The 118,275-nt window shown below is 42.3% G+C and overlaps 2 protein-coding genes across 3 annotated transcripts in view; one reads left to right on the plus strand and one right to left on the minus strand.

Annotated features, from left to right (window-relative positions):
* The window catches only part of LOC139754636 (uncharacterized), a 97,729-nt gene extending 66,100 nt beyond the window's left edge, over positions 1 to 31,629 (minus strand). Inside the window, exon 1 of the mRNA XM_071672142.1 lies at positions 31,481 to 31,629. The gene's annotated coding sequence lies outside the window, so the exon portion shown is untranslated. The remainder of the gene's footprint in view (positions 1 to 31,480) is intronic.
* Positions 31,630 to 60,543: 28,914 nt separating this feature from the next.
* Positions 60,544 to 113,330, plus strand: LOC139754638 (ran-specific GTPase-activating protein-like). Of its 2 annotated transcripts, none has more exons than XM_071672148.1 (5): positions 60,544 to 60,684; positions 76,613 to 76,773; positions 84,720 to 84,822; positions 95,176 to 95,359; positions 109,040 to 113,330. In XM_071672148.1, the coding sequence occupies exons 1-5, from the start codon at positions 60,670 to 60,672 to the stop codon at positions 109,255 to 109,257; spliced, it is 681 nt and encodes a 226-aa protein (XP_071528249.1). In that variant the 5' UTR covers positions 60,544 to 60,669; the 3' UTR covers positions 109,258 to 113,330. The 2 variants fall into 2 exon arrangements, with proteins under 2 accessions (XP_071528249.1, XP_071528248.1); XM_071672147.1 differs by having other exon boundaries at positions 60,602 to 60,913.
* The last annotated feature ends 4,945 nt before the right edge of the window (positions 113,331 to 118,275 follow it).

Genomic DNA, 118,275 nt, shown 5'->3' on the forward strand with positions numbered 1-118,275 from the left:
CTCCATGGTTGTTTAATTTGTTTATGGATGGGGTTGTTAGGGAGGTGAATGCAAGAGTTTTGGAAAGAGGGGCAAGTATGAAGTCTGTTGGGGATGAGAGAGCTTGGGAAGTGAGTCAGTTGTTGTTCGCTGATGATACAGCGCTGGTGGCTGATTCATGTGAGAAACTGCAGAAGCTGGTGACTGAGTTTGGTAAAGTGTGTGAAAGAAGAAAGTTAAGAGTAAATGTGAATAAGAGCAAGGTTATTAGGTACAGTAGGGTTGAGGGTCAAGTCAATTGGGAGGTAAGTTTGAATGGAGAAAAACTGGAGGAAGTAAAGTGTTTTAGATATCTGGGAGTGATCTGGCAGCGGATGGAACCATGGAAGCGGAAGTGGATCATAGGGTGGGGGAGGGGGCGAAAATTCTAGGAGCCTTGAAAAATGTGTGGAAGTCGAGAACATTATCTCGGAAAGCAAAAGTGGGTATGTTTGAAGGAATAGTGGTTCCAACAATGTTGTACGGTTGCGAGGCGTGGGCTATGGATAGAGTTGTGCGCAGGAGGATGGATGTGCTGGAAATGAGATGTTTGAGGACAATGTGTGGTGTGAGGTGGTTTGATGAAGTAAGTAACGTAAAGGTAAGAGAGATGTGTGGAAATAAAAAGAGCGTGGTTGAGAGAGCAGAAGAGGGTGTTTTGAAATGGTTTGGGCACATGGAGAGAATGAGTGAGGAAAGATTGACCAAGAGGATATATGTGTCGGAGGTGGAGGGAACGAGGAGAAGTGGGAGACCAAATTGGAGGTGGAAAGATGGAGTGAAAAAGATTTTGTGTGATCGGGGCCTGAACATGCAGGAGGGTGAAAGGAGGGCAAGGAATAGAGTGAATTGGATCGATGTGGTATACCGGGGTTGACGTGCTGTCAATGGATTGAATCAGGGCATGTGAAGCGTCTGGGGTAAACCATGGAAAGCTGTGTAGGTATGTATATTTGCGTGTGTGGACGTATGTATATACATGTGTATGGGGGTGGGTTGGGCCATTTCTTTCGTCTGTTTCCTTGCGCTACCTCGCAAACGCGGGAGACAGCGACAAAGCAAAAAAAAAAAAAAAAAAATTATATATATATATATATATATATATATATATATATATATATATAGAGAGAGAGAGAGAGAGAGAGAGAGAGAGAGAGAGAGAGAGTGTGTGTGTGCGTGTGTGTGTGGTGTTTGACTGGATGACGGTACAGTGTTGCAGTGGTAATAACAGGAACACCAGCAGCAGCAGTCGTCAGCGATGTCAGGAGCTGGCGGGTCGCTGGCGCTGCCAGGCGTTGGCGCCCCAACGACGTGTTATTCTGGCCAAGGTCGATCGACTAGTCATGAGGCCCAGGGCATTTACATCCTGGTGAAAACTCCTGCTTTAGATGCGGCTCGAAAATGGGATTTAAATGTGAGCAACATGGGAGCGACTGGAAAGGTAATGGAACGTTCTGGTAACTTAATAGTCAGGTATGGTGATTTTGAACACAATCTGGAATTAATTGAAAACAGCCATAGAAAATGGTTATTACTCTGGGGAAAAGGATTAATTGCAATTAGGATTTTAATTATAGTTCGACACGCTAATCACACTCGATCTGAAAATGGTAAAAATGACGTAAAAAATATGAAAAAATAATCATGCTTTTGAGAACATGATAAATATATCGATGATAAGGCTGCGTCAATCTAGAGTCTACATTTCCCTGCAACTGGAAGAAGCGCTTCCCTGGGCCGCAGGAGTGTGTAGAAAGGTCCCTGGGTAACACGAGGACTCTTGTCACAGAAACTGGTCCTGGGGTAACGTCAATAGATCGAGTGACGTATGGTAGTACGTGTGAAGATTCAACCCAAACTGATGTTCCCTTTGGTTCCTGGTGAGGAAGAACCCGTCCGTTATAAACATGAACGTATATGTTATATTCCGATATACACTGACCCGTGTATGAAGAGAGTATCAATATATACCGGTTATATACATTTCACTGCCTGGTTATATACATTTCACTGCCCGCCTCAAGGTGTTGGGAGACCTATTATGTGTATTATTAACTGCTTCCGTATATTCGTAATGATTTATATATATATATATATATCATCGTTACCAAAGGGTCAGTGCGCACCACACACTAACTCCCGCGGTACACCAGCCTTGTGAACACCTAACCTAACCTAACCTAACCTAACGTAACCTAACCTAACCTAACCTAACCTAACCTAACGTAACGTAACGTAACGTAACGTAACGTAACCTAACCTAACATGCGAGCGTGTTATCCCTGCAGAGACATGAATGACGTCTCCATTACAGGTAGTCTGTAGTGACTGTGGTCGGCATGTTTTTTTAATTTTCTTTTTTTTTTCGTTACAGGAAAGGATTTTTACACTGGCAAAAGTGTATTCAGTACTTAATTGAAAAAAAAAAAATGCTAAAGAAAGTATTTTGTTGTGTGTGTGTGTGTGTGTGTGTTGTCATGATGGGCGAGCATCAAACACGACCAGACAGCGTCAGGTGGTGGCTGAGGGAGGCAACACCTGCTCGGGGTATGGGTGATCCCTGTGACCGGTTTTAAATGCCTCATCTGCGGGACCGCAGACGGTGTGGGCTAGGGAGGAGGGGACGGGAAGATTAGAGGTACGGGGGAGGGAGGATGGCTCGTGACTCATTCCCTCCTCCCTCCGTCCCATGGCTTCCCCCTCCCTCGCCCGCCCCCCCTCCTCCTCCCCTCCCACACAACCGGCGCCTGGCGGTCTACACCTCCGGGGGGACGGGGTGGGGCCCTCCACACGGGCTGGTAGAATCTGTATCGCCTTCTGCCCATCCAGATTTACAACCGCTGATTACCTGACATTTATTTATTTTTTTTTTGACGAAACGTTTCGATTTTACGAATAACATAGTTTACTCTTACGTCTCCTGCTGTGTTACGACGGTGTCGTGTGTGTGTGTGTGTTGGGTCGTCAGCATGTGGAGCGGGTGCATGGGGCCGCACTCAGCCCGGGAGAGTACTTACGTTATGGGTCATCCGTGTGGACGGTGGGAGCACGTGGGAAGGCTGCCACGCCCTAGTCAGGGAGGTGTGGAGGTAGGTGACGCATGTACCGGGATTCGAACCCAGGATGATTGTGTGTTTGTGTGTGTAGGTATCTTCAGTCCCCTATACAGTGTACACGGAGAAATCTCCCGTGTGTGAGGCCATGAAATGGTGGTGAGGTATGACACATACCACCTGTTTGCTCTCGGCACTGATCAACACACACGATCATACCATCTTGTTACTGTGGCAGGAGGGCGGAGTGGTACAGTGCCCCGTGTGTTGGCTACGGCCTCATCCGGGGGCGCCTCCCTGCCATAGAATTGTACGGCACTTTCAGACGTAGGGGAGGAGGAAGAACTAGTAAATTACTTACGTGTATTTTTATCTGTTATTTAAGGAGTTAAACGGCGGCCAGGCTGAGGTAATGACGCTTGAATATAACCATCAATATTACTGGACCTCCGAGGTTTTCGAAGGGAGTAATTTACACTCCGCCGTTGGTAGATTAACGCCGGTGACCTGAGGCTGTGGGACCAGGATCACACACGACCTCGATAAGGGAAGTCGTGTAGACCAGGAGGGCATGTGAGGTGTTGTGACCAGCAGGGGGTCCTCTCGACCCGGCCAGCACACAACACGGCCTTGTTGCTCTCTGTGTTGTCCTCCATAAACATCTCTCCACGTCCCTCTCTACAGGACAAGAGCCACACACACACTACACGTTCACGCACACACACACTTGACCTCAAAGTATACGCACACCGCCTTCACAACCATGTACTCACACACACACACACACACACACACACACACACACACACACACACAAGGAAGGCTTGTACCTCCATGTACCGTTCACACCACCTGTACCTGCTATGTACCGTCTCCAGTACCCTCCACCTCATGGCTGAGGAATGCGCTACACCTCGATCACGTAACAACTGCCACACACTAACTAAACAGACACAGACAGACGGATGTATCATACAGTATACAGCTGTAGATTACACTAACCTACTGTATCGTTACAGCGAAAGGTATAGGTTACAGAGCACCCAACACACCACACCACCCCGCCCTACACACAAGAACCAGCCCCCCACCAGACGAGGTTCCCCCGGGGTATCCGTATCCTGCGCCAGCGGAAGGGGCGTCACATCAGGCAGTGTTAACGTGCCGCTCACTGGTGGCTGATCCACATGATAATGTGTCCATCAGCCCACGACAACCCAGCCCAACCCCACCCACCAGCATGCATAATGACACACACACACACACACACACACACGGTTCCCGCTTTAGGGAAGGAACGACATCACTGCCCCTAACACGCGGCGTACCGAAGGGCATCCCAGATGGGGGCCGCTCTGCTTCCTCATCGTCGTCAGTGAGGCCCTGATGGACACAAACCATCGCTGGAAGGACGTAGACGACTCCACCTTGGGCAACAACTCTCCCGACTTCAGTAGTGCCCTTCAGGACATCATCAACAACCTTCAGGACCGGACTACGGCCAACGAAGTCACCATCAGCCACACCAAGAGCGCACAGATGCACATCATCATCATCCCGAGCGCAGACAACATTCTGTCTCCTGACATCCTCCAGGTAGTCAAGAGACTGTAGATAACAGTTTAAACTGGAAGAATCATTTTAACACTACCACCAAATCTTCCTCATACCGTCTGTACCTTCTCCGATGACTGAAATCACTAAGCGTACCACCAGTTGAGCTCAAAATTCTACCTAAGTTTACCCACGCCTCCCCAGTCTGGTCCTCCTCACTGACAGCTACACAGAGGGACCAGCTTGGAAGAGTGCAGAAAAGCGCATGCGGTATCATCCTGGGCACTTCTTAACACCACCTAGCAAGAGGCCATCACCTCGCTGAACCTGTCCACCCTCTCCCACCAACACCGGCAGCTCACACGGCAGTTTGATGATAAACTGATGATAACCCCCCGTCACAGAGACCTCCGACGCCCCTCCACCACGCACCGCCGTTCGTTTCCACAATCTAACTGTTCCAATCACAGCTCGTACAGACAGATATAACAACAGCCCTACACCAACCATTGTCAACGTGATAAACAATCCATGAACAAATACATAGCTGTGCAAGTGAACAGCTCAGTTTCCTGTTGATTACGCTGTGGTATGTCAACTCCTGTTTGACCAAACGCGCAATGTACAGACCGTACTGTGTATCTACCACCATGTCCGTCAGGATGTACCTCACGTACGTGCTTATCCAAAGTGTGGAAGTATCCATCATAGCTCATGTATGACCGAGTAGTTAACTAAGAGCTATCACGACGCCCAGGTCTGTCATACCTCAACAATGTATTACTAGCCGAGCAGTTGCCTAAATCCAGTCAACTGTTATTTATGTATTTATTGCGCTTAGTTGCAGAGATGGGGCCCTGTGAGAGTGTAAAACACCTTCCCATCAGTACAACAGAAATAAGCAATTGCAAATAGGTAATTACGAATATGTAATTACACACACACACACACACACACACACACACACACACACACACACACACACACATTAAACAGCTTCACTGTATTTCGACATGAACCTTTGGGTCGCAGTTATCCCCAGTTATCCAGGTCAGGTGGGCCGAAGAATAAAAAAAATCACACGATTGAGTTTATGAAGAAAAGAAAATAAGATGGCTGAAGGATTACGTTCTAACCCTCAGGTGTTGGGGAACCCAACCTTTGTAAACGGAGAGAGAGATCATGTGAGGACGGAGAGGCATAACGGTGAGAATTTCACATTATTGTGCCACTACAAGAGGTATCATAACGGCCAATCCTCGAGTAGATGGTCTCTCCACAGAAGGATGCAGCTTGTCGCGTCGCAGGAGCCGTGACCTGACGCCACTCCTCACCACGTCCTTGCCTGAAAGAGGCGTTTCAGGCGTCAAGCCTCACCAAGACCTGGACGGACTTGCCTCCGTGTGGGCCCAGGCACCCACCTCCGCCCCCGCCCGGGTTGAGTGATCTTACGATACTCACTCACGTGGAGGAAGGTGTGAGTGGAGAGGACAGCCCTGGTCCCCGACGGTCGAGGCTGAATGATGGAGCAGGTTACTTGTTGCATAATCATATATAAACACACACACACACACACACACACACACACACACACACACACACACACAAGACGCCCTTCGCGGGTCTCCTGCAGCACAGGGCGTTCCAAGTGGCGCGGTGTAAGTTTCCTGACGGGGTTGTGCTCCTTCCCGCTCACTGAGGATGACACGACCTTGCCAAAGGTGACTTCTCCCTCGCGGTTAACCACCTGCAAGGGGAGTCAGGTAACACCTCTCTCTCTCTCTCTCTCTCTCTCTCTATATATATATATATATATATATATATATATATATATATATATATATATATATATATATATATTTTTTTTTTTTTTTTCTTTTTTTCTTTTTTTTAATATTTGTTCGCTGTTTACCGCGATAGCTAGTCAGCGCCAGTAACAGACTCTCTTCTGGCTGTTATGTATAATGCACCAAGACGATCAGGCCCCATAGACCTATTCGTGATTTTCCTTCCTTGACCGCCTTACAAATGCCCTGGGTCAGCCCACGGACAACGCGTCTTCCCTTACATTCCACATCGCTCCATTCACTCTATCTCTGGCTCTCTTCAGCTTACGTAGTTCCATTTGCTGCCATTTCTACTCCCAAGTGTCTAACATCGCACATCCTCCTGCTTCTGTCATTCAGTCCAAGTAAACAGCATTTCCCGCACTTGAACCTAAAAACATTCCTTTTATTCACATTTACTATTTACTCTCAACTTTTTCCCAGACTCAGTCACCAACTTCTACAGTTTCTCACTCGAATCTGCTACCAGTGTTGTATCATCAGTAAACAACTGACTCTCCTCCCAGCTTAAAGAATAAAACTAGATACCTGCTCTTCTCTCCAATACCCGAGCATTTACCTCCCTCACTATCCCGTCCATAAACAGATGAAGTCATGGTGACATCACACACCCTAGCCGCAGACACAGCTTCATCTGGAACTACTCCTCTTCCTCCCATCCAGCTCACACACACACACACGCACACACACACACACACACACACACACACACACACGTCTTACTCTCTTGATAAAAACGAACTGCATCAGGCAACTGTCCTGCCACACCATATATTCGTAACGTCTTCCTGTACGCAGCTTCTCTATCAGTTCTATTATTTGCCTTCTCCAGGTCTATGAACGCCACTTGCACATCCTTATATTTCTCCTCGTATTTCTCGCACACGTTCTTCAGAGTGAAGACGTGATCCACACATCCCCCTACTGGAGCCACAGTGCCCCTCCTCAGACTGATGCTCTGTTCCTGCCACAGTCCTCTCAGTCACCACTCTCCCATGCAGCGTAAAAGGTACACTAAGCAGCAGACTCATACCTCAAGAATTTGAACATTCTATTTTGTAACCCTTGCCTTTATACAGTAGCAGTACACAGGCATTCGACCAGTCTCGTACAGACGTTATCCTAACTAACCACTCAACGACAGAGTCGCCTCCTTGCTTGAAAAATTCAAACGCAGTCTCATCCATTCTGGCTGCCTTACCGCTCTTCATCTTTCACTGCCACTCCTCTTTTCACCACACCGCTTGTCATGACTCTCCCCCCGCATCCCTCCTCGACCAAAATACCCAGCATCTGCAACCTTGTTATCAAACATAATCAACAGTCCTTCAAGGTATTCACTCGCGTCCTCTTCATCTCCTCTCTGACTATTGCCACTTCCCCATTTGATCCCTTCATCGATGCTCGCGTTTGTTCTCTTCTAAAGCACTTTCTCATCCTCCCTGAAGTTTGCTAATGCTCACTACAACTCTCATTTGCCCAGGTCTTCTTGTACCTTCCTTTTGACCAGCTGCTTTCTTTAGTACATCCGTCGATCATTCATGCTCCTTTCCGCGAGCCACACACACACATACACACACGCGCACACACACACACACACACACACACACACACACACACACACACACACACACACACACATCTCTTTCACAAGCAACTTAACCTCATCGTCGCACCACTCACTACCATCACTCACAAGGTCACCTCCCATCTTCCGCCTGCCACGCATTTCTCTCGCACTTGTCTGCACTGCATTCCTAAATATCCCACTCACTTTGCTTCATTTACTCTCACCTTTTATCTATCACACTCAGTCTCTCCTTTTCCGAAAACCTCGACGAACCCTCCTCCTTGCTTACACTGAGTAATGAACATACATGGCACCAGCTGACCTCTTCATACATTCACATCCAAGAGTCTCTCTTTTGCACGCCTATCAACTGCGGCAACAATCCAGTAATGCCTGTTTACCATGTCTCCTCCCCCGCGTATATTTAGGTATGTTACGTTTATTTAAACAAGGTATTACCAGTCACCAGGCCTTTATCAACACACACATCCGCATATATAAACCCACCCCTTTCTCCAGGACCCTCGCATTTGCCTCCCTCATCCATATAAAGATTAAACGGCCATGGTGACACCACACAAGCTTGACGCAAACACACTTTCACTTGGAACCACTCACTCTTCCCAATAAAACAGATGCCTTAATCTACCAATATATATATATATATATATATATATATATATATATATATATATATATATATATATATATATATATATATATATATATATTCATACTATTCGCCATTTCCAGCATTAGCGAGGTAGCGTTAAGAACAGAGAACTGGGCCTTTGAGGGAACATCCTCACCTGGCCCCCTTCTCTGTTCCCTCTTTTAGAAAAAAAAAAAAGCAACTTAAAGGGGCGGGAACGTTTCAGAAAGTGGGGGAGGGGGGGTCGCCTGGAAATCACTCTCTCCTGTATTAATTTCAAAGCGAAGGAAGAGAGGAAGGAGCCAAAGGAGGATATTTCCCCTGAGACTGTCATCTGTTCTTGGCACTACCTCGCGTGCGCGGGAAATAGCGAACACGCATAATGAGAGAGAGAGAGAGAGAGAGAGAGAGAGAGAGAGAGAGAGAGAGAGAGAGAGGCGACCCGAATACATCTGCCTTATGAGACGCACTCAGCCGCCAGGTGTCCTTGATCACCACTGATCCAGATCTGTATGTTGCTGGTGAGGCCTGGGTGGGTGGATCAGCAGCAGGTGGGTACGTGGATCAGCTGCTGGTGAGGCCTGGGGGGGTGGATCAGCAGCAGGTGGGTACGTGGATCAGCTGCTGGTGAGGCCTGGCTGGGTGGATCAGCAGCAGGTGGGTGCGTGGATCAGCTGCTGGTGAGGCCTGGCTGGGTGGATCAGCAGCAGGTGGGTGCGTGGATCAGCTGCTGGTGAGGCCTGGGTGGGTGGATCAGCAGCAGGTGGGTACGTGGATCAGCTGCTGGTGAGGCCTGGGGGGGTGGATCAGCGGCAGGTAGGTACGTGGATCAGCTGGTGATGGGGCTTGGGTGGATGGATCAGCTGGCGGTGGGGGCCGTGGGTGTGTGAGGGCCTCCCCCGGCCCGGCCACCACCATGGTCAGTCAGAGATAACCACCTTGACCGAGTGACTCAGGTAAATCTCATCACAGTCCACACCTTCCTCCTCTGACCCGCCTGGCCACCCCCGTACACCCGGCTCTCAGGGGGCACACAGTGTGTGTGTGTGTGTGTGTGTGTGTGTGTGTGTGTCTGTCTGTCTGTCTTTTACAGGGAGAAAGTTTTCCACTCGTGCTGTCCCTTCTCTTAATCTATGTTTTAGCCTCATGTTTACACACACACACACACACACACACACACACACACACACACACACACACACACACACACACACACATCGCTGGTCATCATCACATTATTACTGTACCGTACGAGCAGGGAGTTCTACTACACTCGTGGGGGCCTCATGTTTTGAACCTTCTCTCTCGTCATATAACTTTAAACTTCTATATTCTGTCCACATCAACTATCTCATAACTCACTTCACTCGTCCTCCACTCGTATACTATCTCATAACTCACTTCACTCGTCCTCCACTCGTATGCTTTCTCATAACTCACTTCACTCGTCCTCCACTCGTACACTGTCTCATAACTCACTTCACTCGTCCTCCACTCGTACACTGTCTCATAACTCACTTCACTCGTCCTCCACTCGTACACTATCTCATAACTCACTTCACTCGTCCTCCACTCGTACACTATCTCATAACTCCCTTCCACTCGTCCTCCACATCGTACACTGTCTCATAACTCTTCACTTCACTCGTCCCTCCACTCGTATACTTTCTCATAGGCTCACTTCACTCGTCCTCCACTCGTACACTATCTCATAACTCACTTCACTCGTCCTCCACAGTATACTTTCTCATAACTCACCTTCAGTCGTCCTCCACTCGTACACTATCTCATTAACTCACTTCACTCGTCCTCCACTCGTATACTTTCTCATAACTCACTTCACTCGTCCTCCACTCGTACACTATCTCATAACTCACTTCACTGCGTCCTCCACTCGTATACTTTCTCATAACTCACTTCACTCGTCCTCCACTCGTACACTATCTCATAACTCACTTCACTCGTCCTCCACTCGTATACTTTCTCATAACTCACTTCACTCGTCCTCCACTCGTACACTATCTCATAACTCACTTCACTCGTCCTCCACTCGTATACTTTCTCATAACTCACTTCACTCGTCCTCCACTCGTACACTATCTCATAACTCACTTCACTCGTCCTCCACTCGTATACTTTCTCATAACTCACTTCACTCGTCCTCCACTCGTACACTATCTCATAACTCACTTCACTCGTCCTCCACTCGTATACTTTCTCATAACTCACTTCACTCGTCCTCCACTCGTACACTATCTCATAACTCACTTCACTCGTCCTCCACTCGTATACTTTCTCATAACTCACTTCACTCGTCCTCCACTCGTACACTATCTCATAACTCACTTCACTCGTCCTCCACTCGTATACTTTCTCATAACTCACTTCACTCGTCCTCCACTCGTACACTATCCCATAACTCACGTTCACTCGTCCTCCACTCGTATACTTTCTCATAACTCACTTCACTCGTCCTCCACTCGTATACTATCTCATAACTCACTTCACTCGTCCTCCACTCGTATACTTTCTCATAACTCACTTCACTTGCCCTCCTCTCGTATATTATCTCATAACTCACTTCACTCGTCCTCCACTCGTATACTGTCTCATAACTCACTTCACTCGTCCTCCACTCGTATACTATCTCATAACTCACTTGTCCTCCACTCGTATATTATCTCATAACTCACTTCACTCGTCCTCCACTCGTATACCGCAAAACTCCCGCTTTACGTTGTTCAGTTTCTCCCTTAATGTCATGGTATGTCCTCAGGCTGGTCAAACCCCCACGTCTTTCGAAGTATTGATCACTGTTTACGTCAGCAAGCTGGTTCTAATAACCCCAAGGTTGTGATCAGGTCACACCAAACGTTTCTCTCTTCCATGGTGGGCAAATCTTAGATTTTGTGATCATTTCGCCCTAACTCTTCTCTCTTCCATTTTGGGTATATCTAAACCTTTCCCTGTAACAAGTCACTCATAATTCTTGTACCATATTTTTATTTGCTCCACTGAACCTTCTCTATTTGTTCTGTGTGCTTCATTAGGTGACCAAACCCGAGAAACATATTCTCGTTCTGGCCTTATGTGAACAACTTGCTAAATATTATCCTTATCTTTATACTTGATATCTGTTCAGTTATCGTACTAACGATAGTGTGTCTACACACACACACACACACATAAAGTCAAACAAGGTGTGCACAACCAGACACCAACACAGCAGACCAACCACTGGACACAACCAAACACTAACACAACAGACCAACCACTGGACACAACCAGACACCAACACAACAGACCAACCACTGGACACAACCAGACACCATCACAGCAGACCAACCACTGGACACAACCAGACACCATCACAGCAGACCAACCACTGGACACAACCAGACACCAACACAACAGACCAACCACTGGACACAACCAGACACCAACACAGCAGACCAACCACTGGACACAACCAGACACCAACACAACAGACCAACCACTGGACACAACCAGACACCAACACAGTAGACCAACCACTGGACACAACCAGACACCAACACAACAGACCAACCACTGGACACAACCAGACACCAACACAACAGACCAACCACTGGACACAACCAGACACCAACACAACAGACCAACCACTGGACACAACCAGACACCAACACAGCAGACCAACCACTGGACACAACCAGACACCAACACAGCAGACCAACCACTGGACACAACCAGACACCAACACAACAGACGAACCACTGGACACAACCAGACACCAACACAGCAGACCAACCACTGGACACAACCAGACACCAACACAACAGACGAACCACTGGACACAACCAGACACCAACACAGCAGACCAACCACTGGACACAACCAGACACCAACACAGCAGACCAACCACTGGACACAACCAGACACCAGCACAGCAGACCAACCACTGGACACAACCAGACACCAGCACAGCAGACCAACCACTGGACACAACCAGCCACCAACACAGCAGACTAACCACTAAACACAACCAGACACCAACACAACAGACCAACCACTGGACACAACCAGACACCAACACAGCAGACCAACCACTGTAGACAACCAGACACCAACACAGCAGACCAACCACTGGACACAACCAGACACCAACACAACAGACCAACCACTGGACACAACCAGACACCAACACAGTAGACCAACCACTGGACACAACCAGACACCAACACAACAGACCAACCACTGGACACAACCAGACAGCCAGACACCAACACAGCAGACCAACCACTGTAGACAACCAGACAACACCAGAACACAACCCTCACACTCAATGCAGGGAACAACACACAGTCGCCCACAAACAGAAAACGGACCACTATGGCAAGCAGGAGAGACAGAAGGATCTGGAAGCGTGGGGACAACGTGGCTCCCGCTGTGTCACTAGATCATGACTACCCACTTAGCAGCTTATGGTGAACTGTTAATACAACTGCTTACGTGAGCTGGCGATGGTGAAGTACGTATGTAGGTAGTCCAGGGGCACCACTGAAGCGATCTGTGTCGCTTATATATATATATATATATATATATATATATATATATATATATATATATATATATATATATATATATATATATATATATATACCACTGTACAAAGGAAAAGGGGATAAAGGTGAGTGTTCAAATTACAGAGGCATAAGTTTGTTGAGTAGTCCTGGTAAATTATATGGGAGGGTATTGATTGAGAGGGTGAGGCATGTACAGAGCATCAGGTTGGGGAAGAGCAGTGTGGTTTCAGAAGTGGTAGAGGATGTGTGGATCAGGTGTTTGCTTTAAAGAATGTATGTGAAAAATACTTAGAGAAACATGGATTTGTGTGTGGCATTTATGGATCTGGAGAAGGCATATGCTGGAGTGGATAGAGATGCTTTGTGGAAGGTTTTAGGAGTATATGGTGTGGGAGGTAAGTTGCTAGAAGCAGTGAAAAGTTTTTACAAAGGATGTATGGCAAGTGTACGAGTAGGAAGAGAGGAGAGTGATTGGTTCCCAGTTAATGTCGGTTTGAAGCAGGGGTGTGTGATGTCTCTATGGTTGTTTGATTTGTTATGGATGGGGTGTTTAGGAAGGTATATGCAAGAGTTTTGGAGAGAGGGGCAAGTATGCAGTCTGTTGTGGATGAGAGAGCTTGGGAAGTGAGTCAGTTGTTGTTCGCTAATGAAACAGCGCTAGTGGCTTATTCGGGTGAGAAACTGCAGAAGCTGGCGACTGAGTTTCGTAAAGTGTGTGAAAGAAGAAGAGTAAATGTGAATAAGAGCAAGGTTATTAGGTTCAGTAGGGTTGAGCGACAAGTTAATTGGGAGGTAAGTTTTAATGGAGAAAAACTGGAGGAAGTGAAGTGTTATAGATATCTGGGAGTGGATTTGGCAGCGGATGTAACCATGGAAGCGGAAGTGAGTCACAGGGTGGGGGAGGAAGCGAAGGTTCGGGAAGCGTTGAAGAATGTGTGGAAGGCGAGAACGTTATCTCGGAGAGCAAAAATGGGTATGTTTGAAGGAATAGTGGTTCCAACAATATTATATGGTTGCGAAGCATGAGCTATAGATAGGGTTGTGCGGAGAAGGGTGGATGTGTTGGAAATGAAACGATTGATGACAATATGTGGTGCGAGTTGGTTTGATCGAGTAAGTAACGAAAGGGTAAGATAGATGTGTTGTAATAAAAAGAGTGTGGTTGAAAGAGCAGAAGAAAGTGTGTTGGAATGGTTTGGACATATGGAGAGAATGAGTGAGGCAAGATTGACAAAGAGGGTATATGTGTCAAAGGTAGAGGGAAGAAGGAGAAGCGAGAGACCAAATTGTAGGTGGAAGGATGGAGTGAAAAAGATTTTGAGTGATCGGGGCTTGAACATACAGGAGGGTGAAAGGCGTGCAAGGAATAGAGTGCATTGGAACGTTGTGGTATACCGGGTTCGACGTGCTGTCACTGGATTGAACCAGGGAATGTGAAGCATCTGGGGTAAACCATGGAAAGGTCTGTGGGGTCTGGATGTGGAAAGAGAGCTGTGGTTTCGGTGCATTATACATAACAGTTAGAGACTGATTGTGAACGAATGTGGCCTTTGTTGTCTGTTCCTGGCGCTTCTTCGCTAGAGGGTGTGTGGCGGGGTGGCGGCGAGAATGGATGAAGGCAGCAAGTATGGATATGCACATGTGTATATATGTATATGTATGTACACGTTGAAATGTATATGTATGCTTAGGTGCGTGTGTGGGCGTTTATGTATATACATGTTTATGTGGGTCGATTGGGCCATTTCTCGTCTGTTTCCTTACGCTACCTCGCTAAAGCGGGGGAGACGGCGGTTAAGTATAATAATAATAATAATAATAATAATAATAATAATAATTATAATAATAATATATATATATATATATATATATATATATATATATATATATATATATATATATATATATATATATATATATATATATCCCTGGGGATAGGGGATGAAGAATACTTCCCACGTATTCCCTGCGTGTCGTAGAAGGCGACTAAAAGGGGAGGGAGCAGGAGGCTGGAAATCCTCCCCTCTCTTTTTTTTTCTTTTTTTTAATTTTCCAAAAGAAGGAACAGAGGGGGGCCAGGTGAGGATATTCCACAAAGGCCCAGTCCTCTGTTCTTAACGCTACCTCGCTAATGCGGGAAATGGCGGATAGTTTAAAAGAAAGAAAGAAAGATATATATATATATATATATATATATATATATATATATATATATATATATATATATATATATATACTCGCCCGCCTTCATCCATTCCTGTCGCTACCCCCTGCTTCAACTAAGTAGCGCCAGGAAAGCAGACAAAAAGGCCACATTCGTTCACACTCAGTCTCTAGCCGTCATGTGTGATGCATCGAAACCACAGCTCCCTGTCCACATCCAGGCCCCACGGAACTTTCCATGGTTTAACCCAGACGTTTCACATGCCATGGGTCAGTCCATTGACATCACGTCGACCCCGATATACCACATTATTGCAATTCACTCTATCCCTTGCATGCCTTTCACCCTCCTGTATGTTCAAGCCCCGATCACTCAAAATTCTTATCACCCCATCCTTCCACCTCCTCAGTTCTGTGCAGCCGCATTAGACCTCTCCAACCTACCCCAAAGTAGAAATGAAAATCTCAAGCCTGTCTCACTTCACTGACCTCTGCTCACAGATCCTCCACACTCAACACATAGAACAACGACAACACACACACACACACACACACACACACACACACGGACACACATTGAAATAACCCAACAAGGCACCAAACAACCGTCGTCCCAACTCAGTCATAAAACTCCAACCCAGCAGACGTACACCCATGAGAAACAACACTCCCCAGACCAACACGAGTCACACTCTCACGCTTACAGTCTACACATCACTCATCACTGCTGCATTACACACAGGGTGTGTACATATCCCAGCAACCCTGATGCACACAATGCAACTCGCATAAAGAAGACAGTGAGCATCTGCTACTCAGTTTTCCAGTACTCTCTGCTCTCAGAAGCACACACAACGTCACAGCTACTTCGGCAGATATTTTATTCCACTGTTGACCCACTATCAAAAGAAAGGAAAAACAAAAAAACGCTTTCGCATCACCTTGGAGTCCGAACATTTCCAGAAAGAATAATTTTGTCTTTATCTTCATAAAGTTTACATGTGAGTGAAGGGAGCAGTCTGGTTGCTCTTCTCCGAATTCGTTTCTCATTAGCTGCTCAAGTTTCGTGACCACAGTTGAGCAACGCGTCGCGACAAATGTGGTCCTCTTCTAACCAGGGCGTTCTCAGGGGGCGAGTGTCGTAGCCTTTGTCTTGCGGTGCACAGATCTCCTCACTATGAACCTAACCTTCAGTTGACTTCATTGTACGGAGCTAGGCATTGTTTGTCGTGTTTAGTACCATTATTGATGGTTCTTTTATTGGTTTTGTCTTCCTGGCGAGGTTTACCAAGCATTCTGTACCCATGTCTTAAAAGTTAGGCACCAAAGTGCTGGACTTGGCATTTGCCTACATTGAAATCTGTCAGCCATTTCTCTCTCTCCACTGTACCGTAAATCCCTCAGAGTTGGCAATTGTCTCCCAATTTTGTGTCGGGAAATTTTAAGTTCAAGCTGTTAAGTCCAGCCTCTAAGTCGCTGCTGTGCGTGATGAACAGTATGGGTGCAAGGACTTAGCCTTGTGGAACTCCACCAGACACGTGAAGCCAGTCAGATGCTTCCCATTGTATACCAGTCTCTGCTTCTGCTGAGAGAGCCAGTCCACTGTCCACGACCAGACTCCATCTAGTACGTCATCAGCTGTAGTCTTCTTGACCCATCTTTGATGTGGTACTGGATCAGAAGCTTTACGAAAGGCCAAGTTTATGATTTTTTTTTTTCTTTTTGAAGGTCCAGTAGTCCTTATATGAATAAAAGATTATCAATCTTATTCGTTCAACATGATCATTTTTATTCCGGGAACCATGGTGAGTGATGATCAGGTATCTACTCAGTTTTCGTATAAGAATTAAAACGATTTTGTCAAGTGATTATTATTTTTAATACTTGACCAAGAACCGTAGTGAGGCAAATTAGCATAAGTGGTTTGCAGCACATATCCTGTCACCGTTTTTTTGAAAAATTTTCTTTCGAAAGTATGGGCAGGAGGGGGGCATGCGCGTTTCCAAAAATTGGTCAGGGGGATGAGGGGCGACTTACGAATTTTCAGTGGGATGGAGGCCATTACGAACTCACACATTGATGCCTTTTACAGAACTTAACAGTTGTTGAGTTATTTGGATGTTAAAGTTAGTCACTAATATCAGTCATATAATGTTGTGCAGATGTAAGAACGTTATCAGTCCGGCCACCAATTTCAAGTGAAATTCATGATATTTGATAAGGTCAAACAGCTGGCATAGCAAACAACTCAAACATCCGAGGCCCAAGACTCATCAACACCTTGCCAGCTACCATCACACACGTCGTGGTACGCACGGTAGAGAAGGGTAAGAGTGCAGTGGACAAGTACCTACAAAGTATACCAGACCAGCCAGGCTTGTGGGGGCCTGAGGGCTGCGGCATCAAACAGCTTGATCGACCAAGGACCCAACTCAACATATATATTTGTTCATACTACTTGCCATTTGCCGCGTTAGCGAGGTAGTATTAAGAAGACAGGACTGAGCCTTTGAGGGAATATCCTCACTTGGCCCCCTTCTCTGTTCCTTCTTTTGGAAAATTAAAAAAGAGAGGGGAGGATTTCCAGCCCCCGCTCCCTTCCCTTTTAGTCGCCTTCTACGACACGCAGGGAATACGTGGGAAGTATTCTTTCTCCCCTATCTCCAGGGATATATATATATATATATATATATATATATATATATATATATATATATATATATATATATATATTTTTTTTTTTCAAACTATTCGCCATTTCCCGCGTTAGCGAGGTAGCGTTAAGAACAGAGAACTGGGCCACTGAGGGAATATCCTCACCTGGCCCCCTTCTCTGTTCCTTCTTTTGGAAAAAAAAAAAAAAAAAAAAATTGAGAGGGGAGGATTTCCAGCCCCCCGCTCCCTCCCCTTTTAGTCGCCTTCTACGACACGCAGGGAATACATGGGAAGTATTCTTTCTCCCCTATCCCCAGGGATAGTATATATATATATATATATATATATATATATATATATATATATATATATATATATATATATATATATCCTCGCCTGAGCCAGGTACCCATTTTGTCGACCAACCCCTAGGGGTGGATGAACAAGTGGGTTAATTGTGGACTGACTGCTGCAACCAGGGTTCGAACCTATGCGCTCGACCCTGGGTGGCCCGCGAATGCGTCACGGTCAGGAACGCTTCCGTCATTTGTTTTGAGGTATTGAAAATGGTCAGGTTGTTTCATCGATCATTGTTTTAATCACTGAAACGATTAAATAGACGTAAACACACGTATGACTTTCTCTTCGGATGATTAAAAGTGTTAGAATTATTGCAAAATCATATTTATAATAATTTTTTGTTGTCGAATAATTATATAAGATTATTATTTATCATTATGTCGGAAAAAGTATTTTGAGTATAGTTCAGGGGGAGGGGCATTGCGCGCGAGTGCGCGCACACACACACACACACACACACACACACACACACACACACACGTACCCCTGGCCATGGTAACGCCCCAGCAGATAACGAACCTGGGTCCCCAACTCGAATTCCATGTGGAGTGCTGTGCGAACGCACGACCTCGGTTGGCTTCGATGGATCTTATGTATAAGATATTCACTGTACTCATCCTCCACGATGATGACTCGGGTTACTCAGGGGAGGGGGCGCTACAGCTGCGGCCACCTGAACCTCCTCTTCAAGTGGTCTCCACCTGTTCCTCCTCACTCCCACCAACAACAACACTACAGCCACACACGCATACATTCCTACGCTACAGTTCGGTACGTCAGTGTTGATATATGTATGTTCTGTTCCCTGTATGTGTGATATATGTATGTTCTGTTCCCTGTATGTGTGATATATGTATGTTCTGTTCCCGGTATGTGTAAGTATATTTCATACGATTATGGTCGTGTGTATGTATGATATTCATTACAGAACTTCTGGACCTGTTTTGAGGGACTCCTGCTGCAGCTTCGAGGTTGCGCTCCAATCAGGAGGGAAATGGTGGACTCCTTTGAAGGAGAGGAACTCCCTGTGGGTGTGCCTGAAGCAGGAGAGGAACTACTTGTGGGTGTGCCTGAAGCAGGAGAGGAACTACCTGTAGGTGTGCCTGAAGCAGGAGAGGAACTACCTGTGGGTGTACCTGAAGCAGGAGAGGAACTACCTGTAGGTGTGCCTGAAGCAGGAGAGGAACTACCTGTGAGTGTGCCTGAAGCAGGAGAGGAACTACCTGTAGGTGTGCCTGAAGCAGGAGAGGAACTACCTGTAGGTGTGCCTGAAGCAGGAGAGGAACTACCTGTGGGTGTGCCTGAAGCAGGAGAGGAACTACCTGTAGGTGTGCCTGAAGCAGGAGAGGAACTACCTGTAGGTGTGCCTGAAGCAGGAGAGGAACTACCTGTAGGTGTACCTGAAGCAGGAGAGGAACTACCTGTGAGTGTGCCTGAAGCAGGAGAGGAACTACCTGTGGGTGTACCTGAAGCAGGAGAGGAACTACCTGTGAGTGTGCCTGAAGCAGGAGAGGAACTACCTGTGGGTGTACCTGAAGCAGGAGAGGAACTACCTGTGAGTGTGCCTGAAGCAGGAGAGGAACTACCTGTGAGTGTGCCTGAAGCAGGAGAGGAACTACCTGTGGGTGTACCTGAAGCAGGAGAGGAACTACCTGTGGGTGTACCTGAAGCAGGAGAGGAACTACCTGTGGGTGTACCTGAAGCAGGAGAGGAACTACCTGTGGGTGTACCTGAAGCAGGAGAGGAACTACCTGTGGGTGTACCTGAAGCAGGAGAGGAACTACCTGTAGGTGTACCTGAAGCAGGAGAGGAACTACCTGTAGGTGTACCTGAAGCAGGAGAGGAACTACCTGTAGGTGTACCTGAAGCAGGAGAGGAACTACCTGTGGTGTACCTGAAGCAGGAGAGGAACTACCTGTGGGTGTACCTGAAGCAGGAGAGGAACTACCTGTGGGTGTACCTGAAGCAGGAGAGGAACTACCTGTGGGTGTACCTGAAGCAGGAGAGGAACTACCTGTCGGTGTACCTGAAGCAGGAGAGGAACTACCTGTGGGTGTAGCCTGAAGCAGGAGAGGAACTACCTGTGGGTGTACCTGAAGCAGGAGAGGAACTACCTGTAGGTGTACCTGAAGCAGGAGAGGAACTACCTGTGCGTGTACCTGAAGCAGGAGAGGAACTACCTGTGGGTGTGCCTGAAGCAGGAGAGGAACTACCTGTGGGTGTACCTGAAGCAGGAGAGGAACTACCTGTAGGTGTACCTGAAGCAGGAGAGGAACTACCTGTAGGTGTACCTGAAGCAGGAGAGGAACTACCTGTAGGTGTACCTGAAGCAGGAGAGGAACTACCTGTGGGTGTACCTGAAGCAGGAGAGGAACTACCTGTGGGTGTACCTGAAGCAGGAGAGGAACTACCTGTGCGTGTACCTGAAGCAGGAGAGGAACTACCTGTGGGTGTGCCTGAAGCAGGAGAGGAACTACCTGTGGGTGTACCTGAAGCAGGAGAGGAACTACCTGTGGGTGTACCTGAAGCAGGAGCTGCGTTTTGCTGCACCGGATAAATCGATGAAAATGTCAAGGCAGTTCCCCGCAAGCCTTGGAGGCGGAGTTTGCTCTGATTAGCTACTCTCAAGGGTCAGTTTCGCTCTAGGTTTAAACATGACTTGACCCTTAATGATCTCTCCATAATGTACACTGCCATTTAAGGTGGGTTTTCATCTAAATATACAGTAAAAGTAACCCTTAGTAACCTTGACCTTACTCAGCCTGCCACTGAAGATCAGTTTCCTTTAAGGTAAACAGAAATGACCTTCACCTACCTTACTCCGAGCCTAAGGGTTAGTTTTCCTTTAAGTAGAAACAGGTTGAGACCCAATGAGACATCCATCTTACGTGCCAATAAATCACTTTCTTCCCCTGCATATATACGGAGGATTGTCCGCCATAAGAGCATCTCATTAAGAATGCCCTGATGGTAAGGTTCCCTCTTGGGATGAGAGGACAGCACCATCCCCGCCACCGTCACCTCTTGCCAAGATCCTTCGTCCCCAAGTTGCAGTATGACACCCACAAGTACACCGCTAGCCCATATGGTGACCCTCCCTGAGTCTACCCTGTGACTATAATGGATAATTTCCCCTCCCACCATGCACAGGAAGTGACCCTTGATGGCCTCCAGTGGTCATGCTCTGCTACCCATGTCTATTTCCCTCATACTGGCCTTCACAGTCAGTAATTCAGCCCGGATGAACACCATTATTCCCCGTTTACTGCGTCAGACAAGTAGCCTAGCAAGCTTACCTTTGCTATATATATATATATATATATATATATATATATATATATATATATATATATATATATATATCTTTTTTTCTTTCTTTCAAACTATTCGCCATTTCCCGCGTTAGCAAGGTAGCGTTAAGAACAGAGGACTGGGCCTCTGAGGGAATATCCTCACGTGACCCCCTTCTCTGTTCCTTCTTTGGGAAAAAAAAGAAAAAGAAAGGAGGGATTTCCAGCCCCTCGCTCCCTCCCCTTTTAGTCGCCTTCTACGACACGCAGGGAATACGTGGGAAGTATTCTTTCTCCCCTATCCCCAGGGATAATATATATATATATATATATATATATATATATATATATATATATATATATATATATATATATATATATATCTTATCCCTGGGGATAGGGGAGAAAGAATACTTCCCACGTATTCCCTGCGTGTCGTAGAAGGCGACTAAAAGGGAATGGAGCGGGGGGCCGGAAATCCTCCCCTCTTTTTTTTTTTTTTTAATTTTCCAAAAGAAGGAACAGAGAAGGGGGCCAGGTGAGGATATTCCCTCAAAGGCCCAGTCCTCTGTTCTTAACGCTACCTCGCTAACGCGGGAAATGGCGAATAGTTTAAAAGAAAAGAAAGAAAAAGAATATATATATCCAATAAACGTAAGAAAAAATGCCAGACAGTCATCTTCATACATGACACAAGAACTGTCTCCAACATTCTAACCCGTCAGACGCGAGACACAGAGACAGTCTCTGTCAACACTTGTTGGCTACTGACCTGCCTGCTGACCAGCCGACGGCAGCTGCAGAAGGAAACCGAGCCGCGTGGCGTCCATCACAAGCAAGCCTACCAGCAGGGGCAAGGGTCAGTAGGAGGAAGGAGGGGGGGGGAGGGGGAACAAGGGTGTCATAAGGTCATCGGTAGAATCAGCCGGAGGGAAGGGAGAGAGATGTACGATAAGTCCGACCCCGATGCGGTCAGCGAGGCTTCGCCCGTGCCGACGAGCCCGAGGCTGCGTCTCTGGGCAGACACTACCGCTGCAGTTGAGAATTCCTCGCCGAGGACTCACTCCCGTGAGAGTACGTACTTAACGAGGATTTACAACAAGATTTTGCCGGGAGAGCAGAGCTATCACGTAGCGGTCATCGTATGAAGGACGAAGCCTCGTGAGTTACGTTGTTGCCAGGTGTTACGTGTGAGATATGGAGAGGAATTCTGGAATGAACACAAATAACCCACGCGCGGGTGACACGAATAACAGACAGCGACCTGGGTGAAAGAAGTAAACATTGATAGCCACAGAAGAGCTGGCCCACTGCGCAACCGTCGCTCTCCCTTCTGACACCCATGGGATGAGAGAGAGAGAGAGAGAGAGAGAGAGAGAGAGAGAGAGAGAGAGAGGAGGGTTACGGATGGAAAGAAAATGGGATTTGGAACAAGGATAAGAAGCTCATTTTTGATACATCTTGATTAAAGCGAATGGCAAACGTCTTTATCAGCCACCTCTACTTTTATCACCATTAAATGTATGGCTATGTTTGATGGTATAGCAGTCCTAGCGATGTGTGGGTGCCATGAAGGAAATGGAAAACGAGGAAGATTGCATCATTTCACAAGTGGACCAAGACAAACTCCAGAGTTGGTGTGATAATGGTTGATGAAATTCAGTCACCGTAATATACTACGTAATTAGAATGGGTCGTAGTGAAGGAAGGCTTCGACATGAATATTATCTAGCTGGAAAGAAGCTGCAGGAATCTATGTGTGACAGAGATGTGGAAGTCAACAACTTCGTCCCTAATCTGTCGCCTGAGTCCTACCTCAGGAGAGATAGCTACGGAGACCAGCTGTCTGCTAGAAAATATTAAAACTTCATTCAAGTTCATAGATAAGGCAAGCTCTTCACATCCTGGAACTAAACAAATATAGAAATTATAGAGAAGGTCCAGAGGAAGGCAACAGTAATGGTACCTGAATTAAGATAGTTATAAGGAAAGCAACAGTAATGGTACCAGAATTAAGACAGTTATAAGAAAAGCAACAGTAATGGTACCTGAATTAAGATAGTTATAAGAAAAGCAACAGTAATGGTACCAGAATTAAGACAGTTATAAGAAAAGCAACAGTAATGGTACCAGAATCGAGATATCTTACGAGGCCTAAAATTTGCCCACTATGTAAGAGACAAGAGTTAGGAATGACCTGATCACATTCTTTTAAGTTTTAAATCCAGCCTGATGCCAAAGACATACGTTTTTCGAGAGATTTACGGATTGAACTACCAGAGAACATAACATGAAATTAAGCAAAAAACTAACATAGAAAGACGTATTTGTACAGTATGAGTGGTGGAGAATGGAACAGACAGAATGAAGAAAAAATAAATCCAGACAGCACACAGTAGAAAGTTGTATGATGGAAGAGACGATTCTAAAGATAGATTCATGCACAGCGCTGAAGCTGCAAGAAGCCGCAGATAAGAGGTCCTGAGGTTGTCTCATAAGAAGTTCTGGGTTGTCTTATTAAAACAATTATAACTGCAGCGACTGAACATCTACCAGAGAAGCGGACTCTTTAACATGAAGGTCAGTACCACTGCAGCTTATTGTTATACTGTATTTCTTCTTGACATTACCTATTTCAACACTAAGAGTTTCGGACACAGTCTTCCTTCTACCCTGAGTAGGCTATAAATATTGTACTAGGATTATTAGAAACCCAAATACATAACATACAGCAGCTATACATAAAAATGTAGGAATTACGAATGAGGGGCAATTATACAGATATTTAGTTTTACCATTCGTATGTACAACAAATTTCAGTTTATAAAGTGAACATAGAGTTGTATAATTAGGTGTCTGAAGTAAGACTGCATTAATTTAAGTAAGTTACATATCTGAGAAGTAGGTTGTATGCTGTTATTTAAGTAAGAGTTATATACCTGTGCCATGAAATGGCAAGAAAACAAGAGTTTGAGAAATAAGTGAGGCTGACTCCTGGCATCTTGACTTCAAAATTGACGGTCCTACGAAAACTGGACGATTAGAGATAAAAAAAGGAAATTAAAAAGAATACCATCAACACTTAAAGAGTAATACTTGACGATAAAGATTTATCTGGATTTGTTTTTTGTCGCCATAACCATAACTTTAGAATACTTAGTTGCAAGTCACGGTTAGCAGTGTGTAGAATGGAAAATGACTAGGCTTTAAAAACTCGGCTATGCGTACGACGTGCTGCGGGGGAGTTCATGACTAGGCTATACGTACAACGTAGTGGGGGAGTTCACGGGGTTTAGTCCACGTCCATTCTGCCCTGTACTGAAAACCTTAATGTTCACCAATGCACATGGGAAAGATAGCGTGAAGTCCTTCCTATGTAAGCAACTCGTAGGAGCCACATGAAAATTTAAACTGATGCCAGCAGTATGATAGTCATCAACGGTAGTGTTGGTTGGTTGCTCGAGATTTAGGCCAATTTACTTGGGCCAGGGGTCATTAAAGCTGTCAGGCGACATCCAACCACCGAAAAATCTGTTAACACAGTTCGTGTCAAGGATAATTCTAACACCACTTACGATTGCTCTGCATGTGACCCATCTACAGTGGTGTAATTGACTTTAATTAGCTCTGATAATTTCCTTTTGTTAGTGAAACGTATTGGTCCTAAGTAAGGTAATTTCGGTAATTTCATGAAAATTATGTGAAGTATAGTGATTGTAGGGACTTTCCTAAGGAACACGTCCAAAAACTTTCCTAATGGTATTTTCAAAGAAAAACAAGAAATCCACGTTTCTTAAACATATATCTTGGTGAATCCAACCTACTCTGGCAAAAATAAGGTGGGTCTTACATATCTTGAATACTCTCTCTCGGTCAGTGTGAATACCAAGTTAGTTTTAAATTTTATTGGCAGGAAGCTATGAAACTTAACGGCGTGGCCAGTTTATGAACGGTTTTTTTTTTTTTTTTTTTTGTGTGTGTGTGTAAAGTGGTATAATGTTATCTGAAAATAACAGTGTACAGAAACGAAAGTTATTCTGATCTTCGTTGTGCTTTGTATATTATATTTATGTGTTCGCAGGTAAGTATTCTAAGAGAACAACTTAAATTGATACCCTGATTGAAAGAAAAGTATGTGCCGTAAATATATCAATAATGAAAAGGCCTAAGAGTAAGATGACAACAAGCTCACGACTTTTGTTCTTTGTGACAAAAATATTTGTTAATATTGGCCAACCCATACCTAAACCTTCAGTCTGTTTTATAGGTTTAAGATGAACGAAAGACATGTCCTTCATTAGACTTCTAAACAGATTTTCGTCAAACCTAGTACATAAGTGTTAAGCTGTCGAACAATATCAGTGGTTTCCCTGAGCTGTGAATAATGTAATCACTGGAATAATGTAATCACTGGCGTCCTTGATGTTTTCCTGAGCATTGATAATGCAATCGTTGGCGTCCTTAATGCTTTCGTGAGTAGTGAATAATGTAATCACTGGCGTCCTTAATGTTTTCCTGAGCAGTGAATTTAACCTCTCTCTCTCTCTCTCTCTCTCTCTCTCTCTCTCTCTATATATATATATATATATATATATATATATATATATATATATATATATATATATATATATATATATATACGAACAAAGTGCATAGGAACGCGCACCTTCATAGAACATACAAACCACCAACAGCCAGGATCGAACCCTGGAACCCCTGTGCCACAGGCGGGAATGCTACCGCCATGTAAAAAAGTGTCCTGGCTTACCAAGGACGTCTTTCCAGTCTCCTCCGGCCTAAGGCTTCGTTGCTTCACGCAGCAGGGAAACGTGGACTCCTTTGCAATGAGAAGTCCTTTGAGGACACTGCACTCCCAGTGATACAGCCTCGCCTAAGGTGACTTTTCGCTGGCGGTGTAACCTCGTGCGGGCGAAGCCTAGTGATATTATCGCCTTCAGTCATACACAAAACAAATGGAAGATTGGCGACCCCGTAGAATTGGTCAGCTGGCTGTGGTGTGTGCTGGAATCAGCTGCCGCACCCCAGCTGGCTGTGGCGTGTGCCTGGCTCAGCTGCCGTCCTCGCGCAGCTAAATGCCACATCTGCTGGCATCTCCTCCCCGCCTGCACGTACGATTCACAGCGGGTAGGAAAACCCTGGCCTCGATGTGCGGCCGTGTATTGGCAAGATGAGTCCTAGCCTCCAGAGATTACCTCTGCGTCAGCAGCTCCCTGGGCGTGATGAAGCGGACCCAATGGGCACGACCTTTGACACAAGGTGGCCTGACCTGTAACCTGATCCTTACGGGTCAGGTCAAAGGCCATCCCATCATACCCAAGGGTCGTTCCGTCGTGTTCAAAAAGGGGGAGTTTTAAAAGTGCATCTCAAGGCATATGAGGGATTCACTTCCATTGTAATAGTTTTAAAACATCCTTAACTAATCTTGCTTTCATAATTAATTGATGCTTACTTGGGCGTGTCAGCCAACTTAGATCATGGGGAGAAAGAACTTTGGCATTTATGGGAAACGTTTAGGCCGGATGGCCACCCTCCTACCCTAACACCCCCCCCCCCCCCACCCCATGGGAAGCAACCAGTATTGCCAACATACATTACCAGTGACACGGCCAATGTTACCAGTACCTAAAGTCACCCTGCAAGCTACACTGTGACGCATTTGTTATCTGTGGTTCACACCTGCAACGCTGGCTATGGATAAATTGAACCTTTTACTCTTAATTACCTTAAATGAGAGGTTCTGTTACTGTAACGAGAGGAAGCGTTACAGTGACGAAGTACTGTCAATAAGGAGAGGTTCTCTTCGTAACGGTCATGGTAAAGAGGGGTTCTATTGCAGTAACGCGGTAATGTCTGAGCAAGGAGGGTTTCAGTTAGTAACGAGGGGGTTCTGTCAAAGTAAGAAGAGGTTCTGTCACAATAAGGAGGGCTTCTGTCACAGTAAGAAGAGTTTCTGTCACAGTAAGGGGAGGTTCTGTCACAGTAACGAGGGGTTCTGTCACAGTAACGAGAGGTTCGGTCTCTAACGAGAGGTTCAGTCTCAGTAACGAAAGGTTCTGTCTCAGTAACGAGAGGTTGTCACAGTAACGAGAGGTTCTGTCACAGTAACAAGGGATTCTGTCACAGTAACGAGAGGTTCTGTCTCAGTAACGAGAGGTTCTGTCTCAGTAACGAGAGGTTGTCACAGTAACGAGAGTTCTGTCAGTAACGAGAGGTTCTGGCACAATAACGAGGTTCTGTTTCAGTAACGATAGGTTCTGTTTCAGTAACGATAGGTTCTGTTTCAGTAACGATAGGTTCTGTCTCAGTAACGAGAGGTTCTATCTCAGTAACGAGAGGTTCTGTCACAGTAACGAGAGGTTCTGTCTCAGTAACGAGAGGTTGTCACAGTAACGAGAGGTTCTCTCACAGTAACGAGAGGTTCTCTCACAGTAACGAGAGGTTCTCTCACAGTAACGAGAGGTTCTCTCACTAACGAGAGGTTCTCTCACTAACGAGAGGTTGTCACAGTAACGAGAGGTTCTCTCACAGTAACGAGAGGTTCTCTCAGTAACGAGGGGTTCTCAGTAACGAGAGGTACTGTCACAGTAACGAGAGGTTCTGTCACAGTTATCCTTGCTGTAGGAAGTGTGTCCAGGGAGAGAGGGACGGAAGTGTTATGACCTCAGTGTTGGGGTCAAGTCCCACTAACTGACCTTCAAGCAGATAGAAAAGGTCATCCTTGACTCAGCACCTCCTCCTCCGTCCTCTGTTATTTCCTTCCCTCCAGCAGTCAACACCCTCTCCCTCTGTTATCACCCCCCCCCCCCTTTCCGTTAGTTAACACCCCACTTGATTCATAATCTCCCCTGAATTCTAGAACACCTTCCATGCCTTTGTGTTTACGTTGAAGGCTCCAGTCACGTACAGAAGACTACTTCATGGCCGAACATGACCTGAAATATAGAGGTTTATTATGAAAGAGAGAGAGAGAGAGAGAGAGAGAGAGAGAGAGAGAGAGAGAGAGAGAGAGAGAGAGAGAGAGAGAGAGAGAGAGAGGTATTTATGAATTCTGGAGGAAGTGAAAAACGTCTCTAACACCCCCCCCCCCCCTAAAATACCACTACCCCTCCTGGAGTTAACACCTTCCCTTTAGTTATCATCCTGTAGGATTTAACACCCCCCCCCCCATGAATTATCCATTTCCTCGGATAATTAACACCTCCCCTTTAGTTATCATCCCCTGTGGGATTAAACACCCCCCCCCCTTGAATTATCCCCTTTCTTCGGTGAGTTAACACCCTTCCCTGAGTTATCACCTCCCTCGAGCGGAACATTCACCCTGTGTTAACACCTCCGTGATTTAACACTTCCTCTCCCATTAGATAACACCTCTCCTGCGTGAGTTAACATCATCCTCAGTAAGTCAACACCTTCCCCTAAGTTATCACCCCTCCAGAAGTTAATACCATCTAATGTGTTATCACCTTCCCTTTGAGAGTTAGCCCTTCCCTGAGTTATCACCCCCATATGGTAGTGTACACTTCGTTCGAGTTATCACCCCCCCCCCCTCCCTCTCTCTCTGAGTTAACTCCTACTACGAGTCATCACCTCCCGTCCTTGAATTAACCTCCACAGTGTTATCACTTCCCCACCAGGAGTTATCATCCCCTCCGTGAGTTAACGCCTCCTCTAAGCTAACACCTCCCACTTAAAATATCACTTCTCCGAATATTATTAACTCTTGTTATCAAATCCCCTCCAGGATTTAACATCTTCCCAGACCTGTCACCTCCCCTTTGGCAGTTAACGCCTCTTCGTGAGTTAACTCTTCCATTGTAGTTGGTAACACTTCCGTTTCATGCGTTAACACTTGAGTTATCTACATTGAGTTATCACCCCCCCCCCCCCCTAGGATATAAAACCTCATCGCAAAGTTATCATTTTCTCTCCGGAGGTTAATACCTCCTTTGTGAGTTAACATTCCCCTCCGTGTTAACACCTACCATGAGTCTACAATTTCCTTCCATAGTTAACACCTGCCCCTGAGTCTACACCTTCCCTCCATATTTAACGCATCCTCTCTATGAATTCAATAAAACCCCTGAGACTGTTGACAACATCTGAGAGACTGTTGACAATATCTGAGAGACTGTTGACAATATTTGAGAGATTGTTGACAGTATCTGAGAGACTGTTGACAATATTTGAGAGACTGTTGACAATATTTGAGAGACTGTTGACAATATTTGAGAGACTGTTGACAATATTTGAGAGACTGTTGACAATATTTGAGAGACTGTTGACAATATATGAGAGACTGTTGACAATATTTGAGAGACTGTTGACAATATTTGAGAGACTGTTGACAGTATCTGAGAGACTGTTGACAATATTTGAGAGACTGTTGACAGTATCTGAGAGACTGTTGACAATATTTGAGAGACTGTTGACAATATATGAGAGACTGTTGACAATATCTGAGAGACTGTTGACAATATCTGGGGGATTGTGACCCCTTGAGCCCAATACCTGGGATGCATGAACAGAGGCAACACACGGTGTGTGGCTCTGACTACTGATAATCCTCATGGCTCAGTAATCATGTCCTGTGGTGCGCCCCAACATTTCACTTTAATCGTGAAAATTAAGACTACCGTCTCTACAGCCTTGAGATCTGATTATGTTAATTAAAGAAGAACCACAGCAATCTTGGCTCGTCATGTGTTATTCAACAGAGTTAAATTTTACACCATTATGATATTCAGCGTAGAACTTTAGTTTCTTTACGTTATATATTCTACTAGTTATCAGATAATTACAGATTATATCCTCAGGAGATTCAGTACGTGGTAACAGTACGTCATCCGTCAGTGACACAGAGCACATGTCATCCATCATTGACGATCACAACACCATGGCACCTTGAGTTAGCTACCAAGGCTTTGAGACGCTCCCACTTTTCCCGTCGTCTCCAAAACCTTACCTCGATCACCGCCCTTCCGAGAACGCTCCATTAAAACCCTCGCCAAAGTCTTCTGAAACCCGTCTTTCCAGTTAACACTGAAGAAAGCTAATAATAATGTCTTAATTTCCATTCAGTCAGCCACTCCCCGTGTGGGTACACGTTACAATATTCTTTATGACATCACGAGAGTTTCGTCCGTTTTCAGAAGACTAAGTTTAGCTGATTACGCCGGCCTATATTCGTCAGGTCTTCGTCAGCGAATAGCATTTTTTTTTTTTTACAGTGTATGGCGCACGAATGAATAATTTCTTGTACTCACTGAAGGAATTTGGGCATTGTAAGATCATATTTTCATTTATATATGATGATGAAAATTAAAGAGGCGAACTGCTGGATTAAGGGAGCAATATACGAAAGATTGAAGAGAAGGTGTGAGTAAACTTTGTCACATGACTGATAGAAAGTATAGTCTGTCAGTTGGTCATACAGACAGAACGCACAGACATGAGGGACAGAAATAAAACAGGTTGAAGTCACAGACACAGTGACAGGCATAGTGATATTGGACACACGAGCTTTCTGACCGACGGAAATGGTAGGGGGAGCTTTACTTGCTTCTCATATAAATACCCCAAACTGTAACTTTTGAAATTTCACAAATGCTAAAGGAATAAGAGGTATAGATAGGGTTTCATGCAAAACAGTCAATACTTAGGAACATACCTGATTATAATTTTACACCCATGATCATTCACATAGAATTAACAAAATAAACCATGCGTATTCACCTGTTCCAGCAGTAGACGTAGAAACTTGTTAAGAGAGTTAAACGTGTTCAGGAAATACCGTTAAGCTTCACGCCAAATGGATCTTTAGTAAGGTAATGTCCGTGGAGGCGGAGCAGCGTACCACACCCAACACGTTTCACACACACACTGAGCCCCCGACGTCGTCGCCGCACCTCAGAAAACGGGAATTTCTCCTCTGCTATGGTAATTCCCACTGGGTTTCGTACTGTTACTCAAATTGTCCCAAGTTATATAAAAACATTGGTATAATTTGTTTCAAAGACTCGTTATTGTATTTCTCTCTCCCACAACTGGGTTAGAGTAAGTTTGTTTTTCATGGAGGATGAAACGAGGTGTTACCGTGTGACGTTTTATGTTGTTCATTGGGATGAGCGGGCGTGGGATCAGCATTCTGGCTGTGATGCAATACGAGCGGTCAAGTGAGTCCCGTGAGGCACACAGCTGGGTATTGAGTGACGTTCCTCACCTGATAACTCACCCCGGCACCTACTGATACCTGACTGGTGTCTGGAGACCTCCTAATACCTGACTTTTATGCATGAGGACCTCCTAATACCTGACATATATCTGGTGACCTGATGCACGAGTTAGGCCTAAGGAACCTCCTGATACCTGACATAATTGAAGGCTTCCTAATACCTTGCTTATGCTTCGGGACATCCTGATACCTAGAATGGCTGGTGTACTCCTAATACCTGGGTTATGCTTGGGGACCTCCTGATACCTGTCATGTCTGGTGACCTCCTAATACCTGACATGACTGAAGACCTCCTGATACCTAACATGTATGGAGGCTTCCTAATACCTGAATTATGCCTGTGACCTATTGATACATAACTCATGTCTGGGGACTTCCTGATACCAGACATAGGGCTGGGGGCCTCCTGATACTTGACCTGTGTCTGCGGAATTCCTGATACCTGGGGATTCCTGTTACCTTATTTATCCCTGGGGTATTCATCCATGGGGTATTCCTCTGCTACCTTACTGACCACTGGGGTAGCCTGTGTTATCTTACTGACCACTGGGGTAGCCTGTGTTATCTTACTGACCACTGGGGTAGCCTGTGCTATCTTACTGGCCCCTGTGGTCGCCTCTGCTACCTTACTGACCCCTGGGATAGCCTCTGCTACCCTTAAGACCCCTGGGGTTAACTCTCTGCTACCTTACTGACTCTTGGTGTAGTCTCTGCTACCTTGCAGACCCCTGGGGTAACCCTCTGCTACCTTATAGACCCCCTAGGGTAACCCTCTGCTACCTTATACACCCACTGGGGTAACCCTCTGCTACCTTACTGACCCCTGGGGTAGATTTAGCTACCTTACTGACGTCCCTGGGGACTTCTACTGCTGCTTCTTCAATTATCTCAGGGGTAGCTCATGATATCTGAGTCATGTCTAATAGTTTTTTTACCTGACTCCCACTCACCTCCCGGGGCTCCAGCTACCTGATATCCCCTGGGGGGACGTTCCACTCACCTCTGGAAGCTCCAGCTACCTGACGCATCCCCTGGGGAGACCCTCCACTCACCTCCGGGGGCTCCAGCTTCCTGACGCATCCCCTGGGGGAGCTCCCACTCACCTCCGGGGGCTCCAGCTTCCTGACGCATCCCCTGGGGGAGCTCCCACTCCCCTTCGGGGGCTCCAGCTACCTGACGCATCCCCTGGGGGAGCTCCCACTCACCTCCGGGGACTCCAGCTTCCTGACGCATCCCCTGGGGAGACCCTCCACTCACCTCCGGGGGCTCCAGCTTCCTGACGCATCCCCTGGGGGAGCTCCCACTCACCTCCGGGGACTCCAGCTACCTGACGTATTCCCTCGACTGCTGGTGGTCTCACCAGGAGTGGACTTCACGGAAGGCTTGATGATAATCAGTGGACGGAGAAGAGTACAGTCTCGTCAAGGATCATCTCTGAGCAGAGGGGTCCATCATTACCCTACTCCTGCGTGGAGTGCATTCCCAAACCTGCAGGAACCCCGTCAAAGGAATCCTAGAGTTATATGTTATAATTATGTTAATGGTAATGATGATAATTGTAATAATGATAATAACAATAATAATGATAATAATAATGATAATAACAATAATAATGATAATAATAATCATAATGATAATAATTGTAATAATGATAATAACAATAATAATGATAATGATAATCATAATGATAATAATTGTAATAATGATAATAACAATAATAATGATAATAATAATCATAATGATAATAATTGTAATAATGATAATAACAATAATAATGATAATAATAATCATAATGATAATAATTGTAATAATGATAATAACAATAATAATGATAATAATAATCATAATGATAATAATTGTAATAATGATAATAACAATAATAATGATAATAATAATCATAATGATAATAATTGTAATAATGATAATAACAATAATAATGATAATAATAATCATAATGATAATAATTGTAATAATGATAATAACAATAATAATGATAATAATAATCATAATGATAATAATTGTAATAATGATAATAACAATAATAATGATAATAATAATCATAATGATAATAATTGTAATAATGATAATAACAATAATAATGATAATAATAATCATAATGATAATAATTGTAATAATGATAATAACAATAATAATGATAATAACAATAATAATGATAATAATAATCATAATGATAATAATTGTAATAATGATAATAACAATAATAATGATAATAATAATCATAATGATAATAATTGTAATAATGATAATAACAATAATAATGATAATAATAATCATAATGATAATAATTGTAATAATGATAATAACAATAATAATGATAATAATAATCATAATGATAATAATTGTAATAATGATAATAACAATAATAATGATAATAATAATCATAATGATAATAATTGTAATAATGATAATAACAATAATAATGATAATAATAATCATAATGATAATAATTGTAATAATGATAATAACAATAATAATGATAATAATAATCATAATGATAATAATTGTAATAATGATAATAACAATAATAATGATAATAATAATCATAATGATAATAATTGTAATAATGATAATAACAATAATAATGATAATAATAATCATAATGATAATAATTGTAATAATGATAATAACAATAATAATGATAATAATAATCATAATGATAATAATTGTAATAATGATAATAACAATAATAATGATAATAATAATCATAATGATAATAATTGTAATAATGATAATAACAATAATAATGATAATAATAATGATAATAACAATAATAATGATAATAATAATCATAATGATAATCATTTTTGTATTATTATTATTATTATTATTATTATTATTATTATTATTATTATTAAAATTACTATTAATATTATCATTATTATTATTATTATTATTATTATTTATTATTTTTTTTTTTTTTTTGCTTTGTCGCTGTCTCCCGCGTTTGCGAGGTAGCGCAAGGAAACAGACGAAAGAAATGGCCCAACCCACCCCCATACACATGTATATACATACGAACACACACGCAAATATACATACCTACACAGCTTTCCATGGTTTACCCCAGACGCTTCACATGCCTTGATTCAATCCACTGACAGCACGTCAACCCCGGTATACCACATCGCTCCAATTCACTCTGTTCCTTGCCCTCCTTTCACCCTCCTGCATGTTCAGGCCCCGATCACACAAAATCTTTTTCACTCCATCTTTCCACCTAGTATTATTATTATTATTATTATTATTATTATTATTATTATTATTATTATGCCTTCATCCATTCCCGCCACACATGAAATGACACCCCCTTCCCCTCGCATGTGGGCGAGGTAGCGCTAGGAAAAGACAACAAAGGCCACATTCGTCCACACTCAGACTCTAGTTCTCATGTATAATGCACCGAAACCACAGTTCCCTTTCCACATCCAGGCCCCACAAAACTCCATGGTTTACCCCAGACGCTTCACATGACCTGATTCAATCCGTTGACAGCACGTCGACCCCGGTATACCACATCGTTCCAACTCACTCTATTCCTTGCACGCCTTTCACCCTCCTGCATGTTCAGGCTCCGCTCGCTCAAAATCTTTTCCACTCCATCCTTCCACCTCCAATTTGGTCTCCCGCTTCTCGTTCCCTCCACCTCTGACACACATATCCTCTTTGTCAATCTTTCCTCACTTATATATATATATATATATATATATATATATATATATATATATATATATATATATATATATATATATATATATATACCTGGGGATAGGGGATTAAGAATACTTCCCACGTATTCCCTGCGTGTCATAGAAGGCGACTAAAAGGGGAGGGAGCGGGGGGCTGGAAATCCTCCCCCCTTGTTTTTTTTTTTTTAATTTTCCAAAAGAAGGAGCAGAGAATTGGGCCAGGTGAGGGTATTCCCTCAAGGGCCCAGTCCTCTGTTCTTAACGCTACCTCGCTAATGCGGGAAATGGCGAATAGTTTGAAAGAAAAAGATATGTATATATATATATATATATATATATATATATATATATATATATATATATATATATATATATATATATATATATTTGGTCGTGACTGACAGAGCCAAGGAAGGATTTGAGGGACGAGCTGGTGGGGTTGGAGAGAGAGAGAGAGAGAGAGAGAGAGAGAGAGAGAGAGAGAGAGAGAGAGAGAGAGAGAGAGAGAGAGAATGTGATTATCATGAGTGACTGGGGGAGATGTGTATCACGAGTGATTGATTGGAGTAGAGGTGTATCATGAGTGACTCGCTGGGGATATGTGTATCATGAGTGACTGACTTGGAGAGAGGTGTATCATAAGTGACTCACTGTGGGACAGGTGTATCACGAGTGACTTACTGGGGAAGAGGTATATCATGAGGTATATCATTGGGGAAGAGGTGTGCGTATCATGAGTGACTCATTAAGGAAGAGGTGTGAGTATCGTGAGTGACTCATCAGGGAAGAGCTATGAGTATCATGAGGGGCTCATTGGAGAAGAAATGTATCATTAGTGACTCATTGGGGAAAAGGTGTATCATGAGTGACTCATTGGAGAAGAGGTGTAAGTATCATGAGTGACTCATTAGAGAAGAGGTGTAAGTATCATGAGTGACTCATTAGAGAAGAGGTGTAAGTATCATGAGTGACTCATTAGAGAAGAGGTGTAAGTATCATGAGTGACTCATTAGAGAAGAGGTGTAAGTATCATGAGGGACTCATTAGAGAAGAGGTGTAAGTATCATGAGTGACTCATTAGAGAAGAGGTGTAAGTATCATGAGTGACTCATTAGAGAAGAGGTGTAAGTATCATGAGTGACTCATTAGAGAAGAGGTGTAAGTATCATGAGTGACTCATTAGAGAAGAGGTGTAAGTATCATGAGTGACTCATTACAGAAGAGGTGTAAGTATCATGAGGGACTCATTAGAGAAGAGGTGTAAGTATCATGAGTGACTCATTAGAGAAGAGGTGTAAGTATCATGAGGGACTCATTGGGGAAGAGATGTATCATGGGTGACTCATTAGGGAGAGATGTATCATGAGTGATTCATTGGGAAGAGTGTATCATTAATGACTCACTGGGGGAGGTGTGAGTATCATGAGTGACTCATTGTGGAGAGGTGTATCATGAATGACTCACTGGGAGAGGTGTATCATGAGTGACTCATTGAAGATAGGTGTGAGTATCATGAGTGGCTCACTGGGTGAAGTGTATCATTAGTGACTCATTGGGGAGAGGTGTTAGTATCATGAGTGACTCATTGGGGAGGTGTGAGTATCATGAGTGACTCACTGGAGAGGTGTATCATGAGTTACTCATGGGGAGAGGTGTGAGTATCATGAGTGACTCACTGGAGAGAGGTGTATCATGAGTGACTCATTGGATAGGTGTGAGTATCATGAGTGACTCACTGGAGAGAGGTGTATCAAGAGTGACTCATTGGATAGGTGTGAGTATCATGAGTGGCTCACTGGGGAGAGGTGTATCAAGAGTGACTCATTGGATAGGTGTGAGTATCATGAGTGACTCACTGGAGAGAGGTGTATCATGAGTGACTCATTGAAGATAGGTGTGAGTATCATGAGTGGCTCACTGGGTGAAGTGTATCATTAGTGACTCATTGGGGAGAGGTGTTAGTATCATGAGTGACTCATTGGGGAGGTGTGAGTATCATGAGTGACTCACTGGAGAGGTGTATCATGAGTTACTCATGGGGAGAGGTGTGAGTATCATGAGTGACTCACTGGAGAGAGGTGTATCATGAGTGACTCATTGGATAGGTGTGAGTATCATGAGTGACTCACTGGAGAGAGGTGTATCAAGAGTGACTCATTGGATAGGTGTGAGTATCATGAGTGGCTCACTGGGGAGAGGTGTATCATGAGTGACTCACTGGGGAGAGGTGTATCATGAGTTACTCACTGGGGAGAGGTGTGAGTATCATGAGTTACTCATTAGGGGTGAGGTGTGAGTATCATGAGTGACTCATTAGAGGAGAGGTGTGAGTATGTTGAGTGACTCACTGGGGAGAAGTGTATCATGAGTGACTCACTGGGGAGAGGTGTGAGTGCCATAAGTGAAAGAAGGAGAGAAGTATTGTGAGAGAGGTGGAGGTTTGAGTATCATGAGTAAGTGGGTGAGGATTGAGTATTATGAGTGAGTAGGAGAGTGATGTGAGTATCATGAGTAAGTGGGTGAGGATTGAGTATTATGAGTGAGTAGGAGAGATGTGAGTATCATGAGTAAGTGGGTGAGGATTGAGTATTATGAGTGAGTAGGAGAGAGATGTGAGTATCATGAGTAAGTGGGTGAGGATTGAGTATTATGAGTGAGTAGGAGAGAGATGTGAGTATCATGAGTAAGTGGGTGAAGATTGAGTATTATGAGTGAGTAGGAGAGAGATGTGAGTATCATGAGTAAGTGGGTGAGGATTGAGTATTATGAGTGAGTAGGAGAGAGATGTGAGTATCATGAGTAAGTGGGTGAGGATTGAGTATTATGAGTGAGTAGGAGAGAGATGTGAGTATCATGAGTGAGTGGGTGAGGATTGAGTATTATGAGTGAGTAGGAGAGAGATGTGAGTATCATGAGTAAGTGGGTGAGGATTGAGTATTATGAGTGAGTAGGAGAGAGATGTGAGTATCATGAGTAAGTGGGTGAGGATTGAGTATTATGAGTGAGTAGGAGAGAGATGTGAGTATCATGAGTAAGTGGGTAAGGATTGAGTATTATGAGTGATTAGGAGAGAGATGTGAGTATCATGAGTAAGTGGGTGAGGATTGAGTATTATGAGTGAGTAGGAGAGAGATGTGAGTATCATGAGTAAGTGGGTGAGGATTGAGTATTATGAGTGAGTAGGAGAGAGATGTGAGTATCATGAGTAAGTGGGTGAGGATTGAGTATTATGAGTGAGTAGGAGAGAGATGTGAGTATCATGAGTGAGTGAGAGAAGCTCTTTATTCTTCTGTAGATGTGACCAAACTTGAGAAGGACATTCTAGCTTTGGTCTTACGTAGGACATGATCAGTTTGCTGAGCATATATATATATATATATAACCTTGAAATTTTTTAGATTTGCCAGCAGGCAGTTTGTTGTCTGGGCTATATCAATACGTGGGACTCTTGTAACAGGGTCGGGACGATGTCATATTCCAAGTCCCTCTCACACACAGTCCCGAAGTTCATTACCTGTTAGATAATTACCATGATTAGTCTTTATGCCCCGGCCTCATTACAATTGTTTGGGTTGAATTTCATCTACCATGTATCAGGCCAACTTTGGAGTCTAAGTTTCCTTGTAGGTTGATGCAGTCCTCCTCGTTTTCCACTTCCTCCATGACCTTTGCATGATCTTGAAACATATTGAAGTAGGAATCCGTATTTTCTAGCGAGGTGTTCACATAGACCACGAAAAGTAACGGTTCCAGAGCCAAACATTAAGGCACTCTTGGTAGCGAGCACCCAACCATTTACCTGACGAAGGATGCTCTGACGTGCGTCCTTAGTTAGCTGCCAGGAAGATAATCTCTCCATCGGCCTCTCGTGTGGTCTAGTGTCAAATGCTTTCTGGCAAGCCAGATATAAACAGTCCGCCCAGTCTTCTGTTTTGTCTACGACAAAGCTTATTGTGTTTGTGTGTGTGTGTGTGTGTGTGTGCTTCAGCAAACGCCAGAAATTACTGGTTAGACAGCGATAGTTCTTAAACTTTACATAACTTGAAAATTTTTCAGAAACACTCCATATGATATCAACACAGAGGAAACTTTTTAATGCTTTTAATGACCAAAAACATGTCAGTGGAATCCGGCAACCCTGCACGACAATGAGGGACGCAAAACATAAATATGGTTCACATATGGCGGGTGGTGGCGGCTAGGGTGAGGGGCGGCGGCGGCGGTGGGGATGAGCACGGTGGTGGTCTTGGCTGTGTGTGGTGTGGTGGTGGTTATGGCTGTGGTGAGCAGGATCGCTCGTGGCTCAGTTGAACGGTAGTTCTCACCTGCTTCTTAAGTAACTGTAATGGCATCATCTACCCTGTGGCTAGTTGGTAATAATTAACGGCTAAGCTTATGTATATATATATATATATATATATATATATATATATATATATATATATATATATATATATATATATATATTATCCCTGGGGATAGGGGAGAAAGAATACTTCCCACGTATTCCCTGCGTGTCGTAGAAGGCGACTAAAAGGGAAGGGAGCGGGGGGCTGGAAATCCTCCCCTCTCGTTTTTTTTAATTTTCCAAAAGAAGGAACAGAGAAGGGGGCCAGGTGAGGATATTCCCTCAAAGGCCCAGTCCTCTGTTCTTAACGCTACCTCGCTATCGCGGGAAATGGCGAATAGTATGAAAAAAAAAAAAAAAAAATATATATATATATATATATATATATATATATATATATATATATATATATATATATATATATAATCACTAAAGCACATCTATTGCAAATATACATACATGCCAACAATATATACATAAAGACACCACGCCACTAGTCCCGCAACACAGTACGTAAGCAAAGAAATAAACACAGTAATGCCTGAACTCCTTGACTGAAAGGTACCTAAAAAAGAAGACAAAGGAACAAAGCAGTATCTCTAGCAAGCATCAGGACATGACTGGTAAACGAGACAAAGCAGAGCGGAAAGAAATGAAGTTTAGTTGGAGATTCAAACTAGAGGTCGAGATTCGAGCCTGCAATATGTCTTACTCAGTCTGGAGTTGTAGACCAAACTATTACTTATGAGGATGATTAGCTTCATTTGTCACCCACAATGAGTTGTGCATTTTTGTTGCAGAGATTGTTTTCGAGAGAGTTGGTCTGCTGTTTGTTATACCATAAGATCAAATTGATAGTATAACATTCGGGTCTGCGTTTGGAAACCAGTGATATGAATATACAGACTGAGTGTCATTATTAATATAGTAATATACAATTTCTAGTTCTGTTTATGCAGTGGTTGATTTGCTGACTTGTCAGTGGAACAAATAGTATTGTGCCGTCGTATATTTTCCGCATGGAAGAAGTGCTTCAGCAAATATCGTTATTCATACAAATATCTATTCTAATGAGCAAAGAGATCAATTTCCATTGCACTGTGGTCCTATTGGGAGGACTGATGCCTGCTGCTAATTGGAAGGCCAAGCAAAATACCTCCGCCTCCCGATGTTAGAGTGATGCAGTATTGGCTAGTGGTGGCGCTCGGGAAAAATATGTTATCGAAAAATATATTCCTTGGAAAAGTGACGGATGTCCTTCAATAAACATTACGGTTTGTAAATGATTACCATAAAGCCACACTCATAGACTGTTTAGGTATAATGGTTCTTTAACGAAGAGTAAACATAAAGAGCTTCTTATAACCCAAATAAAAAGAAATAATACTCTTTGCTGGTCATCCATCCATTGTAGCTCAGCAGTAGCCTATCTGTCATATATCTACCACACCCGTATCGTTTTCCGTGGCAGGAAATGCGAGATCGAAAAATACCGTAAACAGTCTTTGTGTAGTTGGCACATTATATTTTAAAGACAGACTGGTAGGGGAAAATGAAAATGTCCGGTACAGGGACAGAAATATCATTCCTGATAAACCCTGGATTTGGGTTACGGTCCCAACCCCTCAGTAATCCTTCAAGTGGACATTCCCAGCCGTTGTTTCCTGGCGAGGTGCACCATGTCGAGATCCAGCTACGCCCTCGACATGCCAGAGAAAGTCTAAAGAAGTGCTTGTGGCGTCTTACATTACCTCCGCCCCCGAGGCCGTGCGCGCCAGATGTTTCTCATCCTTCGACCGTAACACACAGCCAGTGACTTCTTGGCAAGCTAGGCCTTCTGTGCCACCATAACGCCTGCGACGGTAACTTAGCTCGCTTCGCTCTTACATATGAAGGAAACTGACAGGAAATGTTCGATATGTAACAATGAAATGCAAGAACTCTTAATATCCCAGTTTACTCTGTAACGACTTTGCTAAGTGCCTCACTTGTTACTTAAACATAAAGAGATAAAAAAAAAAAATCAGTCCTACATAAACACAGTATATCTTAGCGTTTCAAGAATTTCGAAACAGATTTTCCACAGAACAATTAACTGATGTAATGTAGAAATTTGACTTTTGTTCCACACAACGCCACAGATTAACGTCTATAAACGAAAGTACTCAATTTCTTATTTTCCATTTCCGGTGGTGATCGTACATATATCTCTTCACTGTGAAGTGAAGGTTCTGTATATATGTATATATATATATATATATATATATATATATATATATATATATATATATATATATATATATATATATATAATCTTTTATTTTACGCTGGAGGCTTCAGTCACAGACAAAAGTCCACACCAAGGCCGGGCCTTAATTGAAATATAAAGGAGTTGATAAAAGGGAAAGAGATAAGGAAAAGTATTTCATTTTGGAGGAAGTGAAAAAACTTGTCTTTTAAGAAGTGTCAGGTCGAAGTCAATGGGAAAGACATGCGAGGATAGAGATCCAAAGCATTGAGGTGTAGGGAAGAAACAGTCATCAAAACGGCCTACCCTCAAGTTGCCAACAGCCACACACTAATCATGTGGCGCAGCATTTTGCCGAGTATTGCGTGGTGTAGCTAGTGGTGGGGGCACACAAGCAGCCAGCTGTCGTGAGCATCAACCAAAGTGATACCTATAGAAGAGGGGAAAGTGAATGAACTTTATGGCGTAGGGCAAATAAGTTACGTTTTGAAGTTAGCTTGGGAGAGATGATAAGTCGGACCACTTTCGAGTTAACTTATGTTAGGATGCAGAGCTAGAGCTACCTTAGATGTGATAGCAGTACTCCATACAAGGACGGATCTGTCCTTTGCATAAACGGAGCAAGTGTTCCGAAGACAAGAAATTCCGACAAATAAACGGGACACCCAATGTGTTCCGTAGTGTGGGGTTTCCAAGAAATAATGGATGTTAGACTAGTAATACCAAGTATGTTCACCGAGTCAAGATGTGGTTACATAACCATCGAACGAGAGAGGAAAGTTTTTGAGAAGTTTTCGATAGAGATGGGTAGAAACTGGGTCTTGGAGGCAATAACAAGATTTGGTCTACCCCGCGGAGGTATCCTGTCCAATCCTGAATTTATTGAGGAAGTTGTCTTGAGACGAAAAACATCGAGTGAGAGAAGGAGCAGAATTAAAGGACGTGGAGAAATGCAGCGTTGAGTCGTCAGTGTGAGTGTATTTGGTTATTTGCAGAAGTGGTTGAAAAAGAGGAGAAAAAGTGTAATATATATATATATATATATATATATATATATATATATATATATATATATATATATACACACGCACTGAGTGTACTGACCAGTTTGATAGTAGAATAATCTGCAAATTTGAATGTTTTCTTCCAAAAAAACTGAAAATAAATATTTTTCCATACCGTTATTTTACACGGAAACACCATCACTCTTCTTGGAATTTGACACCTGTTATGGGCGTAGTTAAGGGAGGTAGAGTTGTCCCAGTCGGGGCAAGGATCACAATTGGAAAGGATCACAATTTTGCGCGTGATCAAGATATTCCTGTGAGTCCACGGGGAAAATGAAACACGATAAGTTCCCATCGTATTTCATTTTCCCCGTGGACTCATTGGAATATATATATATATTATATATATATATATATATATATATATATATATATATATATATATATATATATATATATATATATATATATACAATGAACATATTGCGCTTTATATGCAACTGTTTGCTTATCATTGGTCTTGAATTTGCATGTTGAAAACTGAGGAGAGCAGTTGTCAGTATATCCCACACAGACAGAAAAATGGCGTTCCATTACTGTTAACGAACATTCTCGGGATAACTCTTTAAATAACCCACTGGGATTCCAACCCTCGTCCTTCTTTTAACTTTCTTTTTCCCCTAACCCTTTAAAGGTGCTTCCACGTTCCCCAGGCATTCCTTCCCCACCCCGCGCCGGCTGGTCGTATATAATAGCCGGTCCGGTGAGAACATAAACTTGTTTTGTATTTCTTTAAAAAGAGAAGGAGACGCTTCATCAGAGGCGAATGAGAAGAGGAGATCAATAGGTATTGAGTCAATAGCTTATAAGAAGGCTCTGTACTGACACGATATATTTACAGCCAAAATATTCAGGCTTTGCTGGCAGTAATAATGTTTCCTTATTGGCAAGCCTAGCTTATTTTTTTTTCAGCTTCTTCGGAGTCTGGGCTGTTTGGGTTCTCGTTTACAGCCAACACCTGTACGCTGTTGAATGACGAGAGGGCTGCATGGTCGACCGAAGTCGGTGTCACTTGTGTTGAAGGAATGTTTGAAGAGCAGTAAACCGATATGGTTGGTGCAGGCTGCCACAGCTGAAATTGAGGGAGGTCCTGATAACACTGACAAACAGGATATCCTTTCCTGTTAAACTTTGGTAGTTAATATGATTTGCCTCAAACGTTTGAGCATTATCATAGTTCCATTTTAGTAACTCTTTATCATACAATTATTGATTACATCATTTAGTGGTTTATAGTCGTCTTATCCAACATCAAACAACGTCTCTGGAACTTGTGGAGTCGGTGCAAAATATGCCATTTTAGTGCTTTGAGAATATAGCCTATGATGCTTTTCGAGTCAAACAGGTTACAGTCTTGTAATCACTTTCATCACATTTTGAATATCGTGATGATAAAACAAAATCTGAAATACTATATTTATTTTTACAGAAACAAAAATCATATAATTCCTCTAAGTCATTATTTTTTTTCAGCCTTACCCCTAGGCATCCTCCCACAATATTAATCGCATTTTCCACTCATTGTTTCAGTTTATTAGTTTTACCATAAAAAGCTTATATAAGATATGGATATTTGAACTTTATACCTCAATAGACACACCATGCAGTGTTCAGTGGTAAACAAGGGCGTCACGTGCTCTCTTAGTCGCTCAGTATGACCGCCCGACACACACACAATGGCCTGGCTCCTCACTGCTTTATGTACAGAATCAGATCCATCAGACGTGCCACACACCATATTGTCCTCACCAGCAGTTCCTATATTAGCTGTATTCTTGTACCTTTAGCCACTCCTGCACTGTCTGTTGTACTGTACCTTCAGCAGAGTGTGTATTCTCCGTACATTTATACCTATAGCAGGTTTTGTATCATCCGTACTGCTGTAACTTAAGCAGGGTCTGTATGCTATTTACCGTTACGCCTTCATAAGGTACAGTAATAGCTATATCGTCGTGCTTTTTTTCTGCTCCTAGATTATCTACAGCGTTATACACACCACTTTTTTCTTTTTATCAAGTTGTTTCATTATACCCTCAACAGCTCCTGCGTTGCCCTGCCCTCAACAGCTCATGTATTCTGTGTTCCCTCACACCTAAGCAGGACCAAAACATTTACGACGAGCCATAGTTTAGTTTCTATGTATAGAACCTGTGGGTCTGAGGGACCTCCAGGTTAACTTGCTTTACCTCGGGTCACTGACGCAGGGCGAGTCGCTAGTGGCCCACTTCAACAGTCCACCAAAGAAGCCTATCATCACCAAGGTCTCAGTTCGTTTTATGGGTACAAGAAGATCGAAACAAAATCCCGATGTATCAGATCAAATGGGATTGAGTATAGGATCAAAGTATAGGAACCTAAGAAATCGAGGCTTCGTGGTCACCAGACCTGTGTGGCCGCCTACCTTGAAAGGTTAAGGACTTTTTCTCCGTAGTCTAGAGTGGACTAGGTTCAGTCACTTCGTACAACACGAACCATACTTTAATACTTTACTTCAGACGTTATCCACACACGCCTCAGCTGTTGGTGTGGTCTATTTTCTTCCTCATTTGAGGGTGTCGAGGGGCACTGAGTTGTTCCCTCGTGGTAATAAGGTTGATTTAAAGTACTGGTTGAGACAAGCTGGAAGACCCTAGACCTGCAGTGAAGGGGTCTATGACTCCATGCAATTCAGAACATTTGAGATGGGCCTTTGTGGAGTTAGGGTCTGATGGACAGCATCTTAACTGTGGAGTCAGGGTTGGTTGGCAGCGTCTTAACTGTGGAGTTAGAGCCTGGTGGGTAGCGGCATAACTGTGGAGTTAGGGCCTGGTGGGCAAGCGGCTTAGCTGTCTAGGGTGCTTTAAAAAAAGCTAAGGCACTTTAAAGTAAGGCTAAACTTCATCTTAGGTCCATAATTGCTCGTAAGTGTAATATCCACGACTGTTGCTGCTATGTTGCCATACCACAAGCACTATGTTGCTAACCTCATCAACGTTACATCCCCTCGTTCCAGCTTATTTGAGGTTTAATGGCATCTTCTCGCTACCGTAACTTGCCCACAAGACCTTCAGTCATCAGCATCAGGAGGCAGATGCCGTGTCCACGACCGACTTGAGAATTCTCGAACAATCCGACCATCGCTGTGTATTAGACTATATATATATTTTTCCAGCACAACGATTTGTACTTGTTTGTGACCCGCTTCGGTAAAGAAACTTCATATCTTGATCTACCAGTAGAGTGTCTGGGTCGATCCCCCGACGGAGTGTCTGGGTCGATCCACTAACGGAGTGTCTGGGTCGATCCCCCGACGGAGTGTCTGGGTCGATCCACTAACGGAGTGTCTGGGTCGATCCCCCGACGGAGTGTCTGGGTCGATCCACTAACGGAGTGTCTGGGTCGATCCCCCGACGGAGTGTCTGGGTCGATCCACCAACGGAGTGCCTGGGTCGATTCCCCGACGGAGTGTCTGGGTCGATCCACCAACGGAGTGTCTGGGTTGATCTCCCGACGGAGTGTCTGGGTCTATCCATCAACGGAGTGTCTGGGTCGATCCACCGACGGAGTGTCTGGGTCGATCCCCCGACGGAGTGTCTGGGTCGATCCCCCGACGGAATGTCTGGGTCGATCCCCCGACGGAGTGTCTGGGTCTGTCCACCAACGGAGTGTCTGGGTCGATCCCCCGACGGAGTGTCTGGGTCTGTCCACCAACGGAATGTCTGGGTCGATCCCCCGACGGAGTGTCTGGGTCTGTCCACCAACGGAGTGTCTGGGTCGATCCCCCCTTGGAGTGTCTGACTCGATCTCCCGACGGGTGTCTGGGTCGGTCCACTAACGGAGTGTTTAGGTCGATCACCAACGGAGTGTCTGGGTCGATTCCCCGACGGAGTGTCTGGGTCGATCCACCAGCGGAGTGCCTGGGTCGATCCCCCGACGGAGTGTCTGGGTCGATCCACCGACGGAATGTCTGGGTCTGTCCACCAACGGAGTGTCTGGGTCGATCCGCCAACGGAGTGTCTCGGTCGATCCCCCGACAGAGTGTCTGGGTCAACCCCCGCGGAGTGTCTGGGTCAATCCCCCGACAGAGTGTCTGGGTCGATCCCCCGACGGAGTGTCTGGGTCGATCCACTAACGGAGTGTCTGGGTCGATCCCCCGACGGAGTGTCTGGGTCGATCCCCCGACGGAGTGTCTGGGTCGATCCACTAACGGAGTGTCTGGGTCGATCCACCGACGGAGTGTCTGGGTCGATCCACCAACGGAATGTCTGGGTCTGTCCCCCGACGGAGTGTCTGGGTCGATACACTAACTGAGTGTCTGGGTCGATCCACCGACGGAGTGTTTGGGTCGATCCACCAACGGAGTGTCTGGGTCGATCCCCCGACGGAGTGTCTGGGTCGATCCCCCGACGGAGTGTCTGGGTCTATCCACCAACGGAGTGTCTGGGTCGATCCACCAACGGAGTGTCTGGGTCGATCCCCCGACGGAGTGTCTGGGTCTATCCACCAACGGAGTGTCTGGGTCGATCCCCCGACGGAGTGTCTAGGTCTATCCACCAACGGAGTGCCTGGGTCGATCCCCCGACGGAGTGTCTGGGTCGATTCACCAACGGAGTGTCTGGGTCGATCCCCCAACGGAGTGTCTGGGTCGATCCCCCGACGGAGTGTCTGGGTCTATCCACCAACGGAGTGTCTGGGTCGATCCACCGACGGAGTGTCTGGGTCGATCCCCCGACGGAATGTCTGGGTCTGTCCACCAACGGAGTGTCTGGGTCGATCCCCCGACGGAGTGTCTGGGTCGATCCACCGACGGAATGTCTGGGTCGATCCACCAACGGAGTGTTTGGGTCGATCCCCCGACGGAGTGTCTGGGTCGATCCCCCGACGGAATGTCTGGGTCGATCCACCAACGGAGTGTCTGAGTCCATCCCCCGACGGAGTGTCTGGGTCGATCCTCCGACGGAGAGTCTGGGTCGATCCCCCGACGGAGTGTCTGGGTCGATCCACCAACGGAGTTTCTGGGTCGTTCCTCCGACGGAGTGTCTGGGTCGATCCCCCGACGGAATGTCTGGGTCGATCCACCAACGGAGTGTCTGAGTCCATCCCCCGACGGAGTGTCTGGGTCGATCCTCCGACGGAGAGTCTGGGTCGATCCACCGACAGAGTGTCTGGGTCGATCCACCAACGGAGTGTCTGAGTCCATCCCCCGACGGAGTGTCTGGGTCGATCCTCCGACGGAGAGTCTGGGTCGATCCACCGACGGAGTGTCTGGGTCGATCCACCGACGGAGTGTCTGGGTCGATCCACCGACGGAGTGTCTGGGTCGATCCACCGACGGAGTGTTCAGGTCAGTCTACCACAGCATAAGACAACCACAGTGTAGTAGCTGGTCACAGGAAGGAACACTTGTGTCTCACAGGAGAAGGGTTACGTCACTCCTCCGTCCTGTTGTTAATATGATGAAAAACAATAACTAGGCGGGAAACAATGAAGCAAAAAATATGAATAATGGTATGACGGAATTCATGTTTTTTGGTAAGTTGTAAAAGAATATTCAACGCCATTTTCTGAATGATTTGCATATATATATATATATATATATATATATATATATATATATATATATATATATATATATATATATATATATATATATATTTTTATACTATTCGCCATTTCCCGCGATAGCGAGGTAGCGTTAAGAACAGAGGACTGGGCCTTTTTTGGAATATCCTCACCTGGCCCCCTCTGTTCCTTCTTTTGGAAAAAAAAAAAAAAAAAGAGAGAGAGGGGAGGATTTCCAGCCCCCCGCTCCCTCCCCTTTTAGTCGCCTTCTACGACACGCAGGGAATACGTGGGATGTATTCTTAATCCCCTATCCCCAGGGATATATATATATATATATATATATATATATATATATATATATATATATATATATATATATATATATATATAATTTCTGAATAGTTTGCATATATATATATATATATATATATATATATATATATATATATATATATATATATATATATATATGTATATATATATATATATATATATATATATTTTATACTAATCGCCATTTCCCGCATTAGCGAGGTAGCGTTACGAACAGAGGATGAAGACTGGGCCTTTGAGGGAATATCCTCACCTGGCCCCTTTTTTTTTTTTTTTTTTTTTTTTGCCGCTGTCTCCCGCGTTTGCGAGGTAGTGCAAGGAAACAGACGAAAGAAATGGCCCAACCCACCCCCCATACACATGTATATACATACGTCCACACACGCAAATATACATACCTACACAGCTTTCCATGGTTTACCCCAGACGCTTCACATGCCCTGATTCAATCCACTGACAGCACGTCAACCCCGGTATACCACATTGCTCCAATTCACTCTATTCCTTGCCCTCCTTTCACCCTCCTGCATCTTCAGGCCCCGATCACACAAAATCTTTTTCACTCCATCTTTCCACCTCCAATTTGGTCTCCCACTTCTCCTCGTTCCCTCCACCTCCGACACATATATCCTCTTGGTCAATCTTTCCTCACTCATTCTCTCCATGTGCCCAAACCATTTCAAAACACCCTCTTCTGCTCTCTCAACCACGCTCTTTTTATTTCCACACATCTCTCTTACCCTTACGTTACTTACTCGATCAAACCACCTCACACCACACATTGTCCTCAAACATCTCATTTCCAGCACATCCATCCTCCTGCGCACCACTCTATCCATAGCCCATGCCTCGCAACCATACAACATTGTTGGAACCACTATTCCTTCAAACATACCCATTTTTGCTTTCCGAGATAATGTTCTCGACTTCCACACATTCTTCAAGGCTCCCAGAATTTTCGCCCCCTCCCCCACCCTATGATCCACTTCCGCTTCCATGGTTCCATCCGCTGCCAGATCCACTCCCAGATATCTAAAACACTTCACTTCCTCCAGTTTTTCTCCATTCAAACTCACCTCCCAATTGACTTGACCCTCAACCCTACTGTACCTAATAACCTTGCTCTTATTCACATTTACTCTTAACTTTCTTCTTTCACACACTTTACCAAACTTAGTCACCAGCTTCTGCAGTTTCTCACATGAATCAGCCACCAGCGCTGTATCATCAGCGAACAACAACTGACTCACTTCCCAAGCTCTCTCATCCCCAACAGACTTCATACTTGCCCCTCTTTCCAAAACTCTTGCATTCACCTCCCTAACAACCCCATCCATAAACAAATTAAACAACCATGGAGACGTCACACACCCCTGCCGTAAACCTACATTCACTGAGAACCAATCACTTTCCTCTCTTCCTACACGTACACATGCCTTACTTCATATAATATGCAATGAGCTCCTGAATATATATATATATATATATATATATATATATATATATATATATATATATATATATATATCTTTTCTTTTTTTCTTTCATACTATTCGCCATTTCCCGCATTAGCGAGGTAGCGTTAAGAACAGAGGACTGGGCCTTTGAGGGATTATCCTCACTTGGCCCCCTTCTCTGTTCCTTCTTTTGGAAAATTAAAAAAAAAAAAAAAAAAAAAAATATATATATATATATATATATATATATATATATATATATATATATATATATATATATATAAATATATATATATATTTAGATATATATATATATATATATATATATATATATATATATATATATATATATATATATATATATAAATATATATATATATATATATATATATATATATATATATATATATATATATATATATATATATATATATATATTTTCATAAATAAACAACCATGGTTGTTTAATTTGTTTATGGATGGGGTTGTAAGGGAGGTAAATGCAAGAGTCCTGGAAAGAGGGGCAAGTATGAAGTCTGTTGGGGATGAGAGAGCTTGGGAAGTGAGTCAATTGTTGTTCGCTGATGATACAGCGCTGGTGGCTGATTCATGTGAGAAACTGCAGAAGCTGGTGACTGAGTTTGGTAAAGTGTGTGGAAGAAGAAAGTTGAGAGTAAATGTGAATAAGAGCAAGGTTATTAGGTACAGTAGGGGTGAGGGTCAAGTCAATTGGGAGGTGAGTTTGAATGGAGAAAAACTGGAGGAAGTGAAGTGTTTTAGATATCTGGGAGTGGATCTGTCAGCGGATGGAACCATGGAAGCGGAAGTGGATCATAGGGTGGGGGAGGGGGCGAAAATTTTGGGAGCCTTGAAAAATGTGTGGAAGTCGAGAACATTATCTCGGAAAGCAAAAATGGGTATGTTTGAGGGAATAGTGGTTCCAACAATGCTGTATGGTTGCGAGGCGTGGGCTATGGATAGAGATGTGCGCAGGAGGATGGATGTGCTGGAAATGAGATGTTTGAGGACAATGTGTGGTGTGAGGTGGTTTGATCGAGTAAGTAACGTAAGGGTAAGAGAGATGTGTGGAAATAAAAAGAGCGTGGTTGAGAGAGCAGAAGAGGGTGTTTTGAAATGGTTTGGGCACATGGAGAGAATGAGTGAGGAGAGATTGACCAAGAGGATATATGTGTCGGAGGTGGAGGGAACGAGGAGAAGAGGGAGACCAAATTGGAGGTGGAAAGATGGAGTGAAAAAGATTTTGTGTGATCGGGGCCTGAACATGCAGGAGGGTGAAAGGAGGGCAAGAAATAGAGTGAATTGGAGTCATGTGGTATACAGGGCTTGACGTGCTGTCAGTGGATTGAAGCAAGGCATGTGAAGCGTCTGGGGTAAACCATGGAAAGCTGTGTAGGTATGTATATTTGCGTGTGTGGACGTGTGTATGTACATGTGTATGGGGGGGGGGTTGGGCCATTTCTTTCGTCTGTTTCCTTGCGCTACCTCGCAAACGCGGGAGACAGCGACAAAGTATAAAAAAAAAAAAAAAAAAAAAATATATTTTCATACTATTCGCCATTTCCCGCGTTAGCAAGGTAGCGTTAAGAACAGAGGACTGGACCTTTGAGGGAACATCCTCACCTGGCCCCCTTCTCTGTTCCTGCTTTTGGAAAATTAAAAAAAAACTGAGAGGGGAGGATTTCCAGCCCCCCGCTCCCTTCCCTTTTAGTCGCCTTCTACGACACGCAGGGAATACGTGGGAAGTATTCTTTCTCCCCTATCCCCAGGGAAAATATATATATATATATATATATATATATATATATATATATATATATATATATATATATATATATATATATTTATATTCCTATGAGTCGACGGGGAAAATGAAACATGATATATGCGAATTTGTAAGAAAGTGAAAAATCTGTCTTTTACCATGTGCCAGGTCATAGTTATTGGGAAAGATATGAGAAGGTATAGAGTTCCAAAGCTTCGACGTGTAGGGAAGGAAACAGTCATCAAAACGGCCTATCCTTGAGTTGCCAACAGTCATACAGTAATCATGTGACGCAACAGCTTGCCGAGTATTACGTGGTCTAATTAGTGGTGGGGGCACACAAGCAGCCAGCTCCTGGGAGCAAAAACCATTATAATGCCTACAGAAGAGGGAAAGTGAACCACCATTGCGGCGTAGAGTAAGTGGGTCAAGTTTTCAAGTCAGCCTGGGAGAGCTGATAAGTTGGATCGCTTTCGATTTAACCCTGTCAAGTAAGGATACAAAGCTGTAATGCCTAATTGTCACTCCTTTCCCACCGGAATCATCAGGAACAAACGACGACCCTAATTACGCACATATATTTTTTATGGTGTATGATGCAACGAACGCCACATTCTACCATCCACAGCCAAGCCCCATACACTCACTCCATGGTATACCTTGACGACCTCACCTGCCCTGCCTTCAGCACACTGACGACACGAGCTGATCCTTACCCCCCTTACCACATTGATTCAGCATACTAGCACCCTCTGTTAGGCCCTCTGTATCAAGCTGCACTCACCGGCACCACATCTCTCTCTCTCTCTCTCATACTGTCATTACTCGCAAGATCAACCTGCCTCAACACGTATTCGCAACATTAACCCACCCTCTCCCCTCCCTTTCTTTGCCACCTTTGGCTCAAAGCACACACCCATACAACACCATGGGCACCACCCTGTGTTCAGAGAAATCCATCTTTACCCTGACAGACACTGGCTCCTCCTCTGTTCTCCGTAGTGCATCCAGGACCTTGACTCCCTCATCTGTCCTGTTACTCACCTCACCCTCCATCGTTCAGTCTGCCGCCGCGTTCTCTCCCAAGCACATAAAGCATTCGTCTTCCTTCAAGGCTTCCTCACTTAATCTTACATTTAGAACAACCTTTCTCAATCACTCGCTGCACCTCATCACCTTACTTTTGCCCACATTTACACTAATATTCCTCCTCTCGCACACTCTTCCTGACTCTGACACCACCATTAAGAGTTTCTCTAGAGCCTTTGCACGAGTTCCGTGTCATATTTAAACAGCAGCTGATTCCCCCCTCCCATGCCATCTTAACCTCAGCATATCCTTAGGCCAGCCTCTCACTCCAAGACCCTCGTATTTATCTCCTCACATTGAACAGATCAGTCATCCTTGACATAGCCCTACCTTTTACTGGGGTCCACTCACCATCCCTTCCTACTCACACATATACCTTATTATAATGGAAACTCCTGACCGCATTCAGTAACGTTTCATTCTCTCCATGTATCGTAGCGCTTACCACAAGGCCTTCCTGTGTTATCGGCCCGTCAGTCGGGTTAACCACTAGTGATTACTGCTGGAGGCCAGCCTTTCTCGCCTTCCACCCTGTGATCGACGAGGCATAATGACCCTGGCTTCTGGAGCGGTTTGGACGACCACAAGCGACCATAAAACCCCCGGGGAGAGACGAGTGCCATCAGAATACACTTTCGTGGGATCAACAAAGATGTTTTCCGTTGAAGTTGGACGCCAGAACCATAACTTGCTAAAGTGTCTCATGGCTGCATCGTGTGTTGAGATGGAATATTGATGTTAGTGTAGTTATCATTGGTACAGTACATGCCAGAATTAGACATATCTCGCACTAAGTTATTAGTCTCGCAGCCATTGTTACCTCTCCCTATAGCGAACGTCTGGCACCGAAGTCTCCTCCATATAAGGCGTGGCTGTTGACTCGAACTCAACACGGAAAATTGATCTTAGCAACTTGCATCGAAAGATTGTAACCTATATATGTGTATTTGCCACAAACAAACCTTACTGTTGTTCCCCATATTAGGGTTCAGTGGTTGTGTTATTACCTGTCTCATCCACACTTGTATATATATGTGTCATCACGTATCATGCTAATTTGATGTTATCATTATTATCTTGATAACCCTCCCTGCGTATACTGCTAGTATTATGTTATTATGATGTTCCATCTTTAGCTGACGGGTGTAACAGTAGGGAGCCTGTCTGGGGTTTGATGAACCATAAATAAAGATAAAATTATTTCTAGTAAGTAATGTAACATGACTTGGGTTTAGAGTTCGATGTAATTAAAGTTACGTATTTTCCCTGTGCTGTGATCTTGAGTTCAGTCACTGTTTTTCCAAAGCCTGGGGTGCTTTCAGTTCATTTTCGTGCCTAGTTTGATTATCCGAAGCAGTGGATTATCCACGTTACCCCACATGTATCACATGTCATATAGATTGATGATATTGACCGGTTTATATATAAGCCTTTGATATCTCGCTACGGAACACTGTGGCAAAAGATGATTAGTTGAAATAAGCCTGATGTTGTGACTCCCAGTACAGCCGTAGTACCAAGAGATTAGACTCCAAAGCGCTCTTATCGCACACCTCATACCCTCCTGCACATTTAGGACCCGATAACTCAAAACATCTTTCATATCACTCTCCGTCTCGATCCTGCTCTTCTCCTCCTTGTTCCATGCACCTCTCACAAATATATCCTGTAATTCAATCTCTCCTCACTCATCCTCTCCATATGTCCAAACCACGTCAGCATACACTCTTCAGCTCTCTCAGTCATACTCTCCTTGTTACAACACCTGTCTCTTACCCCATCACTTCTTCCTCAATTAACTCTCCTCACACCAAATATTGTCTTAAATAATTGAGTTTCCCACACATTAACCCCTTCCTCGCTCTTTTACCTGGGATCCACGCCTCCTGTCCATACATCACCTTCAGGACTATTAGGAACCCTCGAAGACAGTGTCTTTCCTCTCTGCACACCTCTTAATGTAACCAGGAACCCCCCCTCCCCACCCCACCCCACACCCACCACCTTTTTATGGTTCGCTTCAGCCCCCACAGTTCCGTCTTCCGCCATGTCCACTCCCTGGTGTATAAAACAGCCTCCCCCCCCTTTTCCTCCAGGTTTACTCGGTTCAAACTCTCGCTCAAACCGAACTGACTCTCTCCCAACTTCTTTCCTTTCACGTACCCTTTCCAAACTCTCACACTAGCATCTGCCGTTTCTCAACTCGAGTCTGCCACCAGAGCTGCATCGTCAGTAAACAACATCTGGCTCATCTTCCGGACCCCTTTCACCCATCCCGATTGGCGGCAGACCCGTCCCTTTCATCTAAACTTCTCGTATGTACCTTCCTCACCATCCCAGCCATTAACAGGTCAAACAGCCATGGTGACATCACACACCCTTGACGTCGTAAACCCACCTTCACCTAGAACCACTCGCTCTTCTGTCTTCCTCCACCTACACACACCTGACTCTTTTGATTGAAACTCCTCACTGCTTGCCGTCACCCTCCCACACCATACATTCATAGCACCTTCCACGAAGCTTTTGTATTATCCCTATTTCACGGATCTGTTCATACCTTATACGTTCTATTTCCTTGAGTATTATTTTTTCTTTTACACATGGTCTTTAAAGCAAACACCTGGTTCACACACTTCTGAATCCACACTTTCCCCTCCTGGCCTGATGCTCTGTGTATGCCAGTACCCTTACAGTCACCACTCTCCCATACAAATTACTAGACAGTCATATACTCAACACACGTAGACATTCGAGCATTCACTTCTGTCACCACTGCATTTATACAGTGGCGTTAAAGAGGTATTCCGTCAGTCCTCTGGTACCTCACCTTGAGATATGCATACACCGAAAATCCTGACAATCGGTCAATATCACTGTCGCCCCATTTCTTGAGAAATTCAATTGCAGTTCCTTCCACTTCAACCGCTTTGCTGCACTCGTCTTGCATAAGGCTTTCACCATCTGTTTTCACCCAACCCTTTGCCGCGACTCTCTCACTCAATACACCTCCATGTCCAAAACACCTCACATCTGCCACCCTAACATCTAACACATTCAACGGTCCTTCAAAATTTTAACTCCGTCTCTTCTTCACCTTTGCCTGTTATCACAATCCCATCCGCTGCCTTCCTTGTTGTTCCCATTTATTCTCTTGTTTCCATCACACTGTTCACCTCCACCCATAACATTTTCTCATTCTTCCTTAAGTTTGCTAATACTCTTTGACCCCAGCTCTCATTTGCACTCTTTCTCCAGTCCCAACACCATCCTCTTGATCCCCTGTCGCTTCCTCTCGTAATCTCCCAGTCACTTACGTTTCTTCCCTATAGATAACGCCCTATACTTCTCATATCCCTTTTTAATTTCATCATTCCACCGCTCACTACCCTCTCTCAGACGCCTACATCCTACCCTCTGTATATCAACACACTTCTATAGCATATGTAAGCATTGCTTCCTAAAATACCTTTCATACCTCACCTACTGAGCTAGTTTCATTTACTCTCATAATTGCCATTCCTCACCTAATCTCTTCTAGTATTTTCTCACTAGCCTCCTTCCTAAAGTCACTTACCTTTACTACCTTCTTTTCCGTATGATTTCCTCTTTTTCTAAAGTTTTTACAAACCTGCATCCCACCAGCTTCCCCTTTCAGCACATTTGCATTCTAAAGCCTCTCTGTAGCACGCCTGTCGGTTAATACATAGTCTAATTCTGCACACTTACCATCAGTTCCACTAACCCATGTAAGATTTATGTATCCCCTTCTCCCAGTTGTACTCTCGTATGCTACATCACCTCTTGCATTCAAATCGCCCTCAACTGTTACTCGATCATTCGCATGAGAATTGCTGGCACACTCATTCTGCTCCTCCCAAAGCTTTCGCCTCTCTTCCTCACTCCTCTCCCTACTGGGTCCGCAAGCTAGCTGTCACCCATGTTTCATAATCCACTTTTATTTTCACCCATTCTAGCCTGTGACTCGCTTCCTTACAATCTTTCACACAGTCCCACAACCCCTCCTTCGGTAGAAGTGCCACCCCCTTCAATTGTTCTCACCCTTACACCTACCCCAAGCTTTAATCCCCTCGGATACTGACTACTGACTACTCTTCCCCCTTCGCTTTGAGCTTAGTGGCACTCAGAGCCAGAACACCCAGGTTCTTCTACTCAAACATTCACGTACATTCGGGCACCCCCAGCCTGAGCCTATGAGATGTACTCCTAGGTCATAGCTTGGCTCCTCCTTGTATATCTTCATTTAGTAATTAAGGTACAAGGAGGAAAAAGTTTCCAGCCTTTCGCTCCCGCCCCTATCAGTCGCCTTCTACGACACCAAGGGAGTACGAGTATAGTATTCCTTCTCCCTTATCCCCAGGGATCGCTGATATAATGCTACTGCTAGAAATAAGACATTTAAGTAATAGAAATATCAATAATGATCAACCTGTGTTCATCAAACCATCATGAATCATAGTAGCATTATTTATAAACATTTAATCTGCATGCAAGTACATTACAAAACATCCAATAAATTTTATAGTTGTTTAGCCTTGAGATGTGTGCATCACTTGGAAGAAAAAGTTGCTATGATATACATATATATATATATATATATATATATATATATATATATATATATATATATATATATATATATATATATATATATATAGCGCAAGGAAACAGACGAAAGAAATGGCCCAACCCACCCCCATACACATGTATATACATACACGTCCACACACGCAAATATACATACCTACACAGCTTTCCATGGTTTACCCCAGACGCTTCACATGCCCTGATTCAATCCACTGACAGCACGGCAACCCCGGTATACCACATCGATCCAATTCACTCTATTCCTTGCCCTCCTTTCACCCTCCTGCATCTTCAGGCCCCGATCACACAAAATCTTTTTCACTCCATCTTTCCACCTCCAATTTGGTCTCCCACTTCTCCTCGTTCCCTCCACCTCCGACACATATATCCTCTTGGTCAATCTTTCCTCACTCATTCTCTCCATGTGCCCAAACCATTTCAAAACACCCTCTTCTGCTCTCTCAACCACGTTCTTTTTATTTCCACACATCTTTCTTACCCTTACGTTACTTACTCGATCAAACCACCTCACACCACACATTGTCCTCAAACATCTCATTTCCAGCACATCCATCCTCCTGCGCACAACTCTATCCATAGCCCACGCCTCGCAACCATACAACATTGTTGGAACCACTATTCCTTCAAACATACCCATTTTTGCTTTCCGAGATAATGTTCTCGACTTCCACACATTCTTCAAGGCCCCCAGAATTTTCGCCCCCTCCCCCACCCTATGATCCACTTCCGTTTCCATGGTTCCATCCGCTGCCAGATCCACTCCCAGATATCTAAAACACTTCACTTCCTCCAGTTTTTCTCCATTCAAACTCACCTCCCAATTGACTTGACCCTCAACCCTACTGTACCTAATAACCTTGCTGTTATTCACATTTACTCTTAACTTACTTCTTCCACACACTTTACCAAACTCAGTCACCAGCTTCTGCAGTTTCTCACATGAATCAGCCACCAGCGCTGTATCATCAGCGAACAACAACTGACTCACTTCCCAAGCTCTCTCATCCCCAACAGACTTCATACTTGCCCCTCTTTCCAAAATTCTTGCATTTACCTCCCTAACAACCCCATCCATAAACAAATTAAACAACCATGGAGACATCACACACCTCTGCCGCAAACCTACATATATATATATATATATATATATATATATATATATATATATATATATATATATATATATATATATATATATATAAATGGGAACAAAGGAGAAAGAATGCTGCTCCCTTATTTCGTGTGTCATGGAAGATGGCCAGTAGGGACAAGCGCACGGGGGTGGACTTCCTCCCCTCCTGTATTACCTTCCAAACGCAGCAACAAAGGAAAGAGTCAAATGAGAATCTTTTTCTCCTCTGAGGCTCACTTATCCGTTCTGGATGCTACTTGGCTCACGTGTGAAACAGCGAATAGGGATGAAAGAATATATATATATATATATATATATATATATATATATATATATATATATATATATATATATATATATATATATATATATATATATTCCTATGAGTTCCTACGTTTTTGTTCCTATGTTTAATTGCAGTTATAGTTTAATCTGTGTTTTGTTTTGCTTTGATCATATATTTTCTTAGGAAGTCATATTGCTTCTTGACATTCCAATGGTAAACTTTAAATATCCATGTATTATTTACTGAAGTCCTTTCATTTTCCGAAATATTCCCTAGATTAGATTTGATATTCTGATACATTTTGAGCTACTTGCGAAGTTGTCCAATTTACTGTTTCTTTAATTTTCTTATTATTGTTTAATGCTACTATTTTTTAAAGTTCATCATTCCGTAATTTGACTATTTACTGTTCAATGTAAATAAGTTTCCCTAAGTAGCTTGAAAGTCATTGTTACTGTGCCTGGTTGTTTGTTGGATATAATTGGCTAAATATGTTCAAAAGTTGGCTTTCTTCATTATCACTTTATCAAGTTAGTGTTTAAAAATGATTACTAAAATAATGATGTTAATGGCTGGGACAGTTCGTCGGAATTGCTCACTGTGTTATTCATTACAAGTGAAATCTTTTTCCCTTGGAGGAGGATTACCCATATTTACATTACACATCGTAAGATTACCCGATTAAACATGTTAGATGATTACCTAGACTGAACATAATCTGGTTAATATATGATGATAAAGGTACTTGGGTAGATTCAAATTTTAAACTTCACTCTACAGTGAATGCAGCGGGTAATTCTCAGTGGTATGAATGAATCTCTCATACAGTGATTGTATTGTGCGTTGTATTCCAAAGAAAATGGTGTATTTTGTGTCATAATGTTTCTTTCACTTGAAGGACAAGTGGACCTGTCCACCTTGACAACAGCAGTTGTGTGTGTGCCATGATTTTATACCGTAGTCCGCACGCCATCTATTGTCCAATTTGACAACTACTGGTTTGTTTACAAAATCATTTTGAGGATTTCAGGCTAACGACAAGAATATCCACGATCATCAGCACCACCATGGCTCCCGAGAAGGTTTGAATCAGATAGACACACGATGCAATTACCTAACATCCTAATTTCTTGCAAATCGTAGTCAATCATGAAGTGATAGTGAAGCAAAATGGTGTGAGTGAAGCAGTGCTCGACTTGTAATGGATGTGTTTGGGCGGGAAAAGCTCAACTTATGAATGATTCCCCTGCGACGTTGTCAGTCGTTGAACGATTTACATTTTCCGTCAGAATCAAAGCTACAGACACGATGGTATGTATAAAATTTGAGAAACATGTGATGGTGAGAGTGTCTTGAGTGCATGTCTGTGTTGCTGGAGTGGAGAGGATGTCTTACGTGTATAAACTTGCCGATCCCCTTGTGGTTGACGGGAGAAAACATGACCTTGACCGCTATGCATGTTCACAGGCATATTCCTCATAGTCGTGTAAGATGACCCCCACCATGACATTTGATGCTGTAACCCGTTACAACATTGGATTAAAGCATAATATAGACATAAATATGAATGTTTTGCCAGCGGGCTGAGGAACGTTAATTGGTGTTGAACGTGTAATCTTTTTCCAACATATTTTGATATCCATTATTAATGCTGTGCTATTTGTTGTTAGGATTAATGTAAATTTTAGCATTCGTAATTCTGGTAATGTCAGAATACATGTTGTTACTGTGGATCCTTGACGAGATGGGAGTTATGTAACGGTAGCGGGTAATTACCGTTGTTTCCTTACGTTAGCTTCCAGGGTTTATTGTTACCAGATTTCGTATCAGACATTACATTCCTTCTTTCTGATTCTGTATCCACTATTTACTGTCACATCTTTCATATTTCTGCTCCATCGTACAATCGAATATATGGAAACTCCTAATTTAGGGGCACCACGGAAATAACACGGATTTTAGTAAAATGCATATCATTGGACTCGTACTTCACTAAGTTGATTTAGAGTTGTGGAGTTCATATTTTTATTTTCTATGGATGAGAAGATTAGACACTCATAGGGTTTGGCAGGTCTGAATTAGAAGAGCACATTGTCAAATACTTCATTGTGCTAGGAATCTTTTTGTAACACTCATCAAAGTGAGCATTTCATTGTATTAGGAATCTATTTGTATCACTTTCATCAAAGTCTTTATGAAAGTGTTATTAATTAGTGTAGGATGGACTTGTACCATCAGAAAGTAATGTGTGATTTCCCGTGCACACAACCATACTTTGGACGGATGAACCTGGTCATACTCCTGGTGCTTGCTCGGATTCCTTAGGACATCAGTTGGCTTGTAACCTGGTCTACAAAGCTAATGAATCCATGAAAAAAAGTGGCTCTGCAGGAAGCATACTAGCTAGAGTTTATAGGCTAAGTAATCACTGTGACTGTTATGTATCAAACGATAGGGTATGGTTGGAGAATTGGGAGATATATATATAGTGCATAGAAATGCGCACCTTCATAGAACATACAAACCTCCAACAGCCAGGATCGAACCCGGGACCCCTGTGCAAGAGGCAGTTAGCATTCCCGCCTCTTGCACAGTGGTCCTGGGTTTGATCCTGGCTGTTGGAGCTTTCTATGATATATATATATATATATATATATATATATATATATATATATATATATATATATATATATATATATATATATCTTTTCTTTTAAACTATTCGCCATTTCCCGCGTTAGCGAGGTAGCGTTAGGAACAGAGGACTGGGCCTTTTTTGGAATATCCTCACCTGGCCCCCTCTGTTCCTTCTTTTGGAAAATAAAAAAAAAAAAAAAAAAAAAACGAGAGGGGAGGATTTCCAGCTCCCCGCTCCCTCCCCTTTTAGTCGCCTTCTACGACACGCAGGGAATACGTGAGAAGTATTCTTAATCCCCTATCCCCAGGGATAAAATATATATATATATATATATATATATATATATATATATATATATATATATATATATTGATTGGGGATAAGGGAGAAAGAATAATTCCCATGTATTCCTTGCATGTCATAGAGGGCAACTAAAGGGGATAGGAGCAGGGGGCTTGAAACCCTCCCCTCCTTGTATTTTAACTTTCTAAAAGGGGAAACAGACGAAGGAGTCATGCGAGGAGTGCTCATCCTCCTCGAAGGCTCAGATTGAAGTGTCTAAATGTGTGTGGATGTAACCAAGATGAGAAAAAAGGAGAGATAGGCAGTATGTTTGGGGAAAGGAACCTGGATGTTTTGGCTGAGTGAAACAAAGCTCAAGGATAAATGGGAAGAGTGGTTTGGGATTGTCTTGGGAGTAAAATCAGGAGGTTGTGAGAGGACAAGAGCAAAGGAAGGAGTAGCACTACTCCTGAAGCAGTTGTGGGAATATGTGATAGAGAGTGTAAGAAAGTAAACTCTAGATTAGTATGGGTAAAACTGAAAGTGGATGGAGAGGGATGGGTGATTATTGGTGCCTATGCACCTGGTCATGAGAAGAAAGATCATGAGAGAGGTGTTTTTGGAGCAGCTGAGTGAGTGTGTTAGCAGCTTTGATGCACGAGACCGGGTTTTAGTAATGGGTGATTTGAATGCAAAGGTGAGTAATGTGGCAGTTGAGGTAATAATTGGTGCACATGGGGTGGTCAATGTTGTAAATGGAAATGGTGAGGAGCTTGTAGATTTGTTTGCTGAAAAAGGACTGTTGATTGGGAATACCTGGTTTAAAAATAGAGATATACATACATAAGTATACGTATGTAAGTAGGAGAGATGGCCAGAGAGCGTTATTGGATTATGTGTTAATTGGTAGGCAAATGAAAGGGAGACTTTTGGATGTAAATGTGCTGAGAGGGGCAACTGAAGGGATGTCTGATCATTATCTTGTGGAGGTGAGGGTGAAGATTTGAAGAGGTTTTTAGAAAAGAAGAGAGCCATTTGGGATGAAGAAAGTGGTGAGAGTAAGTACCAGGAGAGATTGAGTGTAGAATGGAAAAAGATAAAAGCAAATGACGTAAGGCGAGTGGGGGAGGAATGGAATGTATTTAGGGAAGCAGTGATGGCCTGCACAAAAGATGCCTGTGGCTTGAGAAAGGTGGGAGGTTGGCAGATTAGAAAGGGTAGTGAGTGGTGAGATGAAGTAAGATTGGTAGTGAATTAGGTGAGAGAGGCATTTGGACAATTTTTGCAGGGAAATAGTGCAAATGACTGGGAGATATATAAAAGAAAGAAGCAGGAGGTCAAGAGAAAGGTGCAAGAGGTGGAAAAAGAGGGCAAAGGAGTGTTGGGGTGAGAGAGTATCGTTAAATTTTAGGGAGAATAAAGAGGTGTTTTGGAAGGAGGTAAATAAAAGTGCATAAGACAAGAAAACAAATGGGAACATCGGTGAAGGGGGCTAATGGGGAGGTAATAACAAGTAGTGGTGGATTGAGAAGGAGATGGAGTGAGTATTTTGAAGGATTGTTGAGTATGTTAGATGATAGAGTGGTAGATATAGGGTGTTTTGGTCAAGGTGGTGTGCTAAGTGAGATGGTCAGGGAGAATAGTTTGGTAAACAGAAGATGAAAGTGAAAGCTTTGCAGGAGATGAAAGCTGGCAAGGCTGCGGGTTTGGATGGTATTGCAGTGGAATTTATTAAGAAAGAGGATGACTGCGGTGTTGACTAGTTGGTAAGGATATTCAGTGTATGTATGGTTCATGGTGAAGTGCCTGAGGATTGGCGGAATGCATGCATAATGCCATTGTACAAAGGCAAAGGGGATAAAGGTGAGTGTTCAAATACCAGAGGTATAAGTTTGTTGAGTATTCTTGGGAAATTACGTGGGAGGGTATTGATTGAGCGGGTCAAGGCATGTACAGAGCATCAGAGCATTGTGGTTTCAAAAGTGGTAGAGGATGTGTGGATCAGATGTTTGCTTTGAAGAATTTATGTGAGAAATACTTAGAAAAACAAATAAATATGTATGTAGCATTTATGGATCTGGAGAAGGCATATGATAGGGTTGATAGAGATGCTCTGTGAAAGGTATTAAGAGTATATGGTGTGGGAGGTAAGTTGCTAGAAGCAGTGAAAAGTTTTTATCAAGGATGTAAAGCATGTGTACGAGTAGGAAGAGAGAAAGTGATTGGTTCTCAGTAAATGTTGGTTTGCGGCAGGGGTGCGTAATGTTTCCATGGTTGTTTAATTTGTTTATGGATGGGGTTGTCAGGGAGGTGAATGCAAGAGTTTTGGAGAGAGGGGCAAGTATACAGGCTGTTGTGGATGAGAGGGCTTGGGAAGTGAGTCAGTTGTTATTCACTGATGACATATTGCTGGTGGCTGATTTGGGTGAGAAACTACAAAAGTTGGTGAGTTTGGTAAAGTGTGTGAAAGAAGAAAGCTGAGAATAAATTTGAAAAAAGAGGAAGGTTATTAGGTTCAGTAGGATTGAGGGACAAGTACATTGGGAGGTAAGTTTGAATGGGGAAAACTGGAGGAAGTGAAGTGTTTTAGATATCTGGAAGTGGATTTAGCAGCAGATGGAACCATAGAAGTGGAAGTGAGTCACGGGGGGGGCAAGGTTCTGGGAGCGTTGAAGGGTGTGTGGAAGGTGAGAACATTATCTCAGAGCGCAAAAATGGGTATGTTTGAAGGAATAGTGGTTCCAACAATATTTTATGGTTGCAAGGCATGGGCTGTAGGTAGGGTATTGGTTGCATGGCATGGGCTGTAGGTAGGGTTGTGCAGAGGAGGGTGGATGTGTTGGAAATGAGATGTTTGAGGACAAATGTGGTGTGAGGCGGTTTGATCGAGTAAGTAATGAAAGGTTAAGAGAGATGTGGTAATAAAAATAGTGTGGTCGAGAGAGCAGATGATGTATTGAAATAGTTTGGTCACATGGAATAATGAAAGAATGAGTGAGGAAAGATTGAGAAAGAAGATATATGTGTCAGAGGTGAAGGGAATCAGGAGAAGTGGGAGACCAGATTGGAGGTGGAAGGATGGAGTGAAATAGATTTTGAGTGATCGGGGCCTGGACATGCAGGAGGGTGAAAGGCATGCTAGCAATAAAGTGAATTGGAATGATGTGGTATACCGGGGTGGACGTGCTGTCAGTGGTTTGAACCAGGGCGTCTGTAGTAAACCATGGAAAGTTTTGTGGGGCTTGGATGTGAAAGGGAGCTGTGGTTTTGATGCATTATACATGACAGCTAGAGACTGAGTGTGAACGAATGTGGCCTTTTGGTTTTTCTTTGCATTACCTCGCACTGGTGTGTGTGTGTGTGTGTTGTATTTTCATGTGTAGCGGATGGTGATGGGAATGGATGAAGGCAGTATGAATTAGTACTTGTGTATATATGTATATGTCTGTGTATGTATATGTTGAAATGTATAGGTATGTCTATGTGCATGTGTGGGCCTTTATGTATATGCATGTGTGTGTGGGCAGGTTGGGCCATTCTTTCGTCTGTTTCCTTGCGCTACCTCGCTAACGCAGTAGACAGCAACAGAGTATAATAATAATGGTAATGATAATGATATATATGTATACCATGTAGAAGTTTCTGTGTAGAAAATACTATCCATACATATCTTCAAAGTATGAGGCAATGTTGATTGTCAGTGTAAAAGTATTTGTTGTAGTAATAATATTAAACTGCAACAGAACCTTCCTGAAACCCAGTACATATTTTGAATGAAAGGTAACAAATTATGATAGCAAATTTTTACTTTCAAAATTGCTTTTTGAAATTGATTAAATTGCTATATACATGATCGGTGTGCTAATACAGAACTGTTCTTGCATTAGGGAGCAGAAGTCTTATCCAGGCATAGATGAGACTATGAAGGCAAATTATACAGCTTGAGATCTTTTTATATATTACATCTCCAATTAAGATTTGTGGGAGTAATGTGGTCGAAGTGACATTCATCAGGCTTGCCATGTGTTGATTAATGCAGGACTTTCAGTACTGTTGTTCTCTGAGGGGCTGGGATGCCCATCATGGCTGTGGTGATTTCCCATCTAAATGAAAAATGTTAGGAATAGGGAAATCAGGAGGGATATCTTTAACATTATAGATTTCTAGAGTTTTTCTCAAAACCATGTCTTTGTGAGTTAAGGTTGTTGTTGTATTGTCTTGTCCAAGCATGGATTTTGCTCCTCGAAGATTTAATCATGGCTCATAATGTGGTCTTCAGTCATGACAAGAGATGTTCTCACAATTTCATTATTCTCTAGAGTCATCTACAAGGATAAGGTAAAGGGTCATGCAGATGTTTGTCGTGTGCGGCATCATCATTGAGGTATTGATTGCATAGATCTGGCTAAAGACCCCACCCATCCACTTAATTTTCTAAGCTCTTCATTGTGGATGATTCTCTTGTAATTTGTTCCTGACTTTAGGTTGTGGATATTTTTAAGATATTCGATCTTGCCTGGGTATGCTGTTAAATATTGCTGTACTCTTTCCGTGTTGGCATTGATGTGGTGCATTTCCTTTGCTTTTGTTTCATCTCCATCTCCCAGCTTTCATTGGCTTGGCACTTGACCATAGGTTTTTGTTATTGTTTTCAGACTGGATATCCGTGATGATCAATTCCTATCTGTTTGAGGAAGCTTCATTCCTGATTCTTGCCTAACAATTTTGACAAATGACATTGTGTCTGGTGTCTTTCCTGTAGTTCTTGATTTAAAGTCATGACCTTCTTGTTTGTAGTAGCACAAGTATGTAACAATGGCATATACAAATGCATCCTCCAGATTGTTTGTTTTCTTGAGAGACTTCTTGGCAGCAGATACGATTCAGCTGTCTTAGCCTGACCAAGGTCAGGCTAAGACAGCTGTACTGCAGGTTGCTTCTTAGTGTTCTTTCATTTGCTACTCAGAGAGCTTAAATAATGAGAAAATGTCACTAATTGATGTACTTAACTTACAGAATTGGTTTCATTTATGCTTTTAGAAATCAGGATTGTAAAATAAACTTGTTTTTTAAGCCCAACCCACTATTTCTTGAAAGGACATTATTGGGTAAACCTAGGCTTTTTGATGAACAAAAAATTGTTTGAAAAAACAACTTTTTGTTTATCAATAAAAAAGTTATTAAAAAAGGGGGTGACTGTGCCATTGACTGGTTGGTGAGGATATTCATTGTATGTATGGTGCATGGTGAAGTGTGAAAGGATTGGCAGAATGCATGCATAGTGCCATTGTTCAAAGGTAAAGGGGGTAAAGGTGAGTGTTCAAATCACAGAGGTATAAGTATTTTGAGTATTCCTGGGAAATTATATGGGAGGGTATTGATTGGACGATTTTTGCAGGGAAAAAATGCAATTGAGTGGGAGATGTATAAAAGAAAGAGACAGGAGGTCAAGAGAAAAGTGCAAGAGGTGAAAAAGAGGGCAAATGAGAGTTGGGGTGAGAGAGTATCATTAAATTTTAGGGAGAATAAAAAGATGTTCTGGAAGGAGGTAAATAAAGTGCGTAAGACAAGGAAGCAAATTGGAACTTCAGTGAAGGGCGCAAATGGGGAGGTGATAACAAGTAGTGGTGATGTGAGAAGGAGATGGAGTGAGTATTTTGAAAGTTTGTTGAATGTGTTTGATGATAGAGTGGCAGATATAGGGTGTTTTGGTCGAGGTGGTGTGCAAGGTGAGAGGGTTAGGGAAAATGATTTAGTAAACAGAGAAGAGGTAGTAAAAGCTTTGCGGAAGATGAAAGCCAGCAAGGCAGCGGATTTGGATGGTATTGCAGTGGAATCTATTAAAAAAGGGGGTGACTGTATTGTTGACTGGTTGGTAAGGTTATTTAATGTATGTATGACTCATGGTGAGGTGCCTGAGGATTGGCGGAATGCGTGCATAGTGCCATTGTACAAAAGCAAAGGGGATACGAGTGAGTGCTCAAATTACAGAGGTATAAGTTTGTTGAGTATTCCTGGTAAATTATATGGGAGGGTATTGATTGAGAGGGTGAAGGCATGTACAGAGCATCAGATTGGGGAAGAGCAGTGTGGTTTCAGAAGTGGTAGAGGATGTGTGGATCAGGTGTTTGCTTTGAAGAATGTATGTGAGAAATACTTAGAAAAGCTAATGGATTTGTATGTAGCATTTATGGATCTGTAGAAGGCATATGATAGAGTTGATAGAGATGCTCTGTGGAAGGTATTAAGAATATATGGTGTGGGAGGCAAGTTGTTAGAAGCAGTGAAAAGTTTTTATCGAGGATGTAAGGCATGTGTACGTGTAGGAAGAGAGGAAAGTGATTGGTTCTCAGTGAATGTAGGTTTGCGGCAGGGGTGTGTGATGTCTCCATGGTTGTTTAATTTGTTTATGGATGGGGTTGTTAGGGAGGTGAATGCAAGAGTTTTGGAAAGAGGGGCAAGTATGAAGTCTGTTGGGGATGAGAGAGCTTGGGAAGTGAGTCAGTTGTTGTTCGCTGATGATACAGCGCTGGTGGCTGATTCATGTGAGAAACTAGTTGCAGAAGCTGGTGACTGAGTTTGGTAAAGTGTGTGAAAGAAGAAAGTTAAGAGTAAATGTGAATAAGAGCAATGTTATTAGGTACAGTAGGGTTGAGGGTCAAGTCAATTGGGAGGTAAGTTTGAATGGAGAAAAACTTGAGGAAGTAAAGTGTTTAAGATATCTGGGAGTGGATCTGGCAGCGGATGGAACCATGGAAGCGGAAGTGGATCATAGGGTGGGGGAGGGGGCGAAAATCCTGGGAGCCTTGAAGAATGTGTGGAAGTTGAGGACATTATCTCGGAAAGCAAAAATGGGTATGTTTGAAGGAATAGTGGTTCCAACAATGTTGTATGTTTGGGAGGCATGGGCTATGGATAGAGTTGTGCACAGGAGGATGGATGTGCTGGAAATGAGATGTTTGAGGACAATGTGTGGTGTGAGGTGGTTTGATCGAGTAAGTAACGTAAGGGTAAGAGAGATGTGTGGAAATAAAAAGAGCGTGGTTGAGAGAGCAAAAGAGGGTATTTTGAAATGGTTTGGGCACATGGAGAGAATGAGTGAGGAAAGATTGACCAAGAGGATATTTGTGTCGGAGGTGGAGGGAACGAGGAGAAGTTGGAGACCAAATTGGAGGTGGAAAGATGGAGTGAAAAACATTTTGTGTGATCGGGGCCTGAACATGCAGGAGGGTGAAAGGAGGGCAAGGAATAGAGTGAATTGGATCGATGTGGTATACCGGGGTTGACGTGCTGTCAGTGGATTGAATCAGGGCATGTGAAGCGTCTGGGGTAAACCATGGAAAGCTGTGTAGGTATGTATATTTACGTGTGTGGACGTATGTATATACGTGTGTATGGGGGTGGGTTGGGCCATTTCTTTCGTCTGTTTCCTTGCGCTACCTCGCAAACGCAGGAGACAGCGACGAAAAAAAAAAATTGATTGAGAGAGTGAAGGCATGCACTGAGCATCAGATTGGGTGAGAGCAGTGTGGTTTCAGAAGTGGTAGAAGATGTGTGGATCAGGTGTTTACTTTGAAGAATGTATGAGAAATACTTAGAAAAACAAATATGTATGTAGCATTTATGGATCTGGAGAAGCCATATTATAGAGTTGATAGAGATGCTCTGTGGAAGGTATTAAGAGTATATGGTGTGGGAGGTAAGTTGCTGGAAGCAGTGAAAAGTTTTTATTAAGGATGTAAGGCATGTGTACGAGTAGGAAGAGAGGAAAGTGGTTGGTTCCCAGTGAATGTCGGTTTGCTGTAGGGGTGCGTGATGTCTCCATGGTTGTTTAATTTGTTTATGGATGGGGTTGTTAGGCAGGTAAATGCAAGAGTTTTAGAGAGAGGGACAAGTATGCAGTCTGTTGTGGATGAGAGGTCTTGGGAAGTGAATCAGATGTTGTTCACTGATGATACAGCGCTGGTGGCTGATTCGGGTAAGAAACTGAAGAAGCTAGTGATTGGGTTTGGTAAAGTGTATGAAAGAAGAAAGCTGAGAATAAATGTGAAGAAGAGCAAGGTTATTAGGTTCAGTAGGATTGAGGGACAAGTCAACTGGGAGGTAAGTTTGAATGGAGAAAAGGAGGAAGTGAAGTGTTTTAGATATCTGGGAGTGAATTTGGCAGCAGATGGAACCATGGAAGTGGAAGTGAGTCACACGGTGGGAGAGGGGTCAAAGGTTCTGGGAGCATTGAAGAATGTGTGGAAGTTGAGAATGTTATCTCTTAGAGCAAAAATGGGTATGTTTGAAGGAATAGTGGTTCCAACAATATTTTATGGTTGCAAGGCATGGGCTGTAGGTAGAGTAGTGCGGAGAAGGGTGGATGTGTTGGAAATGAGATGTTTGAGGACAATATGTGATATGAGATGGTTAGATCAAGTGAATAATGAAAGGTTAAGAGAGAGGTGTGGTAATGAAAAGAAAGTGGTTGCGAGAGCAGAAGAGGGTGTATTGAAATGGTTTGGTCACATGGAGAGGATGAGTTAGGAAAGATTGAGAAAGAGTATATATGTGTCAGAGGTGGAGGGAACAAGGAGAAGTGGGGAACCAAATTGGAGGTGGAAGGATGGAGTGAAAAAGATTTTGAGGGATCGGGGCCTGAACATAGAGGAGGGTGAAAGGTGTGCAAGGAATAGAGTGAATTGGAACAGTGTGGTATAATGGGGTCAACGTGCTGTCAGTGGATTGAACCAGGGCATGTGAATTATCTGTGTTAAACCATGGAAAGTTTTGTGGGACCTAGATATGGAAAGGGAGCTGTGGTTTCAGTGCATTACACATGACAGCTAGAGACTGAGTTTGAATGAATGTGGCCTTTGTTGTCTTTTCCCAGCGTTACCTTGCATGTGCGCGTGGAGGGGAGGGGATGCCATTTCATGTGTGGCAGTGTGACGATGGAAATGGATGAAGGCAGCAAGTATGCATATGTACATGTGTATATATGTATATGTCTGTGTGTGTATATGTATGTATACTTTGAAATGTATAGGTATGTATATGTGCGTGTGTTGGTGTGTATGTGTATATAGGTGGGTTGGGCCATTCTTTTGTGTGTTTCCTTGCACTACCTCACTAATGTGGGAGACAGCAACAAAGTATAATAAAATGAAATATAATAAAATAAAAAGTTTGGTGATATTAAATCCTGTGTATCTAAATCATCTATGTATTGGAGGCCTCAAACATATGATGATCAGTCCTCTCATTTGTTTGGCATGAGAGTAAAATTAAAGCTATCTTAATGGTTTTGAGTGGTTATGTAACAGTCTGTAGATTCTACTGAGTATTGCTATATTGTTTCCTAAATGTCTTATTGCTTTGCCAGTACATTTGATTTTATGCTATTTTGTGAAATGGTTATAAGAACCAAGATGATTTTATACATCACAAATATCATAAATTTTTATTTTGTATGAAGGCATTTCAGCTAGTTTTGAAAAGACTAGATACTAGATTGATAGGATACCATGAAGAGAATAACATACATGTTGAAACATGATGTATCAAGAGATTCAAGGTATCCATCAGCTCCTTGCTCAATTTCATGTTAGGCACTGAGGAACAAGTTACTGCAAAAATTAAGTACAGAAACTTAACAAGACAAGTAAATGTTGATACAAAGCTGTAGGGTGGAAAGACTTTTGAGGGTTGAAAGATGAAAAGAGAGCTAAAAAGCAAAGACATAAACTTTATGATAGTAAAATATACTAAAAATTTGAAAGAATTGTGAATGCTTTTTTCTTACAATTAACTGGTATGGCACATGCAATTGAATGCCCTAATCAAGGCCATCTCATAGATGCTATGTATATTGTTTTATTATTATTTATGTTATTACTGTGTCCTGTGTTAGCAAGGTTGTGCCAGGAAACAGACAAAGAAAGACCCATCAACTTATTTATTTTATATATACTTAATTGCTGTTTCCCGCCTCAGCAAGGTAGCCCCAGGAAACAGACAAAGAATGCCCCATCCTTTCATGTACACATATATATATATATATTGGAAATGATCACAATTGAACCCATACATGTACATATACATATCAATTTATACACATACATACATACATATACATACACATACATGGACGTATACATATATACACATGTACATATTCATACTTGCTTACCTTCATCCATTCCTGATGCTTCCTCACTCCACAGGAAATAGCATCGCAACCCCCTGCTTCAGCAAGGTAGCACCAGGAAAACAGACAAAAAGGCAACATTTGTTCACACTCAGTCTCTAGCTGTCATGTGTAATGCACCAAAACCACAGCTCCCTGTCCACATCCAGGCCCCACGGACCTTTCCATGGTTTACCCCAGACTTATCACATACCCTGGTTCAGTCCATTGACAGCACATTAGCCCCACAACGTTCCAGTTCACTCTATCCCTTGCACGCCTCTCACCTTCCGGTATGTTCAGGCCCCGATCACTCAAAATCTTTTTCACTCCATCCTTCCACCTCCAATTTGGTCTCCCACTTCTTGTTCCCTCCACCTCAGACACATACATCCTCTTTGTCAATCTTTCCTCACTCATTCTCTCAATATGTCCAAACCATATCAACACACTCTCTTCTGCTCTCTCAACCACACTTTTTATTTCCAAATATCTCTTACCCTTTCATTACTTACTTGATCAAACCAACTGACACCATAGATTGTCCTCCGACATTTCATTTCTGACACATCCACCCTCCTCCGTACAACCCAATCTATAGCCCAAGCCTCGCAAACATATAACACTGTTGGAACTACTATTCCATCTCCAAGATAACATTCTCTCCTTCCACACATTCTTCATCACTCCCAGAACCTTTGCCAACTCCCCCACCCTGTGACTCACTTCTGCTTCCATGGTTCCATTCACTGCTAACTCCACTTCTTCCAGTTTTTCTCCGTTGAGACTTACATTCCAATTAACTTTTCCCTCAACTCTACTGAACCAAATAACCTTGGTCTTATTCACAGTTACTCTCAACCTACTCCTTTCACACACCTTTTCACACTCTGTCACCAACTTCTGCAGTTTCTCACTCGAATCAGCCATTAGAGCTTTATCGTCGGCAAACAACAGATGACTCTTCCCAGGCCCTCTTATCCCCAGCAGACTGCATACTTGCCCCTCTCCAAAACTCTTGCTTTTGCCTGCTTTACCACCCCATCCATAAACAGATTAAACAACCATGGGGACAGCACACACCCCTGCCACAGACTAACATTTACGGGGAGCCAGTCACTCCTTTATTCCTTCTCATACACATGCCTTACATCCTTGGTAAAAACTTTTCACTGCTTCTAGCAGGCTACACTTAAGACCTTCCACAAAGCTTCTCTATCAACCATATCATAAGCCCTCTCCAGATCCATAAATGCTACTTACAAACTTATGCCACTGTAATTTGAACACTTTTCTTTATCCCCTTTGCCTTTGTACATTGGCACTATGCATGCCTTCTGCCAATCCTCAGGCACATCACCATGGTCCATACATACACTGAATATCCTTACCAACCAATCAATAACAGTCTCTTTTCTTAATAAGTTCTACTGCAGTAGCATCACATCCCGCTGCCTTGCCGGATTTCATCTTCCACAAAGCCTTCACTACCTCATCTCTCTTAACCAAACTATTCTCCCTGACCCTCTCTCTTCACACACCACCCTGACCAAAGCACCGTACGTCTGCCACTCCATCATGAGACACATTCAGCAAACCTTTAAGATACTTGCTCCATCTCCTTTTCACTTCATCACTACTTGTTATTACTCCCCCTCCCCCCTTTCCCCCTTCACCGATGTTTCCATTTGTTCTTTTGTCTTTTTTTTTTTTTTTTCTTTTTTTTATACCTCGTCGCTGTCTCCCGCGTTTGCGAGGTAGCGCAAGGAAACAGACGAAAGAAATGGCCCAACCCCCCCATACACATGTACATACACACGTCCACACACGCAAATATACATACCTACACAGCTTTCCATGGTTTACCCCGGACGCTTCACATGCCTTGATTCAATCCACTGACAGCACGTCAACCCCTGTATACCACATCGCTCCAATTCACTCTATTCCTTGCCCTCCTTTCACCCTCCTGCATGTTCAGGCCCCGATCACACAAAATCCTTTTCACTCCATCTTTCCACCTCCAATTTGGTCTCCCTCTTCTCCTCGTTCCCTCCACCTCCGACACATATATCCTCTTGGTCAATCTTTCCTCACTCATTCTCTCCATGTGCCCAAACCATTTCAAAACACCCTCTTCTGCTCTCTCAACCACGCTCTTTTTATTTCCACACATCTCTCTTACCCTTACGTTACTTACTCGATCAAACCACCTCACACCACACATTGTCCTCAAACATCTCATTTCCAGCACATCCATCCTCCTGCGAACACCTCTATCCATAGCCCACGCTTCGCAACCATACAACATTGTTGGAACCACTATTCCTTCAAACATACCCATTTTTGCTTTCCGGGATAATGTTCTCGACTTCCACACATTTTTCAAGGCTCCCAAAATTTTCGCCCCCTCCCCCACCCTATGATCCACTTCCGCTTCCATGGTTCCATCCGCTGACAGATCCACTCCCAGATATCTAAAACACTTCACTTCCTCCAGTTTTTCTCCATTCAAACTCACCTCCCAATTGACTTGACCCTCAACCCTACTGTACCTAATAACCTTGCTCTTATTCACATTTACTCTTAACTTTCTTCTTCCACACACTTTACCAAACTCCGTCACCAGCTTCTGCAGTTTCTCACATGAATCCGCCACCAGCGCTGTATCATCAGCGGACAACAACTGACTCACTTCCCAAGCTCTCTCATCCCCAACAGACTTCATACATGCCACTCTTTCCAAGACTCTTGCATTTACCTCCCTAACAACCCCATCCATAAACAAATTAAACAACCATGGAGACATCACACACCCCTGCCGCAAACCTACATTCACTGAGAACCAATCACTTTCCTCTCTTCCTACACGTACACATGCCTTACATCCTCGATAAAAACTTTTCACTGCGTCTAACAACTTGCCTCCCACACCATATATTCTTAATACCTTCCACAGAGCATCTCTATCAACTCTATCATATGCCTTCTCCAGATCCATAAATGCTACATACAAATCCATTTGCTTTTCTAAGTATTTCTCACATACATTCTTCAAAGCAAACACCTGATCCACACATCCTCTACCACTTCTGAAACCACACTGCTCTTCCCCAATCTGATGCTCTGTACATGCCTTCACCCTCTCAATCAATACCCTCCCATATGATTTACCAGGAATACTCAACAAACTTATACCTCTGTAATTTGAGCACTCACTCTTATCCCCTTTGCCTTTGTACAATGGCACTATGCACGCATTCCGCCAATCCTCAGGCACCTCACCATGAGTCATACATACATTAAATAACCTTACCAACCAGTCAACAATACAGTCACCCCCTTTTTTGATAAATTCCACTGCAATACCATCCAAACCTGCTGCCTTGCCGGCTTTCATCTTCCGCAAAGCTTTTACTACCTCTTCTCTGTTTACCAAATCATTTTCCCTAACCCTCTCACTTTGCACACCACCTCGACCCAAACACCCTATATCTGCCACTCTGTCTTATGCATGTTATTTACCTCCTTATATACATATACATATTTTATGTGGATGCAGGTGGCAGTGATTCAATACCAAGATGAATGTTTTAATGTATTGTACAATATCTAGAATTTTAAACAGTCATTTGCCTCATGTCCGACAGGCATTCTGACTAAATGAAAGGAAAAAGGGTTTGGCTGGCTCAGGAGAGAAATCCTTCCTTTGACTTACCCTGTTCAGTTTTACCTCATCTAACTTTCAGATAACCAAGATGTTTAGTATGATTAAGCACTGATTCTGTGTTGTGATTCTTAGAACAGGCTTCTGTGAATTTTTCTTGGTTTTCCTTTGCTAGAGTATGATTTCACAAACTCGTATGTTTTAAATTTTTGATAATTTTGTGATATGAAGCTTAGATTTTAATTTCAACAGACAGACCCTGAGGGTGACACTGCAGTAAACACCAGTAATGTGTCAGAAGATGGAGTTATTGTAACAGAAGGGGAACATGATCCTTATTTTGAGCCTGTCGTGACCCTTCCTGAAGTTCAAGTAAAAACAAATGAGGAAGAGGAGGAGGAAATGGTGAAACTGTAAGTCGGATGGCCATTGATACAATGCCACTTTCATTATTGTACTGTGTAGTTGATGCAAAACTTTGTTAACAAGATAATGGTAATCTGTGTGAGTAGATTATAAGTATTATATTTTTATTTTTCATTTTTTCTTGTTCTCCATTCCTATTTTAATGAGGTAGTGCCAGGAACAGATGGAGAAATGGCCTCATTCACCCTCATAGCTGTCCTGTGTAATGCACCAAAATCACAGCCACCTATTCATAACCAGACCTTGCAGACCTTTCTGTCATTCCCCCTGATGGCTTCATATACCCTTGTTCAGTCCATTGACTGCACATCATGCCCTTTTAACCGTGTTGCCCCAGTTCACTTTATCCCATGTACTCCATACACCCTCCTGCATGTTCAGATCTGAAGTCCTCAAACTTTTTCGCCACATCACTCAGTCTCCAGTTCAGTGTCCCCTTTATCTTTGTTCTCACCACTTCTCACTTTGTCACCTCCTCACTCATTTTCTTCCATTTCTCTATAACTATTTCAGTATGCCCTTAGTCGCCCCCACAGCCTTACATGTCATATTACCATACCTTTCCCTCGCTCTTTCATTTCCTATACATACATCCTCTTCCATACATTCACATCTAGGGCTCACTCCTCACAGTTGATAGTAGTTGGTAGGCAGCCAAAAACCAGGGAGGTATGTTACCAGTACTCCTTGCCTGGGTATCAGGAGGGTTAGTGACAGATGCATAATGAGCCAGCACTTCTGTGGTTGTCAAGTTCTACTCCTCTGACCCATGTAGCTGTCTTTTCTTTCTGCCTCACCCACACATGGACTATTGGCTGTCTGTCTACAAACAGACAATCTTTCCTTGTTGCACATAACATTTGACAACACTTAGCTCATTTTCCTGTTGTGAGCACTATGCACTTTCCCTGCCTTTTGGCAAAATGGTAGGAGCAGTAGATAGCAGTTGTAGGTAGGAACATTTAGGCTGGAGTATTAGTTAGAAACATAGGTAGATGTAGTAGGCAGAAGCATTAGAATAGTAGTAGTCAATAGAAATATATGGAAGGAGCCTCTGCAAACACTGCATTAGAGTTGCCCTCTGCCAGTGGCATTAAAGGCTGAGAAGCAGCACTTGAGTCCACTAGTTATGGAGACTATAGTCATGGCCACCCCCGTGAGGTAGTTCCATTTGGAACAGGTGTCAGAGATATAGATAGATAGATAGATAAGCTCACACCTCACATCCATACAATACCATTTGGACTTTCGTATCTTCAGGCTTTTGCATCCTCATCCTTCCAGATAGTAGCCTCTCTTTTTGCACGCTCTTTAGTGCTTCCTGGACTTTCACCCGCTCACCCTCCTTATGACTCACTTCAGCTCTTATGGTTCTGGTTCCCATGCCCACTTACAGGTATGTGAAACACTTAACTTCTTTCAAGTTTCCTTTATTCAGACTCACGTTTTTGTTCAGATTTACTCTCAACTTATTCCTTTCACACTGTCCCAAACTCAGAAATTAATTGTACCATTTATCACTTGAAAATACTGTTAGTACTGTTTTACAGTAAACAATATCTCCTAACCCCCCCCCCCCACACACACACACACACACACACACACACACACACACACACACACACACACACAAATTCTTAAAAGACTGCAGATCTATTTCCAAGATCTTTGCATTTGCCTACCTCACCACCCCATACAAAAACAAATTAAACAGCTGTAGGTCCACCTTTACCTGATTCCACTCACCCTCCTCTTTTCTCCTCAAGATTTTCACCATGTTCATTCACAAGACTGGGTACCCCATTTGCCCTCAAGTTCCACATTACCCATTCTTTCAGTCAAATTAACCATCGCTAATATCCAAACACTTGCATCAAAATTGCTGATGCACTTATTTAGTTCCTTGCAAAACACTTGCCTTTCTCCCTCACTCCTTATTTTCTGGTGCGCAGCAGTAATAATCACACATCTCTCGTAATCCCCTTTTATTTTCATCCATGTTAGTGTGGGGCTCACTTCTTACACTCTCACTCATTCCCACAACTCCTCCTCCAGCAGAAATCATACCTTTACCTTAGCTTTTGTTCCATCATTGACCCCTGACTTTACCCCTCAGACATTTCCAAGCCATCCTTTCCCTTTCCCTTTCCCTTTGAGCTTTGTTTCACCCACAGCCAGGGCTTTCTGGTACCTCTTGAACATAAAACATATTACCCACCTCTCCCCTCTCATCTTGATTTTATCCACACACATTCAGACACCCCCAACCAAAGCCTTTGAGGAGTAGGAGCACTTCTTGCTTGGCTCATTTTGTTCCAACTTTTAGAAACTGAGATACAAGAAGGGTTGGGCTTCCATCCTCCAGACTCTTGCCCCTCCTAGTTGCCTACTATGACATGGAATACATGGGATATATTCTTCCTGCCCAGTACTAGGGATACTTCATTACATGAATTTTTATTATATTGTCTCTGAAAGTATCAATCTTCTCTAGTATATGCTTTAATATCAGTGTGTTCTGTGGTATATGCCACTGCTGTACTAAGCTTTATATTTTATGAGGGAATAGTGGTTCCAACAATGTTATATGGTTGTGAGACATGGGCTATAGATAGGGTTTTGCAGAGGAGGGTGGATGTGTTGGAAATGAAATGTTTGAGGACAATATGTGGTGGGAGGTTGTTTGATCGAGTAAGTAATGAAAAGGTAAGAGAGATGTATGATGATAAAAAGAGTGTGGTTGAGAGAGCAGAAGAGGGTGTGTTGAAATGGTTTGCTTGCATGGAGAGAATGAGTGAGGAAAGAGTGACAAAGGATTTCTGTGTCAGAGGTAGAAGGAACAAGAAGCAGGAGACCAAATTAGAGGTGGAAGGATGGATTGCAAAAGATTTTGAGCGATCGGGGCCTGAACATACAGGAGGGTGAAAGCCATGCAAGGAATAGAATGAATTGGAATGTTGTGGTATACTGGGATTAATGTGCTGTCTGTAAATCGAACCAGGGCATGTGAAGTTTCTGGGGTAAACCATGGAAAGGTCTGTGGGGCCTGGATGTGGAAAGGGAGCTGTAGTTTTCGGTGCATTACACATGACAGCTAGAGACTTAGTGTGAATGAATGTGGCCTTTTTTTTTTTGTCTTTTCTTTGCATTATCTCGCTAGAGGGGGATGCTATTTCATGTGTGGCAGGGTGGCAATGGGAATTGATGAAGGCAGCAGATATGAATATGCACATGTGTATATATGTATGTGTATGTATACATTGAAATCTATATGTTCGTGTTTGGGCGTTTATGTGTATACATGTGTATGTGGGTGGGTTGAGCCATTCTTCCTCTGTTTCCTTGTGCTACCTTGCTAATGTGGGAGACAGTGATTAAGTATGATAAATAAAATAGAAAAATATTTTAATTGTGTAAGTATTCCTGTAGTAGGGGAAAATTAATTCTATCTCTGTATTCTTATTGTGTCATAGAAGACGATGAAAGGGTCATCAGTGGGGAAGCTGGAACTCTCCTGGTTTCTTGTATATGAAACTTCTAAAAGGTGGAACAAAAGAAGCAGCCAAGCAATGAGTGTTCATAATCCTGGAGGGCTCAGGCTGGGGTATCTACATGTGTGTGGATGTAACCAAGATGAGAAGAGGAGAGAGATATGTAGCATGTTTGAGGAAAGAAACTTGGGTGCTCTGGCTCTGAGTGAAGCAAAGTTCAAGGGCAAAGGGGAAGAATGGTTTGGAAATGTCTTAGGAGTAAAGTCAGGGGTTGTTGAGAGGACAAAAGCTAAAGGAGTAGCGCTATTCCTGAAGCAGGAGTTGTGGGCTTGTGTGACAGTGTAAGGAAGTAAATTCTTGACTTTGTTGATAAAATGAATGTGGATGGGTAGAGATAGATGACAATTAGTGCTCATGCGCCTAACCATGAGAGGCAAGTGCTTTGGGAGCAGCTGAGTGAGTATGACAGCAGTTTTGATGTAAGAGATTGCGTATTGTGATGGGTAATTTGATGCGAGGGTGAGTAAGGTGACAAGTTAAGAGGATAGTTGGTATGCTTAGAGTATTCAGTATATGAATGGAAATGGTTAACAGATTGTGAAGTTGTGCTGAAAAAGGACTGGTGATTGGTGATACATGGTTTAAAGAAAGGGACATACACAAGTATATGTATGTGAGTAGGAGAGATCGTCAGCAGGCATTATTGGATTACATACAGGAGGGTGAAAGGCTTGCAAGGAATACAGTGAATTGGAACGATGTGGTATACTGGGGTCGACGTGCTGTCATTGGATGTCAAGTGTCTGGGATAAACTATGGAGAGTTTAGTGGGGCCTGGATTTGGAAAGGGAGCTGTGGTTTCGGTACATTACACATGATACCTAGAGTCTGAGTGTGGACGAGTGTGGCCTTTGTTGTCCTTTCCTAGTGCTACCCCACACGCATGCAGGTGGGGGGGTGTTGTTTCATGTGTGATGGGATGGTGGCAGGAATGGATGAAGGCAGCATGTATGAATATGTGCATGTGTATGTATGTATATGTGTATGTTGAAATGTATAGGTATGTATATGTGCATGTGTGGGCATTTATGTATATACATGTGTATGTGGGTGGGTTGAGCCATTCTTTCGTCTGTTTCCTTGCACTCTTTCACTAATACGGGAGACAGTGACAAAGTATAATGAATGAAAATAAGATAAATGTTAATTGATAAGCATGTAAAAAAGAGACTTCTGGATGTAAATGTGCTGAGAGGGGCAGCTGGTGTAATATCTCTTCACTGTCTTGTGGAGGCAAAGGTGAAGCTTTGTGGAGGTTGTCAGAAAAGAGGAACCCTTATCAGTGAGAAGAGAATGGTGAGAGTAAGTGAGCATGAAAAAGAGATGTGTGAAGAAATAGTGAGAGTTCGATTGTAGAATAGGAAAAGATAAGAGCATATAAAGCAAAGAGAGGGGGTGAGGAATGGGAGGTATTTAAGGAAGCAGTGCTGGTATGTGCAAGAGATGCATGTGGCCTGCTAATGATGAGAAATGGGCAGATGAGAAAGGGTAGTGAATGGTAGAATAAAGAATTAAAGTTAGTGAAAGAGAGAAGAGATGTATTTGGGTGGTATGTACAGGGAAGGAGTGGAAATGATTGAGAGACATAAAAGACAGCAGCAGGAGGTCAAGAGCAAAGATGTAGTGGTTGAAAAAGAGTTGGGGTGAGCAATTATCAGTAAACCTTTTAGAGAGTAAGATCTTTTAAGAGGAGGTTACTAATGTGCATAAAACAAGAGAGCAAATAGGAACATCAATGAAGGGGGCCAAAGGAGGAGTGCTAACCTTTAGTGTGAAGTGAGGATGAGATGGAGTGAGGATTTTGAAGGACTTGTTGAAATTGTTTGATGAGAGGGTGGCAGATGTAGGGTGTTTTGGTTGGGGTGGTATGCAAAGTGAGAGAGACACTGAGAGTGTTTTGGTGAAGAAAGGAGTGGTCCTGAAAGCCTTATGTGAGATGAAATGCGGCATAGCAGGTGGAGTCGATTAGATTGCAGTTGAAATTGTTAAGAAGGGGTGACTATGTCATCGATTGGTTGTTAAGGATTTTCAGCATATGTATGGAACTTTTTAAGGTGTCTGAGGATTGGTAGAATGCATTTATAGTGCCATTGTATAAATGCGAAGGGGGTAAAAGTGAGTGTTCAAACTACAGAGGCTAAAGGTCGTTGGGTAAACCAGGTAAATTGTGTGGGAAGCTATTGATTGAGAGAGTGGCATGCATAGAGCATCAGATTGAGGAGGAGCAGTGTGGTTTCAGAAGTGGTGGAGGATGTTTGGATATGTGTTTGCTTTAACGAATGTGTGTGAGAGATACTTAGAGAAACAGTTGAATTTGTGTGTAGCATTTATGGGTCTAATGAAAGTGTTTGATAGGGTTGATAGAGATGCCTTGTGGAAGGTCTTCAGAATATATCCTGTGGGATGGAAGCTTCTAGAAGCAGTAATAAGTTTTTATCAAGAGGTAAGGCATGTGTAGGAGCAGGAAGAGAGGAGAATGAATGGTTCCATGTGAAGGTTGTTTTGTGGCAGGGATGTGTAATGTCGCCATGGTTGTTTTATTTGTCTGTGGGTGATGAAAAGGCCTAGAGATGGGTGATGAAAAGGCCTAGAGAGTGTCATTTTGTGTTAGCTGATGATACAGCACTTGTGACATTCAAATGAGAAACTGCAGAAGTTGGAAGAATGTGTGAAAGGAGAAAGTTGAGAGTAAATGTGAATAAATGCAGTGGTTAGATTTAGCAGGCTTGAGGGGCAAGTTAGTTGGGTTGTGAGTTAGAATGGAGAAAACTTGGAGGAAGTGGTTTTAGACTCCTGAGAGTGGACATGGCAGTCAAAGGAACCATAGAAGTGGAAGTGAGTCATAAGGTGAGTGAGAGGGCAAAGTTCTGGGAGCACTGAAGAATGTGTAGAAAGAGAGGACCTTATCAGGGATAGCAAAAAATGGGTATGTTGGAAGGTATAGTAGTCCCCGCAATATTATATGGATGCGAGGCATGGGCTATAGATAATGCTCTGTGGAGGAGAGTGGATGTGTGTTGGAAATGAAATGTCTTACAACATGTGGTTTGAGGAGGTCTGATTGAGTAAGTAAGGAAAGGGTAAGAGAGAAGTATGGTAATAAAAAAAGAGTGTGGTTAAGGGGACTGAAGAGGATGTTCTACAGAGTTTAGACATACGGAGAGAATGGGACAGGAAAGGTTGATGGGGAATGCAAAGCTGGGTCAGGAAAGGTTAATAGGGAATACAAAGCTGCCATCCATTACTTTTTTGCCGTATTTATTACTTTTAGATGAATATGGCAATATCATTCTTATTAGTAAAATACATATTTTTGTAATTCTGGTCGTATGTTCATGTATTGTACATGTATTGTGTATGTAATGTATGGGAAATTCACAGGCTTGCACTGATCAATGTGTGGTGTATGTCAGGCAAGTACTAATGCAGTGCAAAAAATAAGTCAAACATCAGTCAGTTTCAGACCATTTCACGGAAATGACCGCTCATATTGTTACATGGTCAGTCTTACCATCCAATCAAAGCTTTAACTTGTGTAACCAGGCTAGGCTTTACTCCTAGGCCAGGCCCTCCGGATGCTTCAAAAAGTCATGCAAAATTATCATATATAGAAGTGGATGAGAAATTACTAGTTCCCTTCCATCTATTGCTGTTCTTCAAAGTAGTGAAGTTTTATTTACTAAGATTTTCTAGCAATGACATATGAAGAGAAAAAACAAAATTTTGCTAGAAGAATCAAATCCCCAGCACGTAAATTTCATTATCACATCAGTTTATCACACGGAGAAGCGAATGACATTCAGACTAGATACTCTATCAGTTTTAAAGTGAACAAATGTGGACTGTCTACAAGTCGATAAATGAATGGAGATAACAGCTTAAGCACTGGACATAACAATTTCATGTATTGAAAGTGAAGCCTGTATTGTGCATAGTTGTAATTTTTTCTTTTATACAAGGTTGGTAGCTCTGGGAATGTATGTGTCAGAGCAGGGACACCAAATTGGATATGGAAAGATGGGGTGATGAAAAAGATTTTGAGTAGTCAGGGCCTGAAAATGCAGGAGGATGAAAGGCTTGGTGTGCAAGTGACAGAGTGAATTGGAACAATGTGGTATACTGGGGTTAGTGTGCTGTCAGTGGACTGAACCAGGGTATGTGAAGTGTTCTGGGTAAACCATGGAAAGGTCTATGGGGCATGGTTGAGGATAAGGATCTGCATTTTCAGTGCATCACACATGACAGTTAGAGAATGGATAAGTGGATGTGGCCTTCCTTGTTCTGTTCCTGGTGCTACCTTGCTAATACAGGAAGAGTTCAAGTATTGAAAAAATAATTCGTGTTATAGTGTTTAATACATATGTAAGTTTATTCTGTTCTAGGAGGTGCAAGCTATTCCGCTACCACACAGTTGACTCTCCAGCAGAATGGAAGGAACGAGGCACTGGAGATGTAAAGATTCTGAAGAACAGCAACAGGAAGACTGTGAGTTCTGTCAGATCATATTGTTCAAAGTATGATTGAAAAGTATTTGCTACCAAGACGACATTTTCTCTGATGATTTGATTCAGAATTGATTGATAGATTGTAAGAATTACATTCTTGGTAAGATTTGTAGAAGGATAGTATTATGTAAAAAGTATTACCAAAAGTCATATAGATATAGAGCAAGCTGAATTTAGAAAGGCAAGATGGTTTGTATAAACTAATTGTTGCATTTATGCAGATTGTGGAAAAAATTCAATAATCTAATTATGTCTCTGATGCCTGTTCCCTCAAGGGAGTGGCCTTGGTAATTGAGTTTCCATAACTAGTGAACTTCAGTGCCAGTTCTTAACCTTTGGTGCCTCACCCTTAACAGGACACTGGCAAAGGGCAAGTCATATACAGTGGTTGCAGAGGTTCTTATCTAATGTGCCTACAGACTACTACAACCTAATGTTCCTACCTACTACTTCTACCTAGCACTCCTGCCTAAATATTTCTACCTTCTGTCTATTGTTCCCTACCATTTTGCCAAAAGGTAGGGCTAGCAAATAGTGCTCACTGCAGGAAAATCTAAAGTTAGAAAAAATGAGATTTATGAATTAAGTGTTGTGTGTTGTATGTGACAAGGAGATATTGCATGTTTGTGAAAAGAATGCCAGTAGTTCACATAAGGGTTAGGCTAAAAGAAAAGACAGCTACCTTGGTTAGAGGAGTGCATCTTGATGACCACTGAAATGCTGGCTTACTATGCAGCCATCACTAACCCTCCCAGTATCCAGGCTGGTAGTAATGGTAGTATGGTGATATGATAGAAATGAGAAAAAGAGAATTTGCATTTTTGGATTCAGAGGTGTGTACTAATGTTGATAGGAAAGGACAGAGAAGTCTGGTGGTTTGGTATGGAAGATTCCTTTATTTCTTTAAAAATCTTTTACATAGAAAGTAGTGTTTACGTGATAGTAAATAGTGGTATGAGTGAATGTTTTGGCATGGCTATTGTAGTATATCAAGGCTTTCGTTGCCAGTGTGATTATTGATGTTGTGAATGGGAAATGTATGGAACGAGAGTGAGTTTAGGTAACTTGATTGCCATTTACTGTTCTTTTGACTGAATCAGAAAAGTTTGGTAAAGTAATAGGTTGCTATGTGGGTAGGAACTGTCTGCATGTTTACCTATTCCTAAGGCTTGGATGTGGAGCATGCATCTGCCTGCTACTACCCATAGTGTCTCTGGCCTCTTGAGAATTGACTGTTTTGGTATCTCCTCTCAAACAACCAAGCTCAGGAATTATCTTCCTACTTTTTTCTCTCTTACATTTCATAACTTTGTTAATTTTGAGAGTTGGTCTATAAGCACCCCCACAGAACCCTTATTATGGTTAATATCTAATCTCTTTTCCTCCAGTTTATTACTTTCACATGACAGCCAGACAGTGGATGTGAGTGGATGTGGCCTTTCTTCATCTGCTTCCTTGCTGTTACATGGGGTGGCGATGGTTTCCTGTGGGTCAGGATGGGGCTGGGAATGAATAAGACGAGCAAATATGAATATATATATGTATGTCTTGTGAATATCAGGTGCCTAAGTTAGATTTTACAGTACCAGTTGCTGTAACCATTCATTTACATACAAGTTGCATATTTATTCTAAGTGGGCATGTTTAATGTTGTAGTTTTCTACAAGCTACCTGCAACAAAAGCAAACAAGTTAAAAAGTGTCATATATGTAGACATGTTTATGCCCATGGGCAAACATTAGGGAACTTTACTTTAGTATTGGTACACATCTGGTTGGAGCTGCACAAAACCTTCCACTATCTCTGCCATTTGCACCAGAGGACTTAATACAGCTTCAATCAGATGTGTTCCAGTACTTTTTGATCATATACACATATCCTTAAGTGTACCTGAAATTGGTTAAATGTACTTCCATGCATGCATCCAGGCAGTTTTTCATATGAGTTGTTTCTCATTATTTTTCAAACTTTGAGTGAGCAATAAGAGTTCCCATTGCTTTTTCTCCCCTATCCCTGGGGATAGGGGAGAAAGAATACTTCTCACACATTCCCCTCTTGTCATAGTATGCAACAAAAGGGGGCGGGAGCAGGGGGGCTGGAAACCCTCCCCTCCTTGTATTTTAACTTTCTAAGAGAGAAAACAGAAGAAGGGGTCATGCGGGGAGTGCTCATCCTCCTCGAAGGCTCAGATTGGGATGTCTAAATGTGTGTGGATATAACTAAGATGAGAAAAAAGGAGAGATAGGTAGTATGTTTGAGGAAAGGAATGTCGATGTTTTGGCTCTGAGTGAAACGAAGCTCAAGGGTAAATGGGAAGAGTGGTTTGGAAATGTCTTGGGAGTAAAGTCAGGAGTTGATGAGAGGACAAGAGGAAAGGAAGGAGTAGCACTACCTGAAGCAGGAGTTGTTGGAGAATGTGATAGAGTGTAAGAAAGTAGACTCAAGATTGATATGAGTAAGACTGAAAGTCGATGGAGAGAAGTGGGTGATTACTGGTGCTTATGCACCTGGTCATGAGAGGCAAGTGTTTTGGGAGCAGCTGAGTAAATGTGTTAGCAGCTTTGATGCATGAGACCAGGTTATAGTGATGGGTGATTTGAATGAGGTGAGTAATGTGGCAGTTGAGGGTATAATTGGTGTACATGGGGTGTTCATTGTTGTAAATGGAAATTGGTGAAGAGCTTTTTAGATTTGTGTGCTGAAAAAGGACTGGTGATTGGGAATACCTAGTTTAAAAAGAGAGAGTGTACATGATTATACGTATGTAAGTAGGAGAGATGGCCAGAGAGCGTTATTGGATTACGTGTTGATTGATAGATGTGTGAAAGAGAGACTTGGATGTTAATGTGCTGAGAGAGGCAACTGGAGGGTTGTCTGATCATTATCTTGTGGAGGCGAAGGTGAAGATTTGTAGAGGTGTTCAGAAAAGAAGAGAGAATGTTGGGGTGAGGAGAGTGGTGAGAGTAAGTTGAGCTTGGAAAGGAGACTTGTGTGAGGAAGTACCAGGAGAGATTGAGTGCAGAATGGCAAAAGGTGAGAGCAAATGACATAAGGGGAGAGGGGGAGGAATGGGATGTGTTTAGGGGAGCAGTGATGGCTTGCACAAAAGATGCTTGTAGTATGAGAAAGGTGGGAGGTGGGCAGATTAGAAAGGGTAGTGAGTAGTGGGATGAAGAAGTAAGATTTTTGGTGAAAGAGAAGAGAGAGGCGTTTGGAAGATTTTTGCAGGGAAGTTGTACAAATGACTGGGAGATGTATAAGAGAAAGAGGCAGGAGGTCAAGAGAAAGGTGCAAGAGGTGAAAAAGAGGGCAAATGAGAATTGGGGTGAGAGAGTATCATTAAATTTTAGTGAGAATAAAGAAATTTTTGGAAGGAGCTAAATAAAGTGCATAAGACGAGAACAAATGGGAACTTCGATGAAGGGGGCTAATAACAAGTAGTGGTGAAGTGAAAAGGAGATGGAGTGAGTATTTTGAAGGTTTGTTGAATGTGTTAGATGATAGAGCGGCAGATATAGGGTGTTTTGGTTGAGGTGGTGTGCGAAGTGAGAGGGTCGGGGAGAATGGTTTGGTAAAAAGAGAAGGGGTAGTGAAAGCTATGTGGAAAATGAAAGCTGGCAAGGTGGCAGGTTTGGATGGTATTGCAGTGGAATTTATTAGAAAAAGGTGTGACTGTGTTGTTGATTGGTTGGTAAGGATATTCAATGTATCATGGTGAAATGCCTGAGGATTGGAGGAATGCATGTATTAGTGTCATTGTACAAAGGCAAAGGGGGAAAAGGTGAATGTTCAAATTACAGAGGTATAAGTTTGTTGAGTATTCCTGGGAAATTGTATGGGAGGGTATTGAGAGGGTGAAGGCATGTTCAGAGCATCAGATTGGGGAAGAGCAGTGTGGTTTCAGAAGTGGTAGAGGATGTGTGGATCAGGTGTTTGCTTTGAAGAATGTATGTGAAAAATACTTAGAAAAACAGATGGATTTGTATGCAGCATTTATGGATCTCGAGAAGGCATATGATATAGTGTTAAGAGTATATGGTGTTAGAAGCAGTGAAAAGTTTTCACCAAGGATAAAAAAATGTACGAGTAGGAAGAGAGGAAATGATTGGTTCCCAGTGAATGTCGGTTTGCGGCAGGGGTGCGTGATGGCTCCATGGTCGTTTAATTTGTTTATGGATGGGGTTGAAAGGGAGGTGAATGCAAGAGTTTTGGAGAGAGGTGCAAGTATGCAGTCTGTTGTGGATTAGAGGGCTTAGGGAGTGAGTTAGTTGTTGTTTGTTGATGATACAGCGCTGGTGGCTGATTTAGGCGAGAAACTGCAGAAGCTGGTGGCTGAGTTTGGTAAAGTGTGTGAAAGAAGAAAGCTGAGAGTAAATGTGAATAAGAGCAAGGTTATTAGGTTCAGTAGGGTTTAGGGATAAGTTAATGGAGAAAAACTTGGGGAAGTGAAGTGTTTTAGATATCTGGGAGTGGATTTAGCAGTGGATGGAACCATGGAAGCGGAAGTGAGTCACAGGGTGGGGGAGGGGTCGAAGGTTCTGGGAGCGTTGAAGAATGTGTGGAAGGCAAGAACTTAATCTTGAAGAGCAAAATTGGGTATGTTTGAAGGAATAGTGGTTCCAGCTATGTTATATGGTTGCGAGGCGTGGGCTATAGATAGGGTTGTGTGGAGGAGGGTGGATTTGTTGGAAATGCAATGTTTGAGGACAGTATGTGGTGTGAGGTGGTTTGATTGAGTAAGTAATGGAAAGGTAAGAGAGATGTGTGATAACTAAAAGTGTGGTTGAGAGAGCAGAAGAGGGTGTGTTGAAATGATTTGGTCACATGGAGAGAATGAGTGAGGAAAGATTGACAAAGAGGACACATGTGTCAGAGGTAGAGGGAAAGATAAGTGTGAGACCAAATTAGAAGTGGAAGGATGGAGTGCAAAAGATTTTGAGCAATTGGGGCCTGAACGTCCAATACAGGAGGATGAATGGCATGCAAGGAATAGAGTGAATTGGAACGATGTGGTATACCGGGGTGGACGTGCTGTCAATGGATTGAACCAGGGCATATGAAGTGTATGGGGTAAACCATGGAAAGTTTTATGGGGCCTGGATGTGGAAAAGGAGCTGTGGTTTTGGTGCATTGCACATGACAACCAGAGACTGAGTGTGAACAAATGTGGCCTTTTATGTCTTTTCCTAGCACTACCTTGGGGGGGGTTCCTATTTCATGTGTGGTGGGATGGCAACAGGAATGGGTGAACGCAGCAAGTATGAATGTTTTTTTTTTTTTTTTTTTTCCCCCCCCGCTTTCTCCCGCGTTTGCGAGGAAGCGCAAGGAAACAGACGAAGGAAATGGCCCAACCCACCCCCATACACATGTATATACATACATCCACACACGCAAATATACATACCTACACAGCTTTCCATGGTTTACCCCAGACGCTTCACATGCCCTGATTCAATCCACTGACAGCACGTCAACCCCGGTATACCACATCGATCCAATTCACTATTCCTTGCCCTCCTTTCACCCTCCTGCATGTTCAGACCCCGATCACACAAAATGTTTTTCACTCCATCTTTCCTCCTCCAATTTGGTCTCCCACTTCTCCTCGTTCCCTCCACCTCCGACACATATATCCTCTTGGTCAATCTTTCCTCACTCATTCTCTCCATGTGCCCAAACCATTTCAAAACACCCTCTTCTGCTCTCTCAACCACGCTCTTTTTATTTCCACACATCTCTCTTACCCTTACGTTACTTACTCGATCAAACCACCTCACACCACACATTGTCCTCGAACATCTCATTTCCAGCACATCCATCCTCCTGCGCACAACTCTATCCATAGCCCATGCCTCGCAACCATACAACATTGTTGGAACCACTATTTCTTCAAACATACCCATTTTTGCTTTCCGAGATAATGTTCTCGACTTCCACACATTCTTCAAGGCTCCCAGGATTTTCGCCCCCTCCCCCACCCTATGATCCACTTCCGCTTCCATGGTTCCATCCGGTGCCAGATCCACTCCCAGATATCTAAAACACTTTACTTCCTCCAGTTTTTCTCCATTCAAACTTACCTCCCAATTGACTTGACCCTCAACCCCACTGTACCTAATAACCTTGCTCTTATTCACATTTACTCTTAACTTTCTTCTTTCACACACTTTACCAAACTCAGTCACCAGCTTCTGCAGTACTTTACCAAACTCAGTCACCAGCTTCTGCAGTTTCTCACATGAATCAGCCACCAGCGCTGTATCATCAGCGAACAACAACTGACTCGTTTCCCAAGCTCTCTCATCCCCAACAGACTTCATACTTGCCCTCTTTCCAAAACTCTTGCATTCACCTCCCTAACAACCCCATCCATATATTGAAATGTATATGTGCATGTGTAGGCATTTATGTATATATAGGTGGGTTATGCCATTCTTATGTCTGTTTCCTTGCGCTGCCTCGCTAACGTGGGAGACGGCAATTAAGCATAATAGATAAAGAAAATATGTGCTTATGTGTGTACATATATGTATGAGAGTGGATTTGTCATTCATCTTTTTCGTGGCGCTACCTTGCTAATGGGGAAATGGCAATCAAGTATACTAAGAAAAAGAATGTGTATGATAATGCACTAAAGTTTTACCTGTCTGAGCCTCTCAGATGAATAAAATTTCAAATTGTGACTGCCATAATATATACTTATCCATCTATGTTTTTGATTTTATAGTTTCCGTTGATATATTTTTTAGTTTATAGCATTATTTGTTTACATTTTCCCCAGCTTTATTGGCAGTATGCAGTCGATGCACTGACCTTGGCATTTTAATAGGTACAGATAAGCAAATTAGAAAATGCATGGGAAAAAGATATGAAAACATTTTCCAAATTGTCAGTAATTTTTTCTGGCTCACAACTCTACTTGTTAGGAAGCCACTGAGCAATGATGTATTACTTGTGCAAATAATGCCTTCCTGGACATTAGGAGTGTAGGTGATAACTATGTAGTGCGTCAGTGGCTGTCAAGATTCACTCCTTTGGCCCAGGTTGCTGGGTTTTTTTCTCTGCTTTGCTCTCGCGTGGGCTGCTGACATTTAGTCCGCAAATGTAAATTTATGTCTCATGCATAACGCCAGACACCATGCAACTTCCACAGCTCATTCTTGATAATTGTAGATTATTTTTTGGTGAATGCCAAACAATAACCATGCCTTTTGGCAAAATTTTATTAAAAGTAGTTGTAATTAAGTTCTTACCATGCTCAGGATTTTTAAAAGCCCCATACTGTACATGGCACACTTGAAGTCAATTGCTGTAGGTGTCCTGTATGTTAGATAGGAGGCCCTGGAAACACTGTAGTAGAGTTACCCTCTGCCAGTGGCCTGTTAAGGGTGACACTAAAGGCTTAGAAGTAGCACTAGAGTTCACCAGTTTTGGTGACTTTTGCGTCGGCCTCCTAATTTAGGGAATTCCTGGAGGGAATGGGCATCAGAGATATAGATAGATAGATAGTACTGTGATGTGGAAGGCGTATTAGTTGTTAGTGGGATGAGAGGTTATTGCAATGGAAATAGATGAGTATTCACAGTTTAATATCAGCTTGAATGGAGAAGAATTAAAAGATACTCATGAGTTGATGTGTTAGATGTATTTTCAGACTCCGCTTGCTTAAAGTTAGACTTTGGTTGAAAAAAAAATCACCCCTGGCAAGGCTGTATCATCATTGGTTGACAAAGTACAGATGTCAGAGAACTTTTCGTTACAAAGAAGTCCACCCGTCCCAGCTACTAACATTTGCACTGTGTTGAAGCTGCAGGAGCTCTTGGATTTTTTTGAAAGGGGTCTCATCGGGTTATGTAATGATATGTTCATGATGTTATTTTTGTTTTGTTTTCCCCTCTCACTGAAATGGTGGCTGACATCAGTTGATGTTCTCTTAGGAAACAGTGGCTTTTATCAAATACAGAGAGACTTCTTTTAATGAAGCCTCACATAACAGATTTTCGTTTAGTGGGCATAATGATAAATACAGTTAATATAGTTTTCGTTAAAATCGAATAGAAAAGATCCATCAAATGTTGAAGAAAATAAAACACTGAATATATCCGCTGCCATCTTGTGTACATTCTCTAAGCTAGTTGTGTATAGCCTGCCATGATATGCATCAGTTCATTGTTTGTTGTTTCTCTTTTTAGCTATATCTTATATTTATTTAGAGAACATTTTAAACACATCATGTCTGGAAAATGGCTTAAAAGTACAAGTATTATAGGTAGAGCATCCATGGTGTCCAGGAAAATGATTGATTAGGACTTAGGGGTGCAGATGACAAGCAGGGTTGAGGCAGGTGAACATGGGGCACATGTAAATCAGTTGCTTGGATTAGCTTCCTCTTCCATTAAAACAACACTTGATAACAGTGAGAGGATGAATTACAAATGACAAGCAGGGTTGAGGCAAGTGAGCATCGGGCAAATTTAGGTCAGTCGCGTGGATTAGCTTCCTCTTCCATGAAAACAACACTTGATACTAGTGACAGGATGGAAAGATCCAGCCAGTCCGCCACATCCTAAGTTTAAAAAAAAAATTCCACGAAAAATAAGCTACTGGAGATGATAGTTAGCAGGCCAGGAAGTTTTAGGTAAACTGATGGACCACAGCAGTGATGATCAACAACACTGCAAGCTGACAGAATCATGAATGCTCATCAGGTTTAGTTTCATGTGGTATCTATATTAGAAATGTCCTTTTTATATATAAAACACCAAAATAACATCTGCAGAGCCATTACTGCTATTAAAGTAAGGCATTCTGTAGCACTTATTAGTATAAGAATTGACACTCAGGAATACAAGTTTTCATGCACCATGTTATAATGACCCCTTTTAACAGATTTTTTGCTTAATGGACATTCCTGAAGAACACATTTTGTCTGGTATGAGAGTTCTCTGTGTCATGCATCATCTTTTCTCACCTCTGTTCAGATATCCAGCTAACTTATTGTACCATATGTACCTTATAGAGGTACCTTCCATTGCTAGGAAGGTTCAGGAAAATTTTTCTTCTGTACCCTAATAGCCACCATTATAAGTGTATGGCTGATGACCTTCAATTTGTATGTACGTGGTGACCCTTCAGAAAGTATATGAATTTTTTTTGTGGATGACCCAAGTTATCAGGAGGATTTTTATCAGTTTGTGAGGAAAGTTAAGAAAAAATGAGAAATGAACTGAATGACTTAGAGAAGGACTTTAGATTGATTTCATAATGAGGGTGGGATGTCTTCATTGACCTCACTGTTGTGGAAGAAATTACAGAACAGTTCATAATTCTCTTTCTATATTATCTGATGGTAATGAAGGACTTTAGTAACAGATGATGAGCACCACACATGTCTACCACTTGATATTTTCACCCTTATTTGTAATTTGAAAGATGATATGATTCTAAACGTTTTCGTGTTATTCACCAGTGACACTGTACTGCCCTGAATGAACTTATTTATGAAATAAAGAGTAGTGTTCAGTATAAAGAAACTAATCCCTCAGTATTTTCCTCACACTTGACAGCCAATCTCCCTCATAATGAATGTTAAAATGAATTATTTTATTATTCACTGTTTCCTGTGTGAGAGAGGTAGCACCAGGAACAGTGGAAGAATCTCATTTACTATATGGCTTGTGTGTCATGTACCGAAACAAGATCCCTTTGTCCACAACCAAGACCCATAGGCTTTTCCATGGTTTCTTTTGATTGTCAGATGCCCCGATTCATTCTCATGATTGCACATCGCCTATTGTATACCACATTCCTCCTATTCACTCTAACACGTGCATGTGTTACATTCTCTTTTATCCCCAGGCCCCGAGTATTTAAAACTTGATTTACTTCATTCTTCTGTCTCCTGTTTATTGTCCCTTATCCTTGTCACCTCCACATCTGACATATATCCTCTTTGTAAACCTATCTTCACACATTCTCTCCATATATCTGAGTCATCTAAATTGAAAATTAATGTATTTGAAAGATGATACTTCATTTTTTGATTGATATTTCTTTAAAACAGTTAGTGCTAATATGTTGTAAGTACTGATGCAAAATGAGTCAGAGGAAGTTTGAAAAATTTCTGAATTATGACCTTCTACTTAGAGCTTTTAATTTTTGAAATGAATAACATGAAATGTGTTAAAGGAATAAGTGGAAGGATGAGATAGAAAGTTAGAAGGACAGAGAGATATTCTTGAGTTATGTTCATTAATAGGATTATGGTAGATAATTTATAGCCATTTTTAACAAAAACTTACTGATTATTATTTGTGTATCTTTTGGTCATCAGGTTCGTTTGTTGATGCGGCAAGACAAAACACTTAAGATCCGTGCGAACCACTACATCACACCTTATATGGAGCTGAAGCCAAATTGTGGTAGTGACAGAGCGTGGGTTTGGTCGGTTGTAGCAGATTTTGCAGATGAAGAACCAAAGCAAGAGCTCTTTGCAGTCAGATTTGCAAATGCTGAGAGTAAGTGTCTTAGTATAAGATTTACAATTTTTAGATAATTTAGAAAAAACCTAGTAACATCTCCACCTGTATGTGGTAATCTTTGGCACAGTTCACTCATTATCAGTGGCTGAGGAGGAGTACATTGTCAAAAGTCTTTCTCACTCCCAATTAACAGAATCAGTTTGTGCTTGAAAATTTGTATTTAGTTATTTATTATACTTAACCGCTGTCTCCCGTGTCAACGAGGTAGCTCAAGGAAACAGACGAGGAATGGTCCAACCCACCCATATACACATGTATATACATAAATGCTCACACACACATATGCATACATGTACATGCATATCCCTAGGGATAGGGGAGAAAGAATACTTCCCATGCATTCCCCGCTTGTCGTATAAGGCGACTAAAGGGGATGGGAGCAGGGGCTAGAAACCCTCCCCTCCTTGTATTTTAACTTTCTAAAAGGAGAAACAGAAGTAGTCATGTGGGGAATGCTCATCCTCCTCGAAGGCTCACATTGGGGAGTCTAAATGTATGTGGATGTAACCAAGATGAGAAAAAAGGAGAGATAGGTAGCATGTTTGAGGAAAGGAGCGTGGATGTTTTGGCTCTGAGTAAAACGAAGCTCAAGGATAAATGGGAAGAGTGGTTTGGGAATGTCTTGGGAGTAAAGTCAGGGGTTGGTGAGAGGACAAGAGGAAAGGAAGGAGTAGCACTACTCCTGAAGCAGGAGTTGTAGGAGTATGAGATAGAGTGGGAGAAAGTAAACTAGATTTATATGGGCAAACCTGAAAGTGGATGGAGAGAGATGGTGATTATTGGTGCCTATGCACCTGGGCATGAGAGGAAAGATCATGAGAGGCAAGTGTTTTTGGAGTGATTTGAATGCAAAGGTGAGTAATGTGGCAGTTGAGGGTATAATTGGTGTTCATAGGGTGTTCAGTGTTGTGAATGGAAATGATGAAGAGCTTGTAGATTTGTGTGCTGAAAAAGGACTGGTGATTAGGAATGCCTGGTTTAAAAAGAGAGATATACATAAGTATACGTATGTAAGTAGGAGAGATGGTCAGAGAGCATTATTGGATTAGGTGTTGATTGATATGCGCATGAAAGAGAAACCTATGGATGTTAATGTGCTGAGAGGGGCAACTGGAGGGATGTCTGATCATTATCTTTTGGAGGCAAAGGTGAAAATATGTAGAGGTTTTCAGACAAGAAGAGAGAATGTTGGGATGAAGAGAGTGGTGAGAGTAAGTGAGCTTGGACAGGAGACTTGTATGAATAAGTACCAGGAGAGATTGAGTGCAGAATGGAAAAATGTGAGAGCAAATGATGTAAGGGGAGTTGGGGAGGAATGAGATGCATTTAGGGGAGCAGTAATGGGTTGTGCAAAAGATGCCTGTGGCATGAGAAAGGTGGGCAAATTAGAAAGGGTAGTAAGTGGTAGGATGAAGAAGTAAGATTGTTAGTGAAAGAAAAGGGAGAGGCATTTGGATGATTTTTGCAGGGAGGTAGTGCAAATGACTGGGTTATGTATAAGCGAAAGAGGCAATGGGTCAAGAGAAAAGTCCAAGAGGTGAAAACGAGGTCAAATAAGAGTTGGGGTGAGAGTATCATTAAATTTTGGGGAGAATAAAAAGATGTTTTGGAAGGGGGTAAATAAAGTGCGTAAGTCAAGAGAACAAGGGGGTGAATGGGGAGGTAATTAGTAGTGTTGAAGTGAAAAGGAGATGAAGTGAGTATTTTGAAGGTTTGTTGAATGTGTTTGATGATAGAGTGGCAGATATAGAGTGTTTTGGTCGAGGTGGAGTGTGAAGTGAGATGGTCAGGGAGAACGATTTGGTAAACAGAGAAGAGGTCGTTAAAGCTTTGCAGAAGATGAAAGCTGGCAAGGCAGCAGGTTTGAATGGTATTGCAGTGGAATTTATTGAAAAAAGGGGCGTCTGTGTTGTTGACTGGTTGGTGAGGATATTCACTGTATGTATGGTTAATGATGAAGAGCCTGAGGATTGGAGGAATGCATGCATTGTGCCATTGTACAAAGGCAAAGGGGATAAAGGTGAGAGTTCAAATTACAGAGGCATCAATTTGTTAAGTATTCCTGGGAAATCATATAGGAGGGTATTGATTTAGAGGATCAAGGCATGTACAGAGCATCAGATGGAGGAAGAGCAGTGTGGTTTTAGAAGTGGTAGAGGATGTGTGGATCAGGTGTTTGCTTTGAAGAATGTATGTGAGAAATACTTAGAAAACCATGGATTTGTATGTAGCATTTATGGATCTGGAGAAGGCACATGATAGAGTAGATAGAGATGCTCTGTGGAAGGTATTAAGAGTATATGGTGTGTGAGGTAAGTTGCTAGAAGCAGTGAAGAGTTTTTATCAAGGATATAAGGCATGTGTACGAATAGGGAGAGAGGAAAGTGATTGGTTCCCAGTGATTGTCGGTTTGCAGCAGGGGTGCGTAGCATCTCCATGGTTGTTCAATTTGTTTATGGATGGGGTTGATAGTGAGGTGAATGCAAGAGTTTTGGAGAGGGGCAAGCATGCAGTCTCTTGTGGATGAGAGGGCTTGGGGAGTGAGTCAGTTGTTGTTCGCTGATGATACAGCGCTGATGGCTGATTTGGGTGAGAAACTGCAGAAGTTGGTGACTGAGTTTGGTAAAGTGTGTGAATGAAGAAAGCTGAGAGTAAATGTGAATAAGAGCAAGGTTATTAGATGCAATAGGGTTGAGGGATAAGTAAATTGGGAGGTAAGTCTTGAATGGAGAAAAATTGGAGGCTGTGAAGTGTTATAGATGTCTGGGAGTGGAATTAGCAGTGGAAGTGAATCACAGGGTGAGGAGGGGCCGAAGGATCTGGGAGCATTGAATATTGTGTAGAAGGCAAGAATGTTATCTTGGAGAGCAAAAATGGGTATGTTTGAAGGAATAGTGGTTCCAACAATGTTATATGGTTGTAAGGGCATGAGCTATAGATAGGGTTGTGCGGAGGAGGGTGGATTTGTTGGAAATGAGGTGTTTGAGGGCAATATGTGGTGTGAGGTGGTTTGATCAAGTAAGTAATGAAAGGGTAAGAGAGATGTGTGATAATAAAAAGTGTGGTTGAGAAAGCAGAAGAGGGTGTATTGAAATGGATTGGTCAATGGAGAGAATGAGGGAGGACAGATTGACCAAGAGGATATATGTGTCAGAGGTGGAGGGATCGAGGAGAAGTGGGAGACCAAATTGGAAGTGGAAAGATGGAGTGAAAAAGATTTTGAGTGATCGGGGCCTGAACATGCAGGAGGGTGAAAGTCATGCAAGGAATAGAGTGAATTGGAACGATGTGGTATACCGGGGTGGACATGCTGTCAATGGATTAAACCAGGGCATGTGAAGCATCTGGGGTAAACCATGGAAAGCTCTGTGGGGCCTGGATGTGGAAAGGGAGCTGTGGTTTCGGTGCATTATTATGTGACAGCTAGAGAGTGAGTGTGAACGAATGTGGCCTTTGTTGTCTTTTCCTAGTGCTACCTCGTGCACATGCGGGGGGAGGGGGTTGTTATTTCACGTGTGGCGGGGTGGCAATGGGAATGAATAAGGGCAGACATTATGAATTATGTACATGTGTATATATGAATGTGTCTGTGTGTGTATCTCTATGTATACGTTGAGATGTATAGGTATGTATATGTGTGTGTGTGGACATGTATGTATATACATATGTGGGTGGGTTGGGCCATTCTATCGTCTGTTTCCTTGCGCTACCTCGCTAATGCGGGAGACAGCGATAAAGCAAAATAAATAAAGGAATAAATAAATATATATATATATATATATTTTTTTTTATTATACTTTGTCGCTGTCTCCCGCGTTTGCGAGGTAGCGCAAGGAAACAGACGAAAGAAATGGCCCAACCCCCTCCCATACACATGTATATACATACGTCCACACACGCAAATATACATACCTACACAGCTTTCCATGGTTTACCCCAGACGCTTCACATGCCTTGATTCAATCCACTGACAGCACGTCAACCCCGGTATACCACATCGCTCCAATTCACTCTATTCCTTGCCCTCCTTTCACCCTCCTGCATGTTCAGGCCCCGATCACACAAAATCTTTTTCACTCCATCTTTCCACCTCCAATTTGGTCTCCCTCTTCTCCTCGTTCCCTCCACCTCCGACACATATATCCTCTTGGTCAATCTTTCCTCACTCATTCTCTCCATGTGCCCAAACCACTTCAAAACACCCTCTTCTGCTCTCTCAACCACGCTCTTTTTATTTCCACACATCTCTCTTACCCTTACGTTACTCACTCGATCAAACCACCTCACACCACACATTGTCCTCAAACATCTCATTTCCAGCACATCCATCCTCCTGCGCACAACTCTATCCATAGCCCACGCCTCGCAACCATACAACATTGTTGGAACCACTATTCCTTCAAACATACCCATTTTTGCTTTCCGAGATAATGTTCTCGACTTCCACACATTCTTCAAGGCCCCCAGAATTTTCGCCCCCTCCCCCACCCTATGATCCACTTCCGCTTCCATGGTTCCATCCGCTGCCAGATCCACTCCCAGATATCTAAAACACTTCACTTCTTCCAGTTTTTCTCCATTCAAACTCACCTCCCAATTGACTTGACCCTCAACCCTACTGTACCTAATAACCTTGCTCTTATTCACATTTACTCTTAACTTTCTTCTTCCACACACTTTACCAAACTCAGTCACCAGCTTCTGCAGTTTCTCACATGAATCAGCCACCAGCGCTGTATCATCAGCGAACAACAACTGACTCACTTCCCAAGCTCTCTCATCCCCAACAGACTTCATACTTGCCCCTCTTTCCAAAACTCTTGCATTTACCTCCCTAACAACCCCATCCATAAACAAATTAAACAACCATGGAGACATCACACACCCCTGCCGCAAACCTACATTCACTGAGAACCAATCACTTTCCTCTCTTCCTACACGTACACATGCCTTACATCCTTGATAAAAACTTTTCACTGCTTCTAACAACTTGCCTCCCACACCATATATTCTTAATACCTTCCACAGAGCATCTCTATCAACTCTATCATATGCCTTCTCCAGATCCATAAATGCTACATACAAATCCATTTGCTTTTCTAAGTATTTCTCACATACATTCTTCAAAGCAAACACCTGATCCACACATCCTCTACCACTTCTGAAACCACACTGCTCTTCCCCAATCTGATGCTCTGTACATGCCTTCACCCTCTCAATCAATACCCTCCCATATAATTTACCAGGAATACTCAACAAACTTATACCTCTGTAATTTGAGCACTCACTCTTATCCCCTTTGCCTTTGTACCTCTCAGCACATTAACATCCAAAAGTCTCTCTTTCGCGCGCCTGTCAATTAACACGTAATCCAATAATGCTCTCTGGCCATCTCTCCTACTTACATACGTATACTTATGTATATCTCGCTTTTTAAACCAGGTATTCCCAGTCACCAGTCCTTTTTCAGCACATAAATCTGCAAGCTCTTCACCATTTCCATTTACAACACTGAGCACCCCATGTATACCAATTATTCCCTCAACTGCCACATTACTCACCTTTGCATTCAAATCACCCATCACTATAACCCGTCTTGTGCATCAAAACCACTAACACACTCATTCAGCTGCTCCCGAAACACTTGCCTCTCATGATCTTTCTTCTCATGCCCAGGTGCATATGCACCAATAATCACCCATCTCTCTCCATCAACTTTCAGTTTTACCCATATTAATCTAGAATTTACTTTCTTACATTCTATCACATACTCCCACCACTCCTGTTTCAGGAGTAGTGCTACTCCTTCCCTTGCTCTTGTCCTCTCACTAACCCCTGACTTTACTCCCAAGACATTCCCAAACCACTCTTCCCCTTTACCCTTGAGCTTCGTTTCACTCAGAGCCAAAACATCCAGGTTCCTTTCCTCAAACATACTACCTGTCTCTCCTTTTTTCACATTTTGGTTACATCCACACACATTTAGACACCCCAATCAGAGCTTACGAGGAGGATAAGCACTCCCCGCGTGACTCCTGTTTCCCATTTTAGAAAGTTGAAATACAAGGAGGGGAGGATTTCTGGCCCCCCGCTCCCATCCCCTCCCATTATCTTGTGGAGGCAAAGGTGAAGATTTGTATGGGTTTTCAGAAAAGAAGAGAGAATGTTGGGGTGAAGAGGGTGGTGAGAGTAAGTGAGCTTGGGAAGGAGACTTGTGTGATGAAGTACCAGGAGAGACTGAGTACAGAATGGAAAAAGGTGAGAACAAAGGTGGTAAGGGGAGTGGGAGAGGAATGGGATGTATTTAGGGAAGCAGTGATGGCTTGCGCAAAAGATGCTTGTGGCATGAGAAGCGTGGGTGGTGGGTTGATTAGAAAGGGTAGTGAGTGGTGGGATGAAGAAGTAAGTTTATTAGTGAAAGAGAAGAGAGAGGCATTTGGACGGTTTTTGCAGGGAAAAAATGCAAGTGAGTGGGAGATGTATAAAAGAAAGAGACAGGTCAATAGAAAGGTGCAAGAGGTAAAAAAGAGGGCAAATGAGAGTTGGGGTGAGAGAGTATCAATAGATTTTAGGGAGAATAAAAAGATGTTTTGGAAGGAGGTAAATAAAGTGCGTAAGACAAGGAAGCAAATGGGAACATCAGTGAAGGGGGCTAATGGGGAGGTGATAACAAGTAGTGGTGATGTGAGAAGGAGATGGAGTGAGTATTTTGAAGGTTTGTTGAATGTGTTTGATGATAGAGTGGCAGATATAGGGTGTTTTGGTCGAGGTGGTGTGCAAAGTGAGAGGGTTAGGGAAAATGATTTGGTAAACAGAGAAGAGGTTGTGGGAGCTTTGCGGAAGATGAAAGCTGGCAAGGCAGCAGGTTTGGATGGTATTGCAGTGGAATTTATTAAAAAAGGGGGTGACTGTATTGTTGACTGGTTGGTAAGGTTATTTAATGTATGTATGACTCATGGTGAGGTGCCTGAGGATTGGCGGAATGTGGGCATAGTGCCATTGTACAAAGACAAAGGGGATAAGAGTGAGTGCTCAAATTACAGAGGTATAAGTTTGTTGAGTATTCCTGGTAAATTATTATTATTTTTTTTTTTTTTTTCGCTGTCTCCCGCGTTTGCGAGGTAGCGCAAGGAAACAGACGAAAGAAATGGCCCAACCCACCCCCATACACATGTATATACATACGTCCACACACGCAAATATACATACCTACACAGCTTTCCATGGTTTACCCCAGACGCTTCACATGCCTTGATTCAATCCACTGACAGCACGTCAACCCCGGTATACCACATCGCTCCAATTCACTCTATTCCTTGCCCTCCTTTCACCCTCCTGCATGTTCAGGCCCCGATCACACAAAATCTTTTTCACTCCATCTTTCCACCTCCAGTTTGGTCTCCCTCTTCTCCTCGTTCCCTCCACCTCCGACACATATATCCTCTTGGTCAATCTTTCCTCACTCATTCTCTCCATGTGCCCAAACCATTTCAAAACACCCTCTTCTGCTCTCTCAACCACGCTCTTTTTATTTCCACACATCTCTCTTACCCTTACGTTACTTACTCGATCAAACCACCTCACACCACACATTGTCCTCATACATCTCATTTCCAGCACATCCATCCTCCTGCGCACAACTCTATCCATAGCCCACGCCTCGCAACCGTACAACATTGTTGGAACCACTATTCCTTCAAACATACCCATTTTTGCTTTCCGAGATAATGTTATCGACTTCCACACATTCTTCAAGGCTCCCAGAATTTTCGCCCCCTCCCCCACCCTATGATCCACTTCCGCTTCCATGGTTCCATCCGCTGCCAGATCCACTCCCAGATATCTAAAACACTTCACTTCCTCCAGTTTTTCTCCATTCAATATGTGGTGTGAGGTGGTTTGATTGAGTGAGTAATGTAAGGGTAAGAGAGATGTGTGGAAATGAGAAGAGCGTGGTTGAGAGAGCAGAAGAGGGTGTTTTGAAATGGTTTGGGCACATGGAGAGAATGAGTGAGGAAAGATTGACCAAGAGGATATATGTGTCGGAGGTGGAGGGAACGAGGAGAAGAGGGAGACCAAATTGGAGGTGGAAAGATGGAGTGAAAAAGATTTTGAGTGATCGGGGCCTGAACATGCAGGAGGGTGAAAGGCGTGCAAGGAATAGAGTGAATTGGAATGATGTGGTATACCGGGGTCGACGTGCTGTCAGTGGATTGAATCAGGGCATGTGAAGCGTCTGGGGTAAACCATGGAAAGTTGTGTGGGGCCTGGATGTGGAAAGGGAGCTGTGGTTTCGGGCATTATTGCATGACAGCTAGAGACTGAGTGTAAACGAATGTGGCCTTTGTTGTCTTTTCCTAGCACTACCTCGCACAAATGAGGTGGGAGGGGAATGTTATTCCATGTTTGGCGAGGTGGTAATGGGAATGAATAAAGGCAGACAGTGTGAATTGTGTGCATGTGTATATATATGTATATGTCTGTGTGTGTATATATGTGTACATTGAGATGTATAGGTATGTATATTTGCGTGTGTGGATGTATATGTATATATATGTGTATGGGGGTGGGTTGGGCCATTTCTTTCGTCTGTTTCCTTGCATTACCTCGCAAACGCGGGAGACAGCGACAAAGCAAAATAAATAATAATAATAATAATAAGTAATACAGTTGGGGAGGATTTTCAGCTCCTCATGATGATGATATAAATCCAATAATTTTGATAAGATAATGATAGACTGAACCAGGGCATGTGAAATATCCTGGATAAACCATGGAAAGGTCTGTGGGGCTTGGATGAGGATGGGCATATGTGGTTTCAGTGCATTACACATGACAGTTTGTGAAAGGATGTAAGCGATGTGGCCTTTCTTTGTTTCCTGGCGCTTCCTTGCTGATGCAGGCGATGGTGATTGGGTGTGGGTAGAAGAAGACAATGTAAGTGTTATCTCTATTCTTTTCCCTCGTGCATTTGTGCAGTTTCCTGTGGGATGGGATGGCATTGGGAATGGATGAATGTGAGCAAGTATGAATATATACATCTTTCTTTCAAACTATTTGCCATTTCCCGCGTTAGCAAGGTAGCGTTAAGAACAGAGGACTGGGCCTCTGAGGGAATATCCTCACCTGGCCTCGTTCTCTGTTCCTTCTTCTGGAAAATTAAAAAAAAAAAACGAGAGGGGAGGATTTCCAGCCCCCCCGCTCCCTCCCCTTTTAGTCGCCTCTACGACACGCAGGGAATACGTGGGAAGTATTCTCTCTCCCCTATTCCCAGGGATAATGAATATAAACATGTGTATATTAATAATATGTATATGTATCATTAAACTTTTGAGAGAACAAAAAATGTTTTGGAAGGAGGTAAATGTGCGAAAGACAAAAGAATAAATCGGATCATCTGTGAAGGGGGACAAGGGGGGAAGTGATAACAGGTAGTGATGAAGTGAGGAGGAGCTGGAGTAAGTGTTTTGAAGGATTGTTGAATGTGTCTGATGATAAAGTGGGTGACTGTGTCGTTGATTGGTTGGTAAGGATATTCAGTGTATTTATGGATTATGGTGAACTGCCTGAGGATTGGCAGAATGCATGTATATTGCCATTTTATAAGGCAAATGGGATAAAGGTGAATGTTCAAACTGCAGAGGCGTAAGTTTGTTAAGGATACCTGGAAAATTGTATGGGGGGGTATTGATTGAGAGATGAAGGCATGTACAGAGCATCAGACTGGGGAGGAATAGTATAGTTTTAGAAGTGGTAGAGGATGTGTGGATCAGGTGTTTACTTTAAAGAATGTATGGGAAATACAGGTATACCACCGAATTTCCGGTAACTGATGGTTTGGCACCTACTTTAGTCCAGACAAAATTACATGAGGGAACTTGAAATTACCATGGCCACCAGACTAGTTTACTGGGCGGCCGCAGATGGCGTTGTGTGTAGGGCGCACTTATTTCCATTCTTTACGCTGAACTTGTTGGTGGTGATACCGCAATTCTGTGAGATTCTTGGCTTATTTTGCTTAAATTTCATCCTAGCTGTGGTTTCTAAGACATATGAGAGTGTCAGTCATGATGTCAGACGTAAATACCAGTCCATATCAATTCAAGATAAAGTATAACTGTTGAAAAAATGGACCATGGTGTTCCAGTGCATAAGCTGTGTGACATCTACAGTATTGTTTCATCAACTGTTTATGATATAAAGAAGCAAAGGGAGAAAACATTGATATTCTATGCAGACAGCGATTCCAAGAAGCAAATGATGATTAGAAAAATTATGAAAGATGGTAAGATTACTGAGCACAATCAAGTCATTGTGGAGGTTTCGACAGCGTTGGAGTGGACTTGTCATGTAGCATGATAGTGGACCTGGTTAAGTTGTTCCATAAAGAACTTATATTACGACATGAGCGTGACTATTGTGAAGGATGGCTTCAAAAATTCAAGAAGCATCATAGAATTTCCATGAATAAAGTGTGCGGAGAAAAGTGGTCTGCAAACCACGAAAGAGCTGCCGAGTATGTGGACAAATTTGCAAAACTCGTAGCTGATGAGCACCTCAGTCCTAAGTAGGTGTATAAAGCAGACGAAACTGCATTATTCTGGCAGTGCACACCTAGGAAAACATGAACAACAGAAGACGAGGAAGACCCCACAGGATTCAAACAATCTAAGGACAGGGTTACCATCTTAGGGTGCTCAAACATTTAATATTTGTTCACCTTAGATTTCTAGCAGTCCATGGTTTACTTTAGACACATGGGAGATGTATGGTTAATGGGTTAGAGGTGTGTTGATGAATTATTATGTGACCACGGTTGGATTGGCAAAATGGTTAATCTGGCAAGGCTTTGGAGCCAAGAGTGCCAGAAAATTGGTGGTGTACCAGTACTTAGAGAAACGGATGGATTTGCATGTGGCATTTACCACATCGTTCCAATTCACTCTATTCCTTGCATGCTTTTCACCATCGTGTATGTTCAGGCCCTGATCGCTCAAAATCTTTTTCACTCCATCTTTCCACCTCGAGTTTGGCCTCCTTCTTCTTGTTCCCTCCACCTCTGACATATATCCTCTTTGTCAATCTCTCCTCACTCATTCGTTCCATATGTCCAAACTATTTCAACACATCCTCTTCTGGTCTTTCAACCACTATCTTTTTATTACCTCACATATCTCTTACCTTTTCATTATTTACTTGATCACACCACTTATTGTCCTCAAACATTTCATTTCCAAGACATCCACCCTCCTCCGTACAACCCTATCTATAGCTCATGCCTCGCAACCATATAACATTGTTGGAACTACTATTCCCTTAAACTTGCCCATTTTTGCTCTCTCAGATAACATTCTCTTTTTCACACATTCTTCATTGCTCCCAGAACCTTTGCCCCCTCCCCCACCATGTGACTCACTTCCGCTCCCATGGTTTCATCTGCTGCTAAGTCCACTCCCAGATATCTATAACACTTCACTTCCTCCAGTTTTTCTCCAAACTTACCTCCCAATTAACTTGTCCCTCAACCCTACTGAATCTATTAACCTTGCTCTTTTTCACATTTACTCTCAACTTTCTCTTTTCACTTTTACCAAATTTAGTCACCAACCTCTGCAGTTTCTCACCCAAATCAGCCACCAGAGCTGTAGCATAAACGAACAACAACTGACTCACTTCCTAGGCCCTCTCATCCCCAGCAGACTGCACGCGTGCCCCTCTCTTCAGAACTTGCGTTTACCTCCCTAACCACCTCATCCATAGATGAATTAAACGACCATGGGGACATCACACACCCCTGTCACAAACCAACATTCATTGGGAACCAGTCACTCTCCTCCTACTCCTACACATGCCTTACATCCTTGATAAAAACTTTTCACTGCTTCTAGCAACTTACCTCCCACACCATATACCCTTAAAACCTTCCACAAAGCACCTCTGTCAACCCCATCATATGCCTTCTCCAGATCCATAAATGCTACCTACAAATCTATCTGTTTTTCTAAGTATTTCTCACATACATTCTTCAAAGCAAACACTTGATCCACACATCCTCTACCACTTCTGAAACCACACTGCTCCTCCCCAGTCTGATGCTCTGTACATGCCTTCACCCTCTCACTGAATACCCTCCCATATAATTTCCCAGGAATACTCATCAAACTTATACCTCTGTAGTTTGAACACACATTTATCCCCTTTGCCTTTGTACAGTGGCATTGTGCATGTATTCTTCCAATCCTCAGGCACTTCATCATGATCCATACATACACTGAATATCCTTACCAACCAATCAACAACAAAGTCATTCCCTTTTTTAATAAATTTCACTGCAATGCCATCTAAACCTGCTGCCTTTCTGGCTTTCATCTTCCGCAAAGCTTTCACATACACAGACACATACATATATACACATGTTCATACTTGCTTGCCTTCATCCATTCTTGGTGCTACCCCACCCCACAGGAAACAGCATCGCTAACCCCTGCTTCAGCGTGGTGGTGCCAGGAAAACAGACATAAAAGGCCACATTCATTCACACTCACTCTCTTGCTGTCATGTGTAATGCACTGAAACCACAGCTCCCCATCCACATCCATGCCCCTCAGACCTTTCCATGGTTTACCCTAGACATTTCCCATGCCCTACTTGATCTTTGTCGACCGCTTTAGCAAGATTACGCCAGAAAATATGAAGAAATTGCCCATCTACTCATATACATATTTATATGTACATAAACGCCCATACACACACATTATATTTTATTATCATGCATAATCGCTGTTTCCCGCAATTTTCTTGCTGGTATAGCACGCATACCTTAGGCCCAAGTTGCCAAGGACTCATGTTCTCTGGTGATAGTTGGATATCTTTACTAATTTTTGATGTCCATTGGGGTGCTGGAGTCCAACTGGGGCTTCCTTGATCATGAGGCTGGGCTTTCCAGAGCTTATGCAATGTAAAAGTACAAAAATGAGGCACGCCTTTGTCATAGATATTTTCTGTCAGTCACTTCACTTTTTTCTACTGTATTGTTAGAACGGGTTTATTGCATCGCTCTATGTATTTATATCTGATGCCCGTTCCCAACTGGAACTCCCTCAGGGGGGTAGCTACAGCATTAGAGTCTCCATAACTATTGAACTTGAATGCTGCTTATAGCCTTTGGTGCCACACCTTTAACAGGCCGCTGGCATAGGGCAACTCTTGTCTCAGTGTTTTTAGAGGCTCCTACCTAATGTTCGTACTGACTTCTACCTCTTGCTGTTGCCAAATATTCCTATCTAGTTTCAAGTATTGACTCTTTTCTTATCCGTACAGTGCTGAAAACCCAATGATAAGGCTCATTGAATTTTCATATCTTGGCATGGTTGTTAGACAGTTCATTCTTTGCCACAAGTATTTCTTAACAGTTAGGCTTTGTGAAAAAGTATGTAAGAGTTAGCATCATGCAAACATAAGTGGAAAAATTAGTTAGGAAAACTAGTGAATAGTAAAAGTAGTTAGGAAATTTAGTGAATAGTAAGAAAGGGGACTAGTTGTGTGGGAATGTCAGTTAAGAAAACCTTCATTCATAGAGCACTTCCAAGATAGTTTTGTCAGAGAATAAAGCCACTTTGTACACAAGGAGGTTAAATTTTGCCTATAATTTTTCAGATGCCCGTCGCTTCAGAGAAGTATTTAATGAGGCTCGTGGAATTGTTACAGTGGCAGAAGTTAAAACAAAGGAAGAGAAAGAGAAAAGTGATGATCAAAAAGGAAAGGCGGAGACTACAACTGATCAGACACAGAAGTCAAAGATTGAGGACAGGACAGCAGAAGTTACCAAACAAATGGAGAAAATATCTGTAAAGGGTGATGAAACAAAAGAATAATTTTTTTAAAGAATTATCAGCTGAGTTATCTGTGTTTATACCACAGAGCTTTGCTTGTCTCATTAACATTTCTTTATTTTTTGTATTGCATTATTGTTCTGTAGATACCATCATTCCATATTTTATTTTGATAAGGAGTTATTTACGAATGATCATTATTATGTTGCATCAGTTTTTTGTCAAAATGATGTGCCTTGGAGGTCTTCATTGGTGAATGTTTCTCTAGAATGAGCTGTGATCAGTATGCATGGTGAATTTCTTGTGTGTATGATGGAGTTGAACATACAGTAGGCATGATGTAATGAAATAAATGCTATTGATGGATGTTTATTTTTAATTGATGAATTGTGCTGATAGCATGAAATGTATGCTCTTGAATATAAGAATACAGACTAGAGAAATCTCAGCAATAAGGTGATATGATAAAGAAGATAACTTTTCCATTTTTTAATATTTTGTCCTGGTATACTTCAAGCATGAACAAGAAAATCTTACTCGGACATATGAAAAAATCTAAGCTCTGCTTAGTGTTGGGACTCCATGGAAACTAGTAATTTCATTTGGTCAGTATGACTTATTCCCACCATCAGAAAGATTATGGTAACAATTTGGAGGGTAGTTAAGAATTTTTATTTGAAATTCATTTTCAGTCATGTTTGACCAAGGCACTTGATGCTCCTGTAGACTCATCACTGGAGGCATCACGATATCACCTGGTATTTTATTACCGTAATTGTATTCAAGGTGGATGCAGCTTTAATCTCTAGAGTTTTAAGCATTTACTTCTTGACATTTACATTTATTGTGGACATAGGTAAAGGAGTGGAGAGTTAGGCATAAAATGAGTTGGATGGTGAATTGTAGGCTCTACCATCTATTTGATAATCAGTTCTTTAGGATATGCTATGTATAATGGACAGTCTTCTCTCAGCTCTTATTTGAGTTTATATATGCTCTAGTTACTGTAGATAACTAAAATTTGAGCTGTTGTTATTAATGTTTTATGTTATATACTGAAATCTTATTCTGAAACTGGCTAAGTAGTGATGACATTGAAGTAGCAGCCTAACTAGGGAATGAAAATACCCCATTCCTTATGGTGAGTCATTGGTGTTCGTTTATGCACTGCAAGTAAGGTGCAGGCTGTTGCTATTGTTGTATTGCACTTTTTGTGGTAACCTAGAATTTGGTTACTATTACATTTTTTGAGCATGAATCCACGTTTATGATCTTCAAGTGCAGCAGTTATTCAATTCAAAGAATGTAGGGATCAGAGCTGATATCATCCATATACTCTCTCAAATACTTGCACATAGTTTCTTACAATATTAGCTTACATATAGTAGCTTTTAATTTTTTGCACTGACAGATTGTTCATATTTTAATGGTAGTGGGTATGTTGATTAATTTATGAATTATTGCATAATTGGTCATATGATTATAAATCTGGCATTTAAACCCAGTGGTGGGTATACATGCTGCGTGCACATATACACACATGCGTGTACACACACATACACACATATGGACTTCTATGATGTACTGGCTCACATGAGCCTACCAGGGTTAAAACCTTGGATGTGGCAGGCAGCTCACAGCCAACCTAGCTGTTCATCCTTCCTTTGAGGATGGTCAATAAATGGTTACAGTACCTAATTTAGGCTGGGGCACATTTGTTTCATAAGAGTAAAGACATGGTACATATACAAGTTTAAGAGATGGGACAACACAAGCTTAAGACTCTTTCCCTATAACACGGAAATTGTTATCACACAAACATGTACTTTTTAACCCTTAATTGCCTTTCCCATCTTCACGATGTAGTGTCAAGAATAGATTAACAGCAATCTCACATGCACACATATGGTCTCTTGCTCTTTTGTATATTATACCAAAACCAATTTAATATCTACAGCTGAGCCTTTCATACTATTTCACAATTTGCCCTAACTGCTTTGTATTCCCTGATTCAGCCCACAGACAGCTTGTCATTCATATTTATTTATAATCACCTCAGCACCAATTTATATGGAAGAGTCATCTTACAGCCCAAGGCAGCACTGCTTCCTGGAACAAGGAAAAGTAGACTAGACTGTACTCCAAATGATAACTTATCCTTGACAAAGGAAACTTTTCAGTTGCAGTGCAACCTCAAGCAGACTGAGTCGTGACACTTTTTTTCATACATATTTACCATTTCCCACATTAGTGAGGTACTGTTAAGAACAGAAGACTGAGCCTAAGAGGCTGGAAATCCTCCCCTCTCGTTTTTTTAGTTGTCCAAAAGAAGGAACAGAGAAGGGGGCCAGGTGAGGATATTCCCACAAAGGCTCAGTCCTCTGTTCATAACGCTACCTTGCTAATGCGGGAAATGGTGGGTATTATGAAAATATATATATATATTGCATCACATGTGTAAGGTCACCTTAGTAAGGCTGTATCATTGGGATTACAGTCTTGTCGAAGAACTTCTCAGTCCAAAGGAGTCTACATTTCCTTTTTACTTTAAGTAACACAGCCTTGGTCCGCATGAACCTTCAGAAATATCCTGGGTAACAGGACACTTTCCTGGATATTGGCACTGGAGTAATTATGAATAAACAAATTATATATATATATATATATATATATATATATATATATATATATATATATATATATATATGTCACTTTCAGCAAGGAAAGAGATAATTCCTGATGCTCCTGATGAATCCCTCTTTTTCCTGTATTTTCATAAGAGTGCAGACTATGGGTACTGGGGATGTATTATAACATAAATTGTTATGCAATTCTTGGACATCTGTGTCTTCAAGGCTGGACTCTTATGTTAAAGCAGGCTAAGGCAGGTGAGTCCTTGACAGCTGTACTCCTTTGTATTTGTTGACCGTAATAATGCTTCATTGAAGGTGACTTCATACTGGTAGTGTTAATACTTGCAGGCTGAGCTTGGGAGCACACACACACACATATATATATATATATATATATATATATATATATATATATATTTTGTTTTCCATTATACTAACATGCACATATGCACAGTTATTAAGAAGTTGCAGGAACTATGTGCATAAAGCAACCTACATTTTTCATGAGACCATGCTTTTTTAGCTCACACATTGCATCCATTTCTTGTCCCCTTCAGCTTAGAATGGTAGTAATAGGGTGACAACCATTTGGTAAGATGAACAAGTGATGGCATATTTTTTTTATTTTACATGTAAACTACTTATTATAGATCAGTAGGTTATTCAACCATATTTGGAATTATTATATATATATATTTGTCAATTAAAAAGAATGGGTACACATGATCATTTGAATATACAAAATATGATGTGATTTGAGATTTACTCACCTGTTAACTTAACTGTACACCAGATGATGAGTGAATGTATTGATATGATGATGTACATATACAGTGTGAATTTGGGTTTGTTTCATGTATCCCTGTGTTGTGCAAACCAGATGGTCTAAATGCAGTAGTTTCTTTTATAAATGCAGGTGATGCTCAGAACTAGATATATGATTCTTGTGTAAAGGGCCTGGGAGTTTATCAGTAATTTTTGTGTAGTAAAATTTCCTAATCAACAGTATGTATGTACATTGTAAAGAATTTCATATCCTAAGGTAATGAATTGGGTACTGGTTATTTTACTTGTAGTTTTTTAGAAACTACCTTTTTACAAGAAATTCTTCCATACACAGTGCCTGGGTAATCTCATTATGAACCATTCAGAGGTACCTTAGTTCAGTCTTTAAAATGCAGCAGTAGCAAACTGTTACTTGCTGACATGGTTGCCAATAGGGCAGCTATAAAGGTTTGATTTCATATTCCTTTGGCCTAAGTAGTTCATGAATACCATTGATTGCATCATTCATAATTAATCTCATGGTTGTTTTATACAAGATCCTCTTATATAGATTGTGTCTTCATATAGGAATTGGTACTAAGTAATGAAAGGTAATCTGCATGTTGCTTTTAAGCTGTGACTGGGTTTGGAGCTTAAAACAGACCATACCCACTTTGAGGCATAGAGTAACCTGCTATTAAAAGGAAATAAAGAAAAGTTGTATTAATTATTCCAAAAAAATTATTTTCTTAGAATAAGGCCTGTAAGCCTGTTGGTTTACATATTTACACATAGCACATGTCCCGTGTCCTTGTAACTATGGGCATCAACAGAGCTGGAAGTATTAGTTTTTTGTTTCCCAGAATATAGTTCTTGTTTATAACGCACTGAAACCAGAGCCAAACATCCTTAGCCAAGCCCAACAGACTATTCCTTGAAAGCTTCTCATGTATGTCATTCCAAATACCATGCCAATCCATTTCATACTATCCCATGCATGCCATTCACCCTCCTGAATGTTCAGGCACCTATATGCTAAAGTCATCTTTACTCCATTCCTCCATCTCCTTTGTCTTGCCCTTATTTCCATCGCTTCTTATATGTAGGTCCTTTTAGTCTTTTGCTCATCTTACCCATATGTCTGAACCATTTCAGCACATCATGGTCACTTACTGTCACGCCCTGCTCTTACACTCATTTCATACATAATCAACCTGTTGCACATGTGCTTGGCATTTCTTTTCAAACATGTTCACCCTTTCCTTTTCATTAGGTAAGGCTAAAGACATCCATATAACAACACTGGTTTTCCTAAAACTTCAGACATGCCATTTCTTCAAGCACTCAAGACCTTAGCCCTCATATTAAAGAGACCCTAAAATATATGCCAAATGCTAATCAACCAGTATTGTGATAAATGTTCAGCACAAAATAAATTATATAGTTGAAACATTTATCATTATGATGAACATGCCCTTACTATATTGATACTGCAAGCCAACACATAGCAACATTTCACACTTGTAACAACTAAATTATCGTACAAGTATGGATAACAACAGCCAAAACTTTGTGGTTGCAACAGTTATAAAATGAAAGTTCATATTTCTGATGAATAAGTCTCCTTTTTACCCTGATAATGAAATATTTTGAGGTGCCTTTTTCCAAAATACAGTTTATGTTGACAAAGTACTTTTTGATTGTTTCACAATGTCAATGTTTTGTTTATATCCCATCAACAAGCATTTGGCTTGTAAGTAAAAATATGTCAGCAAATGCTTGGTCTCACCATTGTTTGTCTGCTTTTTTCTGTTAATTTGTACCTCCAAAGTAAGCATAGCCATTTCATTATATCTGCACCACCTCAGGCCCTTGCCACCATATATTCCAGTAAGTTAGCTTTGAGCATTGTCAAAATTAGATGAGATGAATTGTTCCTTAAATATGTGTTCTATGTGCATTCCATACTTAACCCCTTAACTGTGCAATGCCTCAGAATTAATCTTTGCCCAGTGCACAAGAAATTATTTATTGTTGAAGAAAAGGTGAAAATACCTAAGGAAGTATTACAGTCTTCTCTGTGTTGGTGTTTCTTAGATGGTGGAGGGCCTAGATTGGTAGTATGAATGCTTCTTGTCTTATGTAAAGAATACAGTATATGATAATCATATTTTTTTCTTGGTGTGATTTTATCCTAAACCTTGTCACATAACTGTATTTTCCTGGCCTGATTTTACACTGCATGCATGTCAATTATGTACTTTCATCATAAACATGTTTTTCATGTATACATATTTACACTGGGAGAACTTTATTTCCATTAGTAAATGATCAAATATTATTTTCAAAAATTTGAAAATACAAATTATTTTATCCTAGAAATGACTATTATAGTTGTTGAGTAAATCTGGTATTACACATAGATGATGTAAATGTACTCTTTGAGGATCTGTAGTAATAGCTGGTAAGCAGCCAACAACCAGGGAGGAATATTACCTGTATTATACAAATGAGTATCATGTAGGTTAGTGATGGCTGCACAGTGAGCCAACACTCCAGTGGTTGTCATGTTGCACTACTCTGACTTGTCTTTTCTTTCTGCCTCACTCACACTTGGACCACTGGCATTCTGTCCTCAAACATACAATCTCTCCTTGTCACACATAACACTTGACAACACTTAGCTCATTCTTTGTAACTAGATTTTTCTGATGTGAGCATTATGAGCCAGCACTGCCTCTGGGCAAAATGTTAGGAGCAATAAATAGTCTTGGGTAGAAGTAGTTGGTTGGGTTATTTGGTAGTAGTCAGTAGTAACATTAGGTAGGAGCCTCTGCAAACACTGTGCTAGACTTGCCCTCTGCATATGGCCAGTTATAGGTGAGGCACTAAAGGTTAAGAAGTGGCACTTGAGTTCACTAGTTGTGTAATCTCAATTACCTTGGCCACCCCCTTGAGGGAGTTCTATAATGGGACAGGCAACAGAGATACAGAATAGGATCGATTGGTGACCAAGATGGCCAGCAGAGTCATTTGATTCTCTTTTAGGTGCTGTCTGGAGGCAGGCCAGTCAATGATAAATAAAAGTAATATCTGTTGCTGTATTCCGCAGTTGCCTAAACTTGTTTGCTGGTATGCACCACAGTTTAAGAGGTAAGAACATATTTGTGCTGGAATGTTTCTTATATAATGGGTTTCAGTTGGGTAAGTGAAAGGTCTACCAGGAATGTACCTATGTAAAATGGGGGCTTGTGGTACAACAGAAAGGAACATAATTGAAGCAATTGACAAATTTAAATAACATGGTGCCAGGACCTGATTGGATTCTAGTCTTCCTTTAAAAGACAAAGATGACATTAAAGGTGTTATTTTATTGAGACGATTTTATTGAGACAAAGCATCAGTCAGGACAGAATAGCAGATATACACAAATTGGCACATATAACACTAATACGCAAAGGGGGATATAAGTCAGTACCAAAACTGAATAGACAATTAAACTTACTTTCCCTATTAATGAGAATTATTCAAAATATATTCTGGAGCATGAGCACTTGATTTGCATTGAATTCATAAAGTATGCTAGCATGGATTCACATACGGTAAAATTGCACAAACTTCGCTCTTCATTAGAATGATAAAAACTATTGCAAGGAAGGATGTTATCTAGACTACAAAATTATTTGACAAAGCAGACGAGTTTTAGTTGAGAAGGAGTTGCGAAAAGATATAGCTAGAGAAAATGGAGCAAAGCATTTTTGAATATGCAAATTTAAAGTGGTGTAAAAAAAAACTTGTTATAAAGAAGACATTCTTTTGGGAGTGCCACAAGAAATGGTATTGGCTTCATTACTATTTATAGTAATATTTTTAGTCATCCTTGGGGATAGGGGAGAAAGAATACTTCCCACATATGCCCTAAGGTCATAGAAGGCGACTAAAAGGTGACGGAGAGGGAGCCTGGAAATCTTCCCCTCCCATTTTTACTTTTCCAAAAGAAGAAATAGAGAGGGGGACCAAATGAGGATATTCCCTCTAAGGTTCAGTTCTTTGTTATTAATGCTACCTCTCTAATAAGGGAAATGGTGAATGAAAAAAAAATTTCGGGTTAGCCAGGCATTTTGTGGATGACTGAGTAAAACAACAGGATCAGAAGACAAACAATTAAAAGACTTTTGACATAATATATTAAGGGGCATAAGAAAACCTGTTAGAATTTGAAGACAAATAAAGGCAACTAGTCGTGGAACGATTAACGGTATATCGGCATCTCTCTACAAAGGTGACCTTTGCTCTTGATGGGACAGTTAATCTAAATAATCAATAATCCCCTGTAAAGGCCCAACAAGAGAAGAGATATGGAATTATCTTACATATAAAACCTGAATACAAGTAACAAATTGAAAAGATAGTACTTTTAAGCCACATAATGATTGATGTGATAACTTTCACATACAGAGAACCAAATATGTACAGCAGATAGGAGAAAGATAACATTATATTCTATTATTTATTATTATTATTTTTGTTTCCCCCAAAATAATGATAAGAATGATAATGAGAGTTGGGTGGGTGAGTGAGTATCGTTAAATTTTATGGAGAATAAAAAGATTTTTCGGAAGGAGGTAAATAAAGTGCGTAAGACGAGAACAAATGGGAACATTGGTGAAGGGGGATAATGGGGAGGTAAAAAGTAGTGAAGTGAGAAGGAGATGGAGTTAGTATTTTGAAGGTTTGTTGAATGTGTTTGATGATAGAGTGGCAGATATAAGGTGTTTTGGTTGAGGTAGTGTGCGAAGTGAGAAGGTCAGGGAGAATGGTTTGGTAAACAGAGAAGAGTTAGTGAAAGCTTTGTGGAAGATGAAAGCCAGCAAGGTGGCGGGTTTGGATGATATTGCAGTGGACTGTATTTGAAAAAGAGGTGGCTGTGTTGTTGACTGGTTAGTGAGAATAATCAATGTATGTGTGGTTCATAGTAAAGTGCCTGAGGATTGGGGGAATGCATGCATAGTGCCACTGTATAAAGGCAAAGGGGATAAAGGTGAGTGTTCAAATTGCAGAGGTGTACATTTGTTGAGTATTCCTGGGAAATTATATGGGAGGGTATTGATTGAGAGGGTGAAGGTATGTACAGAGCATCTACTTTGTGGAAGTTATTAAGAGTATTTGGTGTGGGAGGTAAGTTGCTAGAAGCAGTGAAAAGTTTTTGTCGAAGATATAAGGCCTGTGTACGAGTAGGAAGAGAGGAAAGTAATTGGTTCCCAGTGAATGTTGGTTTGCAGCAGAGGTGCGTGATATCTCCATGGTGGTTTAATTTTTTTATGGATGAGGTTGTTAGGGAGGTGAATGCAAGAGTTTTGGAGAGAGGGGCAAGTATGCAGCCTGTTGTGGATGAGAGGGCTAGGGGAGCGAGTCAGTTGTTGTTCGCTGATGATACAGTGCTGGAGGCTGATTTGGGTGAGAAACTGCAGAATCTGGTGACTGAGTTTGGTAAAGTGTATGAAAGAGGAAAGCCAAGAGTAAATGTGAATAATAGCAAGGTTATTAGGTTCAGTAGGGTTGGGGACAAGTCAATTGGGAGGTAAGTTTGAATGGAGAAAAACTGGAGGAAGTGAAGTGTTTTAAATATCTGGGAGTGGATTTAGCAGCGGATGTAACCATG

The sequence above is a fragment of the Panulirus ornatus genome, chromosome 17 (genome assembly GCF_036320965.1).
Source record: "Panulirus ornatus isolate Po-2019 chromosome 17, ASM3632096v1, whole genome shotgun sequence".
In the NCBI taxonomy this organism is placed as follows: domain Eukaryota; kingdom Metazoa; phylum Arthropoda; class Malacostraca; order Decapoda; family Palinuridae; genus Panulirus; species Panulirus ornatus.

Coding starts and splice junctions, on each gene's coding strand:
- LOC139754638 (XM_071672147.1), top strand. CDS start 60,836: ATGAATGATTCCCCTGCGACGTTGTCAGTCGTTGAACGATTTACATTT. Junction 76,774..84,719: donor GAGGAGGAAATGGTGAAACT/GTAAGTCGGATG, acceptor ATTCTGTTCTAG/GAGGTGCAAGCTATTCCGCT. Junction 84,823..95,175: donor AGAACAGCAACAGGAAGACT/GTGAGTTCTGTC, acceptor TTTGGTCATCAG/GTTCGTTTGTTGATGCGGCA.